Source organism: Desmodus rotundus, chromosome 11 (assembly GCF_022682495.2).
Source record: "Desmodus rotundus isolate HL8 chromosome 11, HLdesRot8A.1, whole genome shotgun sequence".
Lineage (NCBI taxonomy): Eukaryota > Metazoa > Chordata > Mammalia > Chiroptera > Phyllostomidae > Desmodus > Desmodus rotundus.
In genome coordinates this window covers 94,300,928-94,445,106 of record NC_071397.1, presented here as the reverse complement: position 1 = coordinate 94,445,106, position 144,179 = coordinate 94,300,928, and the positions used below count along the sequence as shown (strand labels likewise).

At 43.9% G+C, this 144,179-nt stretch overlaps 1 protein-coding gene and 1 long non-coding RNA gene across 3 annotated transcripts; one reads left to right on the top strand and one right to left on the bottom strand.

Annotated features, from left to right (window-relative positions):
- Nucleotides 1-65,368: 65,368 nt before the first annotated feature.
- Nucleotides 65,369-142,168, top strand: CNKSR3 (CNKSR family member 3). 2 transcript variants are annotated; one of them, XM_024551984.4, is made up of 13 exons: nt 65,369-65,947; nt 106,722-106,885; nt 112,882-113,084; nt 113,617-113,704; nt 120,579-120,620; nt 123,322-123,441; nt 125,542-125,601; nt 130,225-130,293; nt 130,531-130,677; nt 135,039-135,163; nt 137,736-137,944; nt 138,439-138,528; nt 140,829-142,168. In XM_024551984.4, exons 1-13 carry the CDS (start codon nt 65,896-65,898, stop codon nt 141,122-141,124), a joined length of 1,665 nt encoding a protein of 554 aa, XP_024407752.1. In that variant the 5' UTR covers nt 65,369-65,895; the 3' UTR covers nt 141,125-142,168. The 2 variants fall into 2 exon arrangements, with proteins under 2 accessions (XP_024407752.1, XP_045044849.1); XM_045188914.3 differs by lacking the exon at nt 65,369-65,947 and adding an exon at nt 69,000-69,139.
- Nucleotides 79,916-84,684, bottom strand: LOC123478859 (uncharacterized). The gene is made up of 3 exons (XR_006654241.2): nt 84,344-84,684; nt 83,372-83,436; nt 79,916-81,005 (listed from the first exon to the last, which is right to left on the bottom strand). It is a non-coding gene; the product is annotated as an uncharacterized lncRNA (long non-coding RNA).
- Nucleotides 142,169-144,179: the final 2,011 nt, after the last annotated feature.

Genomic DNA, 144,179 nt, shown 5'->3' with positions numbered 1-144,179 from the left:
TGTTAATAAAGGGTGTGAACAATAGAAAGTCCAGTGCTGACATTTTCTGATTTGGGTCAAGGGAAGTTAAAACTATACGAACTTGGTTTTGAAGGAAGATGTGAAGGAATGGTGGAAGGAAAGCTCAGATGTAAGGAGTAACTCAAGCCCAGAGATGAGTTCAGACAAGCTGGGTTCAGGAGGTCAGTGACAGACCTCATAAGTTCATTTGAAAAGCAAGGGACATAGTTCTTGGACAGAGGTGAGAGAAATGCTGACGTAGGAAGTATTTGGAGATCCAGGCTTAGCACACTCAATGTTCTGGATTTCATCTCATCTATGTTCCCTTCAGCTAAAAGCTTCTTCATTATCTAGGCTGAGATGGTGATCTGGAAATTCAATGATTCTTAAGATAGGATGACAGGACATATTTAGAAATACTTGCTAAATGCTTCAGAGAAGACAAGGAGAGAGATCACGTTTGAATGAAGGATTTGGGGCAACTCCCGCACATGTCAAGTTAGGAGGTTATTGCCTATTATTCTTTTGGGTATTCAATCTCACTGAAGCAACAATTATGAAGAGCTGATTGTACACATGAAGTTATGAGTGAAAGCAGCCCACAGCCTTGTGAGTCATGGGGTCAGGGGCTATGAAACTCCTGGAGAAGAGTCAGAGGGACTGGAGAAGGCATATTGTAGGAAGAGACCATTGAACTATACCTTAAAGTAAAGGAAAGAAAAGGGGAAAGCAAACCCGATGAAGGAACAGCATGGGAAGAGGCACAGAAGCATGACAAGCACAAGCTGATCAGGAAGTGACAAGGCCCATTGGACCTGCAGGAACAGTCCACGGAAGGGAGAGAAGGACAAACTGCATGTGAGCTAAGGCCTCACAATGGCTCTGCATGTCTGAGCAAAGCATTTCTGAATGTTTAAAACATGTTAATTCTATACTGTGTCCCACTCTATGGTGTAGTATTCTGGGAGTTTACCTGGGTTTCTTACAGGGCAGCACTAGTGAAATGAAGTGGCTGATTAAAATCAAATGGCAAAGAGAACATGCTTATTGAGGTTAATGGACTAAAGAACAGAAGGGTGTGGAACAGAGCAGGGGGAGAGGAACTGAATGTGGGCTTCATAAAGGCTTTGGAACAACAAGTTCATGTTCAATCAGAATCATCAGAGATTGACTCAGTAGTTCAGGAAATAAAAAGTTGACTTTATCTTGTTCTATGTTGAAACCTTGTTTATTGGATTTTAAATTAAAAATAAGAGAACATGCTCTATTTAAAGAAAGGCCAGTTAAATGATGTGTATTTGAGAGTAAGGACAGTATAGTACTATTGTTCTTGGTAGCAGGGTTGAAGGTGTCTCCCTATGAAAATAATTTCAATAAATATTTATATTCAACCAATAAATAAACTGTTAAAGAGCGGATGTTTGCACTTTTATGTTTTCCATCTGAGGGCTTTGAGAGTTATTTACTAGACTTAGTTAGTCAATGTCCATTCATTCATCAAGTGCTTATACTAAGTCTTTAACTATACTTGGTACTATGTTGTTAGGAGAAAGAGTTTCACAGAACCTCCCTAGGTAGAATGTCATGGGTTTGCTTAAGAATCTCAGTAAAAAAATTAAGGGACACTTTTAAAGTATGTGAGCTAGTATTATGTGAGTATATTCAAATTCTATTTTATTAATCACATACATAAGTGAGGGAAGGGTTGGAGGAAAGAATCACCATTTACACAGCATTCCAAGATAAAAATATGAGTTATTTTAGCTTTTTTCTCTCTTTCATTTGCTCCTAAACCACCGCACTCAGCCCCACCACTAATTCAATGTCACCAAGTCCTACTGAGTCTACCTCTGAAGTGCAGTCTCTCTGCTCTTTTCCTCCCTGCTCTCGGCCTTGTGCCTGTTACCTAGATCACTGGTTTTCAAAGAACGTTTTTAAGATCCAGGGATCCTTGAAATCATTTCAGGGGATCTGTGAGATCAAAACATTTTATAGTAATAACAAAACATTATTTTCTTCTTCGACTCTCCTTTAAAGAGTAGAAAGGGGAATTTTTCAGAAGCTACGGGAAGTATGATGTCACATCTCTGCTGGCTAACGGAATGCGTGCTCATGCATTCTTCTGTTTTAGAATCTTCTCAGTTTTAATTTATTACACAATAAATATAGATTGATATACCCCACATAAATAAAAGCTCTTTGGCATCCCCCCAAATTTCTACGAGGGTAACAGGGTCTTGAGACCGAAAGTATGAGAATCACTGACCTACATGAATGTCTTGGCTGACTGGTCTTCCTTGTTTTCCTGCTTCTCCAGTCTCACCCCTTACCCTGAGCATCCTCTGTTTATCCTCCAGGCAGTCAGCAGAGTCATCTTTCTGGAGCATAGGTCTGGTAGTTGCCTTGGGCTTAGAAACTTCCAACGGCTTCACATTTTTTAACAGAATGATAGCATAGACTAGCAATGAAAGGTTATCACAGTCTGGCCCAAATCTTCCTCTGCAGTACACCCTAGCCATCCAGAGCTGAAGGTGGCTGAACGTAACAATTCAATGAGTATGCTTTCTAAATACCTTTGTAGTCAAAATGAACTACTGCCCTGTCCATTGCAGCACTATTCATGATAGCCAAGACGTGGAAACGGCCTAAATGTTCATTAGAGAGCAGGCCGACAGCTATGTAGGAATGTGTTGGGGGGCTGGTGCGCTAAGGGGTGGGTGGAGGGATTGAGAAAAAAGAAAAAGAGAGAAACTCATAGACACAGACAACACTGTGGGGATTGCTGGGGGATAGGTGTGGGCAGGAGGAGGAGAGTATGGGGAGATTAATGGTAATGGGAGGAGACTGACTTGGGGTGGCGAATACACAATAAGTGTACAGATGGTGTGTTGTGGAATTGTGCACCTGAAACATGCATAATTTTGTTAGCCAGTGTGACCCCAAATCATTTAATAAAAAGTAAAAAAAAATGTGGCATAAATATAATGGAATATTATTCAGCCTTCAAAAAGAGAGAAATTCTGCAATATGTGACAATGTGAACGGACCTTGAGGACATTGAAATGAACTAATCACAGAAAGACAAATATTGCAAGATTCTACTCACAGGAGTAATCTAAACTATTCAAATCTATAGACTGAAAGAGCAGGATGGCGCTGGGCAGGGGCTGGTGGAAGAGGAAAACGGGGACTTACTAATTAACAGGCATGAAGTTTCAGTTAAGCGGGATGAATAAATTCTAGAGACCCGCTATAAGATGTTGTATAGTCAACAATACTGTTATCCTACACTTAAAATTTTGTTGAGAGGGTAGATCTCACATTAAATGTTCTTACCACAATCAAATGAAATCAAGTCAAATCTTAAATTATTGCTAAACAAGAGAAGACCTACTTCAGAATCTGTGTTCCTCAAGTCTAGTGTCCGCACCTTTATTTGTCATTTATCACAGTCTGACTTGTGGGATAACTAAGTATATCTAGCTTCACCGTGTTAATATGAGTTTGGTAGGGACCTGGGCTTATTCATTCTTGCAGTACCACAGATCTAGACAGTGGTATGCTTACTACATTTTTTAAAAAGTACTTTGTTGAGTAAATGAATGGATAAGCTTTGCAATAACTAGATTCTATTATCTACCTATGTAAGCATTTTGTAGTAGGGATAGATTTAGTTATAAGATATTAAGACTATTTTTGAACCTATTTATCTTATGAGACATATGAAAATATTAATCTCATTATTTGTAGACATTTCTGGATTGCATAAAATAGCATTGCTCAATAGTTACTAAATGGCTTTGATCTTTTCCCAATCATATATTCATCCTCAAAGCATTAAGATTAGCCATTTAGAGAAAGACAAATACCATATGATTTCACTTACATGTGGAATCTAATGAACAAAAACAAACTGAACTAACAAGCAAAATAGAGATAGACTCAGAGAGCAGGATGACAGCGATTGGGAGGGGTAGGCGGTGGAGGGATTGAGCAAAAAGGATAAAGGACTCTTGGACATGGACAACAATGTGGTGATTGCAGGTGGGAGGGGAGTGTAAGGGGGTGAAATGGTAATGGAAAAAATACAATAAAAGTTTGCTACCACTGAAGTTATTAAAGGCATATGTCATATGACTCTGGACTTAATTACAGTTCTGTTCTATTCCATTCCACTCGCCAGGCACCTATTGAGTTAGCAGCTCTGTAGGCAGCTGCAGGTATGAAGATAACGACACACACCTCCTGCTTTTGAGAAGCTCACAAGTTAGTACGGCAAACAAGGATAAACACACAAACACAGGTCAACACGATAAGGGTAATGATAGGGGACAGGTAGGACCAGAAAGTGATCAGTTATCTCTTGGGATGGTGCTGGTGTGATGGTAAGGAAGAGTATGCTAGGAGTTGAAGGAGGAATTGGAATTTTTTCGATGGACAGGGTGGTGGGAGAAGGTTTCAGGCAGGGGGACACTTGTCTCATGGGAAATGGTTTAGAGGAAGTGGTTTGGAGGGGGATGAACAGCAATGAGTCCTGAGAGCACGGCAGGGCCTAGACCATGAAGTTCTCATTTTCCCTTTGGACTTGATCCTGTAAGTGCTGAAGACCTTAAGTGAAGGATTCTAAAATTATTTGGATTAATAACAACAGCATTGAGTTTAGCATGTGCCTGCCAAGGGCACTACTTTGGAGGGACCACATTCACTTGAATATTTAAGTTTTGGTATATTTACTTGGAAAAGTCAGCTACAGCATTTTAGATCTTATTTTATGTAATAGATGTTTTTTAAAAGGTAAATTTCTTACCCTAAGACTTTCATTTCTTTTCCAAATATTTGCTGAGCTTATTGTGTATCAGACACTCTTCTGCAAACGTGGGGAACATCAGCAAACCAACAGAAGATCCCTGGTTTCGTGAATTGTATAGTCTAGTTTTCTTAGTCTATAGTGTCTTTTGGAGGGTTTGTGTGAACAACACCACAAACATTGGGTGGGAAGGGGACTCTGGTGAAGTTAAAGCACAGTAACTTCTCCCTTTTTCCTCCAAGGAAACTCCTTCCTGAGAGGCATTTTCTAGATGAGACGTGATGGGTGAAACAGACACCGAGTAGCCAGTCAGTAGGTCGATGGGCTGCGACTGAAAACACTTGTTTATTTTCCTGGTCCCGTCATCAATGCTTTTAAAAAATCATCTTATTTTTTAGAACAGTTTGAGATTTACACAAACATTGAGGAGACAGTATAGAGAGTTCTCATATACTGCTATGAGGGTTTCCCCTATTATTAACAACTTACATTATTAATATATAGTGTGTTATACTTAATGAACTAATATCAATACCATTATTATTAACTAAAGTTCTTACTTCGTTCAGAGTGCATTTATCTAACGTCTTTTGCTCTGTTCCAGGACTCCACCAGACCCCATTACATTTAGCCGTCAAATCTCTTAGGCTCCTCTTTGCTGTGAGTTTCTCAGACTTTCCCAGTTTGGGGAGTTCTAAGGAGTACCAGTAAAGAATTTGGTAGAATGTCCTTCACTTAGGATTTACTTTATATTTTTCCCATGATTAGACTGGGGGCATAATATTTTGGAAGAAGGCCACAGACAGGAAGTAGTATTCTCATGACATCTTATTGAAGGTCCAAGGTACTGACATGAGTCATTACTGCTGATGCTGACCTTGATCACCTGGCTGAGGTGGCGGTGGTCAGTTTCTCCACAGTAAAGTTATTTCCCCCCCTAACCTTTCCCACCTCATCTTATTTGGAAGAGAGTCACCACGAGCACCCCCCCTACCCCCCACTTAAGGAGCAGGGAGTTCATCTCCACTTCGTTGAGGGTGGAATTCTTTTGCATGGGAGATTTCTCTCTTCTCCTCAATTTATTTATGATTACCAGAGATGTTTGAGAATTACTATGAATCGTGTATCAGTAAACATATTTATTGAAGGCCTACTGTGTGCACAGCATTAGTAACACATTTTCACTGAATAATAATTTGGTTTCTTCAGAAACCATTTGCTGATTTCCTGCCATCTCTGATATCACTTTACTACGAGGCACGTAATGCACACAAGCTTCCGGGTCCTCTTTAGGAGAATTACATGGTGGAAGGGGATGAATTCTAACCTTTTTTTTCAGGTTTAAAATTGTAGGATTACATAATATATTCACAAAAACAGGCTTCATTGTCTACAAAAGAGAATTATTACTGTCTGTATTGGGCTGGCCCCATTCAATGAAGTCTGTGTCTCTTTTGCCCGCTATATGATTTTCTTATGACTCAGAGCTAAAATATATATATATATATAAATGAAAATATTGAGTGAATGAAGTTAGTAGTTGTTAGTAGTATACAATATTTTATGACAAAAAAAGGCCTGACCATCTGCAAATGACTGATTTATGGACTTAATAGAAACCATACCTATGAAAAAAGTAACATGCAATAAGAACAAAGCAAAGGAATTTGGAATCTATTCTAATACCAGACTGAGGTGGTCCAATCCAGGGAAGACTGCTGTGGATCCTTCCTCACTATTATCTCTATTGGGAAAAGAAATACATGAAAAAGTAAGGAAAGTGGATAAAACCTGAGGATAGAAAACATTGTTTAGATTTAAGAGAAAAAATGTAAATATTCATTATTTGCATTCTATAGTGCTCCTCTTTGGCCTACGGGAAGGAGGAGGCCTCTGTGTGGAGGGCCAGCTGGTTCTTGGCTTCATTTTGTGGGGAAAAAGGCAAAGTCACTTTTTTCCACCCCTGTCCTTTGCAAACTTAATCAGCCTTCTCTGGGCAGCTGGCGCCTCTCTTTTCAGTGATGAATGTCTTTTAATGCATTTTTTGCAAATGCTATTATGGATGTTCTTTCCAGTGTTTTCTGGGAAGATTTATTCCTGTAAACTCACTAGTTGTTGAGGCAAATTGTAATTTAACATAATTGAAAGAACAGAGGGCCCATGCCAGACCCATGCCAGGCCCTGCGCCATGCTCCCTTCCCACTGCCAGCTGTGCCACCTTGGGCACAGCAGGTACCCTCCCCAGGCTGTAGCTCCTTCTGCTGGAATTCAAGGAACATTTATTTTATCTGCCCATTCCCAAGGGACCCAGATGGCCTCTTGAGGCAAATTTGCATAGAAAGCTTATGACATGCAAAGTGTTACACTAAGCATTGTTGAGAAGATGTAAGCACAGTTGAGTCCCCAGGGAAACAGATGGATGAAAAGCAACTATAATTCAAAGCAGCCTAGATGGGGGCTGCAGGGGAGGATGAACACTGGGGAGCCAGGGCTTGGCCTCCTTCCCAGCGGGCCCAACTCTTCTGCTCTGGCTGGATGGGGGAAGGGCTGTGTTTTTAAATAAATATACAGAGACCAATTATATCATCTGCCTGTCTGCACGTGAACTCACTGAACAGTGAATCCAACCAACTGGTCATTGTCTTCTTGACCCACGACTATGACAATTCCACAAGAGAAATCAGGTAGCTGGGCCAGACATGTTTGGGTATGTTACGTCCCCTTTTGGCTTGGTTGCCATCCAGAGGGTGTATCTGGTAGGCTGGCCTGGGGTTGCTGTTGAGAAGAAAGCCATATCATGCCCAGAAATGGTCAGGGTGGAATAGGCGATTTTCAAAGCCGGTATATGCAACCCCTCACTCCTTTATTCTGATCACTACCCAAGGTGAACCCTTTCTGGGGACAGTTGCATTCAGTGGCCAAACTGTCCAGCTGCATTGTGTGGACCAGGAGGTATAAAGGAAATCTGTTCAAGTCAGAATCTTTCCGAAGTGATCTTTGAGGAGAGTAGTCCAGGGTTCAACAATCCCTGATGGCTGTGGATTGGAGAGAGCATGGAATAGCCATAAAATATCTCGACTATTGGCTTTTGTTGGATCTTTGCAACCAAAGGTGTACCTTTTTCTGACTGTAAATGATCTAGAAAGCAGAAAAAGGTGAACCAATTCAAGAGCCACAAGATATCAGCAGAGTTGACTGATTGGACTCAAACAACAACACTGTACCTCGAAAAAGTGTCAACAGTAGTGAGATACCAACTGTACCCTTGGGAGGAAGTCAAGGTCTGATACAGTCAATTTGCCAGGAGCAGAAGGGGTTCATACCAATGCGCTGTGGCTTCTTTCACTACAGAACACGTGGACCAACTTTTGGCGGAAGTCACAAGTCACGGCGTTAGCTTCTGCACCATCATTTTTTATCCTGTGCCCAGTCGATGACAGTGGTAACCTGAATGGTTCAGCCTTGCTCGGTTTCATCAGAAAAGGGGCCCTTAGCATGGAAATCTACGTGAGTGACAACTATGACTCATTTGCACAGTTCACAGCCCCAAAGAGAGGTCTCTTTGCTCCGATAATCTGTAGACTTCCAAATGGCCTACTGGGCAGCTAGACCATTGGCAACAACCAAGCATTAATAAGAATACAGCACATTCCCTTAAGGGCACTGTTCTCCAGGGATATGAGGACCACTTTGCATTCTGTCCACTGAGTGGAGTGACCTCATTCTATTTTCAGTTCTGCATCCCTGGCACTGGGTTTGATGAGTCACAACAGCCCAGCAGACACCATTGGGTTTCAGTTTAGCCAAACCATCAGCCTAGGTAACTAGGTATTATGGGGAACTTCTGTAAATTGAAGGCTCCATTGAGCCAGTAGTTTTACTTCAGGTGGCAGAGTGGGGGATGAAGTTTTCCTCAAAGGGTAGCTGACCTTTGTCATGTAAATCCAAGATGCCCCTGGAGCCAGGGCAGCTGTGCTCTTGATTATATCATTTCCACTTAGTAAGTGAGGCTTGTTGGGCCCTTTACATCTTGTTAGTTATTTTGTCTGGTTAACCCAACTCCAAACAGGAATATCGCAAGAGCTGCCTTCTTATTTTTAAAGGGGTGTACTAGGTTGCTGCCTCAACCAGATGGGGATGTTGCACTGGGAAATGACATGAGGAAGCAACAATTTCCCTTTCCTTTCTTGTATTCTATGGTGTTTCTACTGAACCACCTGGGAGGGGAAGGGAGACAGGTTGTGGTGGTGGTAGTGGGTGTATGTGTGTGCTGTTCCATTAGCTCCTTTTTAAATGCCACAGACCCCAAATAGGAGAACCCCTCTGCCACGTAGGAGTAGGGAAATCCATAGGAGAACTCCTCTGCCATGTGGGAGTAGGGACATCCAAGAGAGTCCCATGTCAACTTCATACCCATTCAGAAGTGGAAGCCACCACAGTAATACATCAGTTGACTGGGGGCTCTTACCTGCAGAGTGAGTTTGATTTCACTTCTCCACATCAGTCCAAACCCCATTAGTTGAAATCTGGCCCTGTTTCCCCTGCAAGAATGTGGACAATAGTCTAGGTGTATGAGTTGGGGGCTACAGCAGTAGCAGCCCAGGGATTGCTGCCATCACTCCTGGGAGGACAAGGTGTGCAGGCTGTGGGCCTGTGGGGTGGCTTTTTTTTCTCCCATGACTCTGCTCCAGCGTCAGGGTCTGAGCACTGGTACTCGATGGGTGCCTGGACCTACTGGCCCCATGTTTTCTGTGTATGTTGCCATTGTCCTTCATGCCTCTGGCCACCAAGGAACCCCACTCCCCATCCTTGTTGCTGCCTTGTGCAGCTGGGGCAGGGGTGAGGCACATGAGCCTGGCTAGCTCTTCTCTGTTTGGCCAGGCTGTGCCTCCACTTCTGGTTTTGAGAAGCTGCTTGCTTTTGGCTCCTAAAGACCATGTCCCAATATTTTTGGTTCCCTCAAAGCTCTATCATAACTAGTAAGGTCCTCATTGCTTTTTGTGTTTTTTCAGCATTGGGGGCTCCTTGACTCAGCAGCCATGACCACATTGCCTTTCAGGCACAGGCTCACTGTCCCATTGTCACAATAATGTCTCCCTCTCTATCTGCCTGGAGGAGAGGGAATGGATGACCTTCCAGCCATCTGGATGGCTGGTTTCAATCCTGCTTGTCAGCACTCAGCCTCATTAGCATGTAGGATAATGGAACCACTACTCCCTCACTTTTCTACTGCTTGCATGGGAGCTTTCACTACCCACCCTGTGGGTCTTCTAACATCCCTGAATCCAGCCCAGAGGGTCCTTGTTCTTCTCCTTAGCAAGCCAAGCCTCCAGATCCTGTTCTAGTTGCCATCTAGCTGTGATTGAGGCAGAGGGTCCATGCAGAGCATTGATGGGGAAACTAAAGAGACGAAGGCAACTCAGGAAGGTCAGGCCCTTCGGAGGTGGTGTGGCTGTCAGCTCTGCATTGAGCTGCACAAAGACACTGCTGGAAGGGCCAAGAAGTGCTGTACTGTGGAGGGAGGTGAGGATCGGGAGAAGTCGTGTATTGTAATTTGGTCCAAGCACAATTCCCTTTCGTCCTCCCTTGATCAAACCTGCCCTTTTTCCTGTAGGAGGCTGCCCTCTGTTAATTATCCTATCGGATTCCTTCAATGTGTTGGTAACAGATAACTTTTGGCAAACATAGCAGATGGTTGAAGAGTCATTTGGGGATAATATCCTGAGTCATTAACAGCAACAACAAAAATGCCAGGATCCTACTGCATACCAGGAACAAGGGCAGGTGCTGGGCATACAGCAGGGGAGCCTGCCCTCAAGGGCTTAGAGCCCATGAAGAGAGGGCTGAGGAAAGATGTGGGGATGACTTGGTCTGTAGCAGGCTCAACCCACACCCAGTCTGTGCTCCTGGAAACAGCTGGAGATGTTCCAGCCTCTGGGATGGGAACAGGGATGGCATTGAAGAGTCAGACAAATAATCATTCTCCTCATCACATCTTATTCCACTCGGGATGCATTACACTATGTACAATGAGCTTAAAAGTATAGTTCATTATAATTAAATTCATAAGAATCATTATTATTTATCTTCTCATTCAGGAAGTCCAGGAAGTCAAAGGAAGTGTTTACTGTTTAACTGGAAAAACAGGGAGATATCTTTGACCTCAGCCAAATGAAAAGCCATTATAGAAAATCTGTGCTCGTGAAATAAAAACATTCCACGACTACATTTTCTCTCCTCCACACCGAGAAATTAAGTTTGAGAACTGACGTAAATATTGGTAATGCTGCTTTGATGAGCCTAAACGCCTCATAGTGGGGCTAATGAGTTAGAGGCCATGATGAAAAATAAACATATCTTGGGTGACAGCAAAGGGAGTGTGACAGTTCCTTGGGCCGGCAGTAGGCACATGCTTGCGAGCTCAGATTGGACATGGAGGAGGAGGTGGTGTATTTGGTCCAGGATATTAACTTCAAATATGTGCAATCTAATTAACAAAATGCACTAATAAGCAAAATAGAGAGAGACTCATAGATAGAGAGCAGGCTGACTGCTGTTGGTGGGGGGTGTTACAGAAGCAGAGGGACTGAGAAAAAGAGAGAAAAGAACCCATGGACACAGACAAGAGTGTGGTAATTGCCGAGGGCAGGGGGCAGGTGGAGGTGGGTTCAGGGGGACGAATGGCAATGGACGGAGACTTGACGTGGGTGGTGAATAGACAATACATTGTACAGACGATGTATTGTGCACCTGAATCCTGTATGATTTTGTTAACAAGTGTCAGCCCTATAAATTCAATAAAAAGGGAAACAGACAGAGCAATAACCTCCAAAAGAAATCAAGAAGCATAGGGAAGTGACCCGATGAAATGCAGTCTTTTACCTCACCTGGGGTCAGCTGCACCACGCACCTTCCTTCAATATTCCTCCTCTGAGGAGCCTCGGATACGCTGTTCCTACTGCCCTGGGTGCCTTCTCTCCCAGTCACCAGCTCTGCCTGGTGAATGACTTGTAATCTCTTCATATTTAATTAAAGTCCCATCTCCTTGGGGACGCCGTGCCCGAATACTCCAGGTAACTGACCTGCAAGTCAATGCAAGTGGATTAAAATCCTGGTTCTGCCACATGCTAGCTGTGTGACTTGGAACAAGTACATAAAGTCCTCCACTTTCCTTTTTGAGACTTGAAAACAAATCTAATAATACCTATTTCATAAGACTGTTGTAAGAATTAACAAGACAGCCTCTAAAAAGCACCTTGCGTGGAGCAGGCACCCAGTAAAAGGGTGCTCCTGTCCTCAGTGTGGTCACAGTAGTTCCTGGTCTCTGTTGTTGTGGAGATGGTAATTTTTGATTGTCTTTTTCCCCCAACTGGTTCTACTCTCCTGGAAAATGAGGAATGTCTTATTTTCATCTTTGCATCTTTTGCACTAGAAAAATACTGGGCAGGAGCAGGGACCCCATAAATGAATGAAGAAAGTTAATGAATGAAGAAAGAACAAGTGAGTAAATTAGTCAATGAGTAATTTAACTGGAATCCCCAGGTTTTGTAGTTTTTAAGCTGTGTATCAGAGAAGTATTAAACGATGGCCTTCAGAAACCATATTAGGTGTGTATGTGTGAGTGTGCACACATGCACAAGTGTGTATGTGTGTTAAGTGCACACCTGTATATACATGTGTGCTGAAGACTGAACCTTCAGAAGATGAGGTGAAGGCTATTGCCTATGTCAAGGCGGAAGCTGGGCGGGCAGTTAGCTTTCTCCAGCGGTACAGATGTACGGAGAGGCACAGGTGTATTTATGAATGGGTTGGGGGTGCTTGGGGTGGTGGTTATCAATCTGATTCTTAGGGCATGTGTTTGTCATTGAGAGAGGTGTTTGGTTCTCACAGATATAGGGGGTGGGGTTGAGCTATGATAATGAGCCCAGCCTTTCTATGACTAAAATTTGATCACCCGAGTATATTAAGTAGGAATGCCTTAGACCGTTAATGTTTGACACGAATAGTCTTTTATGTAACTGTTTACAGCACTAAATCTTGATCATGTGTGGGTAGTTGGTCTCAGATGACTCAATGGTTATTTCATATTCACCTCTGTTTAGTGATGTACCCCATCCCTTCCATATTCACTGCTTCTAGAACTTGACAATGAATAAATATATGACAATATTTCATTTCTTTAACCTACTAGAAGGAACATTCATGCTCACTAACACCTAGAGAGGGTCCGGCACACTGACAAGTATCCATTCACCAATTCATTCATTCCCATTTATTCAGCAAATATTTATTGAGACTACTATGTGTCCAGTGCTGTTTTAGGTACTGAGCGTAGAACTGCGAACAAGGCAGCTAAGCCTGGAGTACGGAGTAAATATATTATTACTTAGAACCTGCTAGGTTCTAGGCACTATGCTGCACTCTGGAGATACACCCCCCAAAAATAAGAGTGTTCTGGCTGCACAGGGAATACATGAGTGATGGAATATCAGGGTGAGTACCTGCAGAAGGGTGTTTTCTGGTTTCTTGAGTGTTCGTGCACCTCTATTTGGGTGCTGAGAGATATTGGGGTTCCAAGGATGTTCAACAGGGTGAGAAAGTAACTTATTCCCAGGTCATGCCCTAGGCACCACATAAAAGAGTTTCTGCAGAATTTTCTGGCTGTTTGCAACTTTAATTTTGAAACAGTTGCCTTGAGCTATTCCACACATTGCATTCTTTCTTCCCTTTGGTTTTCCATTTTCTAGATTAAGTTTGAACTTGGTGTTCAGACCCTGGGTTCTTCTGGGCCACAGTCAGTTTTTCATTCATCTGCCCTTGTTCAGACTGTTCTGGTTTAACTCCTGTCCCATTTCAGCCAGGCCCAGGATGGGACATGTCCCAACTGACAGTGATTTCATGGTCACCCCAAATTCAAGAGTAGCTTTTGAACAAACCCAATGTATTTCAGATCTTGTTTCTCAATCTTCTTTCTCTAAGGTATGTACCCATTTAAACCTTATAGATGTGGCTTTAAACCGGTCAGGTTAGTTCTGCTGGTCTTCCTGTCGTCAGATCTTTCAATATAAGTCGTAACACCATAAAAGTCCTAGAGGAAAACATTGGCAGTAAAATCTCAGACATTCCACGCAGCAACATTCTCACAGACACATCCCCTAAAGCAAGGAACATAAAGGAAAGAATAAACAAATGGGACCTCATCAAAATAAAAAGTTTCTGCATGGCTAAAGAAAACAGCACCAAATTACAAAGAGAACCAACAGTATGGGAAAACATATTTGCTAATGATACCTCAGACAATGGCCTGATCTCCAAAATATATAAAGAACTCACAGGACTCTACTCCAGGAAGACAAACAACCCAATTAAAAAATGGGCAAAGGACTTGAACAGACACTTCTCCAAGGAAGACATACAGAGGGCCTAGAGACATCTGAAAAGATGCTCAGCATCGCTAGCCATCAGAGAGATGCAAATTAAAACCACAGTGAGGTACCATCTCACACCAGTCAGAGTGGCCAACATAAACAAATCCACAAACAAATGTTGGAGAGGATGCGGAGAAAAGGGAACCCTAGTGCACTGTTGGTGGGAATGCAGACTGGTGAGGCCACTGTGGAAAACAGTATGGAATTTCCTCAGAAAACTAAAAATGGAACTGCCCTTTGACCCAGCAATTCTGCTGCTGGGATTATACCCTAAGAACCCTGAAACACCAATCCAAAAGAACCTGTGCACCCCAATGTTCATAGCAGCACAATTTACAATAGCCAAGTACTGGAAGCAACCGAAGTGCCCATCAGCAAACGAGTGGATCAAAAAACCATGGTATATTTACACAATGGAATTCTACGCAGCAGAGAGAAGGAAGGAGCTTATACCCTTTGCAACAGCATGGATGAAACTGGAGAGCATTATGCTAAGTGAAATAAGCCAGATGGTGAGGGACAAATACCATATGATCTCACCTTTAACTGGAACATAATAAATAGAAAAAAAAAAAGGAAACAAAATATAACCAGAGACATTGAAGTTAAGAACAATCTAACAATGGATGGGGGGAGTGGGGAGGGGACAGTGAGGAGAGGGGATTACAGGAACTACTATAAAGGACACATGGACAAAATCAAGGGGGAGGGTGGAGGTGGGGGAGGGAGGTGGGACTGGCTGGGGTGGGGTGGAGGGATGGGGAGAAAATGCAGACAATTGTAACTGAATAAAAAAATTAATTAATTAAAAAAAAAAGAAAAAAATGGTTCTGAGAGACTGCTTCACTGTACAAAACTTTAACCATTTTTTGTACCACTAAGGAGAGGTATGGCCTTCATTAGTGACTGGACTTTTTACGTTTAGCTTCTCCACCGGGAAGAACAATGAAAGGCTTTCCCTGGAGAACGGCTCTTTGTGGGTGGTTCCACCCACGGCCCACTCCGGTGAAGACCTTCAACTGCACATAATGACATTTTCCCTGGATGGTTGCTTCTGTGAACTCCATTGTGACAGCTTATATTTACAACGTGAATTTGTGTAAACGATGTGTCTGATGGGATTTTAAGTTCGGTGTGAGATGTGTTTAGCGCAGCTGTGACTCACAGGGTTTTGATTTGCTACAGTTTTGCAGGGAGGAACTGACCAGATTGGCTAAACGATTTCCGGTTTTGTGTCTGTGGAACCGGGAAGTCTGGTGGTCCGCACGTACTTGCTGGTCTTGGTCAAATCTCAGAACACACACTTCCATCGTGGTGGGATGGGAAAGCATCACCACTGAGATGCGGGTCTGCAGACGGTGTGCAGAGGAGAGGAGCTGCTGTGAACCCCAGTTACAGACATTGAGAAGCCAAGGACGTATCCGGGATAGTGCTTGTCGGTAAGCCTCAGCACAGAAAGAAGACATATTTCGGAGGCCGAGAGCAGGGCAGGGTGTGGGGTGAGAAATGGCTGCTACAGGCAGTTCTGACATGACAGCCTGGTGCCTGGTGTGTGAAGTTGCTGGGCCCAACAGAACCACCCCGCTGGACTGAACTCCATACTTTTTTGGGGTGCTCTTGTGTGGGTGAGGGGGGAGCTCTGTGTCAGGATCTCAGGGTAGAGGTCTACAGGGTGCTTCCAGGAAGTCACATGGCCAGGCAGGTGACTCAGCCCCCTGTGAACAGAGGGCATGGGGCCAGAAGCTTTCAGAGGGATGTGGTTGATGTGTTTCACGTGGTCGTGGAACCTGAATGACAGACCTGGGCATGTTGACATGTGTGACTGGAATCCTGAAAAGCAAATTTTTCTGGGTTAAGTTTCTCTTGGCTTCTAGATTGATACACTTAAGAAGGTTCAGTGAAATCAGGTGTTTTTTGTGTGTGTTTGTCTCTCTGTGTGTGTGCGTATGATCATAGAAATCCTATTGACTCCAAACACCGGAAATTTCATTGCAACTGCAGTTATTTCAACAAGACTGAAGCCTGGAAAGCCATCTGGAACCTGAAAATGCTCCCTCCATTTCTCCGGGGACACGTGCCTGTTGCCTCTGATTCTCTCTGTGCCTCAGACGCATTCTTCCCATCGGGGGACTTTCTCCGTTTTTTCATTTGCACAGAGGCCAGCTTGTCTGCCAGCACTGTGATAAATCAGACCATCACTGGCTGGGGCTGTCTACTAGTTCTCGTTTTCCGAGGGAGAAGTCGCTTGGGTGCCGTGAGAGGTGTAGCCCTGCCCCTTCGGAGGTTGGAGTAAATGATGAAACTGTGCATGGCTGGTCCATGTAAGAGTACAGTGGCATTGCTGTGGAATGAGGAAGGGGCTTGTGTGGAAGTCTGTGGTTGGAGGGTCCCTGGCAGGAGCCACGCTGTTGGTCCTCACATCATCCCAGCTTGCCTTTCCTCCTGGCTGTGTCCCTCCCATCTCACTGTTCCTTGAGGTGCACTCCAGTGTTGCAGCCAGTCTCCCGAGCAGTGTGCCCTGGCCTGTCAGGAGATGAGCCAGTCTCCCTGCCATTGGAGGCTTGCACTGACCTCAGTTCGCTGACGCATGGGGTGGCTCAGTCTCTACCTGGTTTTTCAGTTCTAAAAGGGGCTAATGAATTCCAAGTTCAGTGTAGACGAAGCTTTGAGAGGCCAGCTGAGGTCGGTAGTCAGGCTTAGAGGGCAGAAAATGGCCTGGAAGTCTTGACTTTTGAGTAGAGATGGAAGATGCAAGGTCTGGACGAGAATTCAGACAGAGGCCCTGGTTCTGTCCTTCACTGCAAGGGCTCCTCACGAGTGCAGACCCTCCAGCCCACATGCCTGTCCTCGACAATAGTCACCAACAATGCATCACTTGCTCCTTTAGAAGAAGGCCTGCGTCAGCCCTGGAAGTGGGCTCAATAGCATTTGGGCAGGGGATTCTGGGTCCCGGGTTCCCCGAGCATAGTCTAGAAAGGGTGAGTGGTAAGTCATCCGAGTGGGGACATCAGGTGAGGCTCAGAGTGGTCCCCTGGTTGCCCCTTCTAAACAGGAAAGGTGTGGCTGGAGAAGGGCCAGAAGAGGACCCTCTTAGGCAGGGGCTCCAGTCCCTGGGTCCGTGGGTGAGTCTGTTTGCGGTATGCAGCATGGAATTGCAACCTTCAGAAAATGGGCTCACCAGATCTAATGTTGCTGTTTTGAGTAGCTCCAGAGAGGCAGACAGGTCTCGTGATCATGAGTATCAGACCCTCTTGAAATCATGCCTCTAAGCCCAAGTAGAGTTCCTTCTGCCACATTCCACGACTGGTGTGGGCAGGGTCCATTGGAATAAATATATGTACAGAAGTAGATTTGGGGCAGCTCTCCCCAATCCCCACCCCTTGCCTGTATCTGTTTGAGGAGGACTCCTCAATTTATGGGAACCTACTCCTTATTATATATAGAAGTAAAAGGTGAAAATTGGCACTTAGTTTCCCAGCCTCCTTTGCAGGTAGGAAATATGACGTAGACTCAACCAAGTCGACACAAGCATCTAGGGCAGAGCGTCTCAACCAGTGTGCGATGGCAAAGTGGTGGCCCATGACTATGTGACAGGAATGTTGAGATATGGCACTGTTCAATGGTAGGGAGGTCAAGGGGTGGTCAAGGGTCTTGGATATGTCACCTCTGACCGTGAGCATCCTTACTTACCCCAGTGTACAGTAAAACTAATTTCCTGCGCAGTGCTGTGGCACGAAAACGGCTGGCAAGCACTGACCTAGGCACTAGCGGCACAGTTACAGAGCCCTCGGAAGGCACTCTCTCTGGCACAGTGGTGGTGGCCAAATATTTCGTGTCGTGGGCAGCCCTGGGCTACGTGTTTTCCCACAAGGCCACTTCTGTTATATATATATATAGTTCTCCAACCTTCTGTTAATATTTTTAATTTTTTTTACATTCAGTATTATTGTGTATTTGGTGCCAGGTGTACAGCTTAGTGGTTAGACAATCATGTACTTTACAAAGTCATTCTCCCAATATTTACAGTACTCACCTGGCACCAAACACAGTCATTACAATGTTATTGACCATGCTGTACTTTACAACCCCTTGACTATTAATATTTTAAATTTTAATGCATGTATGTTCTGCTTACGTCAGTCAGAATTATATAGTAGCTGTAGAGCCATGGCTACAACAGAGAGCCTGCAGCGCTCTTCTTTCCACTCCAGGGTAAATCTGAACCTGCCAAGCCTGCTATTGGACGAAGATGTTCCTGTAAAGGTCACACACTATACAATTTAGAGCCTGAAGGGACTTTGAAGATTCTTCTCATTCAATCCTCTCATTATACCGATAAGAAGCAGAAGTGAAATGGCCTGTAGCCTCACCGAGTTGGTTACTGGAGGAGTTTCTAGACATTCAGGGCTGTGCTTTTCCCAGTTTCCCACCATCGAATGAAAAGGAATTTTTTTTTTCCTCCAAAGGAAGTGCAATCTGAACCAAGAATAAACATTGAACATTTTTTTTTCAAAGGTCAAGTTTCCAGTTAGCTTCTTAGATCTAAGTGTTGGTGGAGAAGTTGCTCAATAATTAATGCATCCTTGGAAACAGAAGGCATTCCACTCCGGTGAAACGTGGCTTATTTCTGTCACCTGAGTGGGTATTTCCTTTAGCTATGCCATCTCGCACTTTTGAATAGAAGCTTGGAGCCTTTCAGTGTCTAGCTGTCCCTGGCATTCCCTTTTCCATAGGGAGAGAATGCTTTTAATGGCTTCAAGCTAAAGCAAATACTTATTTCCCTTATGCTTGTTAAACAAGCCAACTATGTTCTTTAGTCTCTTGGAATTTTCTGGTATTTTATGTATTTATTTTTTTAAATGGACAGAGTGTGCCAGACAACTAAGCAGATTGCTGTGTATGTTTCACGTGGATTAGCAAGAAATTTTAGGGCTTCAGAAGGTTTAAATTAAACAATTAAAAAGGATTTGAAAGGAATCACTTCTTAAACATTTTGTTTGTTTTTTTGTTTGCTTCTTTGGGGGGCGGTTGGGGCTGAGAGAGGAGTTACCAATGGGCAGGAGGAAACTTTTGGTGACACACATTTTCATTAATTTGACTGTGGCAAAAGTTTCATAGGAGCAACCGTACCTCAAAACTAATTTAATTGTACACTTGGGCATGTGCAGTTTGCTTCATGTCAATTACATCTCAAAAAGTTGTTTATATAAAATGTAACAAATGAAACAACAGTCAGACTTTTCTGTAAACCACTCAGTTAGGAAAGGAGAGGGAGACCGAGAATCAGTGGCTCTGCGGAATGCTGAACGTGCCATTTAAACGAGCAGAGAGGAACAGGGAAGCATTCTTAGGAAAAAGCTGCCCACGCAGCTCACGGCTGAACCCCAGAGTAGAAGATGGATGGACACCAGGACCTGAGGCCATTCTGTGGGAGTGGCCCGTCGGATGGCCTCTACCCTGTTCTGCTTTCATTACTCTCTTTGCCATAGGTTTTATGAGTGCCTTGCTCATCTTTGCTGGAGGCAGGGGGGGGGTCTTCCTTGTGTTTTTAAAAATTACCTATTGATTTGTCAGTGGAGTCCGAGAAGGGCTTGTGTTTATTAAATGTAATTCTCCGGTTATCTGAATGGTCCTGGAATGTGTAATTATAGATCAAACTCTTAACCATAATCTCTAAGTCACTGCTCAAACTCTCAGGTTTCACAGGAATTCACTGGAATTCCATCGTGTCCACTGCCTTGTGGAATGAATGGGAGAGAGGCTCAGGGGCAGATGTTGAGCTTCTGCTGAAACTGGTTTGAAGTAGGGTGGCCCATATAATTTATTAGCCCAACACAGACGCTTTTGAGAGTGAAAAGGGCCACTCTTGGTGTTTATGTTGACAGCACAAACATAAACTAGGACCGTGCCTGGGAAAACGGGACATCTGGTCACCCTGGTTGGACAACTCTGTGGCCTTTGCTTCCCCTTTGCATGTGCTGGGGAGCATAAGCAATGTTTTAACCGATGGAGGGGGTCAGATCAGAGTTTGCCCATGGCACTGCCGCACTGGGAGCTGGAGAGAGAGCCGGGGAGGAAGGAAGGTGAGGACTACTCACTCACAAGGACTCTGGGGAAACTGGTAACAGGAGCTCATTGCTCCGCATGAGGCCTTTGGGTGAGCCTGAGCCTTTCTTTAATTTTTTGACCCGAGAAGCTTCTGAGCCATGCACGAGCAAATCACTGCTCCCTGACGATACATTCAGCCTTTTGTATCTGAAGAAAACTTGGGTTAAGGCAAATAGGGCTTTTCTTTGATTCAGCTCCCTAAATCTGTTACGATTTTTGCAGAAAGCCATATTTAAGCAGACTCTTTTGATGATTTGTTTTGTTTTGTAAAAATGACAATTACTTGCATAGTTGGTACTTCCCTTTATCTGCACCCGTTGAAGAGCTGCCATCAGGCCTAAGAGGCTAGAATTGGGAAACGAAAGCCTGGACGACAGAGGTGCAGAGATGAGAATTAGAGCAAGGTTCCAGTGTGCAAAGGGCTTCAATATCCTACCTGAGTATTAAAGTGACAGGGTGTCTCCTGGATAATCTCTCACATCGACAATAATTAGTTTTTATTACATTGTACTGAACAGCCTTTTCCCAACACGGTGCTCTACAAGGCTGTATGTGATTTTATTCTGCTTATCACACCAGCCTCCTCTCTCAATCCTTGCTTAACTTACACCTTATGTTCTAACAATATTAAGTTCTTGTGGTACTCTCAGTGCCCCACACAGAAGACTTTAAAGACTTTATGAAGGGTAATCTCCAAGGTCTTTTCATGGTATGTTCCCTGCAGAGAATATATTTCCTTCTATCTGACTCGAGCTCTTCTTGAAACACTCAGTGATCCCTGCTTCCAGGAAGCCCTCCCTAACTCCTTTCCTTATTCCTCCCAGGCTGCATGAGGATTTCTTTTCTTCCCCTCTCTATTTTACTATGTGTTGTATTTTTTTTATAATTGTAAGTTACATATTTGTATCTAACATACATTGAACAAGCATCTAAAAAACCTGAACCTGGTGTACAATGTTCTTTCTCTCTCTCTCTCTGTATCTCGTGGCCAGCACAGTTGACACAGAGTAGGTGTTTCCAGGGCCTAATGAAATTGTACATGAACCTGAGAAAACAACCAGTTGAAACATTTCCAAGAAAGACAGGTGGACAAATGATTCCTGCTGAGAGTTCGCGTGATGCTGTTTACATTACTGCTCTCGAGCCAGGCTTTGCTTTCCCGTTTCCTCAGAGTAAATATGTGCACATAGTAGATAGAAGCAGATGCACAGGCTTTAAGCATGGGGGTGTTGTCGTCAGATCCCAATAACAGAGGCTTTGTCCACCTCACAGGATTAGATCTATTTTTAGCTTTCAGTTCATTTAGTGTTAGTTTTAGTTTTCTTGGAACTGAGAAATACCACATGTTCAACTGCACAGTTTTAAGGGGAATGATGATAACATCATGAAAAGGAGGTGTTACTTCCAAACTAATATTAATGAACATGCAAGGTGATTTTTTCCAAAGCCTCTTTTTTTGCCTGAGCAAGCCCCGAACACTTTGGACAGCATCTTTATTCCTGAAGGGGTGGTACCACCCCATTAATTGGCATCTGAACAGACTGAGAAGAACATAGTCAGAAAAGTTGAAATACGTTTTGTTTTCCATTCTTGTTTTTGTATGAGGGGCATTGGAAAGAGTGGTGTAGGTCAGCAGACCATCCCCTTAGGGTTTCTTTGGCCCCAGCAGGGACTAGAGGATTGGATTGCTGCTGTAAAAACCCAGGTTGCTGGATTTTCCCTTAAAACTAACCAAGACATTCAAAGTCCTACTGTTTTTCAACTTTCCGAATTCTTGGTAATTATTACATGTTCAAATGGTAAACTTTTAAACAATTATTACTATTCCAAAGCTGCCAATCAGGACTTAAGTTTTGTATAATCTGTTCCCCAAATTCACATCACTAGAAAGTGAACAAAAAGCAGGGTAATTAACCCTTAGATTGTCTGACTGTTGGAGACAGGGTTAAGCAGCCCGATGTATTTATTAAGTGCACATGGGTATGATTATTTCCAGCGAGACAGCTGATGGAATTTGAGATGACTAGAATATTCAGACCAAAATTCCAGATCAATTATTCAAAATACAAGTGGCAACTGAAGAAAGGATGGCTCTGCATGTAGCACCCCAAGAACCTCAGGGCTGAGTTTTGCCAAAGCTCTCCTTCGTAGCATGCCCAAGTTTAGGGGTTACCAGTTCAATGTGCCATAAGGAGGAAGCATTAGGCTCCTATGAGATCCTTTCTTAATTCACCAAGGCTGGGGCCCCTGTGTGCCTTCTGATGAAACATGAATGGGGGAGGTTAATTACAGGGCCTGTTGCCACGAAGCATTTTTGTTTGTTGTTGTTGTTGTTTCACATGGAAATAGCAACCCCCCTGGCCACAGCCCCCTGCTTAGTGAAGCAGTCTCTAACTCCAGCTGTGCAGGGGATGCCCCTGCTGGGGCCAGCATTGAGCACCCCACCGTGGCCTGACGGGAAGGGCTTTGCCTCCTACACGGATAGGAATGTGCTCAGCTAACCAGATGAGTTTTCTCTAAAGCTGTCTCTAGAAAACACAGAGTGGAATGCAGAAAGATGGAGCAGACACGTAGACTGAGGCAATGCCATGCTGATCGCAAAGGAAGACTCTGCGGGCTATGGGAGAGATGGAAAGGAGAGCTGTCTCCAGGGCGGCCTCGTTACGCGAAACCATAAAGTGTTAGGTGATTCTACACAAGTCGAGTCGAGACAGCTGTGCTTTTGAGCAACACAAACCAAACTGTAATGTTAACTTTTTAAATCATGGGAGCCTCTAATATACAAAATAATTGGTAATTCCTCTGTTCTTACAGGCATTTAAAAAGAATATACATTTCATGTGTTGTAGAGGTTTAGCTTACTCCTTAGACATTTTACATGGAAACTAGGTTCCGTGGGAAGAGGATTACAGATGAAAAAGTCCAAGTGTGGTGCTCAATTGCCAAGGCTTAAGAAGTTTAAGGGATGCCTTACCTGGTGGCAGACGGGGCTGCTGCGGTCCACCCAGGCGATAAGAGGAGTACTGGGAATCTACTCAGTATATTAGCTCTTTCCTGGGTTAAGATAAGAGGTCCGGTACGTGGCCGATGTTTCACTGCAAGTCAGTGCTGGATTTCTGGATCCATCCTCCACACGGTAGAGATTTAATGGACAAACCCAGAGCTGGGGGGAGAAATTTGCAACATTTTTGTTTTGCAGGAATATTTGAAATTTAGTTAATTTGTTTTTTAGGAACTGTAATGAACATCAAAATCTTAATAGTTTTAAATGCCTTGAAAGTATTTAAGGCAGTCTAAGTATTTAATAAAGGTCCCATTGTAAAAAAAAAAAAAAAAAAAAGACCCGCCTAATAATTGCATAGCTTTTAAGCTCTGGCAGCCACATATCTTTATGTCTCCATTTTTCTTAAGGTGGCCTGAGCAAATCCCTGTTCCTGATAATCAAGGGTTTGTGACCACACCCAAAGGATAAAATATGGCTGCCTAAAACCCTACATCCGAGGAAGAGAGAGAGCAGTTGCTAATGAGAGAGTCTTAACAGAAGGAGAAGTGGAGAAAAAAGACACAAGCTGCAGAGTGTCAGTTCCTTAAAAGCTCCAAATGGACGTCAGAGACTCCTGAGCCAATCCCAACGGCCCTGTGAGACAATACTCTTACTAAGATCAACTCAAATCACTGACGAGCATGTGCCTAAAGAACTAGAAGTTCTAGGAATGATTTGACCCCGCTACATAGTTAGGAAGTCAACTTTTGGCCAGAAGATAGAAAATCTTCCCCAGAATCATCAAAAGCCTTTGGTTTCCTGGAACTGCTATTTAAAATTCCAAGTATCTGGGTAGGAATTAGAGACGTTAATGATTTGGCTAATATTGACATGTTTGGGCAGATGATGAATGTGTATTCCATTTAAGTTATTTTCTGGAGGGCAGTAAATATGAATTTTGAAGCCTCTCTTTATGAAGCATGCAAAGAAATAGCCCATTAATGCTTTGCATAATGATGGTGGTGTTGAAGATTCCAGTGAGAGTGCAGATAATTATGAAGAAGAATGCAAATTCTAAGCAAAGGACCAATTTGGCTCTCTTAACTAGAGCTATTGTCTAATCAATCAAGCCAAGAACAAGAATGGCAAGGGGATGGGTATTTTATTAGGAGTATCAGAGATGTGTACTCACCTACAAGCGGCCTTAGTAATAGGCTTTTGGAGTTCATATAACTTAGAGAAGTAAAGCATTGTAAAAAGAAATCAAAAGGATCATACAAAACTAATTGTGTACAGATTGGTAAATTATATGGTAAGGCCATGCACCTCAATTATATTGGCGAAGTCAATTACACGTTATTGCAATTCTAGCTCAGGTGCTTGTATAATTTAAATTTTTCTAATGCTTTATTCCACGGAGCAAGTCTCAGCACATGGACATAGTTTTAAAGTAACTCTCTAATCATATTATACAATAAAATGGTTTAACTGCTCTTACATTTGATGCTGCTTTATCCACTTTCAAAGAGGAACGACGTCCAACTTCCTTTATAATCTATAAATTTAGTACATTTTTCCTGAAACCAATGAGGAATGGTATATTTAATCACCAATAAGTCACACATCAAAATGAAATACTAGCTTGGTTTTTCGAACAGTTCCTAAAAACCTCTTTACTCAAAACATTTTAATAAGCTCTTCTCACATTTATGAATATGACAAAAACATGCAAATGAGTGCTAAGTATCCAGGCACGATATACAGCATGCAAAATATCTTATATTTTAAATTTTAAAAATTCCTACCTTCTTGTATATAACCTGGGTTCCCTTTAGCCAGGCTTGACATTCGAATCCCTTTAGGCCCTAAATCTGGGACTCCGTGAACCTCAACCATCACAGACTGCATTCCAAGTGGGTTTGCCCCTCACTGGCCGTGCGGCCTTGGGCAGCTGTATCTCTGGGCTGCTCAGCTGACCATCATCACCCAGGCTTTTGGGAAATTACTGCCTTGATTGAGACTCCACTTTCAAAGCACACTTCCTTAGTTTTGACCACTTGAGTTTGGGATTGATGACCACTTGGCTTGTTTGGACTGATTCATGGGCTACTTTCTCTCTGCTGCAGCCCCAGCTGAGGCCTCTGGTAAAATGCATTTAGTCCCACTCCCTGCCCATAGCTGCAACAATACTGTGGGATGATATTCAGAAATCAGGGACCTATGACTCTGTGGAACGTGTGGCTGCGCCCCAAACCCACTTTGTGTCCGGAACCACAGGTTCAAATCCCTGACCCAAGATCCATGTCATGTGGATTCTGGGATGAGTCAATTTTTTTTCTGCGGCTCAATGGCCTCAACCCCAAACCAAGGACACTGATAGCTTTGTTCACTAGGTGGCTGCAAGGATTATGATGAAATCACATGTGTTAGCCACACAGTCCCCTCTACATATATACACTGTAGGCACATACACACTGCTGTTGTGGTGAGAAATGATGAGTAGAGTAGGTGGTCTGTGGAAAGGAGCCAAAGCGTGAAAATCTGTAGACCCTTGGACTGCACATCTGAATGCCGTGTGTGTTGCTGCTTTTTCTGATCAGACAACAACAGACATTACTTGCAGTCTAGTCTACATGTGATTAAGTTTGGTGCCCAAGAGACAGTGAAGTATGTGCACATGGACCCCAGCTTCCCTTCATCGGTGTGGGAGCTCTGCCTGGGGCTGAACTTCTTTGGGTTGGTGGGAATCCCTGTGTAATTCTCTAACTCGCCGACCTGCAGCAGACCCAGACACACCTGCGCATTACTTACCTGGTAGGGCGGTACCGGTCCTGGGGCTAAGAGGCATGCCTGCTCCTGCGCTCTCTGTGGCCCGGTAAGAGATGATTACGGTGCTGCGTGCTGTGTGGGAGTCGGTGATGTGATTATAGCCTCCCTCGACAGATGGCACACATGTGTTCCTGCACTAATAACCTCTTGCTGGATCATCAAAATACAATTCCCTTTTTGGGATCAGACATCGTAGAATCTTATTCCTAGGTTTGAGGCTTTGGCATCTGCATTTAATTGTCAGTCTAACCTCTCTTCAAACAAGAGATCTGGAAAAAAAAAAACAACAGTTTTCCAGGAAATTATCCCCATGCTGTTGACTTTGGTTCTCTATGGCGTCCCTTTCTCCCCACGCCCAGCAGTTTCTCACAAACGCTAAGTAGGTGTCTCGGGATAATTGGACCAAACTGGTTTGTCAGTTCTACTTTCAAACTCCTTTCAGTTTATTTGCTTAGTTGTTTACTTAGCTTCAAGTCTGTGTGCATTATGTTAATAATTTCTGTGGTTTAGACAAAAAACATAAATCAGTGTTTCTATCACATGATCAATATGATGATAATAATAGTAATGATCCACTTTCCAGACTATTATGAATCAGATCCTTTATATGCACGATCTGATTTAATCCTCATAATGTTCTGGGTAGCCATTATTATCCCCTTCTATTAATTCCAATTTTTACCAGCCGACATAGGAAGTACACTAGGAAGCAGATTATCAGGAAGCACACTAAGCACCCAGGGCTGTGTCCAGATTTTTGTTAGAGAGAGGTAAAGCGCAATGCCCGGAACAGTGCCCCATGTTGACAGGGCCCCCTTCAATCCTTGGAGTAGCCGGAGTAACCGTTTGAAAACATCACCCTGGTTATGCCTCTACCACCTGTGGGGAATTTACTTTCATTTGTGTGATTGTTTCTTCAGCTCGTGTCCGTCTTCTCCCAGTAACTAAGCCCTACGTGGGCAAGGAGCATCCTTTTTACATTTGCTATTGGATCCCATGCTTAACACCACACCTCTTCCTGGGCCTTTAGCACTCCAGGGATGTTTGGGATCCAGACCTATCATTGGCTGCTCGCTCTGCCTGGAGAGCCTTGTCCCTCATGCCCGCCTGCCCCTCTCTCTCACTTCATGCAAGATTTCACTCCAATGGTCACTCATTCCAGAGCCCTCCCTGACCACTGTTCTAACGTAACACTCCCTGCCCCTACTCTAAGTCCATTGCCTCCTAATCCTTTTCCTTTTTTATTTTTTTAAACCCCTTTTTCCTTAGCATGGATTAGTGACTGATGTTATACTATTAGTTATTTGTTTAAAAAAATCTATATTTCTCCACAAGAGTATAACTTTAGTTTATTTATTACTGCATCTTCAGCACTAAAACAGTGCCTGGAAACAGTAGATGCTTAGTAACTATTTGATCACTAATCAATGGGTATGTAATTCAGTAAAGATTAATTGAATTAACAAACAATTCAAACAATGTGTTTCTCAATCCTATCTGGAGCAGATGCCACAGTGCCTTGTGTCCCCTCTGCTCGGCCCCGCTCTGCCTGCAGCCGATGCTGGTGTGCAGGTGATGTTACAGGCGATGCTTGTCCACCTACAGGCAGGCAGACTCCCCTGCTTTTCTGCCTCATGCTTTCTCAGAGTGGCCAAGTAATTGCCTCACAGCCTGGAAATGCTGGGGAATTATAGTCCCCCGGGGCAGTCCTCAACCAGTTGAGGAAGGGAGTCCGTGGGGACAATTCTGTCCCTTCTCCAGTTACTCAGAGACTCCAGCAGGACTGAGTCCACAGCGATAAGTGGCTTGTTAAGGTCCTTTCATGACCTTTCCCTCCTACCTCTTCACTCTGCCAGCTCCTCTGGCTTCCTTAGGTCCCCTCTTAAATAAACTGTCTGCCTCCAAGTCTGTGTCGGGGAAACCCAAACAAACGAAGGCACGGTCTTGTTGAACACTTTATCAATGGTCCAGATGCTAATGGTGATGGCATATTTGTAAAATTTGTGTGAAAATACTAGCAATGTTTTACGTTTCCATTGGGTTTTAGAGTTTTGCTGTTATGTGCTGTTGGATTGGTTCTGACTGCTGACCACACTATGAATGAATGATGCCCAGAAGGTCCTGTCCTCACCAGCCCTGCTCAGCTCCTGTAGCCTCATGCCTGTGTCTCCTTTTATAGAGTCAATCCATCTCCTAGATGAGCTGGCCTCCTCTTTTCTTGCTACCTTCTATTTCTCTCAGCATTACTGTCTTTTCCAAGGAACCCGACCTTCTCATGATGTCCTGCAGGAGAAAGCTTCAGTTTTGTCATTGTTGCTTTCAACGACTTTCCAGGTTTCATTTGCTCTAGGCCCCACTTGTTCATCTTTCTGGCGGCCCACGGTGTCCACAGAGCTCTGCTCCAACGCCTTGTTTCATATGAATCCACTTTTTCCTATCAGCCTTCTTCACTGTACAACTTTTGCATCCATGTGTAGTAATCGGGAAAACAAGGGTGTGAATGATCTTAGCCTTGGTCTTTAATGACACGTCTATACTCTTCAGTGATCTTTCCTAATTCTTCCATTTCTGCCCTTCTGGGTCTCAGCCTCCTTAATTTCCTGGCTGCTGTCTCCATTTGAATTGATGACTGAAACACAGTAAGCAAAATCTTGAGCAATTCTGAGGTCTCCCTTGTCTATATTAAGGTTGTGTATTTCTCCTGTAGTTGTGATTTTTATTATAGTTCACTAAGTGCTCTTACTCAGGTTGATCAATATATTGCTTACCAGTCATGATCCAAAGAAGATATTGAAAGTATCTGAAAATATGAGTTGAAATCAAGAAATAAAATGAAGTAGGAAAAACAATAGAAGGCAAGCCTTAGTTTTTTTTTTTTAAACCCACACATACACACACATATATAACCCAGGCTCATTCTTCAGTAGGCCTACTTTGATTTTTCCACCTCTAAGACTTCGTGATTCTTGCATCCTAAGTGGCCCTTGATATTTACATGTCTCTCTGTCACCTCTGTCCAGACAGCCTCATTGTGGCCAACATGCTTCACATGGAGTCAGCCTTACAAAAGGAGGCTTAGAACAGGGATGTGAGTGTAAATGTTTAACACTTGGCTGTCTGATTTGTGGCATATGCCCATTTCCAAGGTGTAAATACTTCCACCATAGCTGATGTCAGGCTCCCAGTGTGAGGACACTGAATGTGGACTCGGGAACAGAAGCACACACTTAGCTCTTGTGAGCCGACTGGGGCCAGCTCCAGCGCTCTCCTGCTAGTGACATCATTTTAAAATCAGAGAGTCACTTTATTTTCTTATCCAGGGCTGTTCCAGTTTGTCAGAGTGTTAGACAATCACATCAGAGAGTTTTAATTAACTAATTTAATTACAAGCTAATAACACATACAAATATAAGAAATATCAAATGAGCATTGGCCTATATTTGGGAAGGTTTGCCTTCTGGCTTTGGGACAGTAGTCTTTGTAGTTTTGTTCTGGTCTAAAATCCTTGGCCTCTGTGAGACTGTTTGGGTCTTAAAAATAGAGGATTTCACTTGTTAGTTCAATATGTGAAGGCTAGGTCTATGAATTAAAACAGGAACGGCTTTCAAAGTACTTCTGACACAGGAGTTCCATGAAAATGAGACCTGTCAATGGGACGTCAATGATCTGATTAATTAGAACTTCCCAAAGTGCGGATCCCTCAAAGAACTGGAGCTCACTTTGGTAACAGCACTCAGGGTGATAACATCGCTGAATTACCGAAGATTCTGTCCTAGCAACAGGCTTGGCTGGGGTCACTATCAGACACTCTCCATGGATGCGCTGGGGGCATTTCCATTCGGACCACACCTCTGCATGTCCTCCGCTGGGGAACATGAGCTTCCGGCCGATTGTGCAGCTGTGGACGGGACTGTAGACACGTGCACACTGGCCAGTCCCTGACAGGGAGGTGTCCGTGTGCACAGAGCATGCTGTGCCCCGTGGTGAACTGCCTCTCAGTGACAAAAACTCTAAAGACAGATGTTTCCTACCGAACACGGTGTGCCACAGAAAGGCCCACGAGAAATGTAAATAGGCAGATTTGGAAACAATATTCGGTTTGTGAAAGGTTTCTCTAGAGTAATAGTGTCTCATGATTAAAACCAGAACATGAAAGAAGGACAATTGTGGTAGCAAATGTTCTCATTTAGAAATTGCCCCCAGGTATCTCAGACTCAGAACAAAAAATGACATAAAATAACAAAAGCAGCCAATTGAAGGATCACCCAAATACTGTGTCAATGATTTTTAAGAAACCTTAGGAAGAAACCTTTTAGTATTCTGAATTATTATCAGTTCTCTAGGACTTCGTGTACTCTTGTTGAATTTGACAGTGAACAAGAAGCTGATTGTTTGAGATACAGAGCTTTCTACAAAGCTAATATTGATTTTGTCCCTCTTCTACGATCTGAAGAGAAACCAGAGTATGATTTTGTCTCTCTTCTAATACAGCATTTTGCTTGAATCTTTGAAAACCATAACTCCCTACAAATACCCTGTTTGACTTTTCCTGAAAGAATAGCCCCCAACTACAAAGCCCATTAGTAAATCCAAGAACAACAATGATGCTGAATAAGTGCTGAATACTTGCCCTATGTGTTATTTAATATCTCATTTAATGTTCATGTGCATCCCCCCTCAGACACATACTGTTATTTGCAGACTCCTGTTTATAGATGAGGAAACTGAAGCTTGGAGAAGTGACTTGTTCAAGATCATCTGGATAATAAGTGGAAAGCAGGAAGATGGGATTTGAATCCACAGTCTTTTTCTTAACTGCAGCACAAAGTCCTCCTAAAAGAGTCAAGGAACTCTCTCCCTCCAACCCCCATCCCCACCCAATAACACTGTGGCAGGTCTCTTGTCCCCATTGCTGACATTTTCATCCTGGTGTAGACTTGTTCAAATCAAAAGCAGAGATAGTTAGGGGAGGGAGCAGGGGGAAGGCAATAGGAGACTGAGTTGTGAGAGTGGAGGAGTTAGAGTTAGTATTCAGGCAACTGTAGTTGTCATTGATATTTACTATACTAACTTTGTCACCTTCTTCTGGTCTCCTTTCCCCACCCTGAAGATGAACTATGACTTCAGCAGCTGGGTCCTCCCAGAAGGGTGTGGGGCCTTTAAATGAAGGGCCACTGATGTTCTCCCTGATGGGCTGTATCCTGGGGCCGGCTTGGCCACTGACTCACCCCTGCTCCCAGCAGCAGATAGAGAATGTAACGATGCCATTATTTCTCCTTTTCCTAAAGGATGTAATCAAAGAGCTGGTTCGATCAATTCATTGATTCCACCATTGTTGAAGGCGTCAAGTTTCAGTTATCCAAAGACAAAAGAGAGGCCCTGGCTTGGTTTCCCAGTTGGAGCATCATCCTGATGCACCAGGGTTACGGGTTTGATCCCCAGTCAGGGCACATACAAGAATTAACCAATGACTGCAAAAACAAGTGGAACAACAAATCAGTGTTTCTCTTTCTCCCCCCTTTATCTCTCCCTCTCTCTAAAATAAAAAGACAAAAGAGAAGTGAATATAATTCTTGCATGATGATGATTGTAATTGATGAAGCAAACTTTTTTTGTGTTTCTGTAGAATTTAAGATAATTTCTTTAGTGCCTAGTTTGAAACTGGGTAGCCATGCCCCCCAGGCTGGGGCAAGCCCCTTGCTTGATACTCTGCCCATCATGCCTGCTGTTGACTCACCCACCTCTAGGGTACCCTGTGGATACTGACAGGCAGTTCAGAACTGGTAAGTACAATTCTTTTCTACAGTATTTTTAACAAATTGCCTCATTTGTTGAGGCTTATGGTTGAATTGCCTCTACAGATTGGCAAGTGCTTTTCTGGTAAATTGTGAAACCACCTCCATCTGGGGAACTCATGTTGGTTTGAGTGTGTGTCTGAAACAGTAAGAAAGAGTGAGTGAGGGTCTGTTGATATTTAATACAGAAATCGGGCATCAGGAGAGTTTTCCTAGTAGATACTATCCAGGAATCCCTTTTATCTGTCTTACAATTGTTGGAATTAGACGTGAGAATTTGCTTTACTGGGCAGGTCCTACTTGCTCCTTTTTTTCTTTTCTTTCCTCTCCTACATGTCCCTATCCACTTGAAATGGTCATTTACACCTCTAATACTTTGTAGTCACATGCACTACCGTAATGCCCCTTGCCCTCACCCAGTGAGTCAGGCTGGTGTGATTATCCCCATGTAATAAATGAGATCACTCGGGGTCAGAGGGCTTGTGACCACATTATTCACTCCCAGAGCAAACGTGCTACCAGCCGGAAGCAAGGTCATGTGAGTCTACCTCAGTTCACTTCCCACAAGACACAGGGCCAGCTGGTCTGTGTAGTGCTGAGTTTGGGTGCTTTTGTTTTGTTTCTTGAGGGATGAGATTATAGTCTGCAAAGTAAAACCATAGTATCAGCCAATCATAAAAACACAAACTAGAAAATAAATATCACTTTCCAGGATGTCAGGAGAGCAAATGTTCCATGCCACCCAGAATAATACTGGGTCCAACCTCATTTGGCACTTCAACGGAAACACATTTGAAATGATGATATCATCACTCCCATGACATTTAAACTGACCGTGTCTGAGGCAATGAATGCATTTGGACAAGTCCAGATGTTATTCTTCTAGTGGGTCATTTCCCCTCATTGTATGTACAAAGTGGTTACTGAAACACAAATCCATCCCTACAGATTTCTGGTACCTGATTGAAACTTTCCTGGATGCTTTTCTACTTCCTGGCAGCAATTTAATTGATACAGAAATATGAACCAAATGTACCTCCTGGTTTTGCTGTATCCCCAAACTACAGGATGCTTTCCCCCAAACCTAACAGCTGGCAGGCGCAGAAGGACCTGAAAATGCCATTGAATAAAGTTTATTCGAAAAAGTGTCCACCTCAAAATGTTATTTTGACAGCTGCTTAAGACATAAGCAGCTAAAGTAAACCGGCTCAAGCCCCCTAAATTTCATGTTTTTACATTGATGGATTGTGTGAAATTGCCTCACCTGACTTGATTTATTGTTCATGAGTTCACACTTTCAATCCTAAAAATTTGTCTTATATTACAATTACAAAGATCTACAGAAATGCTTAACTGTGCTTTTCATGGACGTCAAGATGGATTTTAGAAGAGATTTGGAAACTGGGATGGGAAAGAGGAGAAAAATAAAAAGCAAATCAGTTGTACCAGAATGAGAGAACAAAGAAAGCAAGGGATGGGGTGGGGGGGTGGCATATGGAATATTCAGAAACCGAGGGCCTGACATACACCCAGCCTAGTAAATGCAGGGAAGCACGTGACCAGAGCCAGAAGAAAGCCATCGTCTGGGATAAAAATTAGGACCAAGAAAAGAAGACGGCTTTCCCTGAGGCGTTGGGAAGACCTGAGCTCAGGGTTTCTGGTAGTTTTCTCCGTTTCGCTCGACATTTGAAGAGAGCCCATTGATTTTGTCCAGAGCAGAGGTGTGTGTGTGTGTGTGTGTGTATGTGTGTGTGTGAGAGAGAGAGAGAGAGAAAGAGAGAGAGAGAGAGAATATCCCGTGTTGGGATCTCTTGTTTCAGTCATTTTTAAGCCAGGCTCACGCTCTCTCTAGTCTTCCTCCTCTAGAACACTGGCAACCAGTAAATTCTTCTTTCCCAACACAGTCGGAGCATTCCGTTTCCACCACTTGCCACACGGTGAAAAGGTGGTCTGCAGGTGCTCATCACCGTCCCAGCCCACGCCAAATCCACACGTGCTCACACAGATGCACACCACACCCCTCCTTTGCAAACTGCTGTTCACAAGAAGGAACTTCATTTAATCACTCGTGAAGGAAATATCCTTGAACACTTATCACATTGTAACTGCTGCTCTGGGCAACATAGAGAGAGTGAATGAGAGTCAGTCCCCGATGTTTAAGGAGCTTTTGTCAAAAAGCCTGCTGCTGAAGGCAGAGGCACATGCAGTTTCATGCCCTTGATCCGCCGGCACAGAGCACAAAAGGAAGGCGCAGGGTGTGGTGGTCAGGGAGAGCTTGTTGGGGGTGTTACGCTGTAGTTCATTCTTACTAAATACATAAGCGACGGAGAGGAGGTCTTGAGGAATTTGTAAGCAGTCACTGTGCCGAGAGCTGGTGGCAAGAAGGGAGGGAAGCGGGAGCTAGGTCACCACGGAGTAAATAAATACAGGTGTCGTGAAGCTGGTAAATAAAGAAATCCTAAAAGGACAAAATCGCTTTCCCTAAACGTCTCCCTAGTATTTGGCAGGAGTCTGTTGTGGTGAATGTGTGAACTATGTATGACTTTTGGCTTTAAACATGTCCCAGTATTTCAAAATGCCTTTTCTCCACATCTGACGACTGGAACTCTTGGGTCATTTTGATGACCGCTGCTTGCCCCATTGCAGCAAGACCCTGGGGGCAGAGAGAGCCGGGGGACTTGAGGGTGCTCCTGCTGTCCCCCAATCACCACTGGACAAGGCTGACTGATGGAGCTCTCTAGGATGCTGCAGTTGGCCATACCTGGTGTGGTCAGGGTGCTGTCCTGAGAGGAGAGGACAGTCAGCTGCAGGCCCCCTATCAGTAAGCCCCCCCGCTCCCACCCAACAACAGGCCCCTGTGAGGCAGCATGCTTTTATTATCCCTTTAAAGTGCCCCCAAATCACTCTCTGCCCTGACTTTTTCTTCTCCTATGACAAGCTGCTGAGCCCTGAATAAATACCCCAGTTGTGTTTTTGCTAGCCTGAAGACAGGTGTACGGAGCTTTTGTCTCAGGATTTCACTGCTCGTCCCCATGTGGAAATCGACAAGGTGACTCTCACAAAGCGTTTATGGTCAAGGTCCTGGGGTCCTACCTTCGCTGGCTCTCTCCTGACATGACATTCTGATACTCATCGTTGTTCCTGAGGATATGGCTCCCAACCTGTCCCATCCCTCCTCCTCCCATGAAGTCCTCACTTTTAGCCACACAGTGGGAGGATATGACGAGGGCCTGGCAGTTCTTTGCTGTGAGTATGTACTCAGTATCTCTGCAAACCTGATGAGCAGAGAACTTTTCCACTGGGGCCCTGGGCTGAGGCTGGACAGTCAGTCTCTAGAGCTTTCAGCCTCTTTGGCCTCTACTTCCCAGGCAATGAACTTGATGGTCAACCAAGGCCAGATGTGAATAGTTCAGCTAAGCGGTTCTCAAATCTGAGTGTACATTATAATTACTATTGAGTTTTTACCTTTCTAGTTTTAAAAAAATACCGGTGCTGCACCTCACGCCAAAATACTTTCATTCAACAAAATGAAGATCCATGAACCTGCTGCCAGCATGAGAACTAGAACTTCACCAGCACCATTGAAATTTCCCTGTGGACCCCCTCAGGTCCTATTCTTTTACTGCCCAACTCTGCAGCAAGGGGCACTGCACGTGCATTTCCTTGCTGTTTAAAAAGTTTATATTAGTATACTTCGCAAGTATGTACCTCTAAGCAAAATATTATTTGGTCTATTAGAAACATTAACAGAAATAACTTCTTACTGTATGAAGACTGCTGTAACTTGCTTTTTTTTCATTCGACTTTATGTTTCTGACATTCATCCTGTTTTTCATTAACAATAGTTTTCATCGAAAGGACACAGAGTGGGTTGGGATATAACAGACCCACCTGGGCTGCAAATCTGGCCAAACAGTCTCTGGGCATTCTCTTCCAGAGAGTCCTAAAAATTCTAATGAGGCACAAAGATGTAAACTTTCACGTGGTTAGTTTGGGTGGCTATAATCTGCTTTACACACCGATAATTGTTTTTGACCTCACATTAAATCCACCTTGAAATGTGGGGAATGTTCTTTTTTAAAATTTTACTCATGGAATCCTCACATAGTAGTAAAATGTATATATCTCAATCAGAGTAATTACTGTATCTCTTTTACTCTAACTTACTAAACCTACACATGGTCTGAATGTTTATAGAACTTTATCTATTTTTTTTGCCCCAGAAAATAAGTAGTGATAATTGTAGCATCAGTTGCCCTGGAAGAAATTTCATAACGATGCCCGTCTCCTCTCTTCTCTCTGAAAAATACTTTGGGCATAGTGCCAGGCCTGGGGATGCCATGGGTTTCCCAAGACATCCCAGCTGTGGCTGAATCCAGAGGCGTCAGATACCCTCAGAGACAAAGATGCCAACTAGTCTTCCCAGCCTGTTCACATAGGCGAAAGCCTACGCTTTGCATTCTGCACCCTCACCCCCGACAGCTCTCCGCACAGTAACAGAGTGGGGGGGGGACCGCAGTTCATGCTCCTCAGGGTGCCACTGCTCTTCAGGATTACACATTAATCCATACAATTAACCAACAACAGCTTAGTTCTCCTAACTGTGCCGAGGCATCTAAGGAATTTGGCGGTGCTGGTGGTAAGGTTGGCATTTGTTTATACCCAAAACATTTATCGCTAAGAAGCTTAAGGTAGCATAAGCCCAGTGAATTTCAAAAATGAAATCATATCACCAAGCATATCCCAACCCAAGTCAAAGCTCCGACTCTCAGAGTGAGTGAAAGGAGTCGTCCCCATTGGGCCAGGGCACGGGTAAGAGGAACACAGAAATGACATCATCCTGACTTCTGGAAGTTGACCGTATGTGTCACGCATGTTTTGTCCTTAATAATGGAAACTGTTTTCCTGTGTCTTTCACCCTGAAAAAAGAAATACATCAGGTTTAAAATGAATTAAATGCAAATTATTTTAAAAGTTGTAAAACCTTGCCTTAGAGAACTGGACTCAAAGATGTAGTAGCTGTGCACAAGCTGGTTTGGGGGGATCTGAAGCTGTCCACCTCTCCTCCCTCTTCCTCCATGTGGAGGTCTAGACAGCACTAAGGGTGGGGATGCTGCCACGGAGGGGTGCTGAGGCCCAGAGCCCCGGAGTCTTTGCAGGGATGGCCAGTGTGGTGATATGGCAGAAGGGGGAAGGTTCTAGACTGCACCGGTGGCTGTAAAGTTACAAGGTGGTGCCTCCAAGGCTCACAAACCAAATACAGTCTCATTCTTTTCCAACATGCGTTTTGCTCAGGAAAGGCATAGGGCATGGGAAGGAACTGGAAGGCAAGGCAGGATCCTGGGTCTAATCCTGGCTCACTCTGAACTGGCTCCATGACTTTGGGCATGAAATGGATGCTCTTACATGTTTTAAACCATACATAGATATGCAACTTCTAAAAACAGATCGGATTATCTCTAGAGGCACAGGACAGTGGGAAAGTCACCGGTTTGGGCAACAGAGAGGCTGGGATCTGAATCGTGGCTCTGCGCCTGAGTTTCTGAGCCATCCAGGCAAGTGAGTTATGTTTTAGGGATTCCAGGTCCTCACTCATAAATGGGAACAGCTACCTCAGAGCGTTGCCTGTGAATTAATGATGTGATAGTTGCAGCCCAGCTAGATCATTGCCTAAAAAAAATAGGCACTCAGTAAACAGTAAGATTGTTCTTATCTACATAACAGGCAGGCTGGGTCACATGATCTCCGGGGTCGTGTATCACTTAGAAAAAAATTCTGTGTCATGTTATCAGCAACACGTTTGTTCCACAGTAATATCTTCCTTTCTTCAGACTTGGCGAGAGCATCAGCCTCTTCCCACTGCTTTGGAAACCCCTTTCAATCTCCAGGAGTTGGGACCATCTTTCACCTAGACATCGATCAAACACAACATCCTTCTGCTTCACTGGCATCCTTCAGCTCCATTCATTTCTCCTCATGTCCACCGTCAAGCAGAACTACTGGATGGACAGTTAGCATCTCTTGCAAGATTTTGCATCTATGTTTTAAAGAGTTTCCTGACTTCCAGACTTGCACATCCCACATGATCAATGGGTACCCACGGATGGACTCCAGCCAGGTGTGTTCATCCTGTCAGCCCTCCGGGCAGCTGGGCCAGGCCTGCGGCTGCCTCTCTCTGTTCCTCATTGTGCCTGCTACTGTTACCGTTTTCCAGGTGTCATGGGTGCAAAATCTGGGAAACAACGGCATCTAGTCTACTCTCTACACCACAGCCAAAGTGATCTTTGAAAGAAAAATATAACAAGTTTACAGCGGTCAGTGGTTCCTCATATTGCCTTAGACTCACTCAGAATTCCTCAGAGTGCTGGATAAAGTTCACTTCATCAGCTTTAATTTATGTCAGACTTGCTAGGCTATCTTGAGAAAATATTTTCCAGATTCTTTTAATTCCTTTTCTTAACATACCAATCACTTAGCTTGGAGAAGTGGGCTTATGGAATTCTCCCACGGTAGAGAGGAGGGAGAGACTCTGGCCCCCAATTAGAGATGGACTCAGCAAAGAGCAGGGCGGAACACAGGGGAAGTCAAAGAAAAGTGCCCCTGTTTCCTGGCCCTGAGGCTAGTGGGGAGAGGAAGGAGGACAGAGGGTGTTTGTGTGATGAGAAAGGAGAGAAGAGCCGAAAGTCAGTCCTGACTCTCGAGAGGGTGGGGGGCCCATGAAATCAGTGGGTTACATACGAGGAGGGGAGCCATTGCCACAAATACCCTAGGGTACGGTGTGGGTACTTTCTGCGGTTCAGCCTCAGGTCCTGTGTGGCAACGAACCTGAGTCAGCCATGGGGCCCCGTGAGGCGAGGCAGGACAACGTGGGGGAAAGGAGTGATGTGAAGGCAGCCGTAGAGCCCTTTCGGTCCTGACCACACCGAGAGGACTGGTCACGGGTTCCACCGACACCCAGGATGACCAGGAACTCTGGACAATGCTGTGTAGATCCGAGAACCCCAGTGTCTCCCCCAAGCCTCAAAAACACATCTGTCCCACAGCTGTGTTCCTAGACAACTTGTAAATGATAAAAGGGGTTCTATGGAAAGTAACCTCACAGGGTGATCTGATCATAAATCCCTAACTCGGCAGGTCACCCCAGGCCTATAGCGTCTTTAGTAAAAGGTTCGTCTTTGCTATAAGCAAAGCCCTGTTCATTGTTTCTGCTCATCCAGGTTAACACACCTTTGAAATAAGTGGGACCCCTGTGAAAGAATACATAATCTTGTTAACCGCCCTGTAATCCAATCCTACCTTCCTTTCTCCCACCTCCTTGTAATCTTCCTTAATTCCCCCCTTAATTTCAAATGTGTAAAAGAAACTGCAAAACTGTTATTCTCCGGAGCATTTGAGATCTTGCGACCTGGCACCATGTCATCAGTTCAGCTCAAATAAACTCATGGAAACCCTGTACAGGTTTGGACGTTTCCTACGTCAACAACCCGGACAGCGTTTCAAGAAAGAAGCAGCAGACGGGGAGGCTGTTTGAGAGACTGGGCGTTTTTCCTGAAGGGGACTTGGCATTCCCTAACTGGCTTATTTAAGTTATTGGACTCGACTATGCTTTCAACAGACTTGAACATTAACTTAATTTGTTTTTCTATTAACCAGACTTAGGAAAAAGACCGAACTAAATAAATTACATTTTTTGGCATATCTCAGTTGGAGTGTGCGAAACATTTTGCACACTTGCTGTGTTGGTAATGGCATAAAGTAGCATTCCAAATTCTGTTCCCCTTTTCCATTCCCCCCACCCTTTCTTCTGCTTCTAATGTTCTATAAAGTCAGCGAAGAACAGAAGACAATGTTTTGAAGTCCCAAATTTGGGCAACTGACTGAATGAGGCTATGGCTAACGCCTGAGATTGGGAATGGATTATGAGCTACATTTAGACAAGTTTAACTTGCTGTAACAATGCACTGTCAATATCAAGATACATTTTGGAAGTTGGGAATATGTATTCGGAGCTTAAACAAGAGATTGGGGCAGGAGGTATAGACTGAAGAGGCTTTAAGATAAGTGGTAAGTGAAGCCATTGGGGTGGTTAAGATCTTCCTTGGTTACTAGTAATAACATGTATTGATGGAGGAAAGGGCCCATGAAAAAGACTGAGAAATGGTGAAAGTGGACATCCTTGTCTTGCTTCTCATTGTAAGGAAAATGCTTTCAGCTCTTCAGCATTGAGTGTGATGTTAGCTGTGGGTTTGTCATATGTGGCCTTTACTATGTTGAGTTATTTTCCCTCTATTTCCACTTTGCTGGCAGTTTTTTAAATCATAAATGGGTGCTAGATTTTGTCAAATGCTTTTTCTGTGTCTCTTGATATGATCATATGATTTTTATCCTTCATTTTCTAATGTGGTGTATCACATTAATTGACTTGCAGATATTGAACCAACTCTAATTGAATAAATAGAAAGATAATTAAAAAAAGAAAAGGACTGAGAAAGAAGAATATTATCAATAGTAATGTGGCCAATTGAGATAAAGGAAGACACTGTTATGGAAGGCAAATGACAGAGAGTTTCAAGAGTCTGTGATAATCTGGGTCAAAGTATTAATCAATTATTAATTCATTCAACAAATATTAAGCACTCATCATGTGTCTGGGATGGAATTCGGCTCCGGGAACACAAAGATGAAAAGACAAAGCTGCAAAGTAGTTCGGCAGAGTGTGGATTTGAAACAGGCCCCTGGGTTTTGCCACCAGGGAGACACAGCACAGTTTTAATAAGGCCATGGGGTCAGAGGTGAAGCTGCAGTCGCTGAGGTGTGACTGGAACACAGGGATAAGCTTCTTTCAAGGAAATCTGTGGTGACCTGGCTGGTGTGGCTCTGTTGGTTGGGGAGTCATCTGGTAAACTGAAAGGTCACCGTTCGGTCCCCTGTCAGGGCACACACCAGGGGCGTGAGTGTGGTCCCAAGTTGGGGTGCCTACGGGAGGCAGCCACTGATGTTTCTCTCACATTGACATTTCTCTCCCCTCCCCACTCTCCCTCTCTGGAATATATACATTTAAGTTAAAAAAAGAAAAGAAAAGAGAAAATCCGTGGTGAAATGCAGGAAAGCAATGGAGCTCTGCGGAGCTCACACTGGAAAGACGGCATGTCTACACGGAGAGAAGCATGTGTTCATGTGTAAGCTAAGAGGAATAAGCCAATGGATTGAATACATCTTTCCAGAAAATGTTTATTGAGTAGCTTTTCTGTGCTGGACACTGTTCCCAGGGGGAGGGGAGGGCGAGGGAGCAGGGAACAGAGCCCTGTCCCCAGTGGGGCCCCCCTGTAGTGGGAGGAGACAGACATAAACTCCCTGTGTGGAGGCCTAACTGGAAAGAAGGAGAAGGCCACACAAATGCCCAGGTGAGCAGCCCTCCCTGCCTGCTGTTTCTGGAAGAGATTAGCATTTGGGTCAGTGGACTGAGTTAAGAGATCCTCCCTCTCTGATGTGAGAGACATTGTCCAAGCCACTTGGAGCTCAAGGGAATCTTGCCCTGAGTCCAAAGGCCGTGGAGCCAGAAGCTCAAATGCCTGGTAGCAGGAAAAGATGGATGTCCCGGGTCAAGAAGTGAGAGCAAGAATTCGCTCTCACAGATAAACCCAGAAATAATGTTTTACCATAAAATGAACTATCACATGAGGTTAAAGAAAAGACTGGTTTGGAATAAATTGGAAGTCTCAGCAGTAATTCATAAAGAAGTCTCCAGAAGCGATTGGAGGTAGGGGAGTAAGCACAGGTGTTTGTGTGTATAAGATTTGATAGGGATGCTTCATTTCATTTATTTTATTTTTCCAGCCTTATTGATATACAACTGCCAAATGAAAGTTTAGCATGCTTACAGTGGACAAAGTGATGGCTGGATACGTACACCTGGTACAAGGCTCCCCGTTAGGTTAGTTAACACGTTACCTCGCACATTTACTTTTTCTGTGTTTTCTTTGGTCAGAACATTGAAGCTCTACTTGCTTAGCAAATTTCAGTTTTAAACACAGCGTCACCAACTATGGGATACTCCTTTTGAGACATAGAGGAGGTGCATGTAAACTGAATAAACGTTCCATGATTCTGGCAAACTTCTGAACCTCTGTGAGCGTTTTTGTGAAGCAGAGCATTGTGTTTGGGGTTCGATCCACACACAGGTGCTGAGGGTGTGGCAGGCTGCCTGGCACCAGGGCAGGTAGGTGGCCAGCAGGTCATGCACATGGGGAGAGAGAAAGACTTTGACCAGGTAGAGGAAGCTGGAGGGACTCCTTCCCTACCATCGCGCTGTCTTAGTGAGGAGGAGAGGGAATTCTCTGAGACCAGTCTGGGGTTGGAGTGGGCTCAGGGGTAACATAGTGGGCTTGGAGGAGAGTGCTAATGTTTAAAGGGCAGCCACTGAGGATGCTGGGGTTGGGAAGGTTGGGAGGGTTGGGAACTGTGACTTCTAAGGTCCTTGCAAGCTCTGTGCCTAGTGACATTTTTTCCCCCTGAAGAATTTTTTTAAGCCAACGGTTTCATCCAAAACAGAAGTGTCTCTGTACTGAGTCCAAGAAAAACAGAAGTCCTAGTATAACAGTAAGACTTGACAGGAAACAGTACCCAAGGGAGCTGTCCCGCGTGTGGCAGGGAGGAGGCTCTCCTTCGTGATGCTGTCCTTCCCGATCCATCCCCCAAACTGACTGACCTGGGCCTGGTCCATGCTGGTCTCTAAACTGACCTTGCCTTGGAAGTGATGGCACTGGGGGTGGGGATTGGAGCCTGTGCCAAATTTAGTTCCAGGTTGGTTCGATGCCTAGGTGGGTTCTCCTCGCAGAGAGCCATAAATCTGGTAAAGCCAATAAGAAAGGGCAAGGAATAGTGACAATATAAAATGTTTTGATACATAATTTATATAGCTTAAGGTCCAATTAGGGTATATTTTGATAGATTTAAATACCCAGTTCATTTTTTCATTTAAAAATGTAGTTTGAAAGCATATAATATTCTTACCCTAAAACAACTACTGGAAATTTCTGCTATTTTCTTTCTAGTTTCCTTTGTTCGACAGATATATGAAATATTGCCATTACAATATTGTGCTTTTAGTTTTTTAATGTCCACTCTATTTGGATTAAGTCATTAAGTGAATTAAACTTCTTTTGTACTTGTTCTCTGTATATATGAAAATAAAATAACATGTACAAGTATTTTCATGGAGTTATTAATGAAAGAAGTTAATTCATTTCTTTGTGATAATGATTTCAGTTTTTCTTTTCTGTAAATTGTTATAGTTTGTTTTTTCATATTTTATGTGATATTTATTCATTTTTATATCACATTTATATATAATTAACAGTGATAAATCATAATTGTAAATAATTAACAGTATAATAATAACAGTACTTTGTTTTTGTTTTTTGTTTTTTTTAATGAAACAACTTGTAAAATTTCCTGAAGTACTCTTAGTTTTTCTTTCTTTCATTTTTCTAACATACTTTCACAGTTAATTTAAAAGCTTGCAATATTTTTATCTTAGTATCTAACTGTTAAGGTTCTGTTCCTTAAAAAAGGTTTCATACACAGACAAGTAAAATGCAGGATAAATTTATGGCCTCAGACTTGTGTTTAAGCTAGAAAACAAAATCTATTGCTGCTGGATGAGAAAAAGATCTTCACCAATATAGCTCTCTTTGGCCTTTCTTGAAAAGTGACATTTTCCCATTAAATATCCGGTTTGGGAGAAGTCCTAAGAAGAGATGAAGCTACTTTATGGGCACTCATGCCCATATGGGCTGTCTTCCTGATTTAAGGTCTAAGAAACCCATCAGTTCTCCGTATGTCGATGTCCTCTGTAGACTCTTGGTGTGCAAATTGGCCCAGAGGTCAGAGGTCAGAGGTCAGTGTGATTGTGGTCCTGGGACCCTGGAGCTCCCTCTCATTGGTGCTGTGACTCTCCTTGGCAGTCCAGCAGTTTCAGTTTCTGGACTGTTCCTTTTCAGTTTCAGGGAAGCTGTAAGCTGCTTCATGTAGATGTATAATGGCACCTATGTACTGAATACCACCTCTATAAACATATGATATCACACGAGCAGACTGAAAAGCAGCTGAATTTGCCAATTGCCAATGCTTTAACCTATACTATAACACTATTTACTTTAAGTATTTAATTTTTTTTCTTGCTGTTTTTGGACTGTGGCCAAATCCACAGAATAAACTATGTGAGTATTAATTCAGGCTGAACATGTATGCATGTTAACTTTCCATTCTTGGAAAAACGTAAAATAATCCAGTGTTTTTGATTGATTTTCTTCTCTTGATTAGTTTTATGATTCAGTCTTTAAATTCTGCTTTAACGATCGCAACTTAAATATAGTTTGACATTTGAGCAATGACAGCAATTCGTTATTTGAAAGAGCACAGGCTTCTGATGGAGGAAAAGTAAACTAAAAGTACTAGGAATTCAGGTTTTCTGGTCACCAGGGAGTGAGTGGTTTTTTTTTTTTACATCTGGCACAGTGACAATGGAGAAATTTGTTTAGAAGTCAGGGTCAGAGAACCATGAAATTTCTGACATATGGATAATCTTAAATGCTAATGAGACCTAATCAACTCTCTTATTTTTGTAGAGATGTAAGCAGAAGAGGAAGGACGTGACTTGTCTGAGGACACTTAGCTGCACTGGCAGAGACTGACTAGGCCCCAATTCTCTAGCATCTTCAGCGCTCTGTCTGTTGTAACGAATCATATAAATTGAGGTACGGGGAATAAAGGGGATTGGGGCAGGAATTTGGAAACACTGATCTCCTTGTTGAGTCCAGCCTTTTTGGAACCCACAACTCAGTACGATCAAGGGGAAAAGAAGTTGAAATTTGCCTGGATGCATTTCACACCCTTGAAGCCTGCAAGAGATTTGGAATCGAATCCCAATTTTGACATTAATGATTCAATTAAATGTGTTGGCCTAAATCTGCAGTTCTCAGACTTTACCAAGCATCAGAATGACTTGGAGGACCTGTAAAAAACGAATGGTCTGAGCCCAGCCCCCACGTTTCTTGTTGAGTAGGTCCAGGTGGAGCCTGAAATTTGCATTTCTAGTAAGTCCGCAGGTGGTGTGAGGACCACATTTGGAGAACTAGTGGTCTAGAGATCACCGAAGGTCTTTTTCTGCACAAAAAGTACTGAACCTTCTTCCTTGAACCTTCTCAGTGAGTGAAAGTTAATCCGTTCTACTTTCCTAACACTGGGAAGGGGTGGGTCCAAGAGGGATTGTATTAATGAAACCAGTTTTGTGAGATCTTCAGTGAAGGACAGAAGTTGTTTTAGTACAATATTAATATAGTATTATGTTGAAAGTCACAGATGCTGTTGGAAAAGGAATGCAAAATATTTTACATATCTGGCAAAAGAGAAGAATGTGGAGGAGCTTTGCTATACTGAGTGCATTGTAGTTTCTCAGGGGTGCCTTCCCATGGAAGCCTCTCAAAACAAACCTTGTTTATTTAAATTGGAGTCAGTTGGGAGTTCCCAATGAGAAAAAAATAGTTGTAAGATCAAAGCACTGAGTGAAAAATCACACACACACACTATATATATATATAACCACTATCTCGAAAGAATTGTTTAGGTAAGAATTTTTCGGTTACATTTTATTGATGTTCTTTCATAGTTAAAATGGCATAAAGCCATGGTTTTAATTCCACTTTACTCTTTCTTAAGCCTTAATACAATGTGCGTGGTGTTATATTGAGCTAAAGGCAGTTCTTTAATCGTAACAAGGAAAAATGGGGAAGTTCAAGTGTATGGTCAGTTCCTGTTGCTCTTACAGCGACAGTTTTGCCTGTTGCCATTTTTCTGTGGGAATCTGTACCGGCTGGAGTTGCTGTGCTGGGGTTTTCGAGATTGCAGTTATAATTTGCACTATATGCAGTCTAATTGCTAAATGGATGCACCCCTTCTTGTTGCATATTGTTTATTTGTTTTATGCCAGGTTTTAAAATAAATAGCCCCCAAAGTTGGAACTTGTCCTTTAAAAAGTAAAAATTGCATTTAAGATGTAAAATACACTCCTGATGTGAAATAATATATTATTTTACATTTCTTTAGTTTAAAAATGACCCCAAATCTGATGTAAGCCACTTAAAAAGAGGTGACCTTCTTTTTCCAGATCTAATGCTCTGGTATCTAATTTTCTCTTAATGACTGACATATGACTATTTTTTAAAAATTTAATCTTTTTTGTATTTTTTCCATTACCATTTAGTCCCCTTATATCCCCCCCGCCCCAGCAATCACCACACTGCTGTCCATGTCCATGAGTCCTTTTTCTTTTCTGCTCAGTCCCTCCACCCCCTAACCTCCCCCCAAAATGACTCTTATAAAATGTAAATTTATAGAAAAGAATAAAAAACAAACACATACCTCTCCATTGGCTTTCTGTTGAGTGTGTAACAGAGTTAGTATTTTACCTGGTCCTGGATTTGCACAGACACAGCAGGGCAGAGGATGTCTGAGGGAGGGTCTTGCAATGAAAAGTAGCTTGATTGATCATTTCAGGACCATCTGGAAAACTTGCCTCAGAGTTGCTGGTGGGTGTCCGGGACACTGAGTGCCTGGGCCACCGCTTTCCCCTAGGAAACGCCGAGGCCATTTCTGCTGCGGGGGTTGAGCTTAATTAGGATTCCATAACTTGGGACTTTCCCCCTTACTTTGGTTGATTTTTGACATACAGTGATTGTGTTTTAGAAGTAAGAATATCAGAAATTAAAAATGAGGCCATAATAATTTTAAAAAGTCAGGTAATAACAAATGTTGGCAAGGATGTAAAGGAACTGGAACCCATGCATTTTATTTATGGATTGCAAAAAAGGTGCAGCTGCTTTGGAATACATCCTTAACTGGTTAAACCTCGAGTCACCATATAATTGGGCAATGCCACTCCTCTTTCTTTCCCTCCTTCTCTTCCTCTCCCTCCCCCATATACCTCCAGACGCTCCACACTAGAGTGCAAGCTCCAGGATGTCCAGGCCCAGGCTGTTGGGTCTCCGCTCTACCTCCAACATCTGGAACGGAGTTTGGCACACAGCAGGCACTCAGTTTATTGTTTAGCTGAATAATGAGTGAGACAGGTGTATGGAGAAGTCATTAAGAGCACAGGCTGTGGAGTGACCCTGACTTGGTGTGAAATCTGGCCCAACTCTTACTTACTCTGGAAACTTGCATTACTTAGCCTTTTTGAGCCTTGGTTTCCTCATCTGTGAAATGGGACAGTAATAGCACATAAGATTTTTGAGTGACAAGTATTAAAAAAACTTATAAAAGAAAATTTATAACAAAATGTTATTAAGAATTGACTATATAACAATTTGTACCAAGTAATAAGGGCATCATCTCTACAGATGATTAAGATGTGGTCCCTGGCCTTAAAGTCATAAGGAACTTTCACCCTCGTAGGGATGAGATCTGGAAAAGCCTAGGAATAGGCCTAGGTGTGTGAGGAATACATACACCAGAAGGAACTTAGCCAAACACATTAGGAATCACAAATCAGCCAAACTTTGTTGCCAGTTTTTAGCAATAAGAAGACAATAATTTTGAAATTGTGTTATGTGCAGAAATATTCATGTGTGTAAGTGGACAAATCTGAATCACCATGAGAAACATTTATTTCATGCCTAACCAGTGTGCTTTATTTGAAAACAATGGAAATTAGTACACTGAACATAGGATGTATTAAAAAATACTTTATTTTTGTCTTCTACTCCTCCTTAAAAATGTATTTAGTGGGAGTGTTTTTCCCCATTCCTGGACCATTCCTTGGGCAGGCCCCAAGATTACGGGCTCACTCTTGGATTATTGTAGTTCTTTAAAACTGTAATCATAGTAGCAGGCTGTGCCTCTCTTGAATTACAATCCTTCCTAGACCTGAGTTCTAGAAAATACTATGCCTCTGTGTGTGTGTGTGTGTGAACTTTTTATAGTCCTAATATATATATAGTCCTCATATTGGGCAAAGGTCCCAAGTATCAGCATTCTGCTTTCAGCTTAAATAGTAAAAGCATTTTCACCACTGTTCTGCTAGAACAGGAAGTTGAGTGCCAGCCATCCATATGCGAGTGGCCCCGAAGTGGCTTTTCTGTATAAAACAAGACTAATTTCTGTATAAAGCAGACAAAAATTCAATTAAGTGATTGAAATACATTTAGCCTTTACAAAGTCCCTTGTGCATATTTTTACATGTAACAAAAGCGTGCACTAAATAAAAATACTTGGGGGGGTGTCTTACACACACTAAACTAGTAATAATGACTGACGAATCCTGCCTTGTCATACACTCTAGCTGGAAGTTTTCTTTCTCTACTCCTTCCGGAAGATCTTAAATACATTCACTTCACCTTACAACAAAAAAGCTTCTCCCTTTCAGGTCCTCCATCCACATATTCATGCCCCTCGGGCTCTACTACCCAGAGCTGTTAGTGTGGGGCACTTAGGTTCCAGCACGATCCCAGGAGCATCAGACCTGAATGCTTGTGATGGAAAAAGTCCTGAGAAACCTTTACTTAAGCTATGTGATGTAGTCAAACTTTCTCAGTTCCCCAGACTCCTGCCCTCACTCCTAGCAGGACACAGGTGGAATCCTCGTAGCCCTGCGGGGGATAACATCTTGTTTCCTGCTGGGATCTCTTTGGTTCTGGGTATCAGCCCTGCTTCCCCATGTGACGTTCACAGTCTGTAAATGGCTTAACCCCCCAATCCTCAGCTTCTGCTCTACCTCCTTTTCTTCTAGACCTAACTCACAGATTTGCTTTTTAAATTATTTTCAAAAGCCTGTTGTATAATGCATGTATACTGCATCAGTTTTTGCTGTCATCTAATTACATCCAATATTATATGACATTCGACGTTATATGAAATCTAATGTCATATAAAAGTAAATCCACCGTACCAGGAAATGGCATAAGAAAAAGAAAAATTAGTCCTGGGGGGAAAAATGTATTATCTAAAAACTAAAAGCAAATGAACAAGTCAACGTAAACAATAAACCACAAATCCCCTTTAACTGATTAGCTTCTTAACATAGGACTCGCTATTTAGACTCTGTCACAGAGTATTACTAAATCTGTCCAGCAGATTTTAGATTAGATTTTGTAGTAGAAGTATTTTTGCTCTTCTCTTCTTTTTTTAAACCTAAAATCTTATGAAAATATAAAATTTTGTTCTATGATTTCCTGGTGCATGATTACATAGTCAAAGCTGTAACAGCTCCTCATATCATAATTACAGGACCCACGGCTGCCTCACCCTTGCGCTATGTCGTAATGCCTTTGAAATCATGGCTGGATTTTATTTATTTTCGTATTTTCCACTGGCCACATAAATTAATAGGGGGAAATATTTCTCATCACCCCCCCTTTTTTTCCTGGAAGATGATTTATAAAAAATTAAGTCATTGTCTCCATCTACCCTCCAAAAAGAAAGAAAGTTTAATTTATGCCGATACTGTTTATTTCACTAGCATGAAAGACTGAGAAAAACTAGCTATAAAATGAGGGCAGTCTAGAATCCTTTACAGATAAAAATCACACGGGGGCCTTTTATTTAGATGTTTTAGTTTGCTACTGCCACGAAGTAACTCTTAAATCACTACTCCAGGTATGGTTACTGTGGGCAAGTATTCAAGACTTGCCGGCCTTTGCTCTTCTTCAGAGTGAGCGGGTCATTTAAAGGCTGAGGTGGAAGACACAGAGGAGGAACACACACACACTTCACACGCACACGTGCCCACACCTGTGCACACCCACCCACACACGTAGACAAGAGGCTGCCTCTGTGGAGGCCCTGCAGGCTCAGCTGGTGTTTTGCCGCCTTCCTTGGTCTTGCTGGGCGCAGGGACAGGACGACCAAGCTGCAGGGCAGCGTGTGAGTGCCCAGCTATGGGCTGTCACTGTCCAAAACCACACAGGTGAGCTCACGTAGACCTAGCAATAAACATAATCACAGAGACGCACGGCAATTAAGCGCACATGTTTAGCATTTTACATAAATTGCTGTAATTACTATGACATTAAAAAAACACGGCTTCATCATTTCTTTTGGTGTATTTGTAATCAGTTCAGAATGTTCCCCCAACACATACCATTCTTTTCTGACATCATCATCACCAAATCTAACTGCGTTAACTATGAGTACTTGGGATTCTTTGCCTTCTATCGCATTCCTCCTATATCTCCAAACTAAAGTCCTCCCTACGTTCTTGGACCCACACCCTGTCTCCTCCATCCTCCCACACCATGCTCCCAGGCCCCAGGGCCAAGGGAGGAAGAGGAAGAGGAAGTGGGAGTGCTGTGGGTCCCAACAGTGCCCCGGTAGGAAGATAACAATTTGACGGGAAGAGAGGCCAAAGCTCAGCGACAATCATATAGTAATAAAAGCATCCATAGAGATTAAGGGCCGGCCCCCCCGAAGCCTCGAGTGTTGATCAGGTGCACTAAAGGAGGGCAGTTAAGGAGAAAGGTGACATCCCAGGCACCATATTAACCATTGGCCCAGCATTTCCACCCAGCCACATGAAGCCACGGACTTCTACTTTGGCTCCCCTTCAGGACACACAGGATTCAGGGGCACTTCTGACACCCCCACCTAGTGTGAGGTATGCCTAGCATGGGTATTCTACTTTAATGTAGGGGTTAATAACAATAACACACTAATTTTGTTTGGAGGTAAGGTGTTCTCATTTAACACTAATAACCCTGTGTGGTAAGCGTTATTAGCATCTCCATTTAAAAAATAATTTTTAAAAATTTCAACTTTACTGAGGTATAATTGACATATAAAATTGTCATATATTTGAAGGATCCTTTGTGGTGATTTGGTGGGCGATACCCTGTGAAAGAATTCCCTTCCCCCCATCTAGTTAATTATCACCTCACGTATTCGTCTTTTTTCCTCTCAGTGAGAACACTTAAGCTATACTATCTTAGCAAATTTCAGTTATACCCATTTTTGAAACAAGTAAATGGAAGCTCAGAGAGGAAATGTCCCACAGCTAGCTGGTGGTCAAGCCAGACCCTTGGCTTATGTCTAGAAGGCGGAGAACACTGGGACTTACCGCAGTGAACTCAGGGTGGAAATAGGAGGAGGATGGCAGTAGTTGCTGTGAAGGTGGAGGAAAGGGAGTGGGAGGAGAGAGCCCTGGAAGCCACACTTGCCCCCTCCCCGTTGTGCGGTGTTGGACTGGGTTTACCTGCATCTCTGCCCCGTCAGCCAGGAGGTGTGCGCCAGGGTGAATGGGGCCCTTCCTTCCAGGGGCGACTGCTTCATCTCAGCAAGGCTTCTTAGCTGCAATTTTGAAAACCTGAAAAAAAAATCTATCCTATTTTTGGAAATGCCTACAGTTTTCATTGTAGTCACATTATCCGATTCCGTCTCTAATGAATGTGAAGGGACTGTAAAAATCCTTCAGCTGTGTTGACATCTGGCGTCAAATGTGGCTTCTCTGAGAAAATTTAGGAAGCTTTCTTTCTCTTGGAATAGCTGAGTTCTGTTGTTTCATCTTAATGTCACTTATAAAATAATCTATCAGAGACTATTAAATATCAAACTGCTTCCCTGCTCATTCTGCTCTTTTCTAATTTTAAAACAAGAAAAAGGGTTCATTTTGTTCTTAAATAGGATTTTTAAAATCTGTTACTTTTAGGTGATAAAATATTCTTGGCCCATGCTTAGTAGGTAGAGATCAGTTGTTCTCCTCACAAATTTTTCTTGCTTCTTGCTTCTCATTCTTGCCTCGTGACCTTCCACGTTCAAATCATTTTTCTACAACAGAAACCAGGTCTATGTTTTTATAACGCAATCGCTCACCTGTAAGTGACCAAATCAGTGTTTCTCAAACTGTTCAGTCTTAGGATCTCCTTACTCTCTTCAAAATTATTAAGAAGCCCAGAGGGTACTCATACGGATTTATGTGAGGTATATCTACCAATTACCCATAAGAGAAATTAAAACTAAGGAAATTATGAAATCTTTCTTTATAATTTCTTTAAAAGAGCGACAATAGTGTGAACTGAAATAACATATTTTTAAAATAAAAAATAACTACATCACACAAAAAGGATTCACAAGAAGAACGGCATTGTTTTACATTTTTGCAGATGTCTTTAATGTCTGGCATCATAGCAGATGGCTAAATTCCCTCTCTGTGTCTGTATTCAAGGTGCAGACATCAGGTAGCCTCTGGAAAACTCCACTGAGAAACGACAAATGATACCTTCCTTTTATTATGAATATAATTTTGATATTGTGGAACACCTGAGAGGCTGTTAGGGACCACGACGTGTTCCCAAACCACATTTTGGTAATCACGACGCTAGATCATTAGGATAAGGCTTGAAAGAACCTAAGAGGTCATTGCTAATAGTCATGGTCACATTTAAACCATCCCCAAATGTTGCTTATCTACGGGTATCCTTATAGAGTGTCCTTCTGTGACTATGCTACCGGGCATTTATGTGTGATCTTTGTCTTTTTCTCTTTCTTTGTTTCTTTCTTTGTTTCTTCTTTCTTTCTTTCTCTTTCTTTGTTTCTTTGTTTCTTTCTTAAAATTTCATCTTTTACATATCATTAGAGGAGCTTAACACGTGGAGATAAACAATATACTGTAGTAGTTAAGGAAAACATCCGGTTTTACAAGGTGCAGAATACCGAGTGCTACCATTTGCATTAAAAGATAAAGAACAAGACTTGCTTTATAGACCTTCCAGATGAACATATAAAAAACTGGTGGTAGTGGATTTTGGGGGTGAGGACAGGGGAACAGAATATCTGGAATAGGAAAAAATGGCTGTCACTCGCTCATAGTCCGTGATTTGTTTTTTAACCAGGTGTATGCATTAGTTTCTCAATTAAAATATGTAGCTAGCAACACAAGGAAAAACCAACAACACCTTTAGAATCAGAGGGATTCTGCGCAGAACCTTAGTTAGACACCTACTGCCTACCTAACCTAGGCCCAGTTACTCGGTCTGTTTCATATTCATTTTTTAACCTGCAAATTGAAGTTATTGACAGTGTCTACCTTATAAGATTAGTGAGATTATTAAATGAAAAAATAAAATGGCATCTTGTTCTTGTCCCATATGTTTTACTCATTTTTATTTTGTATCATAATTATCATCCCTTTATAAACCAAAGGCTTATTTTGAAAGCCGTTAATCACTCTTTAATGTTTCTTTTCTTGGACGACTCTAAAGTTTCATTAGCTGAATACAGTAGTGCAATTAAAGTCATGATCTGCTCATCGAGGGGCCACTTAAAAGTCTAGATATCCTGTCAATTTTTGCTGCGTCATCTTATCTTACTGCCCAACATCACTGGGGCTAGACTTCCACAAGCACACTTCTGGACTCACAGCTGTCGTCCTCGCAGGAGCCTGCACCTGGTCGCAGGCCCATTGTTCTTTCAGCCTAAGGCGGGATCCCCAGCCCTAGGCCAGCCAGTCTGAATGGGCCTTTTTGTGCTTGAACGTGCTTCATTTATCCCTCCCATTCCCGTATTGTATTTGGAATCATCTCTTTTTAGTAAACTTCTTACTTCTTGATCATTCTGCTCAGTTAGGATAAATTTGGAAGTCCCGACTCCTCTGGTTTTGATTCTGTGTATGTTCTGGTACTGAATGCCTGACTCACTTCTTACTTATTATGCATGTGATTATTTACTCGGTGCTTTCTGCCCATCATTTGGGTTCGAGCCTTGCTGGCCACTTCACAAATGTCTGTCTGAGCTTCAGCTGCTACTTCCTGGTGCCTAAGAAATCTGAAGACTCCCACCTCCATAATGTAGAGGTTTATATGAGAAGCGTATTACTTGGCTCGGTGAACAACAGGCAACATAGAATATCATTCTCTGATACGGGTGAAACACACAGTATATTTCAGCAGAGATGGGTCTGGCTGAGACAGCTTTCTTAAAGGGTGGCCGCGTTCTACTTGGGTCTCTTCACATCATCACCCCTCTGCCTGTGCCTGCCTCTGTGTTCAAATTTCCCCTTGTTATAAGGACACTACTCATACTGGAAAAAGTACTCTAGTGACATCATTTAAACTGGATTATTTTTGCAAAGACCCAATCTCCAAATCAGGTTACATTCTGAGGTACTGGGGGTTAGAACTCCAACATAGTTTTAGTTGGGGAACACAATTCTACACTTCCCGGGCAGGACTTCTGGGACTCCAGCTACATAGTCTGAAAGGGGTGGCCTGGGTTCCAGGTGGTCCTGTCCTCCTAGCTCCATACATGCCTTCCCCTGTAGGCCCCTGTGGCCCGCCCCAGACCCAGAGGCGGTGTGCCTGTTGGTAATGGACTCTTATAGTGCAGCATGCGTAATTATAAACTGTAGCAAACCCTGCCCCTCCCCTTCCCCCGCCTTTAGCGTTTCAGAGCACACTGGGCTGATGACACATGGCCAGCATCTACATCCATTTGCCTGAAGGCTTTCTGTGGCCCAAGGAGCCTGCTTGGTGCCAGAGAATTAACACACCCCTGGAAGCAGTTCTCCACCCATGACTGGGGACCATCCAGCCCTAAATGCCTCAGCTCCCTCAGTCCTTGTGGGAAATGGTTCTGAGGAGAGAGTAAGTATGCGAGTCAACACCAAAGACTTTTTCCCCTCATTTAAAAATGCCATTTAAAGATATTTGTTTAATGTGAAAAAATTAACACTGAATTACCATGTATATATTTTTCCATTATGTATTTTATGTATGGTCGGTCCTCCACATCAAAAAGCAAGCTCCAACAGAACTAACAAGCAAAACAGAGACAGGCTCATAGATGGAGAACAGATGACAGCTAGTGGGGAGGGGGAGAGGTGAGAGGGTAGAGGGATAGAGCAAAAACGAAAAAGGACTCATGGACATGGACAACAGGGTGGTGATTGCTGGGGGGGTGGGGTATAAGGGGACTAAGTGGTAATGAAGAAAAAATGTAATAAAGATTATATAAAAAAATAGAAAAATAAAAAAATAAAGATCAACTCCAACATGTAAATAAAAAATAAATAAGAAAAATAAGCTCTAAGCCCTGGCCGGGTGGCTTAGTTGGTTGGAGCATCCTGTGCACCAAAAGGCTGCAGGTTCCATTCCTGGTCAGGGCATGTACCAGGTTCTCTCTCTCCTCAGGGCATGCACAGGAGGCAACCTATCAATGTTTCTCTCTCACATCATCGTTTCTCTCTCCCTCTCCCTTCCTCTGTCTTTAAAATCAATGAAAACATATCCTTGGGTGAAGATTAAAAAGGAAAAGCAAGCTCCAGGAAGCCAGGGATTTGGGTCTGTTTGGCTGACTGCCGTGTGCAGTGAGCAGGGCTGTGGGGTTCGGGGTGTAAGGGAGCAGACTGGCAGCGCTTGTTGTTATTATTATTACCTTGCATTTGCATCGTTATTGCTACTACTTTACATTTGTATTAGTAGGCAAAGTTCTGATTACCTCTGCTCATGCATTTCAGGATCTTATTTTGTTTTACCATGATTTTCCTTCCCCTGGTACTATGATTATTTGAGAACTTTTGCACCTGGCTCATGATGTTTATCAGCATTTAAATTTCCAACCCAACTGACCAAGGGAGACACGTGGCTGTTGCTGGAGTGGCCCATCCTGGTCGTCCCCCGGCCACATACACACCCTCTGACCTCCCTGCTGCAATCTCCTCTCCCAAATGTAAGGTCACCCAACAATTCTAGTTCTTTCCCCAGGGACCCATAATTCATAAAGAATCAATCATTACTTTTCTACGAAAGGTAGAATCCCATTATTCAGTCTTTTTTGTAATGTAACTGCTTCCTTGTTCGCTATCATTTCCTGTTCATTCCCTTTTTCTCTTTTTATTTCCCAGGATTACTTTCTTCAAGACATGTAAGCCAATCTGCTTTTAGCCCAAACAAACAACACAAGACCTGGCATTAACCTTTTCTCCCTTTGAAGTGTTTATCTCCTTCTGATTTCACTGACCTTCCATAGTTTCTGACACAATTCAGCCAGAGAGCTGAATTAATAATGTACGGTTCTCCCAACCCCCTACCAAAACACCAGTGTGATGATCACGTCTGCCACCGTAACATTTTGTGGGGTGGATTGTATTTTCTTTTAGAAAATATTACATAATTTAAAAAATTTTATTTCATTGATCTCACCTAAAGCAATAGGAGCGTGCGGTAGATTCTCGACTCCTTGTCAAACTGACAATCACAGGCTGTGTAAAGCTGTCGTGGCCCCGAATGGTAAAACACAGCCCAGTCATTCAGCAAGCACTTCTTTAATGTCCCGTGACTTCAAAGAAAGTAAAAAGACACAATGCCTGGAAGAGCACAGAGCAATTGTACCACTTGAACAGAGAGTCACTTTAGTGGAGAAGGATTTAGTTGGACATGGGTGGGAAATAATTAGATTGATTATATGGATCTGAAGATGCAAATAAGTAGGCTGCAGGAACAAAGGAAGCCAGCTGACCGGCGGGCCTGGCTCTGCAGTACACCCGGGCAGCCCAGCTTCGCAGCGCTGGAAGTGAACACAGGACCGTTTATTTTGGCTTTCAGAAGACTTACCACGTTGTACTTGTGAAACAGCCTCTCAACATTTTCCAAGTTATCATAGAGGTGATCACATGCTTGTGAGAACTTCTAGTCCATTCTCACGCACCAGATTCTGGTGGTGTATGTGTGTGCAGGTGTGTTAAGTTATTATTTTGATTTTTGTTTAGTTTTCCGTAGAGTTCTCTCTTCTTCTGCTTGTTAGTTGGTTAATACAATGTGGACACGATCGAATTTTATCTCCATTTGAGTCTTTTCCTTTTGTCAACAAAGATTTCACAGATACTGTATCTATATAATAAAATGATCTTAACATTACTACAAATATTATTAACATTAACTGCTTTGATGAAGTGTATTTAGTTTACTACTGATGAAACAATAGTTGAAAAGTTTTTTACCATCCACTCTTTATCTAATAGAGTTATGACAAATTCATCAAATGATTTGTACAGTCAAGAAATGTTTAATGAGCACCTGCTCTCTGCCATGCATCATTTTTCACTGTAAGTGAAAAACACTAGACAAAATACAGACCTTTTTTTCTAGCAATTCCCCCATTCTAATGGGATGAGCTGGACAATGGAAAAATATAACATTTGAGATAGTGATGTATTATATACTTATGTGATAGAAATCTTAATGTATATAGAAATGGTTCAAATATTCTATATTAGTTATCGGTTGTTACAGAACTTACCTCCCAAATTTAGTAGCTAAACACAGTACATGTCTATTATCTTACCCAGTGCCCACAAGTCAGGGATCCAGGATCAGCTTAGCTAATGGTTCAGCTCAGGCTCTCTCATGAGGTTGTACTCAAGATGCCCAAAGCCTGCCTGGGACCGAAGCACTGTGGCTGATGTCCACGGCTGGCACGTTAGTGCTGGTCTTTGGCAGGGGCCTCAGTTCCTCAGCCCGTGCCTGGCTCTGCAGGGCTGCTTGAGTGTTCTCACCACATGGAGGCTGGTTTCCTCCACAAGGAGTGATCCAGGAGGAAGAGGCAGAAGCCACATATTCTTTAAGTCATTGTCCCCAAGTCCCATATCCCCATTTCTGCCATGCTCTGTTAGAAGCAACACTCTCACTCACGGGGAGGGGGTTACACTCCACCTCTTGAAGGGGAGATATGAAAGAATTTGCAGATATTTTTAAAAACCACTCTAATTACTCCAATACATTTAAAAACATAGCAAACAAATGAAAAAGTACATTTCAGAGAGATTTCAAAATTAGTTATGCTATGTTTTGTTTGTTAGTATAGAATGCCTTATTTGACAGCTTTTTTTTTATTAGTATTATTTTTGGACAAAGGATCATTGAAAATTAGGTTTCTTGAGCTTGATTCTTTCCTTATTGCTATGGTTGCTTTGCTACTATGCTGTCAGCGCTGTTTAGGGTTCCATTAATGAAAACATTTGAGTTTTAAAAATTTGGGGGGATATCAGTTGATGAATTAAGTATCACTTATTACTTTACATTGGCATTGAACACGATTTGCATGGCCCAGATGTAGAATAAAATCCCCTCTGGTTTTCAAACACATTACTTTAGGTGGGGCATCTATAGTCTCTAGAAGCCTGTGGAGCCCAGGTTTGTCTGTGCGCAGATGCTGTATGATGGAATGGAAATTTGAAATCATGGTCAGCTGCACTTGAACCGGGAAACCCAGTGAGAAAGTGCATATGGCTACTCAGAGGATATCAATAAGGCATAAAGACATGTGGGTGAAGGAGTAATCCTTTGCTTGTTTAGCTATCAATTTGCATATTTGACTAGGACACAGGAGAAGTTCCCCCCCCTTGGCCCATGTGCTGTGACAGCTCTTATCTCTCAATGACTGAAATGGGCCATTTGGAATTCATCAGGTTCAGCTTCTCTCTGCAAGGGGACCTCCCTTTCGGGCAGGCTCCCCTATGAAGCCTTCAGGGAGCTTCCCGCTTGGCAGTGCTGCTGGATATTGACAGGGACAGAGCCTCTGGACCTTTGAAGATAAAGGACTATTGTCATCTCTAAAGGACCCTCTTCCCAGAAGGGAATGCTTTTATGGTTCTTAGTAAATTAATTAGTAACTGGAGACAGTGACATTCTGTAACTTGTTCCCACTTTTACAGCCAATAACCGCAGAAGCAAGTGCCAGCAGAAGAAGAAATAAGAAAAAAAAAAAGATAGTCTAATTTCAGACCTTGCCAGCTATTTGGAGATTTCGTCTCTACTGCTAGATTCTGCCCTAAACAGAAGCTGTTGGTAGAAGCCATTGGTAAAGAGAAAAGGGTATAGGAGAGGTACTTTTTCTCTCATTCCATCGCTGGGGGATGGGGTTGGTGCCTTGAATACCTGAGACATTTCTAGTTGTACAGAGATGCGGACTGAGGGGCTGGAAGCTCATTATTTGGGAAAGACATTAGATTTTATACAATGGGTGCAAAATGAAAATTAAAAAAAAATCCCAGTGCTGATTAGAGCCATGTTTGTATCTGAAAATTCTTTTGGGTTGGAGGAGGCAAACCTCAGATATATTTATCTCATTGCTCATTGAGATAATGAGCAATGTTAAACAATGTTAAGTGGTGTTGCAACAGTTAAATTTATGAGGACATAGAGCTGGGAGAGATTTTATAGATGGTTTGGTTCTGACCCCAAACCCACATTCCTTAGTGAAGGGATGTGGGCACAGCTAGACCTAGAGCCTTCCAGTATATATATTTTTTCTTCTGGAAAAACAAAACCATGGATTTTGAATTTTCACTCTTTGTAAAATAGTAATTTAATTAGAGGTCATTTTATGGATATGTTGTCATCTCAGGAAAAAAAAAAGAGGAGAGATGAGAGCCACAGAGATAAATAGATTATAAGTTGTAAAAAAAAAAAAAAATCCAGTGAAATGAACTTTTGAACAGTGTGTGTGTGAGAATTTCCGGGTGAAGGTTCCTGGAAGTGAGTTAGCAGCTGGGTCCTAAATGAAATTGGGGCTCCTCACTTCACTCCGGGTGACATTTCTATCTTGGGGATCCACACCCTCAAGGAGGAGCCAGGGCTGGCGTCTGATGACTAGTTGTAGTAATAAACACTTCTCTGTGCGTGCGATCTTTTTATTTATTTTATTTTAACACTGACATACGTGAAACCCTCAGCTGGACAACCGAAGCACGATTTGCTGTCATTGCATTAGTGATAGCCTCTGACCAATTGCGTACCTTCATTTTACTTTCAATTCTGTAAACACTACACGGTTTGAACCTTCTCCCTTTTCTCCCCTCATTTTCTCTTTTCAAAGCCAGAGTCAGCAAGTGAGGCTACACAACCATTTTATAAGCCCTGTGGGGTTAGGAGCAGCCAGAAAGGAATCCATCGAGTCCCTCAAGGAAAACTGCCCTCGCCTTCCTCTGGCCTCCACGACTGATGTCTCTAGACTAGAAGGAAAAAATGTGAAGCTAGAAGCATTATTAAAAACCCTTTGGACCTTTGTAACCTTGGCGGACTTGCTCAAGGTTGCCTGGCTAGCTATGGACTGGTTAAGAGGTTGGGATAATAAAGCTAGTTGGGACCTCGTAGAGTTCCCCTTCAAAACAGGAATTCTCTGAGAACAGGCCCATCACCAGCCAGCGCCTTAGTGAAGATGAAGGTCTCTGGCCACAGGACCTGGACACAGAAGCCATGACTGTATTTCTCCGGGTTTCCTGCCCTGCTGGGCAGGCCACCACATGGCACCCACAGGGGATGGCATTTGGAGCAAGGCAGAAGTGAAGCCTGCTGGCTTACTTGCCCGGTGTTCTAGGCAGGTTCCCTCCTTGTTTCATTCCACCCAGAGCAGAGACTTCCTGGGTCTCAGGTATCACAAGCGTAACCGCCCCAGGGCTTTCTGTTGGCCTCTAAACAGAGGTTCCGCCAGCTCCTGGGATCTCCCCTACCCCAACCCTACAACTGCTTCTCCCAGGCTATGCTCAGAGGAAGGAGAAAAAGTCGGGAAAGAATGGGTATAACCCCCTTTCTCTGTAACTAAAAGCAAAAGTTTTATGGAATGCAAATGAAAGAAAGAAATTCAATCTGAGAGTTTTTTCCAGAGTAGAATGAACCCTGGAAAACAATGACTGTTGCTATCATTTGTGAGCGGGTTGTGGGTTTCAACAACCATTTCGCTGACTTTTTGGCAAAAAGTGTGAGTTTTCCTGTTCAGTTAGACCTTTGGGAGTACTCTTAAAACCCTATGGAATCATCTGACTCCGTCCAGGAAAACACTGATTGGTATTAATTTTCATCCTTTCCCTTTTGATGTTGAAGTGGACCGAAACACTTCCTGCTTTTCTCATATGTTCTTTTTCTTACCACCTTTCCCCCTTTCCCCCAAATGATTATAGTATTTCCAAATACAAGGGTCAGGTTGTGGAAAATCAAGGAATAGGGTCCCATTACAGGCTCAAATGTCCAAGGATTCCAAATGGGAGGCATCAATGTGCTTTTAGTGAAAAGCTGGAGGCGTGGGTTAGCAGTGGGTGCAGAACTGAAATACCCTGATAGAATAAAACTGGAAGAAATTTCCTCTCCCTTTATGCAACTGTAGCTAAGTAGTAAAAGAGCAAACATCTTTTAGACTGAACCCAAAGTTCATTAAAGCTGCTTAACTATATAGTCTGGAGCCTCGTATATTCTATTTGATTTAAAATGGCATTATAAAATATTTCTGTTATGCTAAACTCAAACTCAAAAAACACAGAATAGTAAATAAAATTATTTTTATGTTCTTCTTACTAACACGTTAGAGAATTTTGTTAAGTTTGAGCTTAGCATGCTCGTGATACTCAAATCTGTGTTTTATTCTCATGCTACAAATTTATTTGGCCTAATTCGATTGTGGTTTTATTTGGAGGTTTAGAATGATTTCCATCAATCTTTTTTTTTTTTCCTGTCTGTTATTATCAGCATGAAACTTAAGTCTGAAACAAAAATCACTGAGTCTGAAACTCTTGGTATTACATGTACTTGCTGCGAACTTAAATGGATACTGCAGGCACGACTGGTGCAGACGGCGTCCTGTTCTTTTTGGACACTGCGCAACTTGATAGCTGGAATGAAAAGGATCATAAATCCATGGGGGAGACGTAGGCTTGATTGTTCTTTCTCCCCTTCTAACATGCACCTTTGTTGGCTCTTTGAACACTTGCAGGACCTGGAGCTCAACTCTTTTGTGAGTAATTGCCTGATAGGATGACTCTTCAAAAATACCACTGTAAACCCTGGAAAATGGGACTTCCCAGTGTCCAAGTTTCTCTTTTGGGTTAGAAAAGTTGAATCACTGTCTCCAAGTCTGATTTAAAATAGGTGAGGGTTTTGAATGTTCACCCACTGGACATGGATGTCTGAGTTACAGATAGGGCCTGGGGGGGGGGAATCCATATATCAGTTTTCCAGCTCTAGGATGACTTCATTAAAGTGACTCAATGATCAAAAGAATTCCAATAAGCAGGGCAGCATTTGTGGGACTTAAGGAAACAAACTAAAATAATTGAGGACTTACTACCTGAGTTATCTGATAGGATACGTGGCATATTTAGGAAGAAAACCACATTACTATGGTGTGAAGAATTCAGACCAACTGGAATTAAATGAAAGACAGGATCATCAGCAGCCTGGGTAATTGAGTTAACCAATGGCTTTGCGGTGAGGTAATGTCACAGATAAGAATGGGTGTCTCCCAAGATGAAAGATAACCTAACAGAAGAGGCATGCTTGAGACAACTCTATGTGAGGAAAATAGTAAGTAATTTTGAATGTTCTGAAAATAGTAGAAAAAGCAATGTGATGGAAAGAAAATCATAATCTTAGATTGAGAGATAAAGTGTAATATTGGGGACTTTTGCTTTTCTTATTCATTTTTTCCCCATTGTTTTGGGCTGGGGAAAGAGCCTGGGTCTTTGCAGATTAATAATTTGTTGAAAAGTTTTCTTGTTTTGCTCCTCCCATGTTTATCAAATAAATTCTAGGTATAACCACTCATCCGAAATGCTCCATCCCTAGTTCTCGAATAGAACAAATAATAAAATACGTACTGGCTCAAGATGAGAATATCACATCCATCCTTAAAACTCCCTTGTCTGGTTCTCCCAGGACCCTTTCCTCGGACTGAAGACTACAGAAGAACCCCTGCCCGGACAGAAATCGCATGATGCCTTCAATGTATAAGGGCTACTTGCATGTGTTCTGAATCCTCCTCGTGCCTAGGTTAGTGTTTTTCAAGTCCGGAGTGAATATTTCATTGATCAAATAAATGATCTAAATACGTAAGGAGACCCAAAGTCAGAAAAAGCAGGAAGCTGGGAAGAGAACCCTAGGAGACCTGGGCTCGAGTATCAGTTCTTCTACAAGTTCAATTCAATTTTTTAGAACATTTTATGTATTGATTTTAGAGACAGAGAGAATTTGTTTTTTCACTTACTTGGGCATTGACTGGTTGATCCTTGTACATGCCTTGACCGGGGATCAAACCTGCAACCTTGGCTTATAGGGTCGATGCTCTAACCAACTGAGCTACCTGGCCAGGGCATGAGTTCAATTCAGTTTACAAAAGGATTTATGCAGCTCCTGGTTAAGTGTCCAGAACTGTGTGTGGTAAACATTAAGGTGCCAAGGAGGAGGTCTGCACCTGAAAAAGATGGCGTAGCTGGGGTGTGGTACTGAGCAGGCATATGCAAGGCAACAGCAGAGCTACAGACTAGAGCCAGCAGGGAAGAACACTCAGCAAAACTCTAACTGATCATTCGGTGCCCACTTTAACTTCCAAAGCCATTTACCTAAGACTCCGCCTTTGTTGTATGCCATCATCAGTGACTTTGGATGTCCTCGAGTTTGCCTTTCAGACAGGAAGACAGGCTTTCCTAAAACTTTCACATGCTAACAGCTGTAATTAAGGTAGAAGGCCTTATTTAAATAGTAATTAGCCTCCAGGACTTGGAAGTGTAAACTGAACTCTAATTCATTTAGATAGTTCATGGATCTTCCCTGGAGAGATCTTAGCCTGACCTTCTTTAGCTATGATATATTTATGTCCTGAGTGTGGACAGTATATTGACTCATGGGGGGGGGGTGAAATTTTGCAAAATTCTTGCTTGACTCCCAGAATTTTAGCTTGTAACTCTCTAGTAACGACTAATGCAAATGTATTTGAAAACATCAAGTAAAATTCTATGGCAAAATCATTAACACTTGACCTGTCTCCATCATTACAGGAACGTGTGGCTCAATACACTTACGTTACTCCAGCGTAAGAACCAATAGGTCTTTCATATTCAGGATTGTCTAGGTGTGGAGATAAATTATGTGGCCACTGCGATCAGAACACAAAGAAATGACACAGCATGCAGCGATTGCTGTAACTAATGGTGTGGGTAAGACTGGTTACTTTTTCCAGGGGACCCAATGCCAAGTGTCAAGGTCCTTCTCCCTCCTTAGTCACAAAGATGCTTAACAATTGATGTTATTAAGTTTAAAGGGACATTTGTTTTTTTTTAAAGACATCTTCTCTATCAGTAATGTTATTATTGCCTTTGCAAAGTTTCCTGGTCTGGCAATAACTCTTGCTACAAAAAGAAAAATACTCAAGTCATTGCATTTGGTAGCTGCATATATCTGTGCTGTTGTGGTTCCTTAGTCCTATAGATAAGTTTCATGGAAGGGTCTGATATCGTTTTACCTTTTAAAACGTTTCTTCTTCCTGTTTGTTCTAGCTCATCACACTATACTTAGTGTGGGATGCTTAGGCCTACTGCTAGTCGCCTTTTCAACATCCGCATCCAAATAGACCTGTATCAACAGTCCATATCACACCAATTCAACAAATATTTAATGAACGCAGTGGCTGGCACACAGGAGGCATTCACAGGTATTTACTGAATGAGTAAGCACCAACTGCACCTCCGAGTCCATACTGGGTGCTACCAGCTAGGTAGGTGGTAGGGTCTGCCCTCAAGGGGTTAGCAGTTTCTAAGGGGAGGGAAGATGTAAATAAATGAACCATAATTGAATGTAAGAATCGTTACATTAAGTGCCAAAAGAATTTCTAACTATGAGTGGGAGGTAGAGCTTGCTGGGGCTGGAGAGGAGATGGGGGGGGCAGGGGGAGCTTGAAGGAGGAAAGGTAAACATTTCAATTTTGGATTTTGCCTCAAATCAGGGTAGCTCTAGCCCCAGACTGAGCCCCAGGAATGTGGAAGGGCCCCCTCCTGTCAGTCGCTGAAATTGTGCACATGGTATTTTCGGGGCGGGTGTGGGGGGGCTGACAACTTCCCAACTGTGTATTAGCTGACTTTGCAAATATGAATATTATAATACAGCAATATATAACCAATTGATTGTGACTCATTTTGGTGGTGAAGTTATTGCAGTAGCATTCAAAGAGAAGTGAGTTTAAATTGCCACTATGTCATCCAAAATATAAAGTAAAATAATTTTACCATAGGAAATTAAAAATAAGGAAGACTTCATCTGCAGAGCAATAGCGACACAAAGATTTTGAAATGAACAGGACAAGCAGATTCTCCTTTTTCTTCTTCTTCTTCTTTTTTTTTTTTTTGAGTGTATTGTTGTCGCCCACAGTGAGACAGACTGCGGTGCTATCAATAGGACCCGCACCTCACCCAAGCCACAGGCTCTCCAGGAAGCACGCACTGTCTACAACCCGCCCCTTGAAAACGAAAGTACGGCCCTGGACGCTCCGGGAGTGTGCGCTGAGGGCTTAGAGAGGGAAAGTAACCGGAGTGTTTGGGGAGAACCCACCCCCACCCACGAGTTACGCTGGGCCTCGGCCCCGCCCCCTCTTTTATTCTGTCAGCAGCGACCAGAGCTGAAACTTTGTAACCCGAGCGGGCTGGCTCTACCCTACTCTCAGCCTTGACGCGGCCAGGAGGGTGGCGCGGGAGGTGGGACCTGCCGGGTGGGAAGGCTCAGGAGGCCAGCGCTGGCTGAGCAGAGACCCAGGAACGCGCGCAGCGACCGGAGGGGGTGGCCCCAGCCATAGGCGAGGAGCAGCGGGGAGCGGCAGGCCAGGAGAGTCCAGGCGGGCTGGGGTTGCGGCCCCTGTCCCCGTAGCTGTGATCACCCAGGAGCAGCAGCTGTATCGGGCTCCCGGCGGTAGCGGAAGCAGAAGGAGCTACAGCTGGACGGTGGCAGCTGGAGGAGCAGCTGCGCGGGTGTCCCGTGTGCCGGGAGAGCTCCGAGCTGCCCCGCGCTGGGATGACCTGCTGATCGCGGCCATGCATCCTTGACCGGGCGCGGGGACAGTCGCAGGGTGCGCCCTTCGGGAAGGACAGTGGACGTGGGCAGCAGGACTTTACCACCGACTCTCGCTCAGCTGGGAGCAAAGCCTTTTACCATGGAACCCGTGACCAAGTGGAGCCCCAAACAAGTGGTGGACTGGACTAGAGGTGAGCAGCCCCGGGGCGGGCGTCTCCAGCCCGGGAGATGGGGCGGGAGCAGGGGGGAGGGGTGGGGAGCTGGGTAGGGGTGCTCAGTTCCTTCTGCCAGCGAGAAGCATTGCGAATGCAGCGCAACGACAATGCAAACTTCTTGAGTGGCCTGTGCGCCCCTCGCTCCTGTTCTGCTTCCGGGGGTGTGTGTTGTGCCAAGCCCAGGGGAACCCTATCTTTAAACCAGGGAGTAAGGATGGCCTTTCTATTGAAGGGGAGTGTTCGGGGTGCCAGTGTCGGGACTTAGGTGGGGGGGTGGTGCTCTCCCTGCACAGCCTGGGTGAGGTTCCCGGTGCCCTGGCTGTCCGTCCTGGAACTCAAGGCACAAAGCGCCTTTGTGTGGGTGACTCCCCTCGGACCTCGTAAATGCCGCCTGCCCGGAGCAGTCGCAGGCATGATGGGGCGGTTGGACAGGTATAGGGAGACTCCGGCCGCGCGCCGAGCTCTGTTTTTGTTGGAGATGGTGAGAGGGCAGCGCTGGAGCCAACACGGAGGCTTTCGTGTGGCGGAGAAACCGTGAGCCAGACCGCCCCGGACTCCGAGACTTTGGCGACGGGAAGGCGCCAGTACCCCCGGTGGCTCTGCATGTTTAGGCCACAGTGAGACCCTGGGAAGAAGAAATCTGTTTTGAACCACTGACCTGACTCATGCTTATTTGGAATGAGGGGAAGCGATAGGATGGGAAGGTATGGACGATGGAGCAGGGGTAGAAGCTTGTATACTCTGGGCTGTCGCCCTTACTTTTTTACTCCCTCCCAAGATTTCCAGAAAGAAAAAAAAAAAAAAAAAAGGAACAGAGGTTTCTCAGGCCTCTTTGTATTCTTCCAAGAGAACCAAGTCCACCAAGAACAATTTTTTCATGGGTCCCTTACCAGCCCCCCTCCCCCCCCATGCCCTGCCTCGCCCCAGCTCAGCATCTCTGTTTCAAGTTACACCTTTTTCCCTCTTTCTCCTATCTGCCCTTTCAGGCGAGGAAAGATGTCCTTTCTCAATAATAATAACTAGAGTTGTATAGCGCTTTACAGTTTGCTAAGAGCTCTCTCTGTTATTGTCCTCGGTCATCACAGTAAGCCGGTAAGATGAGGTCACCTTTCAAACTGTCTCCCCCGTGGCTGGGAGGTAGTGGACACTGATCAGCTCTGCATCTCATTTCGCAGGCCTGCAGCAGACAGAGCCCACGTGGAAAGGGATGTATGGGTGTGTCAGTGGGGTGTGTCTGGCCCTTTCCCGCTCCTCTGGGAAGGGAAGGGATGCACTCCGCCCTGAGTTTGTGCGGTGATCAGAGTTTCCTGGGCTCTTACTTAAAATGAAGATGAAAACAACAAATACTTGTACACTGGGTAAAAAGTGAACAGCATTGTCAGTGCTGAGGACAAAATATTAACATCAAAGCTGTAAATACCCAGAGCCCATTTTGAAAAGAGTCTGTTCCTCCATTCAAGATACTTGTAAGTTCTCCATCTAGCCACTTGCCCCACTGAGTTGGTCTGTCTATTTTACCTGCATATCATAGAGACTACCTAAGAAGCTGGTAATTTTGGCAGTCTGTGAATTTGAGAGCTGCTCTGTCCGACCTGGTAGCCAGCAGCCACGTGTGGCTCTAGAGCCCTTGAAATGTAGCTGGTCAGAAATGTGATACTCTGTAAATGTCAAGTTCACATGACATGTGCATATAAAGTATCCTATTAGCAGTTCTTAGTCCTTATTGCATGTTGAAATGATAGTATTTTGGAAACATTGGGTTAAATAAGATTTATTACTAAAATTAATTTCACCTGTTTAGTTTTACCTTCTTACATATCCCTCCTAAAACATCCCACATGAGGCTCACATTTGTGGCTTACATTTCTATTGCCCAGTACTGCTCCCTAGTAAGGAAAGGGTTACAGCTTATCACCCTGGCTTTCCTGAGCCTCTGCCAGCCTCCTTGATAATGTACAACCAGAAAAATGCTAGCAGGCACACAGGAAGATTATGGAGTGAGATCTTCACACCCTCCAGATTTGTCTCTCTCTCTCTCTTTTTTGTTTTTTTGGTTCCTCTTTGGATTGGGAGAGAAGTGTAAATTCACATCCTGTTATGTTTGTTTAGCATTTAAAAGGAAGAGCAGATGCAAATTATTTTGGTATCCAATTGCCTTGACATTATGGCTTGGTCTAGATGGCTTTCAGCCAGGGAAACTTTCCTACTGACTGGACAGCGATTCCGGGTGTTCCAGTATCTTGGAGCCCGGAGCACTGGATGCTGATTAGGTTACATACCTGTGGTTGGCACGTGACAACTCCGTACAGCATGCCTGTGCCCTTTTGGACTCTTCAGTCCAGCCTCAGAGAATGACCTGGATACTTTCTATGCTAGAATCTAGAAAGACGAAAAAGGAGCAAGTATGTGGCTCACTTTTAGATGACAAGAGGTGACATGCTCCCAAATCCCACTGCCCAGTGCGTTGCTTGGGTATTTCCTGTAGTAGCAATGAGAAAGTATTTGACTTTTTAAATGAACTGTTGATGTATGCAAACTTGTTGGCTTATAGGACCATTTTCAGCTCTCTTTGCTAATCTCTCTACCCAACCCTACTTTATAAATACGTCCTACTGATAAGCAGCTCTTCGAGTAGATGTTGCCACTCTTGGTGGCCCGTGAGTACGGCTGCAGTGGCCATGGGCACTGTGGAGAGCTTTCCGTTCAGAACTCATGTGGATGTTGTTAAGCAGATGCCTGCACGTTAAGAAAAATGTTGATGTCCACAGAATGAATTAATTCATCTAGTTATTATTATTATTGATTTATTTGTACTAATCTTTAGCTATACTGTCACCGATGGATCATAATATCAGTATATCTTCACTAAACATTATCAATGGGTCAGGCCCAGGGCTAAGCTAATACATACAGGTATTAGCTCATTTAATATGCACAACCACTCGAGATAGGAACTATTATTTCCATTTTGCAGCCGAGGAAACTGAGACACAGAAAGGTTCGGCACCTTGACCAACATCACACAGCCAGAAAGTGACAGAGAAGAGTTTGACCCCAGGCAGTTGGACTTCATTCCATTCTGTGTGCTCAGGAGGTCCTTGCCAGGGTCATGCCTAGAGGCCCCGGGACCTCACCACCTGGACAGCCAGAGCTGCAGGATCCCTGCGTGTGAGTTACCGATGCCGTGGGCTAGTGTGGGACGGCTGCCCGGTGGACGTGTGCCTTACCCCGTGTATTTGGTGTGTGTCGGGCAAGTTGTTTGTGAACCAAATTAATCCATGGTTCACAGCACCATGCCTTTCACATAATTCAGTAAAGGTTTCTTAATCATAACAACTGAAAAACACTCACAGAAGCATTTATTAAGTGTCAGACACTGGGTTAAGTCCTTTATTTAGGCTTCATTTAATCCTCAGAAAACCCAGGGAGGTGTACCAACCATTATGAGCCCATATTAAAGATGAAGAAACTAAGCAGAGAGAGAGAGAGAGAGAGAGAGAGAGAGAGAATTTGCTCAGTGTCCCACATTTGTAAGCACTGGTGCTCTTACGTGCTCTTCGCCCCTCGTTCCCCTCTGTCGCTTCATCACATGGCCTGGACCAGGCAGTGGAGTTTGGCGGTGCCACTGTGGGCTCTGGAATCACACTCTGGGTTCATAGCCCAGCCTCCCCGCCCCAACTGTGTGGTCTCATGGAAGCTCTCAATAAATCACCACTCCTTGTTTTTATTGCTTCTTCTCCTCTTTATCCTATAGCTCCAGCAGGTAAATGGTCTGGCATGAGGTTGATGCCTTCCACTCGGGGCAGTTGGTGGCCAGGAGATTTCCCTGCCATCTGCCCAGCACTCGGAGGATGCTGGCCAGGACTTGCCGCTGCAGGAAGGGTCTTGCTTGGTTAGCCGAAGGAGAGATGCCTCTTGTCGATATTAGGAACCTTCAAAACATATTTTCTCAAGTTTTTTCTTATAGTCACTGGGCTTACAGTGAGCATAGCATTAGGACTGACTCTTGCTGTCAATGGCTGACTCTTCTGGCACCTGCATCACCTGGGAGATTGTTAGCAATGCAGACGTGTAGGCCAGTGAATAGGAATCTGCATTTTACCCAGGTCCCAGGTAACCCGTGTGCTTATTACAGATTGCGAAGCACCGGTCTAGCACGCAGCTGCAAAAGTGTTTTCACACTTTGTTGGTAGGTCCTGCTATCTGATCTGACCTGGGCTCAATATGTTTTATTTAAGTTCTCCAGTGATGACGCATAATTTGAGGATGCTTGACCGCCAGGCCACTGAGTAAAGCAAAAAGTTAATCTTAGGGTGTATGTGACATTTATAAGCACCACCTAGCAACAGCATCAGGTAATTCTCAGCAAACTAAATGAGATCGTTCCTCTGAGATTTCTTACGTATTCCTTGGGACTTGAAGAGGTCTCATAACAACTTTTTTTTTTTTTAAGACAAGTCGTAAGAAGGACACTGTGGGCTGGTCAGTGGGCTGTGATTGAAGTTTGTCCCCAGGATCCTCAGGGAGACTGTGAAGGATGAGATGAGCTTCGGTCCAGTGACTACATGGTGTTCATCACACGTAGTTGACTTTTCAGGGAGATTTCATGGTTGACGGAAAAGAACACTGAACATCATTCAGGAATAAATGACCAGGGCAGGTCTCAAAATCTGAAAGTAGGGGTTGTGCCGAGGCCAGGTGTCTCAGTTCTCAGTCCTTGGAGATTGGGAGGTGACCCCTTCTGGCACCCCGCTTTGAGTTCACATCACACGCGGAGAGCTACAGGGGCCTCTCTCTTCTCTGTCACCACTTCGGTGGCCCTGCCTTGGCTTTTGACCCTTGCTGGCCTGTGGTCTAGCTCTGGGACATTCATCTTTGCACCTTACTTCGCTCTTTGCTCCCATTCTGTGCAGTTTCTGCAGTGTTCACCACTGGCTTCGCCGTACTCATTTCTTCTTCATGAATAAAGCAAGTTCTATGTACTCAACCTCTGCAGAGTCCTTCCGTGTCTGGCCCCACTTGACTCTCGTCACAAGCACAAGACGTGCACAGTGAAGGCACATCTCCTTCGCAGATGAAGAAACTGGCTTTTAGATGTTAAATGAGTCATCCGCAGTCAAAGGCCGGGAGTTTGGACTACACTCCACAGGCTTCTGTTCTGTTTTTCCGTCCAGCCCCTGGCTCCTCCGAGGGCCGAGGCGGGTGCACTGAGTTCTCTCCTGATTGACAAGTGTGGGGAAGGGGCAACTTCAAAGAACTTCCCACTTCTCTGTTTCCCGATTATCCCTTTAGGGTTTAGACTCGTGAGACATACCTGTTCTTAATTTTCCTTAATTAATTAATTAATTAATTAATTCCATAGCTTAAGCAGGACCTTACATATTTTGGAACTGACCTTTCAATGTTTGTGGTACTTACTGACAGTTAATTTGTTTTTATTGTAGTTTGTTGTTTCAGAATGCAAGTCAGTGATGGAGTGATTTCTCTTTTGACTCTCTTTATCTATTTTTTTCTTTAAATAATTTATTTATTTATTTTTAGAGAGAGGGGAAGGGAAGGAGATGGGGAGGGAGAGAAACATCAATGTGTGGTTGCTTCTTGCATGTCCCCTCCTGGGGATCTAGCCTAAAACCCAGGCACGTGCCCTAGACTGGGAATCGAACCGGCAACCCTTTGGTTCACAGGCTGGTACTCAATCCACTGAGCCACATCAGCCAGGGCTAATTTTTATTTTTATTTTGAGTGTTATATTACAAACCTTTTGTCTGATACAATTAACATTTCTGGTTGGTAGAACCATGCCACACAGATTCACAATACATTTAACCTTTTTAAGCAATACCTGCAACTTTTGTAAACCCCATTTCGTGCTTGCCTTTGATTCTTCACATCTTCATTTTAACTGCTTTGGGAGAGAAGGTCAGGCAGTTATAGTGAACAATATGTAGGCTTTGGAAGAAAATAAAACTGGATTCAAATTCAGTACGTGGCATTAACTGGTTCAAAAGTTCAGGTAAGTAAATTACCTTCTCCAAGCCTTCCGTGGTTTTCTCATCTGGAAACTGGGACTGATAATAACCAAGTCACGGAATTTTACTTAGAATTAAAAGAGGTAATATGGGGACAGCACTTTGCATAATGCAAATCTTCACAAACTTATTCTTGACTAAGAATAAGTTTGGTTGATAGTCACCTTTCACGTGCTTACTAAAAATTTATGACAATCCCTTCCACCCTTTTATTGGTATACAGGTGGTAAGTTAAATCAGCTCCACGTTCTGTCTTCTCATTGTTTGACAGTTTCCTCTCATTTCCTTCGAGGACCTTGTATGTCTAAGATGAAGGTGGGGTCACAGGAAGGTTAGAGGCAGCTCTCTGAGGACCTACTAAGTTCCAGGTATCATTGTAGGTGCTGGCAGTCCAGCTGTGTTCTAGGTGCCGGGGTCAAGTTGGGTCCCTGCTTCGATGGGGGGATGATAGCCAGCAATACCATCAACCACTACCACAGCAGAACAGAAGAATGAAATATCAGCACTGATAAGCTCAAAGGAAAGCAGCGATGTGAAGGCAAGCAACTGGGGAGGTGGGGGGCATTTTTGGATGGTGTCATCGGGGTGTCTCCTGAGAAGATGCCACTGAATCATGATGACAAGAAGGAACCAGCCATTGCAAAATTAGGGGGAAGAGTGTTATAGGCAGAAAAACAGGCAGTGCAAAGGCCCTGAGGTGTGAATGAGCTTGGCGTGTTTGAGGAGAGGACATGTGGTGGAGTCACGGAGGGCAAGGATGGTGGGGTGGTGGTGGGTGGAGACGGGGGTTAGAGAGACACACAGAGGCCAGGTCATGTAGGGTCTCCTCTTGGGCAGGCCTTGGCCATTTTTCCTAGTTGTTTTGGAAAGTAGGGGAGTGACTTGATCTGATTTGCGTTCTTGGGCAGAAACGAGTTCAGGAGTCCAGCTGGAAGGCACTGCAGTGTCTGGAGATGATGGTATCTTGGTGGCTCCAGCATCTGAGAAGCCAAGTTCTAGTACAGTTGGTTCATTGATAGCTTCACATCCCAGTAATTGTAAAATTGTATTTGAATTGGGAACCCTCGGTACACGTGTCCTTTCCCAGCCAGCGTTACGACAGCGCCCTGCCCCCCCCTCCCCTCATCCTGATTACTCTCGTCATTGAAAAAGAGAGCGGCGATCTTTCTTTTTGCCTTCACATGCTTTGCGCACATCATTGTTCTTTTCTGGCACATTTTGCTGGGAGCTACAGTTTCCGAAGCTGTTTATTCATCTATGAATAGGGTTTTTGTGGAAGTGGACTTAGCCTAGTTTGTTTTCTTTGACATCAAATGGCTGATTGAACAGTTTTTTAAACCTGGGATCACAAGGGCAAATGCAGTTGTGTTTATAAGAGCAAAACAGTTCCTTAGAACGCACATTAGTGGGTTGGAAAAATTAGAAAGCTTTTTCTGTATGAAACCTTAAAAAATATTTGAATCAAAGGAAGTGGTAGAGAGATCCGATATCAAATATTTGCTCCACTGACAGACTGACTTGCTTTTGCTTTAGTAAATAGAAGCCACTGTACTTTTGGCTGAATAGCTGGTATCTTGAGAAATTTTCAACAGGTAAGAGTTGAACACGTTTTTAAACAATGCATCTCAACAGGGGAGGAAGGGGTGGCAGGGACTTGAAGGCAGGTAGGCATGGAATAACCTGGAAGCTTTCTCTCACTAGGCACAGTCCGTCCCTCCACCCCGCGCCTTAAGGATAATATCCATCAGCCCTCTCAGAGGAAAATCCCAAAAGTGTTCTCCACCAGCCAAGGCCCTGATTATGATAATCTGAATCATGCTTTCCTGAGGAAAACCGTTTGACTGAAAGGAAACATTCTATTTCCTATTTTCAGAGAGTTGCAGCGGAGGGGAAATTCAGTGCTTGGGGGTTTAGGAGAGGATGTGCGTGTGCCCATGCGCACGCACGTGTGTCTCTGTGTTTCCGAATTGAACCTGTGTGAGTCGAACAGCCTCTTCTGTCCTCAGAGTAATTTTATATATATTACAGCGTCTGAAGGACGACCTGGAGCGCGATCTTTGCCGTAGAGGAAAAGCGAGTTTAGTGCGGCGAGTGGGCCAGACTTCCAGTAATGTAACACCTGTTGCCGTTGTCAGCACCACCGTAACGTGAATTCCAGCTGGAGTCTTAAACTAACCACGAGCAGATGACACGGCTGTGAGCCGCGTTTGGGAAAATGACTGACTGCACTAAAGCCTAAAATTGTTCGTAATAAGTGTTTAAAAAAACATAAATATTCCTTGTGAGTAAGACGTCTGGAGACATGTGATATGAAGCGGTTTGGTTACAAGCAGCCCTAGGCCAAGTTGAAAAATCGTCTAAAGAGCTGATCTGTAAAGAAAGACTCTTTCTGGAGGTGGAAAAATTCTTCATTCTTCTTTAGCGCTGCCTAATCGGGACACCTAATGGGCACCTATAAACACAACGATTGTACCTGGCTAGCGATATTTTTAAACTGAGATTGGTGAGAGACCCTTTTCCAGCTACGTGCGTGTGGTGCCTCCCGACAGCTTGTCACTATTGTTCTTGAACTTACTTTGTCTGCATGAGCCTCACCAGGGAACTTAGGCCTGTGAATTCCTGGGCCCCACCCCAGACCCACAGAATCAGAAACTCTGGTGCTGGGACCCAGGGTGCGGCATGTCAACAGGTCCCTCAGGCGGTTCTGGTGCTGGCTACAGCTTAGCACTGCTGGTTGATGCCACTGATGTGGAATGTACACAAGGAATTGGTGTCGGCCAGACTATCCCCCTAGGTAATGGTTGATTCGGAAGAAGTTTTCCTTCAGGGAAGGTCGTTACATGTTTCAGTGGGGGAGTTAATGCACCTAGGTCTGTAAGTGTGCTTTCTGTAGAGTGGGCGGGGGAGAATTAAATCTGCAACACCCTCCGCACCCCCCCAGGGGCTCCACCCAAGGTGCCCCCCTCCCACCTTTTGCTGTGTTCCCCTCTGAGTGCCCAGCCCCAGGAAAACACAATAGTAGGGCCATGTTTTTGGTCTGTTTGGGCTTTGTGTGGGATTTCCAGACCTTCCTCTCATAGAGGAGCCCAGTGTAACACCCTCCCCCTGATGCTGTTTTGAGAGGGAGCAGATCATTTTCTTTCACTTAGCACTTACATTTTGGCTTTGAGCAATGCAAGCAGATATGAAAAGTGAGGGGGGGGAAAGCTGAAAAGAGATATACTCAGAGTGGCAACTATGTTGCAGCTCCAGGTACAAAGCTCTTTTGTCCTAGTACATGGATGTCGAATCAAGGCAGATGGAATCGGGGAGTCCCTGAAGTTGGCAAAGGCCAAGAGAGTCCAAAATAAAAAATGATACTCAGGAGCGATGGCTGAAGATCAGGAATAGCATGGAGACTTGCAACAAGAGTTGCAAACTCAGATGCCTACAGTGTCCAGGCAGACAGTGCAAGAAATTGAAATGCGGGGCATGTGAGACAATAAGGAGTAGTGGAGACTGTGACATATACAAAGACACTTTACTCAGTTTCTGCTGACTGTGGACCTACAGTTTCTAGGTGTTCTGATTTTTCTTTTGTTTTTAAATAAAGCTGGAAATTTGGATTTCTATGTGATACTCTCCCATTTTTAGAAAACCGTCCATAGTTGGGGTGTTTTTTTGTTTGTTTTTTTTGCATAGGACAAACAACATATATCTGTCAGCCAGTTCCCTCTGTGGACAGCTGTGATCAAGTGTTAACTGTCCGAATGAGAAACATACCTATACAGTGTGAATACAGTGAGCTATATAGTAACTTATCAACTATTTAGTAAATCTGTTTATTACCATAATTTCATTTTGCGACTTAGCTAATGCTGTTTCTAAAATTGCAATATGTAGTTCCATGCAGGTATTGTTAAGCCAGAAATACTCATCTATGGTGATGAGCCCAGCAGACCATTGTGAGTTACCCTTCAGTGTACAAACAGGAATTTTCATGTGGTTCGGGCAGCACAGCTTGAGAACCTCTGACTTTGAGGAAGTTTATTCTTCATTCACCAGACAGCAGGGAAATAAGACAGGGGTTTGAAAGGAGGAGATTGCTGCAGAACTGTGGGAAGTGGGGAGGGGTGACGAGAGGCTGAGAGACCGGCTCCAGGAGGCACTTGGGTAGACTCTGGGTGAGAATTGAAGAGGCCCGAGCTACTGCAGAGGCCTTGGGAGAGAGAGGAGGAGGGAAAGCTGAGAGAGGCCCGGCCCAGGAGCAGTCGGGAAGCCTGTGCAGGGTCTGAATGTGGGAGCGGTGAGAAGGGGCCTCAGGTGCATGCTTCGTGCCTCTGTTCCTTCACCTGGCAGTGCCTTTAAAAATGTGTGGACTTCTGAGAGGAGTTGCTTTGCGGGTTCAGGAGTGGGTCCACCTTACAGATACCAACCTCCAAAGCCATTCTGATTTGTAGCTAGTAGCTCTTGCACGGTACCAACATCTTGCCTGACTTAAACATTTTAAAAAGCAGCCATTAGCAAGTGCCCTCTCTCAGAGCAGTGCTAGAATAGTCTCATGTTTTCATGAGGTGTAAACGCCCTGCAGTTTGGCACATGAAAAGTGTTAAAATAGGCTGGCGTTAGCTGAAATTCAGGTCCTCACCCTTGAGTGTGAAATGATGCAATATACATGAATATGACACCCAGAATTATTTCTGTACAGCGCTTTCTAAGTCTTAGAACACAAAATAAAATGGAGAGGATTAGGACAGCCTGTAAGTGGGGATAGAAAATCAGTGCTGATTAATGCAGAATGCATCTGGAGTCCTCCCTGAGGTCTTAGCGAGATAAGTAGCCTGGCTAACGTGTCTGGCTGCAGTTGCTGTGTGGGTGGGTGAACCGGTTCCCTGAGATCAGTGCCTCCTTGGGGTTGCCAAAGCAAACGGCGAGTAGAAGTCCAGACCAGAATAGTGCCAAGGATGTGCAAAGCTCTTCAAGGGCCTGCAATGACAGGGAGGGTGTGGCAGGTGCTTGCTCAACAGGCGTGGTGTGGCTGTTTTCTTATTCATCATTGGCCCAACCAACCCTCAGAGATAGAGGTGATTTCTTGTGATCCCCCTCAGGCAAGGTTAACCTGATTCTCCAATTATTAGTAACAAGATTCTTTATTCAATAGGATCAGCTATAAAATGGTAGATTATTTTTCTTAAAATAATCTTTCCTACTGCTCTGCATGGGGACATTCCCATTCATACTTGCTAATTTCTCATCTATGATTTTTAAATGAATACTAACGCCATGCATCTGGTATTCTGAAATGAGGCTACTTGTCACATTAATTGTAGCTCTGGCAATGAAGTTTTCAATGAAGTGCCATATCACTGGGATGCCTTAGGAGAAATACCCTCTAATTCTTTACACCCTCAGTGTGTTAAATTGGGTGACTTGTTAACTGACACTTTTACCAAGTCGGACGAGGGCTGATAGTCACCATGCATTCATTCAACACGTATTTATTGAGTGCCTACAGTGTACGGCATTGTTCCAAGAGCTGATGAAACCACAGAGAATAAAATAGGCAATAATGCCTGTCTTCCTGCAGCTGACAGGTGTAGACAGACAATAAGTAAAATTCGTAGCACAGAGAAAGGATATACATTGCGGGGAAGGGTCAGAGGTGGATGCAGGAAGGCAGTGGGGATGTAGTTTAACTAGGGTGGCCAGGGAAAGATTTCAGCGAGGAGTGCAGCTGACATTGTGGAAGAATGTGCTGGGCAGAGGGAAAGCAGGTGCAAATGCCCTGAGACAGGAGAGTGTCTGACACGTGGAAGGAACGAGGAGGCCAGTGTGGCTGGAGCGAAAAGAAAGGACAGCAGGAGGAAGAGATCGAAGAGGAGAGGGAGACCAGTTGGTGCAGAGCCTCAGGGGTCCTTCTATAGATCTTTCATGTGGTGTTTTGGGGAGCTGTTGGAGGGTTGTTTTGAGCCAAGGAGTGGTATCAGATTTATATTTTAAGATCACACGTTTGCCGTGTTGAGAAGGCTAAGAGGGCAAAGATGCTGTGGAGTCAGGGGACCCATTAAGATGCTGTGGTTAAAGATGTGCAAATCGGCCGTTACAAAAACAGGCACGGAGATGTGAAGTGCAGCGCAGGGCATATAGTCAATGATACTGTCATAACTATGTGTAGTGCCAGGTGGAGACTGGAAATACCTGGTGATCACTTCTTAAATTCCATAAATGTCTAATCTCTATGTTGTTCACCTGAAACTAATGTAGTATTGTATGTCAACTGTACTTGAAAAATTAAAACAAATATTTAAAAGGTAAATTGAAAAAAAAAATCTATGGCTGTGATGCTTGGCCCAGGTGGCACCTTGGCCTCCGGGGGAGGCGCCATGTTCTGGGTACTCTGAGAGGTCGGCTGGACTTACGGTCAGCGTGGACTAGCTTGAGAGGGCGCCCATGAAGTTTTTGCTCTGGGCAGTTGGAAGGATTGATCTGCGCAGAGGTGGCAGCTCGTGGGAGGAGCAAGTTAAGGGACTGCCTGGATCTGAAATTTGCGATGCCCGTTGGTCCACCAAATGAAGTAGGTCATTGGGTACGTGTCTGGATTCATGGGGGAGGTTGGGACTAGGTAGAAATTGGGTGGCCACCGGGGTAGGCATGGCATTAAATCTTGGAGACTGGATGATGTCACCAAATGAGGGAGCAGAGGGAGACAGGAAGTCTGGGAGATAAGCAACCAGCAAAGATGGCTGTGAGTTGCTTCCAGTGAGAAGGAGGAAACCAGGAGAGGGTGGTGTCTGAGGGGCCAGGGAGGAAGTGGCCCCAGGAGGAGGAGTGATCCACTGGGCCAGTCCTGCGGTTAGACCACAAGGGGAGGGCTGAGAATTGAGCACTGCATTAGGCTGTGTGGAGGACACTGGGGAGCTGGACAGGATAGTTTCGGTGGGTTGGAGGGGACCAAGTCTGAATAAATTGGAGAGCAAACGGGAAAAGGGGAGTGATTGTCCCCCCTCCCCCCGAGAGACCACCCAATATCAAAGCACCTTCGTGAACGAACACAGCACTCTTTTGTTCGCAGTTGGACACATGTACCGGATGCATTTTATTTTAGTTCTTTAAAAATCTGCAGTCAACTTTTGGAATAGATAACTGATTGGTAATTAGATATTCAGTAAATTAGGCCATGTCACACCCTCCCTGCACTGAGTAACAGGACGTTGCACATTATGTTATCTCTTATTTTCATACTAACACAGCCATTGACTTAGCGAGTGACTACACTGGTGCTTTCTACAGGGAAGAGTTATTCAGCAGGAGTTCTCTCTGCACTCCATGTTTTGCCAATGAGAGCAAACAGATTGCTACCCGAGTTCTGCGTTATTCCATACTTTAACCACTTAGGGAGAAAAGATTTATTACAGATAGATCCAAGACCTTGGAAGAATTCCTTGACGTTGTTGATTTACCTTCTTTTTAAGGTTTATTTGAAATATTCTGAATGCCATGTAATCACATATAAATAATGTGTTTTATAGACCATAGGTATTTGTTAGCAGGAAAATTGGTGTAAATAGAGATAAACCAGTCTACTTTAATTATAAGTCATCAAATAATGATTGAGCACCTATCATTTGTAATGTATGGAAGAGAAGGGAAGGGAAGGGAAGGGTCCCTGTGTCTTTGGCACTTTCTGTTGAGTGGAGTACACAGACAAGTCCCTGGGCATTTAAGCTACAGGGCATCCTAGGAGTGCAGAAGAGGAGTATTTAACTCAGATGTGAATGGGTGCAGCATGCAGGGCTTCTTGGAGGAAGTGACATCCAAATTGAGACCGACAGGAAGATTAGGAAGTAGTCAGGTATAGAGAAGAGGAAAGGAAATATTTGTCAGAAAACTGGGAGGCAAGAGAGAGAGCGAGCATGGCATTTGTGAGCAACTGAAAGAGCTCGATTGTGCTACATCTGTCATGAGGTGAAGGGGACCGAGATGAGGCTGGAGAGGTGGTGTGTGGGGGAGAGGCTAGAGTGCCAGAGCTGTTTGTGCCTCTGAGCAGGCGGAAACCAGGGAAGAGCTTTGTACCTTTGAGCGGCCTGCCTTTGTGGAAGGAGTGTGTGTGTGTGCGCATGTGTGGATACACACATAATACACACATACATATATGCACACATATACATACAACTAGATGTACATGTGTATATATTTTGTGAGATTCCTATGTTATTTGGTTCAGGATTCTATTAGGGAGGCACTGTGCCCCTCTTTATGGAACATGGCATTATTCTTCTGGGTTTTAGACCAGGAGTGAACTAGTCACTGTAATGCAGGGGAACCTCTGAAGCTCAAGGAGCAATATCAGTTAAAGGCTCTGCAAAAATTAACTTGACTTCCTGGGTATGTATTTCTTTTGATCTGTGAAATGTGACACTGAGTGGACTTTTTGCATCAGGAAACATAAAAACTTCATTAAAAAAAAAGGAAGGAACCACTAAAACCTTGACTTGCGTTAAACAGGAGATAGGAATTGGGCTGCGGGCAGTGGGGAGCAGAGGGGCGGCAAGGGATGGAGAGGAACAGCCGGGAGTTCTGAGGGGGTGTGCCTGGAGGTCACACCTTGAGCTGTGGGTGTTCCGTGTGTTATCACCTGTAATCTGCTGCTGGTGGGGTGACTGATTAATGATTAATCACTGTTTCCAGCTCAGCATATAATGTAGTCTTTGTGTGTTCAGAGCCTTCGCTCTAGTGGGGCGAGCCAGAGCGTAGCAGAGCATTGTAGGAATTTATTCTCTAGAAGTAGTTAGAAATATCATACAAAGGTTAGGAAGACCCCCCTCCAACCCCAACTTCAGGAGGATGTCCAGGCATGTAAGACAATGGCCCCCACCCCCCATTTGCACTGTGAACTTGGTGCAGTTCATACTTAATTCTTGAAAACACACGCTTTGAGCATTTCAGACCCAGGCCCAGATGAATCACACTTGCTCTACCAGCTCCAGAAGCAGCCGCATGGGTATTCATTTCTGAGGTCCTGAACTCTGGAAGAACACACAGATTATACTTAAAACTAATGGGGCTTGATTATGGTAGGATGAAAAACAACGAAAGGAGAACCCACCTCAGCAGGGTGTGGCTGCCCTCTCTCTCACTTACATTGTTTCCCAGCTTGTAGTGGGTGGTTGACTTTGCCACATCATTCCCAGAATTAAACATATGCTCAGCCTGGGAAAACTTCTATGTTCAGCAGTCCACAATTATAATTCAGTGGAATGTGGTTTTTAAAATAATTGAACACGTTAAAATTTTAGTTTTTGATAGTTACCATTAAAAAAAAAACAACAGCCAGTTTTTCTCCCCCCACCCCATGATTTGGGAGTATGTGATCCCCTGGGGGATATTCGTAGCTACTACTTTAATCAATTTAACATCCTTCTCTGTATATTGCAGTGATCTGAAACTGTTTCATAATTTCTTTTTGCATCAGTGGGTTTGTTTCATATCCCAAGGGTGTTTTTGTTTTCCTTCATCTTTTCTTAAAAAGCACCAGAATGGATTATCACAAAAATATTGTATTAAGGTAGCATGCATATTGATATTTGTTTTTCTATTTTCTAATTTTAACTTGAGATAATATATAATGTTTCAGTTCTGCCATAGAAATTCTATCGCCTAAATTCATGTTCTAATGAATTAAGGAGCAACAGGTCATTTTCTAAGACTAATAAACAAAACAAAAAGAAATATAAATGCCTATGAGCAATCTTAGGAATTCAGGGAGAAATCTAAGCATCCAAGAGAAAATCTATCTTATTAAATGCAGTTGTGCTAGACTTCCTGGAAGTGGTAAAGGCGGGGAAACCAATTGTTTACATTGACTTTAATTGTCATCAGGAGATCTGAAAACAATTCTGTGGGTTAAGGTAGGTAATTACCATCCTGGAGATAACTATGTAACTATAATGTTATAGAAGCATTATAAAACTATTTTTCTTATAAAAGCAGGCTGCATATTTCGATCTTATTACTGTAATTGTTGGTTTTATTTGCTTTTTGCAAATCCGATGTTACAATGAAAGTGACACATTGTTGCAATCAGATGTAAAGAAAGGGTAGAGTTTTTTCCTCTTAAGGATTTTGCCTGGAACACATATCCATTCATTCTCTCTGTTGTATACTCTCTGCGTTTGTGTGTGGGCCATTCCTCATTGTAAACACTTGTGGCCTCTATAGTATTACATAGTGGTTACGACCAGGGTTGGCTGTCTGAAGTTTGGATTATTTATCGTCCCTTAGAAATGTGTGATGTTGGCCAATTTGTGGACACTGTTAAGTCAACTAACTTATTTTTAAATTTGGGGTTATATTGGTGCTAAACTTTCAGGGTTTATGTTGAGAATTAAGCGAGAGAATGCAGGTGAAACATTTACCACAAAAAATGTCAGTGCCTCATACAACTCTAGCTGTTGTTTTGTAGACGACAGGGATATCCTGGGGGGAAATGCACATTTCCAACAGAATAGGTTCACATTAAACAAAGATACCCTGCCCTTTGCACGTGATAAATTACACTTGGTAAGAAGAAGGGGGGAAAATAAGGTTGGGTCACATTCCCTTCGGGGAATGTGTTGACATAAAACAACACTGAAAAGACGAGATGCCAATTCCCCGTCTTAAACTACAGGATGTGGGTGATTTCTCCCTGGTGACTCCACCGACCAAGTGTTCCGGGACCTGACACCTGCTAATTGAGTGTCACCAAAGACAGGCCCTTTCAGTTCATGTTTCTTGGTGTATCACAATTTATGTCCACAACTTACTATATTTCCTGCTTAACTGTGACTTTGGATAACTAGTGGGTGCGACAGTCATCCTTGGGTGTGTCCACGGTGCAGTGTGCATTCCACTGAGTAATAGTCCTCTGTCATCACCTGCCCATCAGCCCCACGCGGGAGGCGCCCCTCTTGCCAAGCCCAATTAAGGAAACCCGCCCGGTTTCTTCTGGGGAGCCAAGAAGTTGTTTCGTAAGATCTGCTTCTGTACACGCTGTGGGAATAGCTTTGAGAATGGGGATTACTTCTGTTCTTGAGTCCCCAGAGTGGCTTCCCTCCGTGTCGGAAATCACAGAAAGTTGCAGACTTCTCAGAGCACTCTGAGGTTATACGTGGAATGGGTGGAAGAGTGATCCCTACGGGTGAGGAAGAGGCACCTGTGCAGGTGGGCACCTGCCGTCGGCGCTCACAGTGGACCTGGGTTATGAGCAAGATGCAGAGCTGATGTTTGTTTTAGAAGGGGTGGGGCCTCAACAAAAAGCTTCAGAGTTTGCCTGATTTGCTTATCTATAGATGGAATGAACTATATGGAGCACCTTTGAGCCAGTGACAGGGGTTTGGGGAAGTTTTTATACCTTAGTCCATCGGTGCCTGCTTCCCGAACGCCCTGTACCAGCAGTGATTGATGTGGGAAATCTGCCTTAAAACAGAATAAATCTGTTAGCCAAAGAACGCCCTCCCCCCCTTCAGAAACTTCCTTCTAGATCTGCGATTGGCAACCTTTTTCATCTCATGGCACACCTAAACTAACGTCTAAAATTCTGTGGCACACCCCCCCAAAATTTTTTTTGCCAATCTGACAAAAAAATAGGTATAATTTTGATTCATTCACACCGAGCGGTTGTTGTGTTGTCTGTTGTCATTTTTTTAATTTGGCAGTCTAAGGGAAAAGAGGTCGTGCCCCTGAGTAAACAGTCAGATGTCACCGCTGTGCCGCAGCATATGGTTGAAAATCGCTGTTCTAGATGAAGTTCCAACTTAATATATTTACCTAACTATTGTATGTTTATGTATTACTTTAAAGGATGTATTTGTACGATATCTAGACCCTCCCCCAACAACATGATAGCTGTAGAACTTGGTGTAGGAAGATGTGGTCCATCACGAGTGGATTAATGCGCAGTATTCAGTTTCAAACTTACACACCGAATCTAAAAGCTGGAAAAAAATCCATGGACAATCTCCTAAGGAGAGAGTTAAAATCCGAGCTAACGGCAGCACTGTTTTCGAAAAGAGCAAGGCTGATGAGTCAAACTAAACCTCCCCCCGGAGGCCTGGAACAGCCAGGCCAGGGGCAGCCACCAGGCCTGTGTGGCTAATTTACGGCCTGTTTACAAGCCTTAAAGACCCAGGGTTTACTGTTGGTGTCCTTCGCTGCTTAAAGCCTTACCTCGGTTAAGGTAATAGCAGCTCATTTTTATTTGGATATTTTCATTCACTTGGCTTGGGGGGAAGGTGTAGGGGAAGTCATACAGGTGTAGGGAGAACAGGAAGGTTCTTAGAGGGAAGAAACCTTAGACGTCTGGCAGAAGTGCTAAGATACTCACCCTGTTTAGGTCTGTGAACCGGAAGATGGCCTGTGTGTTAGGAAAACTGGGGTATTTCTTGACTCTCCTAGGACCGTGGCTCCAACATTGCGATTTCCGTGTTTCTTCCCTCACTCACTACAACTTTGAGGGTTGGTGAGGACCCTAGATCATGAACTCCCAATCCATGTTCTGTTGAATGAGTAAACTGTTTCCTTGTATAGAGAAACTGTGGCCCAGAGATGTCCATGGCCGAAACTAGAACTGCACTCTCCAGACTCCCAGTTCCAAATGATTGCAGTTTTTTTCCCAGCTGCACCCTAACAGTTCCCCAGCCCCAAACCCTACACAATTTCCGGCCCTGTAGGCCCCACCCACCGGCAGTAGTGTGGGCACCAGAGCCCTTTCCCTGTCTGAGCTGCAGCCCAGATCTGTAACCCTGTTAACCGTCCATGACGTGCTAGACTCAGTGTCTGCTTTCGTGGGTCTGGTGAGCAGGGGCTTGCAGTCTAGCAGGGAGATGCCGACACTGATTATTCCACAATGTGGTGTGGAACATTCCATGAGGGACGCGTATTGGGTTGGCCAAAAGGTCCGTTTAGTTTTTCCCACAAAATAAAAGACACATGTTTCACCAATAACTTGATTGATTTGGATATTTTGAGTATGTTGGTTACCTCCCACCACTGGCTTCTAGTGGGTAGAGGCCACGGGTGCTGCTAAACATCTTCCAGTGCATAAGACAGCCGCCCAGCAAAGGATTATTTGGCCAAAATATCACTAATACCAAAAAACTTCACAAACCACATTTGAGAGTTGAATCAGTCACAGCACCTTCTCATACACTGCAGAAATCTTTTATTTTTGTGTGTGTGTTTCAGTTGTGTTTTTACCTTTCTTGAAATAATAAAGCATAGTATGCCAAAAATGTGTATTTTCTTCCATAGTTAGTATTAAAATGGCTGCACAAAAATATAGCAGTATTGATAAGTTTTTTTTTAAATGCACACTGATAGGACAGCTGTCAGAATACAATCTAACAAAATTGTTTTGAATGAAGTTAAAGACAACTAAGCACGACTCCAGCCATCCTACAGAAAAAAAACAAATGAAGGTTTTTGGCCAGAGGAGCCCGGAATTCTGTGTGTAGATTAGGGTCAGGTGTTTGAGGACAGTTTTAAGGGATAAAGGGGAGTCTGTCAGCCAGAAGGGGCTTGCAGGTGGGGCCTTCCAGGTGAAGAGATTTAGGCAACAGAACAGTCCACTGGCGGTGCTGGAGGGGCAGGAGGTAACGGGATCGTGGCCAGCTGCAGAAAGCACGAGGTTGTGTTCACATGGTCCACCTTCCCCAGCCTGCTCCAGAATGGACAGAGGAGGCGAGAGCTCATCAGCGACGCTCTGCTTTCTTTAGGTGAACGTTAAGTCCTTGAACAGGATGCCTGGTGTCACGATGAGCGTGGCTTGTCGGGTGCCCAGAGGCTCAGTGGCTGAGATGGGGCCGGGGAAGCAGGCGCAGGAATAATGCTCTGCCTTGCACTCAAGACTCTAAAGGCAGAAGGTTCTGTCTGGAGCCTTCCTGTCCTATCTCCAAGATGCCGTGGGGTGAAGGTGTGGATGCAGGTTTACACGTTCGGCTTCTGGGACCAGACAGAGCTTCCTTTCAGAGCCCACGGCCTTGGAGGAAACAGATAACGAGTGGTAGGAAACAGCTGCTGCTCACTTGGCGTGCAGAACGCTGCCTCATGGAGCAACTTGGTCATCATAGGAATCCGAACGGAAAGTCCTCGCTGATTAAACATTTGGGGGCCGTGGAATGTGGTTTGTTTGCATATGTTTGCCCCTCTCCCGTTGTCTTTCTGCTGCCCGCCATTGTTACTTTTCTTTGTCCAGTAATACAGAAATTATTTTTTAAATGTAATCGTTATAACTCTTGATAATTTTAAAATTATCTAATTTTCCTCCCTCCTGCTGAACATTTCTCCTTTTTCAGAGTTGGGTGTGAGGATCTAACAGAACCCTTCCCAGGCATTTGCATAAATGTTTATACATATTCATGTGTAATTCTTTTCATTGATATAAATGGACGCATGCATAGTTTGAATCTGATCCATAGCTGGTTTTGACATTTAATATTGTTTTAAAGATCCTTACATGTCACTTTCTTTAGTTAAACCTCAAATATGTTAGAAGGGATCTTTCGACAATCAACTTAATGAACTTTAAGTCATTTAGAAAAGGTTGTATGAAAATCAGGTGCCTCTTGCGAACAGCGGTGGGTCCCGGTCCCCCCCTCCCACTGGACAGCAGACCGAGGCTGTTTTATGGCACCTGGTGGAGTATCCGGGGTCAGCCTGATGAGAGAACAGATCTCTTGCTATGAGAGTTTACTACTGTGGCAGCAGTTCTGCTTCAAACAAATATTTAGCCTCTTCGTATACCTGGATCATATCAAAGTGAGAGGTGGCCTGGTAAAGAATCTTTGAGATCTCTGACAAAGAAATAGGGACAATGTGGGACTTGTATCTTTCTACAAAGCTTGCTTCATAATTTTGCAAAACCTAAGAGAGGTCGGTCGATTTCTGACCCAAAGGACAAGTGACTTGTTTGAATTTTAACGCTGAGAAGTGGGATGCGGAATTGATCAGGGAAATCCTTCGGAAGAGGAAACGGGTCAGGTCATTGTTGTGATACATTCATGGGCTGCTGATATCATGGGAAGCATGTGATGACAACTTGGTAAAACTGTCTTGGACATGTGAGCCTGCCAAACCCCAACAGACCACTGGCATTGGAGGCTGCTCCCCGAAGGGCACTAGCAATTGTCCCAGGAGCAGCAATTGCCACTGGAATGCTGTCATTATGACCTCAGTGCCTGTTGTTTGGACAAAGGGGGAAGGCGCCTTCCGCGGCTTGACAATTTGCCAGCCACCTGCTGTCATTCTTTTTCTTCAGTGTCTTCAAAGCGCTCAGAACCTGGCCATCAGGTTGCTTTTAAAAATAATGCAGCTGTGCACAAAAGTATAAAAGCTTTAAAAACGATGTAATTATGAAGGACACAGGCCAACTTGTGCTGATTTTCCTAATCTTAGTTCTTCTCGAAGGCATCACATTTCTTATATTTCACACTGCCAGTTGCTGCCTTAAAAAGGAGAGATGGACATTCATGGTCAGTTACTTAGATCTTTTATTGGAACTGTTACCAAATAAGCATTGGAAGGCCCTTCCAGTTTCTTGAGGATGTGAGCCTAAGCCATGGCCTTACAAGGAAATCATCATCTCTAGATAAGATGGCACCTACGCAGTTCATTCTAATCTGGCTTGCAAGGAAAGTGGAGTTTGTGGGGCAAGGAGAAGTTAAGAGCAGGGTGCATCTTCTGTGAGATTGCTCTTCACAGTTCAGTAGTGTCACCGCTTTGACAGTGGACAGCAGGGACCTGCTCCCTCTGTGGGTCTTATGGGCTCCTCAGACCTAGATTGATTGTACATTCTGCGTTCATTCGTTTATGAAGCACCAGCCGATTTGATCACACAGAGGACACATCTAGGAGAGAGCTGTTTCCCTGTATCCATCCTTTTCCTCGGACCCTGCCTCCGCCACCCCACCCCCAACACACAACACACACATACACACACACATTTGGAGGCTTTACTTTCCTGGGGAAGTCACACTCCAAGGCAGGAGCTTCACCTGCAGCAGAGAGAGGGCAGAGCCCACTGGGGCCGAGTAGAAAACCCTCACCCCAGTGCTTACCAGTGGTACGACCTTGAACACTTAGCCTTTCAGAGCCCCATCTGCAAAATGGGGCTCATAATCCATCATCTGGTTGTTACAAGGATTAAACGAGACACTAGGAATATGAGTGCCCAGCTTGTGTTATGGAATTCCGAAAGGCCCAGGGAAAGGCACTTGTGATTCCTTTCTTTCTTTTTCTTTTGTCATGAAATGAGATGGCCCCAGCCCCAGACGTTCGGGTGCTTGGTTCTCAACACTCTTCACAGGGGCTGCTACCTTTCTGGTTCTGACAGCCAACACAGAGAAAGTTTACTTCTCCAAACATTCCTCTTGTGGAGTTGCAGCCAAGTGTGATTTACTTTCCTCCGTTCCTCCCCCACCGTGATCACCACCCTGCCACAAAGCCAGTTAGTTCAAGGGCATAACTAATCTTAAGCACAGTGAGAAGGAGTCTGGGGGCACCGGCAATATACAGTTACACTAAGTGACGAGTACAAAGTCTCAACTTACTTTGGCACAAGGTGTAAATTTCAAAGTCTTTTCCAGGTGCTTCCTCTTGAACCAAAAAAAGCTAGAATCCCACGGGAAAGGACACGTTATTTTTAAAAATGCCATTTGGGAAAACATGCACACCAGCATTTCACAGGAGGGGAGTCCGTCGTCGGAGTTCGACGGCGCACATTCTTGCATTAATTTTTAGCAGGGGCTCGAGTTGTGCGGTAATCATTGTCAGCCCTTGTTTGACTCATGCATTCCTCGCTGCTGCAGTAAGATGTGTGTTTATGTGAAATATGGAAACGATTTCCCGCTCCTCTGTCTTTTGTGCTGGAGTTGGGACGGAGCAGCTGACGTTTTCCTTTGTTACTTTTCAAGGGTCTTCAGTTTCAGAGCTCTCCTGCAGGCTTGAGGAGGGACAGCTGGCAGCGTGGCCCAGGCTCGTCCTCCCGGGATCTCGCTGACATGCCTGCCGCTAAAACCTGACCCCGAGTCCAGCACCCTTACACTGAAACAGGAGGCTCTGCCTTCTCAAACTTCGAGTTGCCCAACATTGAAAACAAAATGCAAACTAAAGCAACGGTAGAGGGCTCGCCACTGAAGGACGAATGTCTTACCCTGACTATGGCTCCTTTATTAAGAACCGTATGTCTGGTGCCTTGGCCTCTGCTTTTTTTCCTTCTCTTTCAACCGCTCTTCTGCTTGGGTCCCCTGAGGACGGGGAAGGTGTAGGTGAAGTTTTTAAAGGTCCAGAGCTTAGCTGTAGAAAAAGGAAAGCCAAAGAAGAGTGTGTGTTCCTCCCCGCTTTTTAAACCATTTATTCTCCTAAAAAAGGACGTTTCGTGAAAACGATCCCAGGCCATAAAAGAGAGTAGAAGCGGCTTTCATTGCATCCAACCCTACATTCTCATTATATCTTGAGCTTTCAGTGTCTTGGCAGATAGAGTTTCTTCCTTCACAGCATAATGTTTTTCCAACTGCAGAGTTACAGCTGCTTCATCTGCCATGGCACATGGCTAGGTGTCCAGATAATTTTATAGGGGAAAAAAACCTCAAAAAGACTTTTAAAACATGCAGCCTTCAGGGGAAAAAAAAAGTCAGTTTTGCAAAGAGAGTTTAAATAAAAGGGCATTCATAGGTTTACGCTTTCTTAGTGGGCAGATCTCAAAGATGGTGTAAACAAGAGGCATGCATCTCGTTCCTTCATTCACCGAGTCCCTAAAAGTGTGTAGCTGTGTGGACGGCACAGGTGCTGGGGACACAGGAATGAGTGTCATGCTCTGACCTTTAAGGAGCTCCGTTTTACTAAGGAGTCAGAGACATGCATAAAAATACAAGGCCCAGGTGGCAGGAAGGGGGGTTGATGAGCCTTGCCAGGGTGGGAGGTGGTACCGCTGGGGTCCAGGGACGGCCTCCTTGAGGAGGAGAGGCTTCGGGTGAATCCTGGAGGGGGGGTGGGGTTTGCTGGATCAGATGGGCATGTGGGAGGCGTGGCAGAGGCGTGAAAGTGTGAAGTGGCAAGGTGTGTTAGGAGAGTGAATCCTAACCCAGAGAGGCTGGAGCTGTAGGGCACAGGGCAGAGAAAGACAGGTGAGGAGCTTGGCCAGGAAGCCTGGCTCTGGGAGGCCTTTGCGTGCCCTGCGGTCGTACTAGCGCCTGCAGGACTTTGCTGCCCTCACTTGAGGGGCCTTCTCTGATTAGTGTCACTGTTTGTCTCCTTTGCCTGTTTTAACGTTCTTTCTGGCGCTCGCACCGGGCCTGTTAGAGGTTCGTGCGCTTGCTGCCCGTGTCCTGCCTCCAGGAGGGAAGCCCCGTGGGAGCACGGACATTTTTCAGGTGTGACTGTAGCCCCAGTGTCTCAGAGTGTCTGGTGCAGAGCGCCGTTGAGTTTGAACTTCATTCTCTGTTGGAAACCATTAGCAGGGACTACATTAGGGGTGGGCATGGGTCACATGAGTATATTTGGGTGTTAGAAAGGGTAGGACGAGTGACACTTAGAGCTGATGACAAGTTTTTTGGAAGGGAGCTCCTTGGTGCACACAGAGGGCCAGGGAAGGGAGCACGGCAGAGGTCCTGTTCCCAGGCAACCTCGGATGGGCCCCGGTTTTGTTGACCTGGTTAATTATCAATAGCTAATATCAGTCTCATTCCCCTGGAGATGTTTTAAAACGGTACTAAGAATTGTAGAGATGCTCTGAGAATTATATTTCCTTCTCTACAAAGCTGCCCAAGCATTCCAACAGAGCTCATGATGTCATGACGTCCTACAGTCACATGCTGGGTGACGATGGTAGAGTCAACAACAGGCCACAAGTACTGTGGTGGTGTCATGAGATTATAACAGCTAAGAACTTCCTGTGGTCCGGTGACACTGTAGCTGTCGTAATGTTGCAGTGTAACGCTTCACTCACGTGTGTTTGTGGCGCTGTCAGCGAGCCTGCTGCGGCCGCCAGTCCTGTGACTGGTGTCCAGTCCTATCACTTGATAATGGTAATACGTGACTATGCTTCTGGTTTGTGTATTTACTGTATGTCTCATCGTTATTTTAGCAGAGACTCTTTACACTTACACAAAACAACATTTGGAAAGCAGCATGCCGCGCTGTGCCAGCAGCTGCCTCACGTATCTCAGGTTTACCACGCCTCCGGAATGAGCGTTTTTTATTGAACTTGACGCAGCGTTGTTTTGTACAGTGACATGCTGTGCCGCCACGTAGCCTAGGAGCATCGGCTCTGCCGTACATCTAGGCTGGTGGGAGTGCCCTCGCGATGTTCACACAAGGGTGAATTGCCTCAGGTTGCATTTCTCAGAATGTATCCCTGGTAAGTGGCATAAGATTGTGATCGTTTTCTTCATTTATTGGTAGTTCAATGAGAGAATGATTTGAGAAGTCTCAGTTAGTTATCTTTCTTTGAAACGCATTGAATGCTTTGGTAGAACGTAAGTTCTTTATGTAAAAATAGGTTTTAATGGACTTCACGATAGCTGATCTGACACTTACTTGTGTCTCGCAGTTAGGTTGTCTGCAAAACTAAAAAAGCTGGGAAAGTGAACCTTCTGCAGTTTGTCTGACGTAGCTGACAGAGGTGTCATCCTGTTTACTGGGCTCGTTGAAGGAATGAATTCTTCCACATACATAAATTTTCCTGGTCACTGAACTCTTATCACTGTAAGACCAGAGTATTTTTTATTTTTCATTTATTTTGGGTAGAAATCTTTCTAAAACAAATTATTTTACTTTCTTGTGTTCATAAACAGAGTGCATTCAACATTCTGTGAATGTTCATAGTTACCGAAGCATGGGATTCCCATAAGGGTAATCTGTGGGCACTTGTGACTGGTGAGGACTCCAGAATGCCGTCTTTGCAAAGGTGCCCACAGCTTTTAGGTAGCAGATACCTCTACCAGCAGAGCTCTGGGTGCATTTTGGAATGTACTCAACTCGTCTCTTTGAAGGCTGGGAAGCAAAATGACTTACTTGCTCTCTAAAATGAGAGGAAATAGGCCTTGGGCGAGGCTCTGTATGAGAAGTCTGGTGAATATACTCTACCTATAGGCTTAACGTTTCAAAGAAAGAGGATTCATATTTTTCAGTTCCTTCTAATATTTGACCATCCGTACTTGAAAAAAATTATAACATTATTTCTATTGGCAATGCTGCTGGGTTTGCAGGGTGAAAAACTGATTCCTAGGCCTCTTATACTGTTTGTCTAGAGGGCTCTTGGCTTACCTTTGCTTCCAAGGTGTGTGAGGTGAGGTCACTGGAGGTGTTCCTCTGCTAAAGGTTTGTTTTTCATCATCTTTGACAACAATGGTTATTTATTGGGCATCTACCACATGTAAGGCATTGTGAACAACACAGGGAAATGGCTTCTTCCTGGGAATTCAAAGTCTAGTTTGGAAGAGCATCAGTGATGTACCTGGAATTTGTCAGAGGGCTCAGTGAGTGGTGCAACCCTGGACATGCCTGTGGCTGAGGAGACAGCTTCCAGGTTCACTCCGATGGAGCCAAGGGGAAGAGGCCCTGAGGAGGGTGCCGCAGTGGGATCAGCCCTGTTTGTCAGAGCCGTTGTATGTGGTGTCCAGATTAGCATACTCAAGTTCAAGCTTGCCTGTTCACACCAGGTAAATGGGGTGGACAGCAGGGCCTCCGAGAGTCGGGGCCGGGGATCATTTCTATGGGGGGAGGGGGCAGTTTAGGGATCGCAGAGGATTAGTATTGGATCTTGACTAATGAGTGCAATTGCTGTATTGCAGAAGGCGAGGGAGGGCTGGCCAAGAGGAGCATAGTGCCCAGGATGGGGGAGGTGGAGAAGGGCCAGGTGTGTGTCGCAACGCAGATTTGTTCTGTTCTCAAGAGAGCTTGTTCATTCCCTCAGCTTCTGCCTCTGAGCCTCCTGGTGGGAAGACAATGGGTTCTGGGGTTGGATGAACTTGGATCTCAAGACCAGTTCTGCCACTTCCTCGGGCTGTCATCTTCAGCAATTTTCTTAGTCCCTCTAACATCAACTCTCTCATAAAAGGCAGGTAGATAATAAGACTGATCTGATGAGTCTAGAAAAATAAATGAGACTTGCATTTGACTTGCAAATGAGACCCTGTACTGTAGAGCCTAGAGCATGCTCAGTAAATGGTAATTTTCTCAGACCAGCTCCTACTCAGGGCCCCTCTCTGGAGCCTCCTGGTGCCCACAGGCTGTGTCCACTTACTGACTCATTTACAGTTGGCTCAGCAGGTGCAGGAGGAAATGCATTACCTCATCTTCCTACACGCCTCTCCCTTTTCAAATCGTTCCCCCTTTCATGTTGCCATTTTCAATCTGATTAGAGTTTGAATTCTTACACTTAGCCTAGTTCAAACTCTTAGGTTCATCTTTGATTAATTTTTGCCTTTCATGTGACATTTCTAGTCTGTCATCAGTTCCTGTCCATTTCTTTCTCTTGTCCTGCCCTGGTCCCCATCTGCGCTGGGCTCACATCACTTCTCAAGTGGGCCACTCAGAGGCTTGTCTGAGGGAGTGACCGTTAGTCAGCCTCTTTCCACCCAGCACATTCTTCAGTTACTACCGAAATCCCCTCTCTTTCCATAGGCCTTTGATATGGCTGTACCCCTTCCATCTAACCTTGTTCTTCATTAGTTCTGAGCATAACAGGGAATGTTTTATTTGTGCTTACTGTGTGCTAGGTATGTGTGAAGGCCTTTATTAGCCCATTTTTCTCTATAACAGCTCAATGAGGTACTATTATTCTTGCCTTTTTATAGTGAAGGAAAATGAGGCACAGGAGAATTAACTGATTGCCCAAGGTTGTGTAACTAATCAATGTTTTAACGCAGGAGGCCTGGTTCCAGACCCTGCATTCGGAGGACCTGCTCTGTCTTCCTTGTCTTTCACCCATATAAACTCCTAGAGAGCAGGGGCTACGCCATTCCTCTCTGCTCACCTTACTCCATGCATCGTGTTGATGTACAGTAGGCACTTACTAAATGCATGCGCTGCATAATTTCCTCCTTTCTCCTTGGAGACCTAGTTCATGCCACTCTCCCATCAGCATGGTGGGAAGGTGGAGGAAGCGGTAAGTGCTCCCCTACAACCTCCTACGGTGGGGAGTTCAGATATCAGACACCTACAGGATCTGACCTTGGTCAGGTTGCATCCCTTAAGCCCCTGTATAAAGTGGGAATAATAGTAATATCTGCTTCATAGAGTTTCTATGAAGTGCTTTAGTCCTGTGTTTAGTATATGGGAAGTGGTCAATAAACATTAGCTTTACAAGTAGTTGTATGATAATGCCTTCTCACCCTCTACTTCTTTTAGGTAACTTTCGTCTGTTCTTTTAAGCCTATTCCAACTTGTATGTTCTGTGTCACTTATGTAACTTATTCAGCTTACAAAGAACTAGATACTTGCTCCTGTTTGACCACTTATTAACCGTGTGACTTTGAGCTAGTCACTAAATTTTACAAGTCTCGGTTGTGTCACGGAGACAACAAAGGGTTTTTGTGGATTAAATAAGGGATATGTGACTCATTCTAAGCACTCAGCATGCTTTGGTTTTCTTGCCTTTTCCCTCCCTTGCTACCTCCTCCTCCTCCTCCACTGAGCAGCAGAAACTCTGTAACAGCTCATCAATAGACTGAAGAATAACTAAGTTGTTTGGAAATTACATGGTGGCGAGGGAGGCTCCTGTTGTATGGGACGGACTGGACTGTGGTCCATTAGCAGGAAATCCATGAAGTTGAAGAGCTCCTGCCCAGTGTCCTTTTGCCTTTTGGAAACGTACTCTTGGTGATCGTTCTGAACATGGCCAACCCTTACTCCAACCAACCCAATGTTGACATCCTTCAAATTCATCTGTTCCACAAATAATCCTTGAATACCGACTTTGTGCCAGGAGCTGTCCCAGATGTTGAGGGTGTGATGATCGACAAAACCAACCTAGTTCTAACTTTCATGGAGCTTGTCTTGTTGGGGAGACAGACGGCAGCCGTGCAAATATTAAATTATAAAGTGAAATGTGTTAGGATGAGAAAGCAAAGGTGCCATGATCCACAATGAGCAGGATTTGGTGTTGAGAGTCAGGGAAGTGTTCCCATTGGAAGCGATGGTGGAGCTGAGTGCTAATAGGAGTGTCCGACCAAAGAGTCAGTGGCATACCTTCAAATTTATTACTCACCATTTTTCTTTAAGCGAAGATGATGTTTAGTATTTTATTAAGCTTGAATGATGACAGATGATAATTAGTCTTTGAATCTGGAGGTGCCCAAATGTGCCGTCTTTGATCGTTTTCTATCTAACGTGTGTATAAACAGTACGTGTGCCGGGCTGGGAGAGGGAGGCTGTAAGTACTTGATCACAATCAGGCATTGTGTTCTTATTACATTCGGGGCCAGTGCTGTCAGTGAAGCCCATCTGGGCACTTTGTCACATTACAGGTCGCGTTGTCTGGGCTTGCCTACCCAAAGGCAGGTGCTCTGTATTTTAATCTGTATTATGTATATTTGCTCCGAAAGTTGTTTTTGTTGAAACTTGAAGAGCCAGGTGCTTGCAGCTAGAGCACGGTCAGACTTACTGAAAATTTGAACATAAAGAAGGGACAGCCCTCAGCCAAGGGTAATGGGCTACCACAATATGATAGCTGTTTAGGGCATTGTCCTTTAAGCCCCCTGGTGTAATTATCACTACGGAACTCATTTTCTGACCTTCTTTTCAGGAAGGTATCTCTTGAAATTGTGACAGCAGTCTTCCAAAGTGGGGAGCCTCTGATAGTCCTAGAGGTGATTTTAGATTATCTGACGAGGTCGAGGGAAGACTCTGTAGCTGGCATTTCATCAACACCTGTCACTTGCCATTTCCCTTTTAGCAAGAAGAAGAAGGCCCCGGGAGATAATTATATCCAGCTAAGTTTGCTTTTTAAAAAATTATATTTACGTTTGTGATGTTTTATGTTTATGGCAAGTGATAACTAATTTATAGGAGTGATTGAAAGCCTAACAATGATGTTTAAAATGAATCGATTTTTAAAAGTTAAGTGAGTACTAGTAGAAAGGACACTCAAATTTGGCAAAATTATAAAGCTGGTTCTTGAATGACTGAAGTTGGGGAATCACTGGTTGGTGTAATCTGGATTTTTCTCCTGCTTTCTGGCATTTGGTTTCTATTTCTGAGGGCCTATTTAAAATTTGGATGTTAAAATCTGATAACACAATAAAATATTACTTCATATCCAATAGTATGGCTCTAATCAAAAAAATGGATAATAACAAGTGTTGGTGCAGATATGAAGAAATTGGAACCCTCATACATTGCTAGGAGGAATAAAAAAACAATGGTGCAGTCCCTTTGGGAAATAGTTTGGCAATTCATCAAAAAATTAAATATAGAGTTACCACATGACTCAATAATTCCACTCCTAGGTCTATACTCGAGAGAATTGAAAACATATGTTCACATAAAAATCTGTCCATGAATGCTCATAGCATCGTTATTTACAATAGCCCCCAGCAGAAACAATCCAAGTGTCTCTCTGCTGATGAATGGATGAAAAGTTATGGTATAGCCGTACAGGGATATTGGCCATAAAAAGGAACGGAGCACTGATACTTGCTACAATGTGAATAAACTTTGAAAACATTGTGCTAAGTGAAATAAGCCAGACACAGAGGCCACGTGCTGGATGATGCCATTCATACAGAATGTCCAGAACAGGCAAACTTAGTGAGAGGGAACGTAGATTAGTGATTGCAGGGGTTGGGTGGAGGGGGGTGGACAGTGACCCCTGGTGGGCATGGGGTTTCTTCTTGGGATGCTAGAAATGTCCTCAAATTAGACAGTGGCCACACAACTTTGTGGACAGACAGAAAACCACCGAATTGTGCACTTTCAAAGGGTGAATTATGTCTTAATAAAAAATCAGGCATCATAAAAATCTGTGGCTGGTTATAGACCCCTCTGTGTTGTCACCACTGCCCATAGGACGGGACACCTGCTGTTGCCCCGCTATTATCGGGATTGTGCTTTCTCCGTACAGCCCGTGTGGCCTTCGGAGCCAGAATTCTAACAGAGACTGACATGGGTGGGTTGTACCCTGCTTTGCAAATCACAACACTTTGTTTTCGTTGACATAGTGGATATGTGAGTTATTAGACAGGGTCCAGCACAAATAACACCCCTTCTTATTACAAAATCTTTTATCACAAAATCATAAGCATGTAATTCTGTAACATAACAATATCACACTCAAGCACACCATATGACATTTTAGGTGAAATGTTCAAATTGAAACTATAAATTATTATACCCATATGATTACCTTACCAACCACACTCAAGTAGGCATTACTTCGGCTGGACCTTGTTGAGAGTTAATGAAGTTGAGTGGTAGAGTAGGGACTTGAACCTGGGTCTTTAATACTATACTTTCTGGTATAATTTATAAACAAATTGTCACACACTTGAGCAGTAGGTGGCCAAGGTCAGAGTTGCAACATGGGGTTGAACATGAAAAAGCTTACTCTTGCCAGATTAACTCCCTTATTTGTATTCTAATTTACCTTTTCATTGATGCGACTTATAAATATTGACTCAAGATGTCGTTAATAAAAATAATAGAGCACTTCATAATTTACAAAGCACTTTTAGTTTGAAGCTCAGGAAAATGAGGTCTAAAAGTAAGTAACGGTCCTAGATGCATAGGAAATTAAGAAGTCCAGCTGGATTTTAGGTCAGATTGTCTGACATGTATATACATATACATGTCCACTGTATTTTCATTCTTTCTTCATGTCCTCTGGTTGTCTTGGAATGTGTGGATCCAATTATTCTTTATTTATTTAACAATTAATTTCTGAGTGTCTACTGTGAGCAAAAGCATATTCACAAGCTGGAGATTTGTAGGTAAAAACATACACAAGGACCCTACCTCTTATGGTGCAGTGTAGAGGGAGGAGGCAAACAGGAGGCCATTAGCCTAACAAGCATGGTCATTTCAAATAGTGATGCTTTAAGAAGAATAGAAAAAAAGTGGAATGATAGAACTGATTTTGATACATATGAGAGAGAACATACCTACCAAGAAGGGCTCCTGGTGGCTAACTGGGAGCAAATGTAAGAACAGAGCCTGGCAGCTGTTTGTAAATAGGGACTTCTCGTGCAAGCTGCATTTCAGGGAGAAGCCTGCACCAAACTGCCTGCTGCTTGCACTGAACTCCTTGCCTCCTGCACCAAACTGCCTGTCTGCACTGTGTTCCTGGTTGAGCTAGACCTTGTAAAGGAGTTTCTGGAATTGCACTCCAATCACTAGGATTGAAACTTTTCCTGTCCAATCAGAGCCGTGCAGCCCTATTTCCATTAGCATCTTTATCAACCAATCAGAGTGGCTCCATTTGGACTAATCAAGACAGTGCTTTTTGGACCAATCAATTGTGAGGATTTGGAGTCCACATCTACATGAGAACAGACTAGTCGGGGACCAGTGGTGGAAACTTCTCTATATAAGTCAGCTATTCTTGGCTTAGGGAGTGCACTTTTCCTTTCCACCCAAGGCTGAAGATGCATTTCCCCAGCTGAAGCTGAAACACTGAAGATGTCTTGTTGGAACAGAGCAAAGCAGAACAGAGCAGAGCAGGGTAGACTAGACCTGAGCGGAGCGGAGCAGAGCAGCCGCCTCATCCTAGAGCCTCCTCCTAGCCTTGCTGTTGCACAGCCCTGCTGTATCACAATCAAGCTCTTTGCCCTGCAAACTTTCCTTCTTCCCAAACCCCAAGTTGGGGATTTCTGTAGGCATTGAATTGACAACAATGACCATCTGTTGACACGTAGGTGGACATTTTGAGATTGGATGGTCAGGGAGCACTCCTCAGAGAGGGGACAATTGAGTTGAGACCGGAAGTACCTAAGAAAGTCAGCCAGGAAAAGATCTGGTTGAAGCCTTTTCTAGGGAGATGAACATTTAGTAAAGTGCATATCTGCAGCATTTCCTGTGTTCTTTATAGGAGCAAATTTTGAGACTTGAATGTAAACCATTGTTCTAGTCTTCAGTGTACACAAGTCATTTTCTATTTTTTGGCAGAATGTATATGCATGTGTGTATCTATATACACACATATATTAGATATAGTATACATAATAAATAGAAAAATATCATTCTAGATGTGTGATTTCCTTGTCAGGCATAAGCCTCATGCACAATTTCCTCCTAGGAATATGACCCATGGTTTTTGCTTGGATGACTAAATAGATGTTTTGAAGACCTAAGAAGAAAATGGCATTCTCAGTTGCTGGCCCTCCTCAGGAACCCCTACTGACCATATTTTTCATGGGGATCTGTGAAGGCTTCTGTAAGCCCCCCTCCTCCCACGAATGCTGTAGGGCAGTGTCTAGTTGATGCTAAATCTATATATCAAGTTGGCTCAGATGGAATGAGCTCTTTGTTCTGGGGAAAATATGATTTTCTCAGAACTCCCGAGCAGAAGGCTTTTGTTTTGTTGATATTGCCATGCCTCTCCAAAACAAAAAATAGGCAAATGAAAGGTCAGAGGTGACGTGAGTCAAATCTTGAGTTTCAGGTGGGTGGTGGTGGTGTTTGGTGAGGGGGCGGTAGAAGGTCCCGTGGAAAAGGTTTCAGTGCCTGTGTCTTCACTTAAGGACTGGCCTTGGTAATGACGGTCAAGGCTCTCTGGACTCTCAGTGGAAGCAGGATAGCCATCTCACCTGCATTTCCTCTCCCCAAAGCCTCACCTCCCTCCTTGCCGTCCTGCACCTGCGTCCCGCGGTCCTGCCCTGTTTGTTCTCTCTTCGGTTAACGCCTTCTCATAGAGCAGCACTCCCACATTTTCTAACCCTCTGTAAAAACAAAAATACAAGTGGAGGAGAACAGCTTAATACATCTTTCTTCACTCATCCTTTCTCCCTCCCCCTACACAAGTTTTCTCTCACGGAGTTCTCAGTTCATTCTCTCAGGGCAAAGCCAGAGTGCCAGACTATGGCAGAGTGGACCCTGCTTTTACGGTACTTCCCAGTTTTGCAGCATCCTGGCTTGTGCGTGCTCCCATGGAGCAGGTGCCTCTTGGGATTTTGTCTGTGGTAAGATGCAAGTCAGTGCATGAGCCGCATGAACTGGACCATTCTTTCCTCTGGGAGCAAGCCCCAGACAGGGTTTGTTTTCTCTTGTTTCTTTTTGTTTTCTGTGGCCTCTGGATATACAGGTGGGCGTGCACCTGCACAGACAGCTACTTCCATGTCTTTTTTTTTTTTGTAGTATTGTTTCTCTCTGCCTTTGTCTTTTTCTGGGATGCTAATGGCCTACAGAAAACTTGTCTTTTTCTAAATTCAAGTTTTGGGAAAACCACTTTGGGAAAGACAGGTAGAGAGTTTTGTGAATTCCACAAAAGGATCAAATGATCCTTTAAAGGCAGCCACATTTACTGGCATGTCACTTCCCGCGATGGTCACCACTGGCCCACAGGACCAGTTTCTAGAGCCACATTCACAAGTGAAAGGGCTACAAAAGAATTCTATCCAGATTTCTTGGGGGAAACATAGAGTCCATCTCACCTGGATTTTGGAGAATTACTGAGAAACGTGGAACACCGAATCCCGAACACCAAATCCCGCAGATGCTTGTTGCTAATCCTCTCCCCGTGGAGGAGTTGGTGTCCCTGGTTTCTTAATTTTCTCAACTTACCCATCTAGGTGGGAGAACCATTTGTGTTTACATGGCCATTCAAATTTCCGAGGGCAGTTGTAGGCTTAATGACAAGTCAGCTGAATGACTTGTATACTTTCCTGTGACATAAAACTGTGCTTCCCTCAGTTACGGGGATATCTGTGACCATTCTGCATTGGAGGATGGAGAGGCTGTGTCTGCAGGTGAAGGGCAGAGACCTTGGTGCCAGTCCCCAGGCATGAGCCCTGTTCCTGTGTGGCCTTGGGCAAGTCGCCTCCCCTCTCTGTGCCTCAGCTCTTAGACTCCAGTGTGGGGCCGTTATGGTCCATGTTTGTGGGGACATGAGGAGGATTTAAGTAACATTCGGTTTGGGAAAGGTGCCTGCCATGTAGTAAGTGGCGTTTAACCATTTGCTGCTATCATTGCTGTGATTTTATATACTCATGTCCCCAAATTTTAGTTTATTCTTAATTTTGTGTCGCAGAAGACTTGATTTCTTCTTATCTCTACTACTTGGTAAGCTATACCGATCCTATTGTATTTCACATTGAAGATTTGTAAGTTGTTTGAGGCCATCAGTTTGGGAGGTCTAAGCCTGAATATCTTCCATTTTTCCACCAAATGCAGACGTCTTCGTGGTGTCACACGTGCATTTGCTCCTATACCGTGAGAGTACCCTGGAGAGGACGCTGGTCCCGTAGGCGTTAGGGCTCCTGCAGGCCTTTGGCTTTTCCGTGGACTTGAACGTTGTGTACTGTATGTCAGTGGGAATGTTTCTGTGTGTAGAATTTTTTTTTATTATGAGTCAGTCCCAGCTGAGCCCACACACAACCTGTATTCTTGTTAAGTAGGGTTCGAAAAGAAGAGTATAATCTTTAACATTCGGTTGTAATTCTGGGCCTATATGATCTTATCACGTATAACCTCAGAAGCCCTACTTTTCACATGCCAGCTCCCTGCCCTGTGGACGGGAGCTGGCTTTGATATTTGAGCCCTAGACCCTTCTGTTAACAGGGCTTGAGGGACAATGGTGTCTTATTAACGTGAAGATGGGAAGAAGAAGGCTGCAGAATCATAGACAGTAGCACTGGCGGGACCGTGGGACCAACCCTCCAGCCTCTGCATGTCCCACTGTGGCGAACAGGTGATCTGCTCGAGGTCACAGCCAGAAAGAATCAGAGCCACAGGCCCACATGCTTGTCTTCCTCCATCATGATGGCTGGGTAGAAGGGACATCACGTAGACGGGCCTTGAGGTGGAAAAGAGCTTGGGGTCTCGAGACACCCGGTAGAACCAACATCCAGCAGAGTGGATGGGGGAGGCTGTGGGGGAGGATGAGGTTAGAGAGGCCGGCAGGAGCCGGACAGACCAGACTGGACTCGGCTGGCTGTGCATGTTATCCCCAGTGCAGTGGGAAGCCAGCAGGGCCTAGACAAGGGAGTCACTTTTGAACTGTGCTAAGAAGGCTCTGATGGACCTGGAAGACATTTAGGTGAAGTCCTTTGACTTTTTCCTGCATTTGCTTGTTTCACAGATATTATTGTGCACCAGCAGTGATAAGCAATAGTCAAAAAGAAGCCTGTTCTTTCATGGCACTGATGTTCTGATCCAAATCTTACAACATTTTTAGGTGGAATCCATGATGATTTGGGCAATTTCCCAAATTTAGGAATACTTTCTGGGGAAGGTAATACCATGGGCCGTTCAGGTTTTATTTATCTCCGATTCACGATGTCCCAGAGGGGGCCACCCGAGCACCTGGGAGTTTCCGAGTCTCTCTAGCAGCTTTTATTCTGAGCGCTTAGAAAATCGAGGATCTGAATACATTACATTTTTTAATTTCACAAAGTATATAGAGTATTATGTACTTCATCGCATTCTAAGCCCTTTATAAATATTGGCATTTAATTTTCCTTACAGGTCTGTGTAGAAGGTAGTATTACCCTCCTGTTTCACAGATGAGGCAGCGGAGTTGCCTGTCCCAGGGATCCCGTTGGCAAGAAGCCGGGCCAGGATTGGCAATCAGGCTCTTAGCCACCACCCTGCATTTTTTTGATGTAAATTATAAAAAGGTATTTTTAAAAATCACAAAACATTTTTCCCCTTTTGCATTTGGGATTTCTTTGGAAGTGTAGGGTTATTTGCAGCCAGATTTAGTGGAAGTATTGGAAGTCCTGGCCCTCTCTTACTCCGGCTCCCATGTTGTGGGGGCCCTGCTGGTCCTTCATGATTCTTTCCGCATTGAGTTATCTGTTTAACTTGATTTGTGTAAATGGAATGTGTTTAATTTCTCTCTATTTAGTGACGTGATTCCGTTCCTGCCAGACTTTCTGTGAGTTCCCCTGACAGACAGCAACGAACTGGCAAATGGGCACATTTGACAAGTAGGGAAAAGTGTATGGCTTATTGCAAATGCTAAAACCAGTTTACTCGAAGTTGGGGATTTTGTTTCCCTCCTTTGTGAGACTGCATAATAGTTTGATTTAGCTATTTATAAATGTTTAATTGTATTTTAAACAATAGGGTAAATGGACAATAGGCTCTAACTTATCAGAATAATAAAACTGGGGGCAATACTATTTAAAACCTCCCATATTCATATATGTGTCCCTTGAGGGGAAAGTCGTTAGGCCACTCTGGATTCTGTTTTTAGGTCGGTAGCAATAAAATGTTTCTGCTTGGTAATTCTCCTGTATCTTGGGGGTCTTTTGTTGAGGTGAGACTATTTATATTCCCCCAGAATCCTCAAGGAGTTTCTGGCCCCCTTTTTGGGGATATGTTCTGTTTTCTTCAGTTCTCAATCTGTGATCATTTGCACCCCTTGTCCTGTCTGGAATCCTCATCACACCTCCCATCTCAACCTTCTTCTCTGTGTCTACAATAGTTTCTTAATGCTCTAAAGATACTTCTGAAATCCTGTTTTTCAGTGAAGCTTTCCATAGTTAGTTAAAAGAGAAATCTGGTCTCCACTGTGGCTGGTGTGGCACAGTGGATTGAGCGCTAGCCTGTGAACCAAAGGGTCGCTGGTTCGATTCCCAGTCTGGACACATGCCTGGGTTGCAGGCTGGGTCCCGGGGTAGGGGACACATGAGAGGCAATCACACATTGATGTTTCTCTCTGTCTCTTTCTCCCTCCCTTCACCTCTGTCCAAAAAAATAAATAAATAAATAAATAAAATCTTTAAAAAAGAGAGAAATCTGGCCTCATCTTTATTTCTACTTGTTTTATTATTGAGGGATGAAGTTTAATGAACTTCCATTGTACATGGTTTGTTCACTTTAATTTTAATGGGCTGATTTATTCTGTGTATGAAAACCAGTACAGATCTCTCAGTTTTATGCTTATCTTTTGAACAGTGAACTTGTTTGGCATGACAAACATGAATTCTAATTCAGTCGGTCATTGGGCCTCACTTACTTCATTTAGGAAAGAGTCTATCATGTGTGGATGAGTATGAAATAGAATGTCATTGGGTTTCTGTTGGTTTTCCAGGGCTGCTAAAACAAAGCCCCACAGACCGGATAGGAGAAACAACATATTTATTATCTTGCAGTTCGGAGGCAAGAAGTCCAAGATCATGGTGTTGGCAGGGTTGGTTTCTTCTGAGGCCTCTCTCCTTGGCTTGCAGATGGCTGTCTTCTCCCTGTGTCTTCTCAAGGTCTTCAGTCTGTGTGTGTCTCCGCTTCTTATAAGGATATCAGTCATATTGGATTTGTGTGACTTTGTTTAAACTTAATCCCTTTAAAGATGCTACCTCCAAATAGTTATGTTCTGAGCTATGGAGGGTTAGGTCTTCAACATACAGATCTTGGGCAGACACAATTCAGCCATAACAATAAGCAAGGGAAGAGAGCATCCTGAAGGAGAGGAGAGAGTAGGATATTGGTCACAATCTGGTTTAAAACTGGCTAAGTGATTTAGGGTAAAATTCACACTAATTAGTCTTTTGTCCATACTTTCCCAATTTTCTTTGACTCAATGAAATCTGAAGTACCTTCTAAGCACCTCTAAGATGCCATGTTTCTTGTTTCTTATTTAGGAAGATAGTAGGAGAGGTGATTTTATGCTGTGTTTGCAAAAGATCAGGACTTGTGTCAAATAGACCTTGATTTGAATTTGATTTCTTTGCTTCTGTATGATACTGAAGAAAATGGCTGTAGAGACCCTTCTCTTGGCATCTTACAAGCTCTGTGACTGTGGACTGCAGACCCTTCTCTTGGCATCTTACAAGCTCTGTGACTGTGGACTGCAGACCCTTCTCTTGGCATCTTACAAGCTCTGTGACTGTGGACTCTGTGACTGCAGCATCCACGAGCCCTGAATTAGCCACCTGGGTAGTGGGCATAAAGTTGTTAGGGGCTCTCCTAGGCTCTAGTCCATTGTCACTGCTGCCTGCAGCAGATAGATCTGCCCCTTTGCAGATGCCCTGGGTGGCCCCAGGTGCTGAGACCCAGCCCCTGCAGCCCAGGTGGGGCATCGCTGCAAATACCTGCTGGCTTGTGGGGCCTCTGCTGCCTGCTCAACTCACATGCCGTGGAGACCACACATGACACAATGCGGTCAGAGTGGAGCAAGTGTTATAGCAATGTTCCCACTTTGCTCGCTATGTGATGGGGCCCTTCTGCTTCACAGACGTTATTTCAGCGAAGATAGATTGGTTCCAACTCATCTGGTCACCACGAAATTAATTGTTTCTTACTTCTTTCCATATTTAATAGCACCAAATGGTTATCAAGAAATTGTTCCTCTTCCTGAATCTCATCAGGAGGCAAATGGGGAAAGTTTGTGGGGTAGAGATGTCATTTAACCTAGAACATTAGATTTTAAGATCCACAAACTTCAGTATTGCCAGAAGTAAGTGCTAGACTTGCGTCTACTTTACCTGGACCAGAGAGGACCCGCAGAGCAGAGCATTTGTGAGGGGTAGATGAAATGTGTGTGTGTCTGTGTGTGTGTTTGAGGTGGAGAGGGGCCAGCAGTATGCCTTTCACACACATTGTTCTAGTTAAATTGAGTTTTTATGCCTTGTGTTGGGATTGAGTTTATGTAAATCTGGTCACGTAAAACACTAGATGGTCTTTGTTATTAGACTTCAGTAGTTCAATTGACTGAGGTGAAGTTTTATTTCGGTAAAACTACTGTTGAAACAAGTTGACCAGAGAGTTCTCTGTCCAGGAATAAAGATTCCCAAGTTTTATTTGACTAACCTATTTTTTTTAATCATTATATAATAACATTAGAATACAACCCTGTTGGCAGTAGCATTTGGCCTGGAAAATTCCCATCAGCTAACCCATTCAGCATTGCCTCTTTCTGGTACTACTTCTGGTACCTTTTCCTTTGGATTCTGTATTCATCAGAAGTTTTTCAGTAGCAAGGGGCAGGCATGTAGGATATTATTGGGGCATTTTATTTCTCTCTCTCTCATGGATTTATTTCCAGAGAACTGATCAGAAAAATGACTGCTAGCATCCCCAAGGTTGTGTTCTTATGACTCCCATTGGGAAACAAAGAAAGAACCTCTGTCTTCTGAGTCCATATCTTAAAATATCAAGGAAGATTTTAATTGGTTCTGCTTGAGTCACATGGTCATCCCGGAACCTAAAGTTGGTTGACTGATGAAATATTGTGGCCAAGCATCCTGATTGGCAGGCCTGCTGGAAGGAAGCACATGGGTTGGGAGAGGAGTGGAGTCCCACAAGAAGAGCCGCTTAGCAAACAGTCTACCATGTCCATACAGATAACTGCCACTTCAAGTCATCAGGGTCTTAGTGTTTATTCTTTTAGTGGAAAGGGAACGGGAAGGTATTGACCATAGAACTGAACTGGATCCACGTGGACATTTTAAGCTGCCCATTTCAGATCTGTCTGAGATAAAGACACACCTGAAAGGTGTCCATCAGGTGGGATACGCGTTACACAGACAATCAGGTGGTGGAGCATAACTGGGGATTTCTAAGAGTCAAGGAGCAACATGACACTAATGGCCCCTTTGCTTTCGTGCTAGGGCTGGATGACTGCCTGCAGCAGTACGTCCACAAGTTTGAGCGGGAGAAGATAGACGGCGAGCAGCTGCTGCGCATCGCCCACCAGGACTTGGAGGAGCTGGGTATCACGCGGATCGGGCACCAGGAGCTCGTGCTGGAGGCCGTCGACCTTCTCTGTGCACTGGTTAGTTCAGCAAACGGCAACCTGCACCGTGAGGCTGTTCTTTAGAGCCTAGTTCTCTGAAATCTTCCTCGTTTGCTGTTGAGCGTATCGTCATTCCTTCATGATTCACGGATGTAAACATAATGGGAGGAGCCAAGAAGAGCAGTCATTTCCCAGACTAAGAGTTAGCAAATGGGGGCCTGTGAGTTAAATTTGGTCCACTGTCTGTTTTCGTAAATAAAGTTTTATTGGGACTCAGCCAGGCCCATTCATTTATGTGTGGCCTGTCCCTGACAGTGGCAGAGTTATTTGTAATGGGGACCATGGGGTCCCCCAAAGCCAAAAATACTATTTTGCCCTTTACAGGAAAAGTGTATCTGTTACAGAAAACTCCGCATTAGTCTTATTTTTGAATCCTTTATAAAGAATGAAAAGATGGAGATGGTGCTGAATGAAAATGTCTCCCACATTGCAATGACAAACAGGCCTTTTTTTGTTCCTATAAAAAGCATGTTTATGCTTCACAGGTATTTGTGATATTTCTATAACTGATGCCTGTGCTTGAAGTAATCAACCTGTGAAATGGTAGCGAAATGGGAAAAATGTGGACTTAGTTCCATGTTGCAGGTGACTGAGCTTTGCCTTGACCGTGACTGAGTTAAATCCTGCCAGGTTCTGACTCTTGCATTGCACCTGGGGCTGCGGGGGTGGCTGTTAGGGGTGGGCTAAAACACCTGCAAGGGCACTGTGTCTACGCACTGGTTGGCATGGGGTGGGATCCATGTCTGTCCGTCACGGTGCCCCACTAAGGATGCAGTTTCCTGAACTGTCAGGATTTGGACAGACTGGGCAGCATTCAAGCTGGGTTAGTAATGCCATGAACCTGAGCCAGGGGCATATACAATTACATCACTGAGAATGGTGGGAAAGAATGCGCTCCCGATTATTTTGCTGTTGCTGGTCTGTGTTCCGTTGATTATATAACACTTGTGGCATTGTGTGTATTCTTTTGCTTAAAATGGACAGAGCCTTGTCTTCGGCTCCGAGATGCGCTGCTCTTGTTTAGGAAAGTAATGGGGAAATTATTTGTGGTTGATAAATGAGCTGTCCCGAGGGAGACGCTGTGGCCAAGTGGTGTGAGTGGTGGCCCGGGAGGCAGGCTTTCTGCTTCTGATCCTGGCCTGCTACACGCTCCTCACTCTGTGACCTCCAGGGGGATGGCAGTGTCTGCTATCCCCCTCTGTACAGTAACGTTCCCCAGGATGTGGCCATGTACCAGCGTGGGTTTTTGCATTGCCCGGAAGACGTCTAAGAGTCCTGCTTATTATTAAAACTGCACTTTTTTAATACAGGGTAACGTTTAACTTCCCTTTTATTATGCTTTCTGGGAACAATGTGCTTCACTCTTTCCTGCTCTTTTGGATCGTTTCTTTAACTTTGCGGCGGGACTCTGAGGACAGGTTAATCACTTTGAAATCTACAGCAGGAGAGGGAAGGAGGAAGGAGGACTCGAGGCACCGTTGTGTGTGTACAGCAAGGGTGATAATAAACGTAACAGCTGCCTCTCTTTGCTTTCCCCCCTTCTCTACCTCTTAAACTATTAGACTGAAACGAACAAAGCTGGATGAACGCCAGGACCTAAAGCTGCGCTTTATCTCCTACAATTTCCTTCTCATTTCCTTTGTAGACAAAGTTCTGACCTCAGACTCATTCTGCACATGCTTGGTGTGCAGAGTGCCAGTGAGTACCTCTGACAGGAGGGCCACCAGCGGGTTTGCAGACGAACGCGCCTTTTCTGGGTCGGGGGGAGCTTCAGAGAGTTTGACTAAAATGTCTTTTAGTCTTGAACTTCTTAAATCTTCTTATGATAATGAATGTATTAATAACACTATCTATTTAATCCATTTACACCATGCTGATCTTTGTATCTGTAAACTGGTGATGATTTTTTGCCTTGAAGAATCCGTCCCCTGGGCAGTTCCTTAATGTTACTTGCAGTTGGCTCTGGTGCCATAAAAGGGGTTTTCATGTAAACACAGTTTAGCGGATGTTGATGTTATGATGGGCAGGAAATGAATAGAATTAGAAGTAAGGAAGGGGGGCGGGTAGGAAAAACAAAACCATTGGAAAGTTTTGGAAAGAAGAGAGCAGGTAGAATGGATAGGAACCTCAAATAGGGAACAGCTACTGGTTAAGATCCCCAAACCAGTGAGTACAGACAGACCACAGATAGCTTTGCTGTGGGGAGAGAGCAAGGAGAGAAACCGCCTTTTGGGAATGTCGACCTTGACTGGCTGGCGTGGTTTAGGAGAGTGTCGTTGATTATGACGCAGAATCCCGACCACCTCCCAGGACTGAATTCAGAGTCTGAGCCCAGTTTTTCCCTCTCTATCCCTGGGGCAGGCTCAAGCTGCTCTTTATAGTAGGATAGCTGTTAGCCCCAGGTGACTATTTCAATTAAAATTAATTAAAATGAAATAAAATTTAGTTCCTCAGTTGTACTAGCTACATTTCAAGTGCTCAGTGGCTAGCTGTGGTCACTGGCTCCCATGCTGGGTCAGTGCAGGTAGAGAACATTTTCATCCCTGCAGAAAGTGCTGTGAGTGGCATTGGCCTAGAGGGGATGCTTGAAAGCAATGATGTGTAATCGTAACCCATCTTCTTTGCCCAGTCCACCAGACCCTTGTTACCTGAAGACCAAGGCAGGGACAGATGTGATTTTCTGAGGTTGGTGTAGGCTGAGAACGTGAACAAAGTTGGAATTAGTACACATGCTAAGTGATGCCAAATGGGTGTGTTTGAATGAAACACCTGTAACGTGTCTACCTGCCGAGGGTGCTGCTGCACACTCTGTGCCCCTGAGTGCACTCATTGCTCATCATTTACCCACAGGGCGGATCATTGTTACCTTTTTACGGGGAGAAACCGTGCAGGCAGAGTAACCCTTGCTGGCAGTTGGTATTCAACGTGATCTTGCTCGTGAGCTTATTAAATGCCTGTAGGAAAACTGTGAAGGGTATTTCTTAGGTTGTACCTTCATTGACCCAATTCAGAGAGATATATGATTGTGTGTCTCCGATGCTCCTTCATCGCGAATGTTAGATCATGAGTAGAGCCAGCAGGAACAGGAAAAGAATGTAGAAGAGAAGCTGCATAAGATTTCCCTTCGCTAATACGTGTATAATTTAAGGCACCAGGAGAGTGAGAATCTGCCTGTTTTCTTTGTTCCTGTCTCTTGTGTCATTTCTCTGCCAGACCAGGAAATGACCTGGGATGGCTGACTTCTAATGAAGTGTCATCTCTGTGGAAAGTTTTTAGTATGTATGTAGATTTTTGGAGGCTTATTTCACTTCTTACCTGGTTTGTATTTTCTTGATACTTCATCTCTAAGCAATTTTTGCAGGAGACAGGTCTAAGGAAAAAGGTACTGAAAATAATCAAATTTGGTCTGAGAAATTATTTTCTGTCTTCTCTATGGGGCACTTAAGTCAATAGTCCTTTCCTGATTGCGTTTCTACAGTAGAGGTTTTTTGAGCTAATATAATCAGTTTCTTGTTCTCTTGGATTCATGGAATGGGGTGGTAGGAGAAGAAATTTCCCTTCTTTACTTTGCTCGTTCTTCCTTTCTTTTAAAAATTATTTTTTAGTATAGCTATATCTATTCATCCCTCTAGTCCCATTGATTTGTTTTGGGGGGAAAATAAAAAGAATCAGAGCAAATGGAGTCAAAATGAAAAGAACCAGTTAACAAGAAGCTATGTTTCCCCTTTATTTTAATATCCAAAGTGGTAGGTTTGTAGGAGTTTGAGGTTTAAAACTTCCTGCAACACTAACATGCACTTAATCCCCTTTGAGTTTAGGAAGTAGATGTTGTGTGTGGTAATGAAAGTTCCAAGTAATTTATGGTGACATTGCTGTATAGAAAGCCGACTTCCCTGCTTTTAGTTCAGAACTCTTGAGATAAGTTGGCAGGCTGAGTAATGGCCTGAATGAGGGGACAGTTCCCTTCAATCATAATCACCAATCCTTTAGGACAAGCTGTAGTGTCATGGGGCTCTTTATCCATTCACCTGTGAGTCTGATTCTCTGCATTGAAGAAGCCACGATGAGAATCCATCTTTTTGTTTTTGTTTTCTCTATTGAAGGGCAATATTATATCTTAGTCTCTAGAAAAGGACAGTGAGAAAAAAAAGTATGAATGTAAAGTTTAGATAGAACATTTCTGTTAATACAGAGCACTCATTTTTATCATGAAATTTACAGTTGATTTTCAAGGTTTGCAAAAGAGTTTTCAGTTAATGGATCTAGAAGGTTTTTTTCTTTCTTTCATTCTTTATGCACATATTTGTACTTATCTCTTTTTAAAATTTCTATCCAAATTTAACGTAAATTTAAACATCCAATAAAATCTAGGTAAAGTTTTCATTAAGGTTAAGTCTTGTTGTTGTTATCACTCTTCTTCTTGCCCCCCCCCCAAAAAAAGAACTCCCCAGTATGTTTCTGCTTTGTGTATCTCGATGTGGAGACGTGGCTCACCCTCCCTGGGGCATTAGAGATTGGGGCTACAAGAGAGGAGGGGCTAAGGGACAGTCTAGGTACAGGGGACAGAAGCATTGCTCAGCTCCAAAGACGGCCTGCGGGCCTGTCAGAAGAGGGAGTGTGGATGGTTCTTCTAGGGCCGGGAGTGTGGAGGGGGGGCGGGGAGTGTGGAGGGAGGGTGGGGCACACAGTACGGTGACCCAAAGCTCGTGACCCTCCGTGCAGACTGTTGAATTAGAAGCCCACCCCTACCTCTCGTGAGCTGTGTAACCGGAGAATTTACCTAATGTCTCTGTCCCTCAGTTTTTTCACCTGTAAAATGAGATAATATCATTCCCGCCTGCACAGACTGTGAGCCCGAGAGAGTTCTCATCCAGCACTTAGCCCAGTTCCAGGCACACAGGAAGTGTTTGGTCGCATTGGCCATTGTGTTCGTCCCAATTTTTATTCACAATTTTTAAATGGTGCCGCATTCTTGCCTTGGGATGCTACTGACCCCGTGTAATACACCCCAGAAAGATCTTCCCTTTTTGTTAAAATGATTAAACAGACGATAACACGGAAATTCATCTCTCACCTGCTGCCAAAGTCATCTCAGATTTATGTGTTGTTTTCTGGGATTTGTTCTTTATCTGAAAGACGGTCTAGGCAATATTGTCAGATGAAATTGATTTTCTTAAAGCACCCAAGTAAGTTGGACGTCGTCCAGAAGGAACACAGGTTAGAAGCTCCCAAGACGAAAATTACATTTCAGGAGAACTGACGTTTAGTTCGTAGAGCTATTTCTGTGTGGGAGTCTCATCCGATGGAAATGTGTGCATTCAGTCACCATTTCATTGTCTGCTGGGCTGGAGATACAGTAGCGAGCAATGCACGCAGCACCCTGCCCTCACAGACCCTGTGTCCCAGGGAGGACGACAGCAGCGAACACGGTGTTCCGGAGACGTGACAGATAGGGGAGGTGCTGCAGAGTGGCCCCAGGACGTATCAGGCAGTGTCTGGAGACCTTTTAGGTCGTCACGCCAGGGGAGGGGTGCTACTGGCATCTCGTGACTACAGGCCAGCTAAGCACTGTGCAGCGCACAGGAATCTTCGCCCCACAACCCAAACCGAGAATCATCGGACAGGCTGTGTTGGGAGGGCCCAGGTTGGGAAACTGTGCTATAGATGGTCCAGGAAGCTTCAAAGAAGGGAGGGCGGGCACTTGGGCTAATTTGGATTTAAGTGATAAGGAGCTGTTCCTGCCAGGATTTGACAGAGGAGCATTTTGGAAAGAGGAATGAGGAAGACCAAAGTCCTTGAGGCAAGCGTAGGCCTTGAGAGGGCCCTTGTGGGTGAATTCAGCACAGTGGGTAAATAACAGAGGGTTTTGTGGCCGTCATAGGAGTTATTCAAATTACCCAATGGGCTTTTGAGTTACTATGCGAGTTTGGACTTTGCTAATTGTTTTGAATTTTTCCTGTTTTTATTTTCCACAGAATTATGGCCTTGAAACTGACAATATGAAGAACTTGGTTCTGAAATTGCGAGCGTCTTCCCATAACTTACAGAATTACATAAGTAGCCGGCGGAAAAGTCCCGGTTATGACGGGAACACGTCCCACAAGCCCCCCAATGAGTTCCTGACTTCCGTGGTGGAGCTCATAGGCGCTGCCAAGGCCTTGCTGTCATGGCTGGACCGGTGAGTTATGGCTGTGCTTTACTGTCCTGTGAAAGGCGGGCCCGAGATGCACAGGGGCCGGTAGGAAAACGAACGATTGTCCCTTTCTTGTCCCTTCCACAGGACCTCTCTGGTTCTGGATCAGTGGCAGATTTTTGGGTCCCCTTTGGAAGTTCCTGGAAAGTGACTAGCAGGAACAAATTAACCTCAGCTTAGAGAAGAGTGAAACAGTGCTAAAGCTGTGTTTGCCGAGGTTAAACATTAGTGATTATTTGGTTGTGTGAAGGTTGTTGTTGACATCTGAATGGACTTCTCTTGGCTCATTTATAATGTGTGTGTGTGTGTGTGTGTTTTCTGAATCTACCACTTCTCTATTTTCTATTCAGATTCCTGTTTTGTGTGTTACTTGAGAGGAAAGGGTTACATAACAAATAATTTAAGGTAGCTTATTGAGATCCCAGCTTGTCAGCATAATTGGCATAGCGTGGGGTCCCAGTGGGGTCCCCTCCTAGACCCCCACACTTTTTGAAAGAGGACTTTTGTTGCTTTCCAGAGCCCCATTCACAGGGATCACTGATTTCTCAGTCACGAAGAACAAAATCATTCAGCTTTGCTTGGACCTGACAACTACAGTCCAGAAGGTCAGTATGTCCCTGTCACCTCCTAACCTTGTTTCCCTCCCTGTTCCCTTTTCTGTCGTCTTCAAAGGGTTTACATGCAGGTATGAAGTATCATTTTTGCTCTCTTCATCTTTTCCTCCGTTAGAATTGCGGAGAGATAAAAGCCTTTAGAGACATTGTATAGATGGGTTCTGAAAAAATAACCAGTCGCCTTTACCTCAAAGACTACCTTCTCTTATCTTAAAATAGAATGAGCTAATTGTCCTTTACTTTCTCTGAAATGTGAGAGAACTTGATTTTTTTAAATAGAAATTCTGGAGTAACTACTTTTCACTATAATCTTTGTTCTTAGTTTTCTTTTTGACCTCTTGTGGTTGAGCATAGCAGTCAGGATGAGCTAGGTTATAACACAGTAACAAATAAAATCCAACCTCAGCAGTTTCTTTCTTGATTATCTACATCCAAATGGGTCCGTTTGGGGATCTGCTCCAGTTCTTCTTGCTTCCAGGTGTAGGCTGGCAAAACAACCAGGATCTCATGTTCCTCGTCCCCTGGCAGAGGGACAAAGAACCATGGAGGATTTCCTACCGACAAATGTTCTGGTTTGGGAATGACGTGTGTCAGTTTCCCTTACAGCTCCGTGGCCAGACCTAGGACCAGGCAGGTTTATTTCAGTCAATCAGTAACTGACTAGTTTCTGTGGCCTGAACTTTAAAAAAAAATTATTATTAGACTATCAGCCCTTAAGGTCACTTCTTATCATTTCCCTGGCACCTAGCAGACACTGTAAACTGTTTTTGGATTGAGTTGAGGCTATAAAATGTAAGGAAGAGGTTGTTCTTTTTCCAGCTTCCACTTGTTTCTAAAATTCTGACTCCACATTTGTTCCCACTGCTGATTTGGCGAAATGGGAAGAACGTGCTTTCCTCAACCCTGCCCGTGCCGTGTAACAGATGCAGTTCTGAGAAGCTGCGTGCTTTCTGTTTGTTCCTAGAACACAAGGAGTGAGGTTTGGCTTTGTTTGGGGCAGCTGTCCGAGGCTCAGTCTTCAGCAGCCATTGAACTTAGGGCACATGTGACTTTATCATATGCTTTCGAGGCCATGTTCTTAGAAAGGATCTTGGAACAACTGAAGTGGCTCTGAGTTTCTGCTCTTTTTTGTAATGTGGAAAGTAATTCTGACAAAAACAGCCTGATACCACTTGTGATAAATTAATCACACAGCCACCGAGTCCTGGCGTGTGTGGTGGAAGACGTTTATTTCTCTGATACCTTGAGCTTTCCATTTCTTCTCTGTTTCCCTCTTCCCTCTATTTTCTTCTTCCTGTTTTGATTTTTTAAAGAATTTTCTGGTGATCAAGTAAAATGACAGTGTAACAGTTAAGAGTTAAACATTATAATTAGCAAATGGGAATGTTTTGCTCATGGATATATTAACTGATGGTTGTTCACACCAATTCAATGCCAACAAGAATCCCCAGTTTGGGGTCCAGGGAGGAAAGAAACTTTATTCAGGGCAGAACTGCTCAGTTGTGATACAGCAGGGCTGTCAGGCAGCCCTAGGGCCTGGGCGCTCTCTGACGAGACAGCTCTGCTCCGCTCCTTGCAGGTCTGCTCCACTCTGCTCCCGAGAAACATCTTCAGTGTTGCAGTTCAGCCAGGGAAAGGCTGTCTCCAGAGATCGGTGGAAAGAGCAAGTGCACTCTCCTGAGCCACAGGGGAGCTGGCTTATATAGGCAGAAGTCCCTGCCCCTGATCCCTGGCCAGTCTGTCCTCAGGCAAATGAGGATTACAAATCCTCCCAATTTGATTGGTTCAAAAGGCACGAACAGAATAGTGCCACTCTGGTTGGTCAGAGCTGCACAGCTCCAGTTGGATAGGGGAAGCCTCTGTCCTATGGGTGGACAGAGATTCCAGGAACTAGTTTATAGGGCTGGCGCAGATGGCAGACACACAGGGCAGGCAGGCAGTTTAGTGCAGAGGCAGGTAGCTCAGGGCAGGCTTCTCCCTGAAGTGCAGTTTGCGTAAGAGACCCTGTGTAGAAATGGCTGCTAGGCTTTGATCTTTTAAAATGTCAGCCTAGTTAGCCCCTGGAGCCCTTTTTAGTAGGTATCTTCTTTCTCAGGGTTTGCAGGTGCCTCTGTGTTTTATATAAAAGGCCCTAGACCATATGACTGATTCAGGCTGCCCTTACTGTAGTGTAGGAGGAGGGGGAGAAAGGAAGGCTGAGGTGGTGTTTGTTTTCAGAAGGTGAATCTGCTTTGCCTAATCAGGTTGGTGTTGGCTTTGTGTAGATATTTGGACTAATCCTTCCATAAATATTTATTTAACACTTTCTGTGTGTCTACCACCCTTCTAGGCATATCAGTGAATAAACAGATAAAAAAGTCCTTGACCTCATAGAACTTACAGTCTCTAGGGAAAAGAGAAAAGGAAAAGATAAGTAAGCAAAGTACATATCAAGTCAGGGGAAGTCAGAGAAGTTCTAAGGAGGGAAGGTACAGGAAGCACTGAGTAGAATCTGGTTTGAGACCTGTGGCTAGTGGAAGCCATATTGTGAAGGTGACACTTGGGTAACCCAACCAGAGTGACTGTGATTATCTGGGCAGAATGGGTGGTGTTTTCCTTGTAGCCATGAGTGGATTGCTGTGGGTGGTATTGGAAAGACCTCCCCCTGGAGGCTGAGGTCTGGACCCGGTCACGTCAGGAGAAGGGCACCCATGGGGCCTTCTCCTCACACTTGCCCCTGCTTACTGGGGCCTCACGATGCCTGGCATGTGATTAGTGGTGATTTTAAAATGTATATTTAAATGAATGAGAGAACACTTTTGACAAATAAGCAGATGAGAATTTGTCTCTTAGGGGAACTTTAACCCAAATTTAAGGAACATGAGAGGTATTGTTTTTATTTGTGGTTTACTTTTTTCATTTTGTTTTCCCTTTGGTGTTCATTCCATTCAAGGACAGATAGGTTCAAATCCTGTCTCTACCTTAATTAGCCCTGGGATCTCGGACAAGGCACTGAAAATGTATGAGCCTCAAGTTTTTCATCTGTAAAATGAAAATGCTAATATTTACCTTACCAGATGATTCTGTAGAATTTCTACAAGGTATTGTTGAGAAATAAAAAAGGGAAAAAGTATAATAAGAGGATAAATGATGACCAAAAAAGTTTTTTAGTGTATGTATATATGCATATGGAATATTTACGTACATTCAAAAAACTGTACAGAAGGGAAAATATTAGCACAATGGGCAATTGGGAAGAAAAACTGAATTTGTCTTAGTTGGGAAAGAATTGAAGAGGAAACATGGGAGCCAAGCCAAAAAAAAAAAAAAGGAAAAGTATTATTTTTTACAAAAAAACTTATTTATCACACTTATGTATTCATGTAAAATTAAAATTAGAGAAATAATATATAAACTTTCAAAAAATAATACCTAAAGATCATGAGGAAAATTAAATGATATATGACATGTGCAAAGCACCATGCCCACTTAAGAAATAGCCTATCATAGGAAATACAAAAATCTTGTCTTGTACTAAGTTTCTGGAAGCAAAGTTGATGTTTTAAGGAGAGGAAGTTAACAAATATGTTTCTATTATATTCTCGTATGTTTTGGTTTATTTAAATTTAAACAATTTTTAAGGATTAAGCATGGCAATATATAGGGATCCACTAGAAATAATACCCCTTTTTTATTACAAAATCTTTTATTACAAAATCATAAGCATGTAATTCTGTAACATAACAATCATACTCAAGCACACTATCTGACATTTTAGGTGACATGTCCAAATTAAAACTATAAATTATTACACCCATGTTATTATCCTACCAACCACACTCAAGCAGGCGTTACTTCTACCAGACCCTGTATAAATATATGTAGGAATATTATTTTTTAAACTTAGATTCAAAAACCATTATTAGCTCTGGATGACCCTACATTTCCTGTAGTAGTTGGAGAACTCAGGAGCTTTGGCAGGTGGCACTATTTGTTCACACACACACATTAGAAATGACCATTTGTAATAAGTAATTAGTTGAATGTCTGTTTCAGTGTCTGTGGAATGGCAGCAGGAGACCGAGTTGATCCTACCCTCTCTTACAACTGGGTGAGGCCCAGTTTTTCTTTAAACATCTTGGCAGAAGGTCTGTTGACTGTTTAGGAAGAACCCCCCCTTTTCCATTCATTCCTTTTACCTGGGGATTTGAAGCAAGAAAAGTTGCATCTTTATTTCCAGTGACAAGGAACTTGTTCTCCTGGAGTCTTTGTTCTTTGTGTCCCTGTCTGTGAAGACAGACATTTGCTTGTCCCTTTTGTCCTTTCTCTTTTCCACATGTGGCTCTTCCCCCCGCTTCTTTCTTGTCTCTTTGCCCTAATGATAATGTGTAAGTCTCCTGATTTGAAGGAAGGTTCCAAAATTCTGTGATTGTACATTTGTAAGGAGACTGCACACTGCTTTTAAGTGTTCATCATCTACAGTCCCCCACCCAGTCATCCAGACAGATCTTCTGTCCAATTTTCAGGCTGTGATTTCAGGTGAAGGAAACTGAGGTGGGAGGGTATTGCAATTGATGCCATCAATCCATCCTCCAAAATTGCAATGACACGAACAATGGAATCACAATGGCGAGAGGTGAAATGACAGTGGTGGGTGCTGACTTCTGGTGTGGAAAGAAATGAGAAATGTAAAGCCCAAGAAAACAGAGTGGAGACAAAGGTAGCCATGAAAGCAGGTGCGGAGAAAGGCAGGAGGCCCTTCCTGGAGTGCTGGTTGTGAATCAGTCGTGTGCTGTGTGCTTGACCCGTGACATGAGTTCTCTGAGGCAGGATAATTCTCAGCAGTTCTCTGAGGTAGGTCCTATCATCCGTGATTTACAGGGAGGGCAACAGGCATGCAGAGGTTGAACTGCCAGAGGCTCCTCAGATAGGCAGAATAGGGAAGAGTGTGGAGGGAAGGGGTACCTGTTGGCTGCCCAGGCTGGGTCTCTGCCAGGTAGGCTACCCTGAGTCTGCTGATCCAGGTGACCGAGGAATGTGACAAAACTTAGCTGCCTTGTTTGGCTCCGGAGGACGTGACTTGGTTGCTATACTCCTTTTTTCCATTCCCTGGCCCTCGTGCCAAACAGCATGAAGTAACGCCTGCAGCTGCTTCCTCCCAGTAGGAATGGGTGTGGGAACCCACGTGCATGATGGTGGAAATTCAAAGTGAGCTCTTTCACATGCCGACTTGAGCCATTCAGGGAGGCAGAGGAGTTTCTTTCCCCCAACGGCCCTATCACCACAGAGGGAAGGCTTCTTGGATCCGTCAAAGAATCAAGTATCAGGAACCGTGCGGTCACACATCCACCTTGAACCTGGGGCCCTGGTGTAGGGAGAGCAGCTCTCTGCCTGTGGGTTGCGATGCTCTTAGTGCTCATATCACTTAGGGGTTTGTACGGAAAGACCAGAAATGCAAACTATTAGTTCCATTTCTAGCCTAAGACCACATGAGTATTCTCTTTCCCTGAAGTTGACATTTATTTAATAATTCTGTCCCTCATCGGGTGGTGCTAACAGGGGGTAGCACTATTACAGTAGCTGCTAGTTGCGTGCCCTGCACAAATTGGAGGAGGAAAAGCACATTTTTGAACTCCAATTACTCGTATTTTACAGAGGTTTGTCCCCTAGTTTGAATTTATATCAGACTCAGGCATGTAAAAATACATTTCTGAATTTCTTTTTCTGAGCCTTTGCTCACTTGGCTGCCCTTTTCCTGAGAGCTGGTATAAATTTTGGGAGCAGTGAGAAACTATTACTGTTTCATACATTTTTACCAAGTAGAGAAAATTTTTAAAAACTTTAAGAAGACATGCAAAACCTGATTATAAAATCACGTAGGGTAGAAACTGGTAGCTCTTTCCACCCCCACATGACCTAAAATGACTTTTTGATTGAAGGGAAATAGACAATTCCAGCAGAGTTGATTAATAACCTTCATGTACATAAAATAACGAGCACTTCCATAGAATGCCAGTGTGGGATTATACTTAATGGTGATGAATAAACTCCGAAGAATGTGGCTGGTCTCCCTTTTCTTCTGCACGCTCTCTGCCTCCTTGATTAGCATCCTCTGCTGCAGACAAGTTCTAGAAACCGAGAGTCACACAATGACAGTTTCACTGTGGCTGCTTCTGGACAGGACAATGGTGATTCCTATAATCAGCTCACTGGGTTCATACAGTTTCAAGTCTTTTGTTCTTAAGCTGAGTAAATAATGCTTTGCATTCCAGCCCTTTATTTAAGGTCATTAATAGCATACCTCAAGACCGCTTCTTTGGCACTGGGTTAAATGAATGTTTTGTTGAACCCTTTTCATCTTTTAAGGACACAAATATCTGATTTAATCTCAGTGGTGCTTAAAATAAACTTTTGTGGCTGAGCCCTTATTTGAAAGCTATTCTTATAGGCAGGCCCAGGGCTAAAGACGCCTGGCTGGTTTGCCCAGTGGTAGCTCAGCCCCTGGTAACATTTGAGAGCCATTGTCAGGTTTGGAGACTATGACTTATGGCTTCTTGCTCTCCACACAGTCTGGACAGTAGGTGGATTTCAGCTCAATGACCGTTTTCAGGTTAATAATCAGTCAGACGGGTTCCTGGGATGGTAAGCTCCTTGGCTCAGGATTGAGCAGAACCTTAGGGAGTCAAATGGTCGTTCCATCCCCTCGGCCCCTTCTCTCTGTCCAGGTCTCTTCTCTGTCCGTCTGTCTAGGATGGCTCAGGCTGCAGGGTGGGGGGCATGTCAGGGACCACTGGCTCTAGGAAGTATCTAGAATGCTTAAGCCCACAGTTTTTGAAAGCTTTTAGTTCTTATATTTAGTTTTTCTTTTTCTTTTTCCCTTCTTTAGGATTGTCTTGTAGCAGAAATGGAGGATAAAGTTCTAACCATAGTAAGTACACGTTCTCAAAGTTATTGTAAATTTCCTTTTTCCAAAACAGTGAAAGTTACTTTAATTAAAGTAAATGCACTGTGGTCAGTTAAATCAGGATATACTTTGGATTACTGTCTTTGGGATATGGGTCTATTAATTTAGATGGGAAAGAAAGAATAAAAGTTATTTAACAACAAGACCAACTACTGTGAAAATTCCTGTGCTGAACTTGGACATATTGGGGTCTCTCTTTTGCTTTGTTTTTTTTTTCCAATGAACATTTCATCAGTGTGCAGTTAGACTTAAATTGATAGCTAGCCTGTTTATTGGGGTTCTGCTGATCTGCAAATTTTGCCTCACAACCATTTCGATTAAAACAAATTCTTGGCCAACACTTTATGATGGAGGGGGATGCACTGTGACTGTTGAACAGCATTTTGTAACTATTCATCATCACTTCCTCCTTTTGACACAAGCCAGCCTGTGCTCTTTTGATAAGGCCTTCCTCCTACTGATGTTGAGGAATTTAGCAATGAAACCACTATAAATATATTTTCCATAAATAGGGAGGCTAAACCCATTGGAAGAGTTTAAAAAGTGTCACTTGTTGGATTCTCCTCCTTGGAAAAAATTTTACTCATTGGAATTTCCTGATTTTTTTGGTTGTTGAATTTTGGCAGTTCAGATGGATCTGATTGCGGGAAGTAACCACACGTAACTGCTGTGGTTGCTACGAGGACACCGTTTAACAGGGACTCTCACCTTGTCTTTAACATTTTACTTTGTCAAGATTTGGCATTCAAAGAATGTGAGCATCATCACCATCAAAAAGATCGTGGACATGAATTCAATACATAAAACTATAAAAATCCTAGAAACCCCCCCCCCCCAGGAGATGGTCTAGGTGACCTTAGGTTTGGTGATGAGTTTTTAGATGCAATACCAAAAACATGAACCATGAAAGAAAAATTGCTAAGGAGACTTCATTAAAATTTAAAACTCTGCCGTATGAAATGCAATGTTAAGAGAAGAAAAAGATAAGTCCCAGACTAGGAAAAAAATGCTTAAAAAAAACACATATCAGATAAAGGATTTGTATCTAAAATATACAAAGAACCGTTGAAACTCAGTAATAAGAAAACAACACAATTAAAAAGTGGATAAAAGATCTGAATGGACACCTTACCAAAAAAGATACACAGCTGGCAAATAAGCATCTGAAAAGATGTACAACATCATGTTTCATGAGGGAGTTGTAAGTTAAAACAACAAGCTGCCTCTGTACCCTTAGTAGAATAACCAAAATGTAAAACACAACACCACCAAACGCTGGCGTGAATGTGGAGCAACAGGAGCTCACTCCTCGCCGGGGGATGCAAAGTGATGCAGCCGCTGTGGAAGACAGCGCGGCAGTTTCTTACAAAACTGAACATACTCTTACCCTGTGATCTAGCAGTTGCAATTCTATGCATTTATCCAAATGAATGAAAAACCTGTAGCTACAAAAACTTGCACAGAATGGGGTAGCAGCTTTATTCATGATTGCCCCAATTTGGAAGCAACCAAGATGTCCTTCGGTAGGTGAATGGATAAACAAACTGTGGTCCATCCAGACATTTTATAGCTGCATATTATTCATCCATAAAAAGAAATACGTTCCCCAGCTGTGAAAAGATCTGGAGAAACCTTAAATGCATATTACTAAGTGAAAGAAGCCAGCTACATATGGTGTAACGATAACTATTTGACATTCTGGAAATGGCAAAAATCATGGAGGCTAAAAAACCAGGGTTGCCAGGGGTTCGTGGTGGGGGAGGGAGAGAGATGACGAAGTGGAGCACAGGGGATTTTTAGGGCAGTGATATTATTATGTATAATATCGTAATGGTGGATGCATGATGTTATGCACTTGTCGAAACCCGTGGAACTGTACAAAAGAGAACCCTAATGTCAACTGTGGGCTTAGTTAATAATAATCTCTCAATATTGCTTAATCACCTGTAACAAATGTAACACGCTAATGCAAGATCTTAATAATATCTTGTTATTATTAACTATGTTATTCTATAACTATTGGAAGCTGGGTTGGAAAGAAAGTATATAGGAACTCTGCACTTTCTGTTCTATTTTTTAACCTGTCAATAATTTTGTCAATATTTGGTATGCAGAGAATATGAATGATCACTAAAAAAATACAGATGGTTGGGCACTGATTCTCCCTGGCTGCCAAAAGGGGGTTCCTGCCCAGCCTGTGCCCTTCAGTGGTTGTACATGAGATAATATAAAAGCTGCACTTTTTAGACAAAGCTGAAAGAGTGGCAATATTCCTACAGTTTGCAAATGCGGAGTCCAATTTCCCTGAGCAGTATTATCAGAACGATTGCTGACCGTAGCTAAAGATTGTAGCTGAAGTGCACTTCTTTCTAATGAACAAACTGCACTTACAAGCGGAATAGAGACAGACTCACAGGTAGAGAGCAGGCCGACAGCAATGGGGGGGGGGGGCGGTAGTAAGGGGAGGGAGGGGTGGAGCAAAAAGGAAAAAGGGCTCACGGACATGGACAACACGGTGGTGACTGTGGGGGCCAGGTGGGCATAAGGGGGATAAATGGTAATGGAAAAAATACAATAAAAAATAAAAAAATAAAATAAAATTCAGCCTGAGAAAAACTTGGGTAATGATTGAGCCTCTCCTGACTGTCTGCCTCTCCAACTCTAGGTCAAGGTTCTAAACGGCATCTGTGACAAAACGATCCGGTCTGCCTCGGCCCCTGTCATGAGCCAGTGCGCATGCCTGGAGGAAGTGCACCTGCCGAACGTGAAGCCTGGGGAAGGCCTGGTGGGAACCCCAACAACACCCCTTTTGTTTTCACATAATAACCCGTTATCATTTATTAACGTTTTCCGCACAATTCCGCATTGCTTTCACTGTAATTCCGAATGGAATTAGACTGTCTTCCATCATGTAGTCAGGAATTTGCCATCTTGAACTGTCGATATGTTTTTTCCTAAGATTTTACTTATTTATTTATTTATTTATTTAATTAGTTAAATAATTTAGAGAGGGGAAAGGAGGGAGAAAGAGAGGGAGAGAAACGTCAATGTGTGGTTGCCTCTCGTGCACCCCCAACTGCGGACCTGGCCCACAACCCAGGTGTGGGCATCGACCAGCGACCTTTTGCTTTGTGGGATGACACCCTACCCACTGAGCCAAGCTGGTCAGGGCTCGAACTGTTGATAGGCTTTATGTCTTCAAAGTATAAAAATAAATACAATTTTAAAACTGTTCACTCATATCTTGAAAGAATTGTCTTAACAGTTCTATTTTTAGGGCTTAGCAATGCAGGGGAATAGAAAACATTTGCAGAAAGGAAAGATGGTCTTTGGGTACAAAACAACATGTGCTCTGAAAGTCTCTGCTAGCACGTAGGGTGGATGCGAGAAGAGGCTGCTTGGAGGAAACGGTTCTTATAAAACCATTCAGAAGTGTCTCATTGGTAATGTACTGTAGCTCCATAATAACAGGCCCTGAGAATACACACAGGTAGTTGTCTCCTAACCTAGGTCAGCACCCAGACACCTGATGAGATTAATTTGCTGAAATTTAAGTGAAGGGAACTCAGGCCCATGGATGAACTTAGAAGCTTTGAATCAAGGTTAATCCCAGCCCTCAAGTGACTTAACCCCTTTATGTGTGGGTTTCCTTATCTGTGAAAAGTGAATAATAATAACTGCCTCTGCAAGGTGTTGAAAGTGTTAAGTCAGATGAAGGATGCTGAGCGTCAGGTGCTGAAGTTGTAGTACATGTGCAGTAATTGGAGGCTACAGCTACTACAGCTGCCATTGACGATGAGGAGGAGGGGAGGAGGAGGAAGAGTGCCGAAGAGCTGTCTCGAGATGTCAAGCCAGTCTCTAGTCTCAGAAAACCGAATGTCAACAAGCCTTCATTCTTAGCAAGTAGAAATATGTATACGGAGACTGCTCAATTGGCTTCAGAGTAAATGATGGATTGTAAGACTAGACAGGGAAGGCTTCCTAGAGCTGAGTTTATAGTCACATATTGAAGCAGAGAGATGGCCCGAGTGCACAGAAGTGGCGTTGCCATTTCAGATGGTAAAGCTGTACAGGCACACGTCTGGGCAAGGGAGTGCCACGTGCAGGGAGACGCTGATGACTCTGAGCATGAAAAGATGTCGCTGGAAAGGAGAGGGATGGGGCGAAACCTCAACGTGTCGTCTTTGAGGAGATTCTCATTATAGAGTGGTGTAGGTGGCTGAGTAGGGCAAGTTCAGGGTCAAAGTGATTTCTTGGGGAGAAGCTATGCTACTGTGATACAGATACCAGGGTGAGCAATTACTTTTTGAGCAACTGCAGAAATGTGTTCTCGATGATATGGCTAACTCACAGGGAAAAGCGTCTTTGCCTTATGCTTCCCTTAAGACGGAAGGGGGCTTGCTTCTCGTTTACAGCCTATGTGGTGTTATGTAATAAATTCGCTCATGCATCCTGGTCTGGGTTGTTCGTGGCTTGAGTAAGTCAGCTTACAATGACTGCTGATACCACATTTAACTGAATATATTGTGTCACTGAACAAAGAGATGGTCAGGAGAGAACCGCCCTTGTTTGAAAGGCCTCATTCATCCTGCAGGGCTGGGAAGATTCTCTCTGAGTCCCCAGAGTTACAGCAAAATTCAGTGCGCCTGGTACACATATGACGGGATCAGAGAGATCTCGTTTCTGATTTCTCCCACTAGTATTTCGGTGTGTTCAGTTCCCCTTCCCTGCTCTGAGGATCTTGTTTCACAATGTTTCTGGAGGCTTCAAAATGAGCATTGTTCTGCAGGGACTGCCTTTAATGTTTTATAAGTTCAAGTCACACTCGCGGCTGTATTTGTAAACACTAGAGTAATGAGTTAATATTATCTGTGACTCCCTCCAGGGCATGTACATCAAATCAACCTATGACGGATTGCATGTGATTACCGGAACCACAGAGAACGTAAGTGCCTGTCCATGCAATGTAAAAGCGATCGGATGTTTAAACAAATTGGACACGGAGTCCCCATACTTTTCATTTAAACATGTGCATGCTGTTTTATTGTCTGTAGTGTGAGCATGGGAGCCTGTTTGGTTTATCCCGTTGCTAGTGTGTTGCTTAGCACCAGCTGTTGTCAATTTATTATTTAAATCACCCTCTATTGCTCTTGTCCATGCACCTTGCCCAGTTTTTACCCCCACCCTTGTGTTAATTATTCCTTTTGTACCCTGGAAGTATTAAGGCATAAATACAAAAACGATCTGTTTGCTGTTGAGAGTCACTCTTACAAGAACTGGAATTGGTAAGCATATGTGTAAAATATGGTGTTTTTTTGGTTCGATGGAATTTATGTGTCACCAAAGCAACTATTTTGGGATTTTTGTATGACAAAGGTTCTTTTTATAGAGTTGTATTTCATAACATTTGGCATGATGTTGAAATTTAGGGGTTTTGTCCCCTAAGCTTTTGAATACAAAAAGCAAGGCTCTTTCTGCTGTGAGAGACTTTGTACACTATTGCCCTTCATTTGGAAATTCTGCTAAGTGAATGGCGTTTCTTTTAGCCCCTGAAACATTTTGAATTTGTGAAAAGTAGAGCTCCGTGAATGCTTTCTTTTTGCAACCTACAATATGGCAAGCTTTTAAATGACATTGATATGAAGCTTAAAGCGTTTGACTAGCTTCCAGGGTCTGTGTAAAAAAAGCATGTGTCTGTGGAATTAATTTACTATTTAATCAACTAAGACAAGAGGAAATGATTTCTTAAAATAGAAGAGATTGGGTGCCTACTTTTCTAATCTGTTTGGCAGAAATGTGTGTTGAATTTGGGTCTTTTGATAGAATAAAATGGCATGACCTTTGATGAGGGCTTGTGACACAGACTTGGTTTTTGTAGTAAGAAAATAATGGCGTTGCTTAAGGCAGTCAATGAATTATAAATAAATTGTGTGGTTCTGGCAGACGAATGAGTAAACGTCTTCAAGCATTCTTTGTTGAGCTACATGGAAAACACGCAGGGAACCACCAGGAGTTTTTATACCACCTCATACAATAGGCAATAACAGCACAGAAAGTTCTTCTTTTAGACTGAGGATGGTGCAAAAGAAAACAATGCACAACGCGTCAGGCATCACACAGGTCATCCCTTATCCTTATCTGAGACTTCGTATATTTCAGCTGAACCACGACAAGAGTACACTCGTGGACCACACAGGGCATTGTTTCAGAGTTGGGTGGATTCAGAAGGGTGGTGACTGTTAGTTAAGATTTTAGAGTTGGTTTTGCACCTAGCAATTAGGTGATCTCATTAACAACCAGACCTGTGTGGCTCCAAATTCTCTGGTCTTCTTGAAGCAATTTCAGTCTTGAATAAATGGAGAAATGTGTAGAGCACTAGTGTTGCTACTGGAAGGCACACCGATTTTTCATCCTCAAAAGGGAGTCCCCTCCTTTTGCTTTAAGGATGAGAGTTGAGTGGGAGACTAAAGGAGCTGCTTTGCAATCAAATGACATATCAAATATAATGATACGTTTTCCTAAAATTCCTACCAGACTCGTAAGACTAGGTGAGGGGTTCAGGGTTTGCCTGGGTGTAGTTGACCCTAGAGAAGGACTGTACCTAAGTCCTCCCAGAGAGAGGTGGTTTCCATCCAGTTGAAGAGTAAGAAATGACCACTTGTCTTACTGTGTTTGGTAATCCATTTGAGAATGTCACCCACTCTTTCAGACATTCAGCTTGTTCACTGAGTCCCCGGAATGTGCTGAGCACTTCTGAGTCCTGTGGATGAGGGTGGGAAGTTAGGTCAGAATGCACGTTTCATGGGCTTAATCTGGATATCTTATACTTCGTGCTGGATGAAAACGCCAGCTACAGGACAGCTTTCCAGCTTAAGGTTACAATGACTTCAGAGTCAGAATGTCTTAATGGAAGCCCAGTGGGATGGGTGGTAGTGGACGGAAATTACCCACTGCATTGCCAAGCCAATGATCTCCATGTTCCTCTATCTTGGACTCCAAGCTGAAGCAATGCCAGAGGCCATCTCAGTCCTCCAGGACTTTTTTGTTCCGTTTTGAGGTTATCTGGGAAGTCGCGATCGTTCTAAGGTCAGACTGAATGGTATCTAGTGATTCTTTATCTAGTTTTTGTTTGTTTGTTTGATGCTCAACACCTTGACAGGATCCCCTCCATACTCCTGTTCCACCTCCCCCGACCCCAAGAGATGAGGCGGGAATTAGATTAGCTTCAGAAGAATGGAAACATTCTTCTTCAGGTCATCACCCTTCTGCTGCAAAGCAGAACAAGCATCGTTTTTCAGCAGCCAGGCTCATGGTGAAGATAGGCAAGAGCTGTTGACCTAGGGTGGATTGGGGTATCAAGCTCTCTGTTTACCGGTGTTCTGCCAAGCACAACTCTTAATCACTTGGTAGGACATTTGAGAAATGAATGTGTGAGGATCCTTAGGAAGGGAAGTCAATTCAGGACATTGGGGCTTGTATTTTAAGATTGCACATCTGTAAACAGGAGCTGCCTGGCCTCAGGGCCATCTTTTCTAAGGCAAAGCTTCCCTTAGATGAGTCCTCAGCCCAGGAAGATGAGCTGGCAAAGTAGGTCCCTGACTCTGGGTGAAGCCTCTGACACACAGGGACAAAAAGGAGCATTGATGCGTTCATTTACTGTCAAGTGCCTTGAGAGAGATTCCAGTTAGGCCATCTTCCTCTGGTCCCCATGGCGCCAGTCTCTCCGGTGAGGCACACTGGTTGTTATGGCAGCAGGTTAGTCTTAAAAAATAACAGCCACACCTGCGCTTTGTGTTGAGCCTAGATAAATGAAAGGGAGTGCTTCCACAGTTTGATGCTGCTTTCGCTCCTGCCTTGTTGAGTCTGTCACAACAGCTGAGTGAGAAAATTCAGCAAGTGTGTCTTCAGTTCAGTTGCTACCCGCCCAGCCCTGTTCAAAGGTGCTATTTTGGTTTTTTAAGGATAGTTGTAAATTGTTTGAGATTCAGGCAGTTACATCAGTTACTAAATAAAATATTCTGGCCTAGACAACACTTGATTATCATTGGAGATCAAAGGCTTATCTTTGCCTTCTCTTTTGCTCATATAAGATATCTTAATCATAAACAATTCTAGTTTGGTTAAAGGGATAAGAATACTATGGCCAAAATATTTGATAAGTAGACTACATATGTGAGCATATATTTGCAAATTTGTAGTAAAGTATTCTTTTGGAAAGCAAAGTCTGGAAGTTTGTTTTGATACTGGAAACATGTTTATTTTGAATTAAACCTGCAAATGAGAAAAAATTTAAATTTATTTTCTTTAAAAAACATTTCTCTTTTCACCATCTTTCTACTCTAATACCATTGTGATAACATGTAACACAAGGTTGAATGAAAATAAGATTTAGCTTTAATAATTGCCTGCAAGGAAGTGGGATGACAGAGTTACAGTTAAACAGTGGGTCAGCTTTTACAGGATTCGTTTTGATAAGGGTAAGTGTGGGGGAGCTTTACTTCAGATTCCCGTCCGCCACGGATGAGAATAAGTCTACCAAGACATGATCTGCATGGGGAGGAGAGGTGGCCGATCTCTCAAAGGAGAAGGGCCAAGAGCCTTTTCCTCAATGGGCTTTTATTAGGTTCATTTTACAGAGGAATACAGGTAAAGCTCATCAATCATTGTCAGGCAGTAAGGGTCAAACAATAGATAACATAGAGAGAACTTTGAGGGCTTATTCTGAGTTATGGTCAGTTAGTTAAAGGGCTATAAAACTTTGGGAACCAAACTCATTTCAGGTGTGGACCCTTATCATTTAAGCTGAGGGTATAAACAAAGCAGGTTTCACAGGATTTTACGCATTCTTTTTTTAGGCCTGATTCCCTGGGGAATCTGCCCTTTCCAGCACTGGGCTGCACCACCCTCTCATTGTTTTAGGCTTAAGTCAGGCAGGGAAAGTAAGGCAGCCAAGAGATTAGGAGACTTCTTGCAGACAGAATGAGGACTCAGGCTATGTCAAAGCCGAGGGTCGAGGGTCCATCACCCCCTTTTTCTATAGCCCCCCAAGTCCTTCCCTGTGGGCCTTTTTCGTGGCCATTCCTCAAGATCCCTCCCTTGAGGAATCTTGAAGTAAAGTGGGCAGAGATGGCCCCCCTGTCAGGGAGATAAACTTTGTCTCCTTAATGGCTTATGGTCCCAAGGTCTCTGACTCAGCCTTAACCATGGGGGTTACAGCTTCTGAAACCAGGCAGGGCGGTTCCCAACAGGTAAGGGTAGGTATTTTTTAGGTGAGCCAATGGCTTTTACCAGCTCACCTTGTCCACAGTGTGTCCCACTCTCCCTGAGAGTTGACATGAAGCCAGCTGTTGGGACTGACAGATTATCTGTTACAACAGACCATTGATAAAACAGATAACTCAGGTTTTAGTGTGCCCGGTTCTGCAGACTCACATACACTGTGTCTTTCTCAAGAAAATTACATTTCCATTGCTCATTGTCTATAGAAGAAAGAAGGATGAAGAAACACAAGCAGAAAGAAATGCAAAGCTTAAAAAATAAGACCGGCCTCTCTGTTTGTTGCTCATAGTCTCCTGCAGACAGATCTCAGAAGATTCACGCTGGCGATGAAGTCATCCAGGTGAACCGGCAAACCGTGGTGAGTTTTTCACTGAGACTTAAGACTTAACGTTCCCCTCTAGGACTTTCACCTAAGCCCAAAGCCATTTTGCTTGAGTTTTTAAAATTTGAAGTTTGTATCCGGTTTTCCATAATTTTAAGTAGTGCTAAAATGAACATATTTGTATCTAGCTGATATCCTTGAGATCCATTCATAGGTTTGATTTCTTTCCTTATTCATGAGCGGGTCCCCTCCCTTCATTTTCTTTCTTTGAAGGTGGGATGGCAGCTGAAAAATCTGGTGAGAAAATTGAGAGAGAATCCGACAGGAGTTGTGCTCCTGCTGAAGAAACGCCCCACGGGGTCCTTCAACTTTACTCCTGCGCCTCTGAAAAACCTACGGTGGAAGCCGCCTCTTGTGCAGGTGTCTGGTCTATTTCCATGCTCTGTTGTAAGCCTCCGTCTGCTCTCAGCACATGACCAACGCTCAGAAAAAGCAAGATTAAAATCAGGACATTGGTTTCAGGAGTCTGTATATGCATAATTCTCCTATAATCCTACTTATATGAAAATAGACATTCTAGATCTACACTGAACAGCACAGTGACCACCAGCCACATGGGACTATTTAAGTAACATTAAAACTTCAGTTCCTCAGTCTCCCTTTCAGGAGTTTAGTAACCACATAGGGCTAGTGGCTGCCATGGCTGCAGGAAGTTCATTCTCAGTCCTGCTCTCTCATTTCAAATGGGCAGTGATACGTACCCAGTTTGAATCCTAACCTTGGAGAGACCATGTGGGGTTGAGTCAGGAGTAGGGATCATGGGAATAACCCAGATGGTGGTGAGAAGTATCACTCCATTGTTTAGACATTGTTTAGAATTGCCTGTCTTGGCTGATAATCAAAAACAGACTGACTTTTAGTGAGTTTTATTGTTTAAATCCTCTACAAACAGTACACTCCTTTGTTGCCTACACCTTGGTGGACTGTGCCAGCCGACCAACCCCGCTGTTACACTGTCGGTCCTTAGCATTTATTTCCTAAACCATGCATGAAAAGCAATGACATTTGAATGTCCTTTTATAAGGTTGGGATTGCAATTATATGTAACTGTGGTTTTTTGCACATCTTCGAATGGAAGGCACAGTTGTAATCCCAAGCCATCCATTTGGATACTTCATGATGCACAGAACACTGGGAGGTGGATTAAATAACAGGGCGTGGAGGGTGGAGCAAGGAAGGGCACGGAACTAAAATCCCTTCTTAAATAATAGCTGATCATATTAATCATGCCCCATCTGCTTCTGTGTGCATTGCTCAGTGCAAGGGGTAACATCTTTAAATTTGGGGGGCTGGATTCTCAGAATGTATTACTTAATATAATGGAAGTTGTACTTCATCACTAGTAGTTGATGGAGTGCCTGCCAGCTACTTGGTGCCCAGAACAAATGTTAGGCTCTGAAGGAGTGGTGGGGGTGGGCCAGGCAGGTGAAGGCACCCTGCCTGTGGAGGTGGGAGCACTTCGGAGCCTGGAATGCCAGGTGGGGTTTGGCCAGTGGGTCTCTATGTCACAGAGGAGGTGAATGCTGTTCTGTGGACACACACCCACAAGTGCCAGCAGGGGAAGGTGGTGTCCTAGGCAAGGTTTCCTAGAAGCAGAATCTGTGACAGAGATTCTTGTGAAACTGATTTTTGAGGACGTGGCTTCAGGTAAAACCTGGAAGGGAGGAAGGGAGACAGTAAGGAGCAGGAAGCCAGCAAGGGGGTGTGTCAGGTAAAGTCTAGCCTTGGCCTGTTACACAGGTGTAACCACAGAACGACAGGCTCCCATAGCTGTACTCAAGGGGAGGGGCTGTCCACCGGGAGTCATTCTCCAGGGAAGCGAGAGCTGTGAGCTTTTAGCAATCAATTCACGAGCTGGGTTCGCCAGCTGGCAGACGGGCTGTGGGTATACGCGCACCATGGCCCTACTGCAGGAATGTGTAGATGGGACAGTCCCTCCGTTTCCCACCCCATCACCCCCAACGGAGGGCAGGAGAGGCAGCTGGGTGGGTTGGTGGGCTGAGGTAGTCCAGACTGCCAGGGTCAGGAGCAGGGACTTCATCCCAGAGGGCGACGTTGTTTTTTACATGAATACATGCATTAGGTTTCTAGGGGTGCCCTAATGGAGCACCACAGGCTGGGTGGCTGAAACAGTTCCTCTTCTCACAACTCAGAAGACTAGACCTCTGAGCTCAAGGTGTTGTCAGGGTTGGTTTCTTCTGAGGCCTCTCTCCTTGGCTGGCAGACAGCCGCCTTCTCCCTGTGTCCTCACATAGTCTTTCTGCCACAAGTCTGTGTCTGAATCTCTTCTTATAGGGACACCAGTCATACTGGATTAGGCCCTAACCTAATGAGCTCATTTTAACTTCATCATGTCTCTAAGACCCTGTCTGCAAATACAGTTACATTCTATGGTACTGGGGGTTAGGCCTCCAACGCAGGGATTTTGAGGGGGATGTAGTTCAGCCTGGGACGTAATCTAACAGAAGAAACACCAGGTGGGAGCTGTTGTATGTCTAGGTGGTTGGTGCTGTGGTTCTGGGAAAGGCTGGTGACAGGGATTCCAGAGAAAGACTAACTAAAATATGAGGCTCTTTGGAAGCAGACTCACAAAGCAGCACAGCTTAGTGGTTAGGAGAGGGGCTCTGCACGCAGTTCAACCCCTCAAAGTTCAAATCCCAGCTCTTCCACTTATTAGCTGTGGGACTTAAGACAAAGTACTTATCTTTCTAAACCTCCCTCCTCACTCATTATGAGTGTGGACTGTTAGAAAAGTGCACACTAATCCTGTGAACTTTCCACTCTGGGCTGCGTGATGAGGAAAGCCAGCATGGCAGGTGTGAAATGTGGCCGTGACAGTGACCCTGAGTGGCAGTATCAGTGACCGAAATTAGCATGCGAGCAAAGAGCCATCTGGGAAGCAGAGATGATAGCTCGTGCGAGCATCAGAGAATGTGAAGCATTAGGGGAACATTCGAGTGGATGTGTCCAGAAGCTTAGTGAAAATCATTTCTAAGTGTAGGCTAGAGCTAGACCCTTGACCTCTGGACGTTCGCTTAGGAAGGGCGCACTTCATTTTCTCTGGTTCTGTCTCCCTTCATGCCAAGTTCCGCTAAGTGTGGAGTTTGGGGGAAGAGGTGATGGTGAGGGATGAGACACTCAGTTTCGCTTTTGACCTAGGGAGAGAACCGCCCTCAACATGCAGGGGCATTTTTATAGCTCAGGTGCCACGGGTTCTCGCGATATGTCAGGATACCTGCACAATCGGCACCAGCGCCCCAGTAGCCTCTCTCCGCGCCTCCCCCGGCACTGTGGGAGTGTCTTCCTTCAGGGGCCTTCATGCCGGGGCGCCCACCTTGCCCGGGAGGGAGTTTCTGTAATGCCTGTCGACATCGTGAGTACTGTCCTGTCACGGTCATCGCTGTGTTTTGCCTCACAGTCCTGGTCCGTGAGGTTGCTGATTTGGAAGTAATCATCAGTGTTGGCGTTTTCAGAGTGCTTTGTCGGCGGAAATGCTCCAGTTTACTTTTCTTTTACTTGTTGAGGACCTGGATCCTGGCCCGGTGTGTTCAGACATCGTCCAAGATAAACAGATTGAGATGTTAATCAATTAGACATTGAGTAGAGTTCACTGTTGACGTGTTCATGGCCAACATCCAGGATGCGCTGCCTATGCTACAGGAAATGAGAGACTGAGCCCCTGTTTTTCCGAGTCTCCCCTGAAAATGGGCTTTCACTCTGTGAGCCCTGGCTATTCCAGTCCTTTCCATCCTTTGATCCTAGTTCACCATCTCATTATGGGGCACTTTGGGGTCTTTCATCATCATCCGGGCTAGGTAGGGTTTGGGGTGCCTTTTGCTGTCTGTCCAGGACCCAGCACAGTTCTCGAGTGGCCCCTCCACGGGCTTCCACGGACACCTTCATGCCCTGACTCTGAGAGTTCCTTGCTGTTCCTTTACTGACCAGAAGGCGATTACTGTTGTTAGTCTATAGAAGAGAGAAGATCGCAGGCCTCATACAAGATCTTCAAAAATAAGTCTTTTGACATCAGTAGCATCATTAACATTAAGCTGTGTGGATTTTATATTTTTAAAATTAACTTGTGTGCATGTGTCTATGTGCAACACTAAATTAAACAGCGTAAGGTTGTGCACTTCCTATGTGACAAGCAGTGCGCTCAGAGCATTACAGATATGATCTCACTTAATTCTCACAGCTACCTGGCTGGTCCTGGTCTCGTCCCCATTTGCTTCTATTTTGTAGACAAGGCACAGAGAAGTTCACTGATTTCCCCAGAGAGTTACACTGCTAGTTCCCCCTTACCCGTGGTGTCCCTTCCGCGACTTTACCTGTGGTTCCAGTTAACTGTGGTTAACTGTTGTCCAAAAACATTAAATGGAAAACTCCAGAAATAAACAATTTATCAGTTTTCAGTTGCTTGCCCTTCCGAGTGATGAAATCCCTTACCGCCCTGCTCTGTCCCACCTGGGACATGAATCATCTTTGTCCAGTGTCTCCACATTGTGTGTGCTACCTGCCCTTTAACAGTTCATAACCGCCTCGGTTATAAGCTCGGCTGTCAGGTGTTTTGAGAGAGAGAGGGAGAGGGAGAAGGAGGGAGAGGGAAGGAGACCCCATTCACAGAACTTTTATTACAGTACATGGCTTAGGGGAGGGGGAGACGTGTCCCAAGGATGACCTCTGAGGTGACTTCTGCCCTTGTGCACTTGCTCCTGTTTCAGACCTCGCCTCCACCCACCACGACCCAGTCCCCGGAAAGCACCATGGATACCTCGCTGAAGAAGGAAAAACCAGCCATCCTGGATCTTTACATTCCCCCTCCGCCAGCCGTGCCCTACTCTCCCCGGTATGTATGTCACTGTCTGTCTTTGTGGCATGCGTGTCACCTGTTCGTGGGGATTCGAAGTGGTGGTGTGAAGATCCCAGGGCTCTCGAGGGGAAAAGTTCCTGAATCCCAGTGTGTGGTGGGGTTGAGTCCTAAAACTGTTGTTAAGGAGTGTGATCCTGGGGGTGGGGGGATAATGAAGGTGGTCAAAGGCACAATCTTCCAGTTCTAAGATAAATGAGTTCGGGGGAATGTAACGTAGGATGGTGACTATAGTTTACAATTGTGTATCTTGTTTATGCAAGTTGCTGAGAGAGTGGATCTTGAAATTCCTCATCATAAGAAAACAAGACTTTGTAACTATGTGAGGTGATGGATGCTATTTAAACTTACTGTGGTGATCATTTCTATATCTATCCATCTATCTGTCTAAAATCATTATTTGTGCACCTTGAACTAATACAATGTTATGTCAATTGTATCTCAGTGAAACTGGGGGAAAATCTGTGACCCTTCAGGGGGAAGTGCAGGGACAGATCCAGGTTTCATGGGCCTTGTCACTTTACAGTTTGGTGGCGGAGGGGCTCTTCACAGAAGCACGGGCTCTTGGCAATGCGCTGTTGTGTCTCCTCCCTGGACGTGGGAAGGGGCTGCTGGGGGTCCCTGGAGCTGAAGCTTCACCCACTGCATGGTCAATTCACCTCTGGGGAGGGAGATAATAGATATTTCTGGGACATTAACTCAAGTTACAGCTTTATTTTGCTGAGAGACATATGTTCTTTGTAGCACTTAAAAAATGTGACTGTAGGTGTGGATAGTACTATATTTGCACACGTGTGTGTGTGTGTGTGTGTGTCTATCATAAATTCTTAAAGGTCATTGCTTCATAATGGCTATCTTTAATGTTACATGGTGTAATGAGGATGGTCGCACTAGATGTTATATAGGGGATGATTTAGGTGTGAAATATAGGCTCGTTCATATCAACTTACATATTTACATATGTTGGAAAAGCCAGAGAATCTGGCTCACTTGCTCAGTACGCATTTACTTGGTGTTAGGCCGGCGTTACCGTATTACGCGGAACAGATACAGTTCTTGCCCCCAGAGAACTGCCAATGTCTTAGTCAGCTGTTCAAGAATAAATTGAGAAATATGTAATTATGCTATAATGTTTCATAAGACAAAGGTCAGGCTGAGCTTACAGTGGTGATTTACTTTATATTGGAGTTTTTCATTTGTTTGTTTTGTTGTAAGCTGAACTACTTGCTTCTACTGGATTTATTCCTGGCACAAGGAAGAATTAACATCATTTTCCTCTTCTTCGAGTCTTGGTTTGCCCAGAACTCCTTACGGCACATAGAGTGGTCGCCTTAGGTGTCAGGGGCATTCTGGTTGGTAGACAGGACTCTTCCTTGTAGTCACAGACCAGAGTCATGTGGCCATGGGATCTTAAGTGTGTTTAAAGTGACAGGCTGTTGCCTTTGCACGTACAAAACACATGAGTTTCACTGATGATCAGTGTGTGGGTTGCTCTATCAGAAACTGTAGGGAGCCCCCAACTCCCCACCCCCCAACCTGAATGTTCTTGTCTGAGTCTCAGAGCAGGAGTGAGAAAGAGAGTAATGTACATAGTGAGCGCGAAGAGGAACTGGGGCCTTTAATCTACTTGGGTGGGGCACACATGCATGTGTGTGTACACACACACCGTTAATGAAGGATAGTTTCTGAGGAATGAAAAATGCAAATGGTTACGGAGAACCAATGGTGAGTCATGAAAGTTTTGTGAATGGGGAAGTTATATGCCAGGTTGAAAAATGTGGAAGGAGATGGATTCATGGAGGGGGGGGGGTGCGTAGGCAGCCACCCCGTGGGAACGACCACCACACAGGCTAAGCCGGTCTTCAGGTTGGTTTGGACTCAGTTGATTCTGTATTTTGTCTGGTAGTTTTTACAGTAAGTCATCTAACGGAATTTACTAATTGCAGAAAACAGCCAGCTGGTCACTTGGACTCAACTGAAATTAATTTTAACTTTTATCGTAAGCTGACATTCAGGAGGAGCTAAGTTGCAGTCGAAGATCCCACTTTCGCCAGTCTCGGTACTTAGTTCAGAAAATAGACGCTCTCCATCGCGGACTACAAAGGCCCTTTGTATTTTTTGACATAATATTCAAATCTGACAGCCCCATTACACATCAAGTGTCTTCTTCCCCCCTGGATCTTGGCAAAAACACTACCCTGGGCATGAGAAAAATGGTTCAACAGGTCACACCTGGACGTGAGATTCTGGCAGTACATAGGCGGTTCCCAGACAGGACAGAGACGTGGGCAATCCAGAGCCATCTTCTCAAAGGTGTATTTGTATCATTTGAACACATTTGAAAAACACTTATTTCCCATTGTTTAGTAGGGTCATGGCATTCACTCATACCTAATAGGATCTCTCTGTATTTGAGGAACAACTAGGATGGAAAAAGTAATCCTTTTTCTTCCAGTGGAAAAGGCAATGTACATGTTATGTGTGTCTCCTGTGATTCTTCAGCACGGGAGGGGCTTCGTCAGCACCTTCCTTATCGCCCACTATCTTCTAGGGACGAGAACGGGAGCTTCGCCTATGGAGGCATCAGTAAGTGCAAACAAGCAGTGCCTGCTCCCAAGGGTTCCGAGTCCCCGAATTCCTTCCTGGACCAGGAGAGTAGAAGACGGAGGTTCACCATTGCAGACTCTGACCAGTTGCCTGGGTATTCAGTTGAAACCAACATTCTGCCCACAAAAATGAGACAGAAGACACCATCTTATGGTACGAGTCTGAGTGTTTGTTTTGTTCCCCCGTTTGCTGTTCTTCCCTTCCCCCGCCTTCCTTATTTGGAACTGTTGGATGAATTTGGCAGACCCTAAGGGTAATCTGAGGAAAACATAAACCTCAATGAAATTCTAAGTATGAGACCTTTATTCATCGCTCTGAAGCGAAGCCTTGTTGAGTCATTGCTCTGCCTGGCATCAGAGCCCAGCGGGTGAGGTCATGCTCCAGTTTTAACTTTCAGAGCCTGGCTTTTAACTTTGGAGTTGCTTTGCTCTGTGCACCCACAGACTCAAGTTCAGCACGCCCCTGTCCAGACTGTGTGCTGCGGAAATCCGATGCTTTAAAATACTTTCCTTATTTTAAAATATGTTATTGCTTCTGCTTAAGTGAGTGTGATATTGTGGGGGTGGTGGTCTAAGTTACAAATACAGGGAAAGATTCTCCAAGCCAAAAAGTCACCCGCAGTCCCTTTCCTTCCCCTGTCCCTGAAGGCAAGCCCCGGCCCCTGTCGATGCCTGCGGATGGGAGCTGGATGGGGATCGTGGACCCTTTTGCCAGACCTCGAGGCCATGGGAAGAAAGGCAAGTTTTTAAGCAAATCATATCCAATAAGGAATCGAGAGTCCCAGGCTCTAGTTTCCGCCCTATTTCCAAATGTATTGTTATAATGCAGAGAGGACTTACCCCCTCTGAGCCACATCTCCTCATCTCTAAAATCAGGACAGCTGAAGATCTCTCGAACCCTCCTTATTTCTAGAGCGGCAGAATTATGCAATGCTATTAGTGATTGTAAATCTCCTGATTAGCTTGTGTGTGCTTTGAAAAGGCTGTAGACGCTAACGGTCCACACTCTAAGCAAGTAGAAATGAATTATTCATTATGTAATAGCATCCTAAATTTTATGGCTGTTATTATTGGAGCCTGTTTGATTTTTCATGAACAGGCATGGAGTTTTCCCCCTCCCAAATCCTTCTTGTGTTAGAGAGTCATTACTGTGGGAGAAGAAATTTGTGTTTCATCAACCCTGTAGTCACTCTCTGGTTATTACACCAGTCTTGAGAATGTTCATAAATATTCCTACTTTTTGCCAGTTTACATTTGATGAGATCAACATTGGCAGCACACTGTAGCTGCCTTTGCAGTGCTGAAACAAAGCAGGCGACAAGTTACAGGCTGGCAGGCTTTAGATAGTGAAAGGAAGAAGAAAGCATTCTGGAAGCCCAGCTTTCAAAGTGATCAACCTCTGACATCTCATCGGGACTTGGTAGAGTTTGTCACCCAAGTACCCGAATGGCCTGGGTTATGCTAATGTGGAAGAGGAAACACCTGTGTGAAGTCCAGAACACCTCTAGCTGATGTGTGACAATCTGTGGAGCTGTCAGCAGGTGGCAGCCTGTCCTGTGTTTAGATTTAGAAATGCCAATGTCTTTGTTGCCTTTCCCTTAGCCTTTTAAGCTCTGATTTAGCCTTTTATTTCCTTTACACACTGAGAGATGGTCAGGCAGGGGGTGGGGTGGGGAGTGTGAAATCAGTAATTGGAAACATATCGGACCCTTGTTGGTCCCACCTTCCACATTTTTTTCTTGTATGATCATTTTAGAATGAAAGGTACCTGCACAGTGCACACCTTAAAAAGAGGAATACAGCTTTATCGAGATAAAACTCACGTACACCGCGAAGCTCACCCCATTAAAGTGTGCAGCTGAGTGGTTTTTAGTATATTCGCAGAGTTGTGTGTTCAGTGAAAGTGTGATTCCAGAACACTTTGTCATCTCGAAAAGAAACCCCAGGCCCATCAGCAGAAACTTCTCATTTGTTCCTCCCTCCATCCCTGGCAACCATACTTTCTGTCTTTGTGGATTTGCTTATTCTGGACATTTTGTATCAATTGACTCATACAATATGGGGCTTTTTGACAATGGGCACTTTTTAAAAGTAGCTTTCCCTCTTTGATTACAAAAGCAAAACAAGTACACTGAAGAACATCTAGAAGGGACAAGAAAATAAAACCCAGCTGTAATCTGCTTCCCCAAACTAGAAATAATCACTATGAATGTTTTGTGTATCTCCCAGTTGTTTTCATAAATACAGTTATACATTTACAAAAAAATGTGCAGAATGGAAGAAATAGATGTTCACTAATACGATGTAAGCTGAATATTATCTAGAACATGTTTTTAATAGCTACATTAGTAATCCACCTTATGGCTATAATACCTATTTATTCAGTCATTGTTGGACTTTTAGGTTATTTCTGTTTTTATCCCTACACCCCCATCATAAATAACGCTTCAATAAGCACCCTTGTACATAGATCTTACATTGTTAGGAGTAGATTTTTTGATCTAAAGAATGCCAAAGTGCCCTGCATTGTAGATTTCTGTTCAGTTTCATAAATGCCCCCCACCAATCCCAGGGGGGTCTGCTGGCATCTTGCGTGGGATCAATCTTTCTTGTTCGCAAATATCCTGAGCATCACAGAGCATCAAAAATTTTGGACCTTATCCATTAAAGGTGACTAGTGCCTGTCCTTCACTGAGGGTGACAACCAAAGGTACCCCCACTTTTCTGAATGCTTCTCAGGGATGCCCCAGGGTAAGAAACATATTCTAGAAGCGCATGCTATGTGCTACAGGCCTCGTGGAAGGAAAGATGGGGAAGGAGTGTTGGAGTCACACAGCTTTCTCTCTTTGTTTTTTGGTTTCAAGTATAATTGTGAAGATTCTCACACTGGTAAAGAAGGGCAGGGGTCAGCAAGGCCGTGTAGCCCGTCCCTGGGTGGAGGGCAGAGTGTGGTACCCACCATAGGCTTCAGGCCCACTTATCAGCATTATGCAGTGGATGGTTATTTTAATGGGCTTGTGGTCTTTGTCTGGAAACAGGTGAGGAGGCCCTGTGTCGATACTTCAGTAATGAACGGATCCCTCCGATCATCGAAGAAAGCTCCTCTCCCCCATACCGGTTCTCCAGGCCCACCACGGAGAGGCAGCTGGTCCGAGCAGACTACATCCGAGGCAGCAGGTGCTACCTCAGTTCAGATCTCCATAGCAGCGCCACGATGCCATTCCAGGAGGAAGGGACCAAAAAGAAATCTGTCTCCTCCGGGGCCAAGTCCTCGTCTACTGAACCGTCCCTGCTGGTCAGCTGGTTTACTCGCCTGAAACTGTTGACTCACTGAGCCCTGCGCTCCCCGGACTCCCCACCGCCCCTGCTCCCAAGTGCCTTGCTTCCTCCGTGGATGACCTGTTCTGATTCTCATGCACAGTATTATGTAGACACCTTTTGCAAATTCATTTTATTTTATATTTGGAAAATTGTATGTTGCCCTTCTTGGAATGTTGAAGGAAGTGGGTGGGAACTAATCCAGGCGGTCTTAGGTGCTGGTTTGTGGAGGCAGAAGGAAGAGGTGGGTAGAGTGGGCTTTTCTTGCTTCTTAGAGTCAGAACGTGGAGACACGCTCTACAAACCAAGCCTCTGCCAGGAATGGCAGGGTCCCTAGGCGGAACTGGGGCATTTGTTCGTTGTGCGGGCGGGAGAAAATTGGTGGCCATTGTCGCACAGATGTGTTGGTTTGTGGTCCAACTTGTCCACCTGAAAAAGCCAGTGGAGAAACCATTTTCATCGTGATTTTTCAAGCTACATACCACATTCGTCAGTGTATCAGCGGCTTTGACTTTGAAATAACGTGTTTCAGAAGTGTGTGCCGCTCTTTCAGGGCAGAGGTGTAAGTGTAGACCTGTTACACTTGCTTCACCCCTTTTCATAACAGTCTCCGTCCAGGTCGATTGATACAGAAACACACTGAGATGGGGCTTATCATGCACACAGAAGTGTATGGTTCTGCGGGGTGGTGTTGTCTTAGATTATTGCCTTTGAGGGGGAAGAAGCTATGGGATTTGCTGACAGCCAAAGTATCGTTAAGGAAAATGAAGCCACAGGACTTAAGTTTGTGAAAGATACATCAGTTTGCATTTGGACCTGTTCGGTGTCTGTCTACCAGAAAAGAACGGACAGTTCTTCAATATTACACGTTTTGCTAATTAGAAATATCTTGGAAAGTCTCACGGTCACAGATTTTCAAGTAGGATCAGGTATTTTGGAAAAGTGTGTCTGGATATTAACTCTTGTTTAAACTGAATGTATGATATTTTGTTAGAATGGAAAAGTACTATCTTGTTAATTTAAATGTTTTAAATATAGTTGTATATTTTTCTTACTCTTATTTACATGTAACGGAACTATTTCTGTTTTGCGCCATACATGATGCTCATGGAAAAGAGTGTTTTTAGATTTACAAGTGACCGCCATGGCTTTTGCCACCAGGAGCACTACCGTTAAAAAACAAAATAAACCCTCCCAAGAATTTGGGATTGAATGGATTAGAAATGGGAGCGTTGAGGAAGCACATGTAAAGTAGCATTACACTTGAGGGATTTTCTGAGCTATCTTTCTAGGCAGAGCTGGAATCCTTGACTCAAAAATACCTGTCCCCGCCATACCCCTGCAATATTTATTTTGCTGAACTTCCTGAAATTCAATGAATTGGAGATTCCCTGGAGTGAGTAAACATCTTCCCTTTAAAACAGCTCTGATGAGGTGAAGCAAACAAACAACCCTCACGGATTAGTGTGATTGAATTAGGCCAGGCCTGGCCTGTCACCCTCTAAGGGAACTGCAGTTGAGAATACGAGTGTTTCATGGGGGACAGAAAGGAGTTTGCCAAACCGAGGGTAGAGGAGGCAGGGATGTGTGATTGGTTGGGAGTTTAACAACACAAAGAAAGGGCCAAGTGTGGGGGCGGGAGGTCCGGTAATTGGGCCCCAGGGACTAGGAGGGAGCTGTGGGAAAGGAGGAGCCGCAGCCCTTGCCCATTTTACTGTTAGCATGTGTTGGCTTCACGCCCAGAAAGTGGGGTGGCAGCACTTCCTCTCACTGCCTGCATAACAGGGGGACGGGCTCTCAGCACTCTAGTCTGGCTCAGTCATGACCAAAATAGCTCTGGAGGTCTTAGCTGGAGATTAGCTCCTTTTTGTGGAGAAAGGGCCACTTGCAACCAAGTGACCATTCTCAAATGAATTTGCAGAAGTCAGTCTTCACCCTAGGCAGTGCCCAACTTAAATTACTATACCCCATGTTTTCCAGACTGTTCGCTGAAGTCCCAAGGGAAGGCCAGAGAACTTTCTGGGTTTTCCACCTTCTTTGGTCAGCCTCCACAGATTCATTTTTATTTCTATTTGGGCTTTTCTCCTGAATAGTGTTTAAGAAATAGATGGCTGCAAAAAAAAGTTTGTTTATGTCTTCACTGTCAAGATATATAAATGATAGTTTAATACTAATTTCTTAGAAACTAACGGAAACTGCTTACCTCGGTAGTAACCCAGGTTGAGTGGTGGACAGGTGCTAACACATGAAGATGCAGAATGACACTTTTTGACATGATACTTTAAAATAGTGATTTCTAAAAATACTACCAGCCCAAATTCAACACACCCCCCTTTTTATAACAAATATTCCATAACATCACTGCAATCATTAAATGAAAATCAAGGATGATAAAGCCTACCTTCGCATGTAAAAGCATCACTATTCCAAAATGCAATTAGTAGGCAATATAACTGGCCTCAATACCACACATATCAGTGTAATGCCCTAACCAAAATGTAAGCAAATAGCAATATATAAATATTTTGTAGGGGAATAATTATTTTAATGTGTAAATGCCCAAGCACGATTATATTACAAGATGTCGTGAAATAATGAGACAAGGCTCATACTTGTATCTCTGTAGAAAATCACCAGGAACGTGACAGCTATAAATGTAGACCAGCACAGGCCTGCTAGGTTGGCAACTCAGTACCAGAAACAGATTGATGCCAGCAATAGGATTTTCTAAAATGTGGCCAATTCTCCATAAAGTTCTAGACAAAACAGAAGTCTACGACAGCAACCCACACAGAGCGCTTCCTAGATGCCTGTCCTAAATCCCTATAGCTTTGTCAATGGGCGCCACTGGCATTCCCATCGTACATGCCGGGGGTTGTCCAAGGGCATGGGGCTGATCCCAGCTGAGCTGGGGTTAAAGTTGAAGCAGCCTAGTTCTGGTCCTTGCTCACATTCGCCTTGCTTCAGGCTTCCCTCACTGGGTAGAATATTCTGATGGCTTTCCTGAAAAAGCCAACATGTGTTAAAACTGGGTGAAGAATTCCCTGGGTGTTTATAGACAGAATAAGATT

Excerpts from the sequence above, each read along its gene's own strand:
- CNKSR3 (XM_024551984.4), top strand. The coding sequence starts at position 65,896 with ATGGAACCCGTGACCAAGTGGAGCCCCAAACAAGTGGTGGACTGGACT. Across the intron at positions 120,621-123,321 it reads AGGATAAAGTTCTAACCATA|GTCAAGGTTCTAAACGGCAT; the intron begins GTAAGTACACGT and ends CTCCAACTCTAG. Across the intron at positions 130,678-135,038 it reads GGAAGCCGCCTCTTGTGCAG|ACCTCGCCTCCACCCACCAC; the intron begins GTGTCTGGTCTA and ends CTCCTGTTTCAG.